This window comes from Somniosus microcephalus, chromosome 3 (assembly GCF_052327205.1).
Source record: "Somniosus microcephalus isolate GS21.2 chromosome 3, FLI_Smic_1.0, whole genome shotgun sequence".
NCBI lineage: Eukaryota > Metazoa > Chordata > Chondrichthyes > Squaliformes > Somniosidae > Somniosus > Somniosus microcephalus.
This window is the reverse complement of record NC_140989.1, coordinates 167964112-168108290: the sequence shown is the minus strand read 5'-3', so window position 1 is coordinate 168108290 and position 144179 is coordinate 167964112.

The window sequence follows — 144179 nt, the reverse complement described above, 5'->3', positions numbered from 1 at the left end:
AGCGCGGGAGACGCCATTTTAGAAAGTCTAACCACACCCAGGGATGCCGAAGAGTGGCAGTGTCACTGCGTTCGACAATGAAGTCGAAGATTGGGCGACATATGTGGAACGCATTGAGGTGTACTGCAAGGCGAATGAAGTGCCAGATGCCAGGAAAGCACTGGTTTTGTTGAATTCCATGGGTGCAAAAACGTATGGCTTACTGCGAAACCTAATAACCCCAGAGAAGCCAGTGGATAAGGATTTCAAAAGCATAGTGGAAATCCTACAGGACCACTTAAACCCCACACCGCTGCTGACAGCAGAAAGATTTAAGTTCCACAAAAGGAACCAGCAGAAAGACGAAAGTAATGCTGAGTATTTAACGGAACTGCGCAAGCTATCGAAACACTGTCAGTTTGGAATGGGACTAGCAGATATGTTAAGGGACAAGTTTGTGTGTGGGCTTCAAAGTGAAGGAACCCAGAAACGGCTTCTATCAGAAAAGGATCTTACGCTGGACAAGGCTTTCAGCATGGCAGTATCACACGAAGCAGCCGCATGGGGCGCAGCAGAGATACAACGGAGAGCGCAAGAATATGGCACCAATGAAATGTCATATGGAGCAGGGAAGCGTTACCGCTGCAGCAGAACAACACACGACCAGAAGGATTGTTGGTTCAAAGACCAAGTGTGCAGACAGTGTGGAAAAGCAGGACACATAGCAAGAGTCTGCAGGTCAGGGAAGAAAACCAGCAGCAAGAAATCTCCACAGGAGAAGTACAAAAAGGTACATAAGGTGATGGACAGTAGTTCAGACGAACAGAAAAGTGATACAGACTCCGGAAGCAAGGAGCTGGGTTGTCTGAAACTACATAATGTAATCAAAATGGAGGATCACCAGACTATCTGGGTCACGCTCAAGATAGACGGAGTCCAAGTGAAAATGGAATTGGACACAGGATCAGCCCTAACAGTCATAAACCGAAGGGACTATAAGCGGCTATTCTCACATATACCCTTGAAAGCTACAGAGATTGTCTTGAAGACATACACGGGGCAAAAAAGTCTACCCCAAAGGAAGAATAAGGGTGAACGTGATATACAAAGGCCAGGAAATACCAAAAATGGACCTATATGTATTACCAGATGGAGTACCACCACTACTAGGACGTGAATGGATCCGGAAGATACAATTAGATTGGCATTCCATACAGGCACTGAAGGTTGAGGCCAAAAAGGATGACGACGTCACACCTGGACGACTGTCAAAAATGCTAACTGACGCACAAGACGTGTTCCAGGAGGGACTCGGAACACTAAAAGGCATAACAGCGATGATTAAAATAGAGGAAAATGCAAGCCCAAAGTTTTTAAGGCCAGACCGGTGCCTTATGCGATCCGACTAGCCGTCGAAGCAGAGCTGGAAGGTTTGGAACGTTCAGGAGTACTGTCCAAAGTGGACTGGAGCGAGTGGGCTACACCCATCGTTCCTGTAATGAAGAGGTCGTTGAGTAATACGCCTGGGGAACCAAAGAAGGTCCGCATCTGTGGGGATTTTAAGGTGACAGTGAACCCAGTCCTTCACACGGTACAATATCTGCTTCCACGGATTGAAGATATTTTCGCCTCGCTATCTGGAGGTAAACGCTTCACTAAGATTGATCTGGCCCAGGCGTACCTGCAAATGGAGGTAGAAGAAGCCTCAAAACAATACCTCACGATCAACACTCATAAAGGTCTCTACCAATACAACCGGCTGGTGTTCGGGGTAGCATCGGCTCCGGCTATTTGACAAAGGGCAATGGATCAAGTCCTGCAAGGAATTTCAGGGACCCAGTGTTATTTGGATGACATCCTGGTCACGGGCGAAAATGACAGTGATCACCTCGCCAACCTGGAGTAGGTGCTCACTAGATTAAAGGAATATGGGCTATGAGCTAATCGCCACAAGTGCGAGCTTTTCCAGAAGCAGATCTCGTATTGTGTCCACGTTATTGATGAAGAGGGGTTGCATAAGACCCCTGTAAAGATTGAGGCAGTAGTCAAGGCTCCAGCACCGGAAAATGTGTCACAACTGAGGTCGTTCCTCGGGCTGGTGAACTACTACCATAAGTTCTTACCAAATTTGTCTACAGTATTACACCCACTGAAAACCCTACTGCAACAAGGGGTACCATGGAAGTGGAATGACGAATGTAAACGAGCTTTCCAGAAGTGCAAAGAATTGATCACATCAAAAGAGGTGTTGGCCCATTTCAACCCAGCACTACCAATTCGGTTGGCGTGTGATGCATCACCCTATGGTATTGGAGCGGTGCTGTCGCACAAATTCCCAGACAGGTTGGAGAGGCCAGTAGCCTTTGCGTCTCGGTCACTAACCTCAGCCGAGCGCAACTACGTCCAGATTGACAGGGAGGCCCTCAGCCTAGTATGGGGAGTAAAAAAATTCAACCACTATCTGCATGGGCAGAAGTTCACCTTGCTGACTGACCACCAACCACTTGTCTCCATCTTTAATCCAAAGAAGGGCATTCCGGTGATGACTGCACAATGGCTACAAAGATGGTCCCTTTTTCTAGGGTCGAACCAATATGAAATAGAGTATAAGGGCACGAAACAGCATGGAAACGCTGATGGGCTATCACGTCTGCCACTGCCTACTGTGGAGGAAGCACCAGCAGTGGACCCTATCGAAATATTTTATTCGTCGATAATTGAAGGCTTGCCAGTAACTAACGCGGATATAGAGAAGGAGACCCGAAATGATCCGACACTGTCTCGGGTATATGATTTGACGGTGAAGGGATGGCCAACACATGGCGACTCACTGTTGCCAGCATTCTCATCCAGAAGAGAACAGCTGTCAGTATGCCAGGGGACAGTGATGTGTGGATCCCGAGTGGTAATTCCACCCAAGTTAAGGGAGAGAGTGCTCAATGAGCTTCACGAAGGCCATCTGGGAGGGGTGAAAATGAAAAGCCTTGCTAGGGCTTATGTGTGGTGGCCGGGGATCGATCAACAAATCGAGGACCTAACAAAGAGCTGCTCAGGATGCCAGAAGGTCCAAAATGCACCACCACATGCCCCTTTACACCCATGGGAGTGGCCCTCCTCTCCATGGCAACGGGTACATATTAATTTTGCTGGTCCATTCATGGACTCAATGTTCTTAATAGCAGTGGATGCGCACTCGAAATGGCCTGAGGTGATCAAAATGTCCTCCACCACTAAAGAGAAAACGATTGCAGTCCTACGGACCATATTTGCCAGGAACGGCTTGCCAGAGCAGATTTGCTCTGATAACGGACCACAGTTTGTGTCTGAAGAGTTTCGGAAATTTATGAGAAGGAATGGAGTAAGGCATTACACATCCGCCCCGTATCATCCAGCCACAAATGGATTGGCTGAGAGGTTCGTACAAACCTTTAAAAAGGCAATAAGGGCCATGTGCGATGATGACATTCCACTACAGCATAAGGTGGACAATTTCCTGTTAGCCTACAGAAATGCGACACATGCAGTTACCAACCAGACCCCGGCCATGATGTTCTTTAACCGAAGGTTGAGATCTCGTCTGGATTTGCTCAGACCAAATGTGCGAAGAAATGTTGAGGATAAGCAATTCCAGCACATCAATGAGAAGCTGACAAGGAGCTTCAATGTAGGACAACCAGTCTTGGCCCGCGACTACCGAACAGAGAAATGGCAACCCGGAATGATATGCACACGGCAGGGGCCACTAATGTACACAATGGATGTTCGGGAGAACATTATGAGATGCCACGTCGACCAGATCCTAGCGTCACAGGAACGAGTCAACCCCATGTCTCGCGTACCTGGGGATGAACCCGACATACCGGTAGCATCTACCCCAGAAACAGTAGCAGCGGACACTGATGAACTAACCGACGAAAGGGGGCCAGAATCGCCTCCGCACCAAGAACAAGACACTCAGGAAAGGCGCTATCCAGAAAGGATCAGGAAGTCACCCCAAAGACTGAATCTATAAATGGACTATTTCAGTTAAATGTGCATGTTAAAGTGTTAACTGTTATTTGAATGTTATGGGTACTGTTAATCTAAAAGGGGAGGAATTGTAGTGTATGTACCTTTAAGAGAGAACTACTTTTACAGCTCCTGTATACTGTAGTACCGGCAGTGACCACACCTGTATATAAGCCTTGAGCAGGCATCTGTACTGTTAGTCTTTAGACTACCCTCCTCCAGTAAACACCTGTTGATTGTTAATCTACAGCCTCCGTCTAGTTATTGAAGAACACCATACCTTAAGATTTACGGATTCAACACCTGGCAACCCTCATCCCAAAGCCACTCCATTCCCTTGTGTAGGATTCGGAGCAGAGGGGCTGCGGTGGCTGCATAGTCCTCAATAAAGTCTCTGCAGCACCCGGTTAGCCCTAGAAATGACCTCACACCCGTTAATGTGTTGGGGACTGGTAACTCCTGTACCGCCTCCCTCCTAGCCTTATCTATGGCTCTTTCTCCAGCGCGGACGGTCAGGCCCAGGAATTTTACCTCCTGCTGGCCGATCTGCACTTTCTTTGGGTTTACCTTAAAACACTTTTGCCCAAGCAGCTCCAGCAGTTCGGCCAATAGTGGGCCATGCTCCTCTTTCGAATCAGTGAACAGGAGTGTTGAGTCTGTGTTTCCAAATGTAGCTATGCTGAATAACTGGACACAGACTACAGAAATAATTAAACAGGTCTTTAGTAATTGAGGGTCAGGGCTGAACTGGAATACACTTTGCTCCACTGGGTTTATATACCGGTGTGGTCACCACCGGTACTACAATGTACAGGAGCCATCAAAAAGTAGTCCATCACCTTAAGGTATCCTCTTAAGGTGGTACAGGTTACATACACTACAATTCCTCCCCTTTTAGCTTAACAGTGTACACCCCAATTTAAACATTACATGGATAACATATATACAACTTTCACACAAAACTGTTCAAAGATTCAGTCTCTGAGGAGGCCTCCTGATCCGGGCCGAATAATGCCTTTCAGGGGTCTCTGGTTCTCGTTGCTGGGGTGACTCATCCATTTGATCTCCTATGGATTGAACATCATCATGTATGTTCGAGTCTGAGGTAGATGCTACAGGCTCAATAACTTCTTCAACTGGTGTCTCTGCCGTAGACATGGGGTCGACCCTTGTTCTCGATTCCACAAGTTGGTCAGCATGACGTCGTATTACGTTCTCTCCAACGTCTACCGTGTACATCAAGGGTCCTTGTCGGGCACGAATTGTTCTGGATTGCCATTTATCATTCCTATAGTCCCTGGCCAACACTGGTTGTCCTATTTTGAAACTCCGAGTGGCCTTGCTTTTTACGTGCTGGAATTGCTTGTTTTCGACTTCCCTACGCACATTGGGTTTTAACAAATCCAACCGGGACCGCAACCTCCTGTTATAGAACATTATGGCAGGGCTTTGATTTGTCACTGCATGCGTGGCGTTTCAATATGCCATCAGGAAATTGTCCACCTTGTGTTGTAGTGGAATATGGTCTTCGCTCATGGCCTTTATCGCCTTTTTGAACGTTTGTACAAATCTCTCGGCTAACCCATTTGTAGCCAGATGATATGGGGCAGATGTATAGTGTTTCACTCCATTCTTTTTCATGAATTTCTGGAATTCTTCTGACACGAACTGTGGTCCGTTGTCTGAACATATTTGTTCCGGCAACCCATTCCTTGCAAATATGGTTCTTAGAACAGCGATCGTCTTTTCAGAGGTAGTGGTCGACATCTTAATCACTTCTGGCCATTTAGAATGTGCGTCTACTGCTATCAAAAACATGGAATCCATGAATGGACCTGCAAAGTCGATATGCACACGTTGCCATGGGGTTGAAGGCCATTCCCACGGATGCAGCGGTGCAATTGGAGGTGCGTTTTGAACTTTTTGGCACCCTGAGCAGCTTTTAGTCAGATCCTCTATTTGTTTGTCGATACCTGGCCACCACACATAAGCCCTAGCAAGGCTTTTCATCTTGACTCCCCCCAGATGACCTTCATGCAATTCCTTCAGAACTCTCTCCCTTAATTTAGGAGGAAAAATCACCCTTGTTCCATACATCAATGTTCCTTGACAGACGGACAGCTGTTCTTGTCTGGCTGAGAATGCTGGTAACAGTGGGTCACCATGTGCTGGCCATCCCTTCACTGTCAAATCGTAGACCCGAGACAGTGTCGGGTCATTTCGGGTCTCTCTCTCAATACCCGCATTGGTGACTGGTAAGCATTCGATGATGGTCGAGTGAAATATCTCGACAGGGTCAACTGCTGGTGCCTCTTCTGCTGTAGGTAGTGGCAGGCATGACAGCCCATCAGCATTACCATGTTGCTTTGTACCTTTGAATTCGATATCATATTGATGTGCCCCTAGGAAAAGGGACCATCTCTGAAGCCTCTGCGCCGTCATAACCGGAACACCCTTCTTAGGGTTAAAAATGGAAACCAACGGCTGGTGATCTGACAGCAGCGTAAACTTTTGACCTTGCAGGTAATGGTTAAATTTCTTAACTCCCCACACGAGGCTGAGAGCCTCCCTATCTACCTGAGCATAGTTACGCTCTGCGGAGGTCAATGATCTGGATGCGAACGCGACTGGCCTTTCCAAGCCATTTGGAAACTTATGTGAGAGCACTGCCCCGATACCATATGGAGAAGCATCACAAGCTAAGCGAATAGGCAGCGTTGGGTTAAAGTGAGCCAACACTTCCTTAGAGGTGATCAGTACCTTGCTTTTTTGAAAAGCCCGCTTACAATTATCGGTCCACTTCCATGGTATTCCCATTTGCAAAAGAGTGTTCAGCGGGTGTAACACCGTGGATAAATTTGGAAGAAACTTGTGGTAATAGTTAACCAACCCAAGGAACGACCTCAACTGGGATACATTTTCCGGAGTGGGAGCTTTCACAACAGCTTCGATCTTGTCAGGTGATTTATGAAGCCCCTCCTGGTCAATGACGTGGCCGCAGTATGAGATTCGCTTTTGAAAGAACTCACATTTCTGGTGATTAACTCTGAGCCCATATTCTTTCAATCTGGTGAGCACCTGCTCCTAATTCGCGAGGTGATCCTTATCATCATCTCCTGTAATCAGAATGTCGTCCAGGTAGCATTGTGTGCCTGGAATTCCCTGCAATACCTGCTCCATGGCCCTTTGCCAAATCGCTGGAGCTGATGCCTCTCCATTATACCGATATAAGCCCTTATGTGTGTTGATCGTGAGATACTGGCGTGACGCTTCATCAACTTCCATCTGCAGGTATGCCTGCGCCAGGTCTATCTTGGTGAAGTGTTTCCCGCCAGACAGCGAAGCGAAGATATCTTCAATCCGCGGAAGCGGATATTACACCGTGTGAAGAACCGGATTAACAGTGATCTTGAAATCGCCACAGATGCGAACCTTCCCAGGTTCCCCCGGCTTGTTGCTCAACGAACGCTTCATGACAGGAACAATGGGTGTGGCCCATTCGCTCCAGTCCACCTTTGACAGTACTCCTGAACATTCTAGCCCTTCCAGCTCTGCTTCCACAGCAGGTCGTATCGCATAAGGTACCGGTCTGGCTTTGAAAAATTTTGGGTTTGCATGTTCTTCAACCTTGATGTTTGCCGTAATTCCTTTCAGTGTTCCCAGTCCCTGTTGGAACACCTGCTTAGCATCGTCCAATATTTTGGACAGTCGTTTAGGTTTGACGTCGTCCTCTTTACAGGAATCTACAGTCAGTGCTTGTATGGAATGCCAGTCCACATTTATTCTCCGGATCCATTCCCGTCCCAGTAGTGGCGGACCTCCATCAGGTAACACATACAAATCCATTTCCTGACTTTCTTTACCATTGTAGACCACATTTACTTTTATCTTTCCGATGGGGTATACTATTTGCCCCGTGTATGTTTTCAATACAATCTCCGTATCCCTCGGGAATGTGCAAGAATAACCTTTTGTAATCTTGCTTATTCATGACCGTCAATGCCGATCCAGTGTCCAATTCCATCTTCACTTGGACTCCTGCTTTCCGAAGCATGACCCAGATAGTTTGGTGGTCTGCTGTGTTACCCACATTATGTATTTTTAGACAACCCAGTTCCTTACTGCTGGAGTCTGAATCCATCTTCTGTTCATCCGAACTGTTCTCTGTCACCTTGTGTACTTTTTTGTACTTCTCCTGCGGCGACTTTTTGCTGCTGGTCTTCTTTCCTGACCGGCATACTCTCGCTATGTGACCACGTTTGCCACATTGCCTGCATTCTTTATCTTTGAGCCAGCACTGGTTCTGGTCATGCGTTGTCCTTCCGCAACGATAGCACTTTACTGCGCCCAGTGCCATTTCATTGGTGCTGAATTCCAATGGCCTTTGCTGTATCTCTGCAGCGCCTCGTGCTGCTGCCTCGTGCGATGCTGCAATGCTGAAAGCTTTGTCCAGCGTAAGATCCTTTTCCTCTAGCAGTCGCTTCTGGGTTCCTTCCCTTAGGAGCCCACACACAAACTTATCTCTCAGAGCGTCTGCTAGTCCTGTACCGAACTGACAGTACTTTGATAACTTGCGCAGTTCGATTAAGAATTCAGCATTGCTTTCCTCTTTAAGTTGAATTCTTTTGTAGAATTTAAATCGTTCCGCTATCAGTAGCGGCGTGGGGTTTAAATGCTCTTGCAGGATAGTAACAATATCCGCGAAACTCTTTCCTACCGGTTTATCTGGTGTTATAAGGTTCCTTAATAACCCGTACGTCTTCGCACCCATCGAGTTTAATAGGGTTAGTGCTTTCTTATCCTCCGGTACCTCATTCGTTGTACAGTAAACTTCAACGCGTTCCACATAAGTGGCCCAATCTTCCACATCGCTATCAAAAGCAGTGATGTTACCCGTTTTTGGCATCCTTGTTGAGTTTCCTTTCCTCCGGATATGATTATTATTATTATTATTTTTTTTTCAAAATGGCGGCTTCCCGCGCTTGACGGCTTTTCCCGCGCTTGTCTTCTTCCCCCGCCGACTCAAAATGGCGATTACTGCGCTGTTGCCGTTCTCGCCTCCCAGCGGTCCTTTATTTTCCCCTACGCTGCTGCTCTTGTTCCCCGCCGCTCCCGCGGTCCTTGTGGACATAAACGCTTTTCTGGCTGCTGCGTGTTTCTGCCCCGATTGCAGTCCGGCCCCTGACACCGGCTGCGGTCGTGTTCTCCGCCCTTTTCGTCGTTTCCCTCCCCTTCTCTTACTGACAACTCGGCCGACTTCCCCCCCGTGCCGCTCGATCGGGCTTACCCGCCGCTGTCGTCGAAGGGATGTTCACTGATGTTTGACTTCGTGGCCAGAAACCAACCCGGGTTCCCGATTGCCTCCCGTGCTATGCAGTGCCCAGCAGGATGTTGAGGGTGGATGTCCTTGATCAACGCCCGTTTCAGAGGCGAAGCTTCCTTTGATGCAACTGCCGTTAGGTAAGATCAGACTCGTCACCACTGTTGAGTCTGTGTTTCCAAATGTAGTTATGCTGAATAACTGGACACAGACTACAGAAATAATTAAACAGGTCTTTAGTAATTGAGGGTCAGGGCTGAACTGGAATACACTTTGCTCCACAGGGTTTATATACCGGTGTGGTCACCACCGGTACTACAATGTACAGGAGCCATCAAAAAGTAGTCCATCACCTTAAGGTATCCTCTTAAGGTGGTACAGGTTACATACACTACAAGGAGCAGGTCATCCACATATTGGACCAACTGTCTGGGCTGGCTAAAATCCTTTAAACTGTTTGCCATGCACTGATGGAAAATGCTGGGGCTGTTGTGGAAGCCCTGAGGCAAGCAGTTCCACATGTACTGTTGCCCTTTAAACGTAAAGGCAAACTTGTACTGATCCTCCCTCCTTAAAGGGATGGACCAAAACCCGTTGGAAATATCCAGCACCATGAAAGTGGTCGCGGATGCTGGAATACTTCCTATCAGGTCGGCAACTGCTGCTACCGTGGGTGCACAGGCTGGGATGTTACTATTGAGCACTTGATAGTCCATCGTGGCCCTCCGGGAATTGTCTGGCTTTCTAACCGGCCACAGTGGAGAGTTTACGTGGGTGGCTATCGGCCTCAGAACTCCCTGCTGTACTAACGAGGACATGGCTGCTTCCATGTCTGGCTCCGCTTCCCTGGGGAAGTTAAACTGTTTCTGTGGTTGGGCCATGGGGTCCCCGTCTACGCCGACCTCAAACCCGTTGACCCTCCCACTGTCTTGTTTGTGTTCGGCAAATGTGGCCAGGTGGGCCTGCACAAATGCCTGGACCTCCTTTGGGGTGTTGCTGACCATAAGCTCAAGGTTATAACCCTCTTTGGGCTTCATGGTGCATAGGGTCCCCTTCCCTTCCTTTCCTGGGATCACTACTATCTCACCATTCTTTCCTTTACCTGCCCCCCATAGGCAATGATTCCTTAAATCTACCAGGATCCCGTGGCCTACAATAAAGTCAGCTCCCAGGAACCCTCTTCCACCCTCCACTTCCCATTTCATCAGGACACATGTCCACTTGGAGCGGAGCAGTCCTAACCGAATGGCGAGCGGGATGGAAAACGAGCCAGCCTGTTCTTTGCCTGTGAACCCCGACAGACTGTATGGGACCCCGCTAGATAGAGGCGAGGTGGTGGGGTTAGCTGAGTAGACCACGGTGCACGATGCCCCCATGTCCAACGGATAGGTCCCCATTGTCTTGTTTTGCACAATTTGTACAAAAATAATAAATTGCAGGACAACGGAGTATTACAGTTTAAACTCTTTAATGAAGCATCAGGTCTGTAAGCTTTCTCAATCAATACAGCACCGTGTGGATAAGATGGAGTCTGGACCCCTGGGTCTTCTAAACAATAGCAGTCCTTATAGATACCTGCAGGCCAATGACAACTCAGCATGTGATCACATGTGAATATAATAGGTGTTCCTTACAGATGCCTGCGGGCCAATGATAATTCAATATGCAAATATTACATCCCCTTTCTTTTAAAAGAAAAATGTTATGCATTACTTTTGAACCTTTCTTCTACATAAAGTTCTCAGTAGCATCAACATATAAGTAAACTCAACATTAAACTAGCACTGAAAACATCTCAACGTTTCAATAACGATGTACAGTTTTTTTTAGGGCAGCGATCCGCCTCCACCCTTTTGACAGTTCACAAGTCAAGGTTAACTCTAGGCTTGACCTCTCGTTGGAATGACGGTGTTGTTCCTTGGTGTTCAGGAGGTGCCTGCGATTGCGGCGGTACACCTGTCCTTCCGGGGTGTGGACGTGATACGATCGCTCAGTGCCAGCTGGCTGGATGACGACTGCTGTCTTCCAGTAGTCATGCTCCTGGATTCTGACAGATTCTCCATTGTGCAGTGGCGGCATTAGTCTAGCTGACCTGTCATAGTATCTCTTTTGGTGTCTCTGTACATGTTTTGCATGCACTTGCTTGCAGCTGACTACCTGCCAGGGCCTGTCTGGGATACGGTGAGGTATCATGGGCTCTTTGACATTTGATGGGCGGCGATCTAGCCAAGGAACATTTTCCGACAATATCCTCAATGTGTTTGCACATTCCGGGCCAAAACATAATGTCACGTGCTCTTTGTTTGCATTTTTCCATGCCCATATGTCCAGCATGAATTTTTGTCAACATCTCTTCTCTGAGACTGGTAGGAATGATGATTTTCTCCCCTTTGAAGACGATTCTGTTGATTTGTGACAGTTCGTCTCTGTGGTTCCAGAATTCAGATATGCTCTGAGGGCATTTCCTCCTTTCCTCAGGCCATCCTTCATGTATGACTTTGCTCAGCAGTGTGAGTTGTGCATCTTTCTCTGTTCCTGCTCGGATCTCCTTCAGTTTTGAGTCACTCACAGGTAAGCTGTTGTAAACCATGTGCACCTGCACATCCATGCCTTCACTGAGGCTGTTGTCCTGGTAGCCACGAGACTTTCTGGAGAGCGTGTCTGCGACAGGAATGTCTTTGCCTGGACGGTGAATGATTGTGAAGTCGTACTTCTGTAGCTGAAGGATCATTCTCTGTAGCCTTGGTGGGGCTGCGGCTAGTGGTTTCCTCATGATTGACTCGAGGGGCTTGTGGTCGGATTCCACAATGACTTGTCGGCCATAGCTGTACTGTTGGAAATGCTTACATCCAAACAGAATTGCATATAACTCTTTCTCGATTTGAGCATAGTTGATTTCACTGTCTGTGAGAGATCTGGAAGCGTAGCCGATGGGCTTTCCTTCTTGCAGTAATACTGCACCTAGTCCATGCTTTGACGCGTCCACTTGTAGTCTGAGCTCTTTGTTGGGGTCAAAGTAGGCAAGAACTGGTCCTGGTTCTCTGGTGATTAGGTCTTTCATTTTCTGAAATGCTGTGTCATGTTGTTTGCCCCACAGGAACTCATTGGATTGTTTGAGCAACTGACGCATGGGTGCGTTGATTTTGGAGAGGCTCGGGGCAAACTTGGCTAAGTAGTTAACCATGCCTAGTACTGTCTCTAGCTCTGCGCGGTTCTTCGGCGGCTCCATCTTCTTGATGGCGGAGATTTTCTCTGGATCCGGCTTAATGCCATCAGTTGAGAGGTGATGCCCGAAATAACTGATCTTGGTGGATCTGATTATGCTTTTCTCGGGGTTGAGCTGGATACCTTTCTCCCGTGATCTTTGTAGCATCGCACGGAGGTTCCTGTCATGTTCCTCTCTATTACTGCCATAGATGAGGATGTTGTCTACGATTGCGACTACTCCGTCGAGGCCTTCATAGGTTTCGTCGATCTTCCGCTGGAATTCATCCTGAGCCGAGATAAGGCCAAATGGTAAATGCAGAAATCGTTAGCGTCCAAATGGTGTGTTGAACATTGTTAGCTTAGATGACTCTTCCGTGAGCTTGATAGTCCAGTATTCTGATCGTGCGTCCATTACGCTGAAGTAACGTGCTCCCACTAGCTTGGGTGTGATGTCATCTAGCATTGGTAGAGGGTAGTGAGGGCGTTTGATAGCCTTGTTCAAATCTCTGGGGTCGAGACAGACTCTGAGCTAGCCTGTACGTGGTTTCTCAACCATTACTAACGCGTTGACCCACTCTGTCGGTTCTGTTTGCCGGACGATGATTTTTGTATTCTCCATGCTCTGCAGCTCCTCCTTCAGGCGACTATGTAGAGCAAGGGGTATCCTTCTCGGTGGGCAAACCACAGGGGTTGCTGCTGGGTCAAGGTGAATAGTACATTCACCTGGGAAAAATCCGATTCCTTTGAAAACGTCAGCAAACTCCTCCATGACTGTCTGCTTCTCAACTGGTGCTGTCAATGATAGCACTAGCTTGACGAGGTCCATGTCTAAACATGCCTTTAGACCTAGCACTGGAGGTGCTTGAGTGTCAATAATGTAAATGTTCAACATCATGTCGCTTTCTTTGTACTTGCATTTCATCACGCATATGCCTTTTACAATGAGCTGCTCACCCCCATAGCCGGTCAGTCTGCGTGAGGTGGGCTGTAGCTCACACTCATCCTTCAAGCTGTGATACTCACTCAGAGGAAGTACATTAACCTAAGATCCAGTGTCTAGTTTAAACTTAAGCTCTTTGCCCTGTTTTCCTATCTCAATATCGGCAAAAGCTTGCTGAGACTCTTAAATCTGTTTTTTCTGTGACACAGAATCAATAAACAGTTCCTCTGCATTTGGCTCTCTATCTGGCATTTGGCTGTCACTCACTGTGTGTACTGCTTCTCCGAAAACAGTCTTGCAAACTTTAGCAAAGTGGTTCCGTTTACCACATTTAGTACCTTGCCTTCCTTTGGCAGTGCAGTACTCCTTTTCTCCATGCCAGTTGTTTCCACAATATCCACAGTTTTTGAAGCATTTTATGCCTGTGTCGCCCATTTTTAGAACACTCGCTGTTCTTTCAGTTCTGAAACACGCTCTCTGGGCAGCGTTCTTTGGTGTGTGTCTATTAACTGCGTGCACTGTCTGTTCACGTGAGCTGCTCGTGGCGCCGGTTATGGTTTTCAACTGTGCTTGGGCTATCTCGTGCGATCTAGCTATGTCCATAGCTTTGTCCAGCGTTAGCCCGGACCCAACATTCAAAAGTTTCTCTCTCACTTTAGCTGAATGTATTCCAAACACGATGCGGTCTCTGACCATCTCATCTTTATCTGCATATACACAGTCTTTTACCAGCAGTTTTAACTCAGTCACGAACTGTTCAAACGATTCACTAGCTCCTTGTACTTTCTCCTGAAACTTGTACCTAGCGAATATCGGATTTGTCTTGGGCATCACATATGCTTCAAAACGGTCAAAATAACTTTTCAGTACCTTTGCTTCATCTGCGGTGAGAGTCCATGTGTTAAAAATGTCTCTCCCTTTTTCTTCGATCCACAGGAGTAGGTAGCTGCATCTTTCTTCCTCCCCTTTGCTTTTCAGTGGACCCGAAAACATCAACTCCACGTGTTGCTTGAACTTGCTCCATTCTCTAGGTAAGTTCAAAGATTCCCAATTCATTCGGGGTAAGGGAGCTCCAACGATGTCCATTTCAAATCCCTGTTCTGACACCATGTCTTACTTTGCACACTTTGTACAAAAATAATAAATTGTAGGGCAACAGAGTATTACAGTTTAAACTCTTTAATGAAGCATCAGGTCTGAAAGCTTTCTCAATCAATACAGCACCGTGTGGACAAGATGGAGTCTGGACCCCTGGGTCTTCTAAACAATAGCAGTCCTTACAGATGCCTGCAGGCCAATGACAACTCAGCATGTGATCACATGTGAATATAATAGGTATTCCTTACAGATGTCTGCGGGCCAATGATAAATCAATATGCAAATGTTACACCCGTCACCTTTTCTACATCCATCTCCAAGAGGGGTCTTTTCTATTCATCATACCGGAGAGAACACAGGTAAACAGGCTGCGCTGGCTCTAGTCATGGCTGTGGGTTGGATGGGGCTGATGGGGTCAGAGCACCGGTAGTGGCTGCTACTCTCCCCTGGCCGGTCAATAAGGACCTCACGGTGTCCAAAAGTGACTCGACCTCTGCGGGAGGGATTCCTGCCCCCGCCCTTTGGGCTGGGGCTGTGGAATTCTTTCCCTTGTTATCTTTCCAAGGGTTTTTGCATTCCTTCCGCCAGTGACCATCCTTCCCGCTCCCGTAACAATTCGTCTTTGTGTTGGGGGGGTTATTCTCTTCCTGGTGCCACTCTTTCCTACCCGGTCCGGGTTTTACTTCATGCACCGTCCCCTTGGGTGGGTGTGCATCGGTTCCCCTACCGTTTTTATAGGCTAGAGTTAGCTGCCTGATCACCATAAGTTTGGTGGTCTGGGGGTTTTTGGGGTCGAACCAGACTTCTGCCTTGGCCCGGACCTGTGGCAAGCTGTTCGCCACCAGGCAAAGGAACCAATGGGCCAGGGGATCCTCGTTCAGGAACCCCCAGTTCGGCACCCCTGGGCAGGCCCTCTGGTACACCGGCCATAACCGGTCTGCGAAAGCCTGCGGGGTTTCCCCTGCGAGCTGGACCGTCTTCTCCACATGGGAGAAAGGACTTCCCTCATTCATCCCCATGGCCTCCAGAACTGCATCCCTGAGCTCCTCATACCCGCTCTGCCCCCTCTTACACTCGTCAGAGAGGGATTGGAGGAGACTACTCTCCAGGGAGAATAGGAGCATCTTGGCTTGCTCAGCGCCATCGCAGTCGTTGACGCTGGCTGCCTGCTCTATGTCCCTGAAGTGGATCGAGGGGTCTCCCTTTTTGGACAGCTTCAGGATATGGTTGACCATATCCCTAAGCTGTTGGGTGCTATAGGGTAATACGAACTGGTTTTGGAGGGGTCCCTCATCACCACCATTGACCGTTGGGCTGAACCTCCGATGCCGTGCTGGGCACATCGGTCCCGGCTCTGACCTCTCTGGCGGGGGTTGCTCCACCTCCGCTTCCACCTCTGGCTCCACCCACCCTTGATGCCAAACCTCGCTGAAACTTGGCGCTACAGGTGGTGGTCGTGAGATCTCCTGTCCCTCAACCAGGTCGTCCCTGGGCACTACCGGTGATGTTGGAACTGTCCTCTCCTCGTTCCCCATAAAATCCGCCTGACCTGCCTTTGGGCTTATGAGGCATACCGTGCCTTTTGCCTTCCGGAGGGCCCGGCTCAGATTTTCTATCTGCTCTTTACAGGGGCCGTGGTCTGCCTCCTCAAACCCCTGTTCGCTCACTAGCTTGTAAGCTGCCTTTACCTCCTGTACTTTCTCTTCCTGTTCCCTAATTTGCCTTGCCAAGCAGGCGTTCTTCTCCCGCAACCTTAACTCATTTCCCTTGGCCTCGGTGACTTGGCACCGTAGGTATTCCAACTGGGCCTTGTGTTCTCCCATTAAATGCACTCTCTCCTGATTCAAGGCCTGTAAAGCTACCAATAACTTCTACCCTGCTAGGCCTTATCCTGGATCTCCAGGGCGGACTCCCTTAACTCGACTGCCTGTGCTGCAACGAGCCTGTCCAAAAGCTGGACCTGCTTTTTGAAACACATCAGCCAAACTGCCTTCTCTAAGGACTTCTTGTGCTCCTTTCCCTCTGTCTACTTAGCTGCTGCATCTACCGGACGCCCAGCCCTTAACAGAGTGGTGATCCACTTCTTTGTGATATTCACCTTGCTAAACACATAATCAGAAATCCTTTCCTCCATCATGGTTTGCTCATCCAAACCATTGTCTACTGTATCGCAACCCTGTTGCCGGTGTCCTGCCGCGGTCGCCATTTTCTGTAGGGGGTGGCGGGTGGTGCATGCACCCAGTCAGTTATGCCCCTGACTGCCTGTGAGCGGTTTGAATCTCTCCCACGCCCCTGGGTTCTAGACACCGGACTTAGGTACAGGCGGCGATACAGAAAACTCGAGTAGACAAGTGGCTTGGTGTAAGAAAACCAAGATTTTATTAAAACAGAAATGAAAACACAGTCTTATGAGAAATTACTGGTAGAAAAATTACAGGCATATAACATTAATTATACTTATACAGGGAATGGGGAACACACGGCACATTGAGGGAAAAACAACTATTTTAACAATCCCCTTATCCTTATCCCACCCCTATACCTAACTAGATGAAGCTATGAGGGGCCAGAATTCATGCTCACCAATCCAAAGCAAAGCCTGTTGTTTTAACGGTTATGGGTTTTGAGGTTTTGGGCTGCTGTCCTTTGGGGTATTCTGTCCCCACGTGGTCTCAGGGCACGGTGCTGAAGCTGTTGTTGCGACACACCTTTCTTCTCCTCAGCTACCGTCGTCGTCTCGTCGCGATGGGTTCCCTTCTTCTTCTCCCTCGGGCGGTCGTCGGCAGTAACGTTGCATCAGCGGGACGGTTGGCAGTCTTCACTGCATAGATTTTCCTACCCAAGCGTCAAACGCTGGTATATTCATTATGGCATGGACACCTGTGTTTAACGCCAGCTCATTCACAGTGTTCAACTAGCCAACTTAGTCTCACTGTCCATACATATATTTTCTTCCCCCAAGCGCCAGCTTATAACTAGGCGCTCGGTCTTAACTAATGCATCTTCTGCTGCCCTTCTCTGCTCTTTGTCGGGTCTACCTTATTCTTCGCCTCGGTTCATTTCACCTCGTTTCCTCTGCCCTCTCTCGTGGCCCGGGTGTCCTGGGTGACTTTGGACTCCGGTCTCGTTCCCCTCCCCTGCTGTTGGTATGGATGTCCTTGACTGCTGAAAACCCAATGCGGGGAGCGAGAAGAGAACCCACCACGAAGCCAGGGCACGAGTACGGGCGGCGGCAACCCAAGGCCTGACAAGAGGTCAGAGTCGAGAGAGCAGCGAGCAGAGAGAGATGATTGTTACTGAGGGCCTACAATTATACTCTTTCTGATGGCCCATATCTGCGCACCAAATCAGGTCAGTCCATTGTTTCACTTTTGGCGGGCTGTTTTAAATGATTATACCAATCTAAACTAACTAGTTTTAGATGGCCATTTATCGCACCTAATGGCCTGATGTCCGAGCTGTATTGTCATTAATGCATTTTAATCGGCCTGTCCAGCCTTCATGGCTTCCTTAAGCTGTTTCCGATTATTTATGCGAACAAACTAATGGCCTCCTGCTTAGGCCTAACTGGGTTGATCTGTTCCAATCTGACAAAATGCATATTCAATGTTTACCTAGCTGTCTGGTTTTTCAAACACAAAAGTCCTTTTCACAGAAATGCATTTTAAGTTTCGATTTCCCAAAGCAGCCTGTTCTGTGCTGCAGAGTCCAAGCTTTTAAAATCTTACAGGCTTTTGGTCATGAGGTGCGGACGCCATCTTTTGGGTCCCTTTTTAAATTGTCCATAGGGTCCCTTTTATTAATAACCTTGGGGGAATGTGGAAATTTTGCGAATCCTACATGTGTGCACCTTTGGAAATACCTTAGTGAGTTGCAGTGAATGGTGAGACATAATGGTATCCCCCGCAATGGTGATGAGCATGAAAGGAATGGCTTGGGCATTGTAGGGCTGCTTTATGGCATTGGTGTGGGGTGGTGCCAACCTGATGCATCATGTGGCAGCCGGGGTGTACAGCATCAAGTGAAGTAAATCTGGTCATGGTGAGACCATCCCTGGCCTCCCGGGCAGCAATGTAGTCAGCCCTGTGTCCTGTGCAGCATCAGTTGATTGCGGAGAAGGCTGGTGTTGTCCTTGGTGCTGCTGGTGTGCCTGTTGTTGCTGGTGTTGGGGCTGATCGTGGTGGGATTCTGAGGACCAAGGTGAGGTAGTTTCAAAGGCACCGATGCTGATATAATAGATGGCAGGTGAAGTTGAGATGACAAAAGTGATCTGTCAGTGATGAGAGAGGTTGTTCCAATGAGGTGACACGGGATAGAGAGTTTACTCCAAACACTTGCAACCTGCATAAAGCTCAATCTGTCTTCCAAATGCAGTAAGCAACAGCTTCCGAGCTTGGAAAGTGAATGGCTGTGAGATGGCAGCTTTTATGGCACATTTGCAGCTGTCAAGTAAAGAGATGATTCCATGATCATACAACTCCCGCCCTGCTTACCTGACTTGATCCCCGAGCAGCATAGACCCCGTGGACGACTTCGTAAAATTTAAAGGTGAGCTCAAAATACTTTTTAAGTGGCTCTTAACATGGTCATAATGACCTAAATTGCCTTCCCCGCCGCTGCATGTCGGATGTATTCAGCTCTGACAGACCCAACATCTGGGAAAATCGTGTGGTGGCGGGTTGACAGGGGGTTCCCGACCCACTGTCAAAATTGTTTATCCCACCCGAACCGACACCAAATGTCGCTGACCCCCCGAAAAATCCACCCCCTTGTGTCTGCCTTCACGGAAGAAGACGCACAAAACCTCCTGGAAATAGTGGAGAACCAAGGGATTGAAAGAAATTAGTATTTGTAAAAAAAACTATTGGAGAAATTAATGGGACTGAAAGCCAATAAATCCCCTGGACTTGATGGCCTACATCCTTGGGTTTTTAAAAGAGGTGGCTATAAAGATAGTGGATACATTGGTTGTCATCTTCCAAAATTCCCTAGATTCTGGAATGGTTCCTGCAGATTGGAAGGTAGCAAATGTAACCCCACTATTTAAGAAAGGAGGGAGGGAGAAAACGGAGAACTAGAGACCAGTTAGCCTGACACCAGTAGTAGGGAAAATGCTAGAATCTATTATTAAGGACGTGGTAACAGGGCACTTAGAAAATAATAATAGGATTGGGCAGAGTCAACATGGATTTATGAAAGGGAATGTTTGATGAATCTGTTAGAGTTTTTTGAGGTTGTAACTAGCAGAATAAAAAAGGGGGAACCAGTGGATGTGGTGTATTTGGATTTTCAGAAGGCATTCGATTAGGTGACACACAAGAGGTTATTAAACAAAATTAGGGCTCATGGGATGGGGGTTATATATTAGCATGGATTGAGAATTGGTTAATGGACAGAAAACAGAGAGTAGGAATAAACGGGTCATTTTCGGGTTGGCAGTCTGTAACTAGTGGGATACCACAAGGATCAGTGCTTGGGCCTCAGCTATTTACAATTTATATCAATGATTTGGATGAGGGGAACAAACGTTATATATCCAAGTTTGCTGATGATACAAAGCTAGGTGGGAATGCAAGTTGTGCAGAGGATGCAAAGAGGCGTCAAGGGAATATAGACAGGCTAAGTGAGTGGGCAAGAACATGGCAAATGGAATATAATGTGGAGAAATGTGAAGTTATCCACTTTGGTAGGAAAAATAGAAAAGCAGAGTATTTTTTAAATGATGAGAGATTGGGAAATGTTGGTGCTCAGAAGGACCTGGGTGTCCTTGTACACGAATCACTGAAAGTTAACATGCAGGTACAGCAAGCAATTAGGAAAGCAAATGGTATGTTGGCCTTTATTACAAGAGGATTTGAGTATAAGAGTAAAAACATCTTACTGCAATTATATAGGGCCCTGGTGAGACCACACCTGGAGTATTGTGTGCAGTTTTGGTCTATTTACCTAAGAAAGGTTATATTTGCCATAGAGGGAGTGCATCGAAGTTTCACCAGACTGGTTCCTGCGATGGGGGGATTGTCCTATGAGGAGAGATTGAGTAGACTAGGTCTATATTCTCTGGAGTTCAGAAGAATTCTTACAGGGCTTGGCAGGGTAGATGCAGGGAGGATGTTTCCCCTGGCTGGGGAGTCTAGAACCAAAGGTCACAGTCTCAGAATAAGGGGTTGACCATTTAGGACTGAGATGAGGAGAAATTTCTTCACTCAGAGGGTGGTGAATCTTTGGAATTCTCTACCCCAGAGGGCTGTGGAGGCTCAGCCATTGATTATATTCAAGACAGAGATTGATAGATTTTTGGATATTAAGGGAATCAAGGAATATGGGGATAGTGCAGGAAAGTGGACTTGAGGTTAAGATCAGCCATGATCTTATTGAATGGCGGAGCAGGTTTGAGTTGCCAAATGGCCTACTCCTGCTCCTATTTCTTATGTTCCATATGTTCTTAGGTCACCTCAGCCTTCTCCTTTCTAGAGAAAAGAACCCCAGCCTGTTCAGCCTTTCCTGATATGTATATCCTCTCAGTTCTGGCATGATACTTGTGAATCTTTTTTGCACCTTCTCCAAAGCTTCTATATCCTTTTTATTATATGGAGACCACAACTGTGCACAGTACTCTAAGTGACTCCTGTCAATGACACCTAGTCATAGAGTCATAACGGCACAGAAGGAGGCCATTTGGCCCATCGAGTCCATGCCGGCTCTCTGTAGAGCAATCCAGTCAGTCCCATTCCCCCGCTCTATATCCCCGTAGCCCCACAAGTTTATTTCCCTCAAGTGCCTATCCTGTCTCCCCATGAAAACATTGAGGCTGTGATTTTCCGAGTGGAGGCGGGTTGGAGGCGGCTTTGATGTTCGGCGCGTTCCGGTCCCGCTGCCGCTTTCAGCCGCCCCGAAATTACGATTTTTGCTTAAGTGGGCTTATCAAGCCCATCATGTGCGCTACCCAGCCCAATCAGTGGGTTCGGGTCTGCTGCTCGTCTCTGCTGATGTCTTTCAGCCAGCTGCATTTAAGGGGCCCATGCAGTCTTGTTTTTGATCAATCATATTCTGCTGCTTCTCGGTGTGGCACATCTGAAAATGACAGCTTCAAGTCCAAAGGCATCTCTCAGATTTGATGATGACTCCCTCCATGCTCTTGTGGAGGGAGTGAGAGGGTGCCAAGAGGTGCTCTCCCCCTCATCCGGATGAGGAAACCTCCTCAGCAAAGCAAAGCAGCCTGGCTGCAAATTGCTGAGGAGGTCAGCTCCAGATCTTTCTGTGGTCGCACCTGGGTTCAGTGAAGGAAAAGGTTTAATGACCTGGTTTGCTCAGCAAAAGTGAGTATAACATCACACTTACCCTCAATCTGCTCCCCATCTCCTCTCATCACCAGCACTCTGCATTGTCAACCTACTCCTGCACATCCCACTTTATACTTACATCTCTTGCAAACTTAACCATCCCTCTCTCTATGTACACAATCACTTCACCATTCTACTATGCACCCCACACACATGCTATCACTGTTATGCAATGGCAGCAACTAACAATGCACAGGGAGGGCCCTTGGTATTGGCACCTCACTCTATCTTTGCCTCCCTCTAAGTACCTATGCTGTGGATTCCCTACACTCACTCCAACATTCTCACTCCAACTCCACTTGTGTCCCTCATTGCAGGAAAAGAGATCCCACAATAAGGGGGAGAGGGGAAGGACAGGACAGGAGGGCCACCTTCCATTGCACAGCTGACCACTGTAGGGTTCTAAAAATTCCCACATTCCCTGAAAGTTATGGATAAAGGGACCCTGTATGGACAAGTTATTAAAAAGGGTACCCAAAATGGCTTCTGAAACCTCGTGACCAAAATATACAGGATTTTAAAAGCAAGGCCCTGCAAAAGGCAGGCCCTTTCAAAACCTGAAACGAAACCTAACATGCATGGATCTGTGAAAGACTTTGTGAAGCCAGACAGCTAGGTAAACACAGAATATGCATTCTTCATCTTGGAACAGATCAAGTCAGGATGGACCGAATCTTGAGGCCATTAACTTTTTGCATAAATAATCGGTAACAGCTCAACGTGGCCACCAAGCCAGGAAAAGACGATTACATTTCATAAATAACAAACAGCCAGGATATTGAAGCCATTAAACCAGGAGATAACCGCCCCAGAAGCCGTTAAAGTGGATGACTGTAATCACTTTGGACGAACCCGCCAAAATTTAGACAAAGAACTGACCTGATTTGGCGTGCAGATAAGGGGTGAAGAACCGGGTACATGGGACTGGGGGCAAGGTATTGACTTGGATAGAGAACTGGTTGGCGGACAGAAAGCAAAGAGTTGGAATAAACGGGTCGTTTTCCGAGTGGCAGGCAGTGACTAGTGGGGTACCGCAAGGATCGGTCCTAGGACCCCAGCTGTTCACAATATATATTAATGATCTGGACGAGGGAATTGGATGTAATATCTCCAAATTTGCAGATGAAACAAAGCTGGGTGGGAGGGTATGCTGTGAGGAGGATGTCATGAAACTCCAGTACGATTTGGACAGGTTGGGTGATTGGGCAGAAACATGGCAAATGCACTATAATGTGGATAAATGTGAGGTTATCCACTTTGGTGGCAAAAACAGGAAGGCAGATTATTATTTGAATGGCAGTAGATTGGGAGAAGGGGAAGTGCAAAGAGACCTGGGTGTTCTTGTGCACCAGTCGCTGAAGGTAAGCATGCAGGTGCAGCAGGCGGTTAAGGAGGCAAATGGTATGTTGGCCTTCGTAGCAAGAGGGTTCAAGTACAGGAACAAGGATGTCTTGCTGCAGTTGTACAGGGCCTTGGTGAGACCGCACCTTGAGTATTGTGTGCAGTTTTGGTCACCTTACCAGAGGAAGGACGTTCTTGCCATGGAGGGAGTGCAGCGAAGATTCACCAGGCTGATACCTGGGATGGCAGGAATGACGTACGAGGAGAGATTGTGTCAATTGGGCTTATACTCACTGGAGTTTAGAAGATTGAGAGGGGATCTCATCGAAACCTATAAAATTCTGTCAGGTCTGGACAGACTAGATGCAGAAAGGATGTTTCTGATGGCCAGGGAGTCCAGAACCAGGGGTCATAGTCTAAGGATAAGGGGTAAGCCATTTAGGACTGAAATGAGGAGGAATTTCTTCACCCAGAACCTGTGGAATTCTCTGCCACAGAGGGCGGTGGAGGCCAGTTCATTAAATATATTCAAGAAAGAGTTGGATATATTTCTTGAGGCTAAAGGGATCAAGGGATATGGGGAGAAAGCAGGGACAGGGTACTGAATTTGGATGATCAGCCATGATCTCATTGAATGGCGGAGCAGGCTCGAGGGGCCGAATGGCCTACTCCTGCTCCTATCTTCTATGTTTCTATGTATAATTGTAGGCCCACCGGCAGCCAAGCTCTCTTGCCTCTCGCTCTTGCCTCATGCCTCGTCGCGGGCTCTCTTCTCGCTACCCGCGCTGCTCGACACTGAGGACGCCCATTACTACACCGGGGGCCAAACGCGGGAGGAGAACGGGACCCGAATCGAATGCACACAGGACACACGGGGCCACAAACGGGCAGACGAGACGAGACGAATGGCAAAACCGATAAAGCAGAGAAGGGCAGACGAGATGAGATGAATGGCAAAACTGATAAGGCAGAGAAGGGCAGAGGAGACGAGGTGAATGGTAAAACCGATAAAGCAGAGAAGGGCAGCGAAAAAGAAGCGTTGGGGACGAGTGGGTACACACCCCGGCCTAGTTATAAGCTGGCGTTTGAAGCATGGGTAGAAAAATCAAAGTGACAATATAAACCGCCAACCGAGCCCCAACCACAACAAAACCATCGGCGACGATACCACCATCAGAAGAACAACCATTCCTGCAAGGTGAAGTACCCAACAAAAGACTTTACTCCCTATTCTCTAATGGAGGAAAAGGAGGGTATTTTGCACAGATGACTCCATCGCCGCGCCCTGTGACCACGTGATGACAGCAGGCCCCAAAGGACAACAAGAGCGAACCCCAAGACCACAACCGGTTCGATCAACAGGTTTTGAATTGTCAAGGAAACCCCATTGGTGAGCATAAATCCCTGGCCCCTCATAGCTTAATCTACTTAGGTATTGGGGGTGGGACAAGGGTAGGGGGATTTTTAATGTGTTTGTTCCCTCGATGTGCTATGTGTTCCCCATTCCCAAATAAGTGTAATTTTATATGCCTGTAATTATCCTAGTAATTCTGAGTGTTGTGATTTTATTGTGCCTTTAATAAAAATTATGTTTTTTCTTGTACCAAACCAGTTGTCTACTCTTTTTCTGTATCGCCGCCTATACCTAAGTCCGGTGTCTAGAACCCAGGGGTGTGTGAGCGATTTGAACCGCTCAGAGACTGTCAGGGGCAGAGCTGACTGGGCACACGCCACCCCCTACAGAAATGGCGACCGTGGCAGGACACCGGCAACAGGGGTGCGATACAGTAGACAATGGTTTGGAAGAGCAAACCATGATGGAGGAAAGGATTTCTGATTATGTGTTTAGTAAGGTGAATATCACAAAGAACAAAGAAGTGGATCACCAATCTGTTAAAGGCTGGGCGTCCGGTAGATGCCGCAGTGAAGTGGACAGAAGGGAAGGAGCACAAGAAATCCCTAGAGAAGGCAGTCTGGCTGATGTGCTTCAAGAAGCAGGTCCAGCTTTTGTCAGCTGAGATGAGGGAGTCAGCCCTGGAGGTCCAGGACAAGGCTCTAGCAGGGGAGAAGTTACTAGTAGCATTGCAGGCCCTGAATCAGGAAAGCGTACAATTAATGGGAGAACATAAGGCCCGGTTGGAATACCTACAGTGCCAAGTCACTGAAGCCAAGGGTAATGAGTTGAGGTTGCGGGAAAAGAACGCCCGCCTAGCGAGACAAGTAAGAGAGCAGGAGGAGAAATTAAAAGAAGTAAAGGCAGCCTATAAGTTGGCAAACGAACAGGGGTTTGAAGATTCGGATCATGGCCCCTGCAAGGAACAAATAGAAAATCTGAGCCTGGCCCTAAGGAAGGCAAAGGGCATGGTGTGCCTCATAAGCCCCAAGGCAGGCCAGGTGGATTTCACAGGGAACGAGGGGAGAACGGTTCAGCCACCACAGGTAGTGCCAAGGGGCGACCACCACCCGTAGCGCCAGGTTTTAGCAAGGTCTGGCAGCAAGGGGGGGTGAAGTCAGGTATAGAAGTGGAGGTGGAACAACCCCCGCAAGAGAGGCTGGAACCAGGACCGATGTGCCCAGCCCGGCATTGGAGGTTCGGCCCACCCGTTAATGGCGAGGAAGAGGGACCCCTCCAAAACCAGTTCGTATTACCCTATAGCACCCAACAGCTTAGGGCTATGGTGAGCCATATCCCAAGGCTCACCGAAAAGGGGGACCCCTCGGTCCACTTCAGGGAAGTGGAACAGGCCGCCAGCATCAACGAATGCGATGTTGTTGAGCAGGCTAAAATGCTGCTGTTCTCTTTGGAGAGTAAGCTCCTCCAGTCCCTCTCTGACGAGTGTAAAAGGAGTCAGGGCGGGTATGAGGCGCTCAGGGATAAAGTTCTGGAGGCCATGGGGATGAATGAGGGAAGTCCTTTCTCCCGTGTGGACAAGACAGTGCAGCTCACAGAGGAAACCCCGCAGGCTTTCACGGACAGGTTATGGCCGGTGTACAGGAGTGCCTGTTCTGGGGCACCTAACCGGGCGTTCCTGAACCGGGATCAGCTGACCCACTGGCCCCATTGCCTGGTGGCAAACAGCTTGCCACAGGTCCAGGCCAATGCGGAATTCGGTTTCCACCCTAGGAATCCCCTGACCACCGAACTTACGGTGATCAGACAGTTGACCCTAGCCTATAAGAACGGTAGGGGAACCGATGCACAACCACCTAAGGGGAAGGTGCATGAGGTAAAACCCAGACAGGGTAGGAAGGAGTGGCATCAGGAAGGGAATAACCCTTCTTGCACAAAGCTCAACTGCTACGGGTGTGGGAAGGGTGGACAGTGGAGGAAGGAGTGCAAAAACCCTTGGAAAGATAACAAGGGAAAGAGTTCCACAGCCCCTGCCCAAAAGATAGAGGCAGGGATCCCTCCTGCTGTGGTCGAGTCATTTTTGGACACCATGAGGTCCCTATTGACTGGCCAAGGGAGAGTAGCAGCCGCTACCGGTGCTCTGACCCCATCCGCCCCATCCAACCCACAGCCCTGACTAGAACCAGCGCAGCCTGTTGACCTGTGTCCCCTTGAAAATGATGAGGGGAGCAGGCCCTGTGTTAAGATACGGGTGGAGACGGTGCAGGGGAGATATTCGATGGACACTGGAGCTTCCAGCACGGTGGTCCATTTGGAAGACTCGACCAATTCACAAGGTCCCATTTAGCCCAATAGGATTTACAGGGAACGGGCAGGCTGGGGAAATGGCCAAACCTTTGGCCATAGATTTGGGATCCCTCCCTACCACATGGGAGGGTAACCAAAGGACCGACGAGGTGGCCAAGCAGGGGGCCAGGGAAGAAGAGTTCTGGGATCCCTGTAGAGCAGGCCCGGTAGCCGCAATCCGGGACAAGGGAGGCATACAGGGGGTAGCTTTGGCCCCGGACTTAAAGCAGGTTCAAGCCCAGGATTCCGTCCTTAAGGCCGTCCTGGTAAAGAGAGAAAATGGGGAATCCATAGAAGGCCCATTCGGGGCAGCGGACGAGACTTTAAAACAGGCTGCTAGTTATATTAATCAGTGTAAACTGTTTAAGCCCGAGAGGAGAGAACAGCCAGTTGGGATAAGGTCTGAGGATAGAAATCCTCAGCCTGCAGCAGGAGCAAGTTCACAGACAGGCACTGTGGCTTGCTTAAGGGGAGGGGCCATCCCGCCCACCGATTAGGACACTCCCCCATTCTTCTGGGATTCAGATGAGGTGGGACCCGAGGGCGGAGACCCCGCCCCTGACCCAGGTTTAGAGGAGGAGGGACCTGAGGGCGATGACCCCGCCCCGGACCCAGATTTGGGACCTGAGGGCGAGGACCCTCAGCCTGCAGCACCAGGCTGCGAAGAGTTACCTGCCCCTAGGCCAGGTTCAGGAGAGGTAAAGCCTGAGGAGTAAGATCCCCAGCCAGCGGTAGTGGTAAGTCCACAGACCGCACCGGAGGGGGCAGTGGCTCGGGTTAAAGAACCACCAGCCAGAAAAACCCCAGCAACCAAAGTCCCCAGAAAGTCCCCACGGATGCCCCAGCCAAGGAAACCGTGGTCACCGGCTCCCCAGTTTAAAAAGGACAACCTCCCGAGTCAGGGGTAAATCTAAGGACAGAGGTCCCCAGCCAGCAGCTACAGGCTGCGAGGGACCGAAAGCACAGGACAGTGCGGCCACACCGAAGGGAGTGGTGTGCCGTAGCCCGAACAGGAATTAGGCTGGCCGCCCGGAGACGGGCGGCGGATGTACATAGTTTAGGTAATTTTAAGTTTGGTAAAATTATGTTTGGGTTTTGGTTTAAGTTTAAACGAGGTGATTGGTAGTTTTATATTGGTAGTAGTTTTTTAAAGAGTGTTTATATTGAGTCGAGGTCGCAAGACTCGACTATGCTTCACCCAAGCCAGAGAATCTCCTCGGGACCTGGCTATATGTTCTTGTATCTCTTTGCAGAGAGGATTTCAAGATGAAGGGGGGCGTACTCCTACTCGCCCTGATAGGAATGAGCATTGGAAAGCGAGGTGACGTGAAGCAATCCCACATCTATGGGTGCTCAGGAGAGAGAGCACCGATAGTTACCAATGGAAGTGGCGAACGGGATGTGGAGGAGCTCGCCATTTACTTCCACGAGGGAATGTGGCCAGGGTGGCTGGGGTCCAATTCGACTCACTACTCCAGCCAGGCCGGGTTCACATACGGGGAGGCCTCCCTCCTGTGCCCCAGGGTACAGGTCGTTGCCACAAGGGTCAGCGTCACTGTAGGGAAACGTGTATGTTTAACATGCAAGGGACGGATTCCTTTGGATAGGTGGTGGTGGCTCAGGAAACTGAGCAAAAATATGGGAAACCCCACAGTCGAGTGGGAACGGTTGGGGAACAATACCCATCGGACGATCACAGGGACTCACGGGGGATTGAGTGTGTGCTGGGACAAGTGGTGGGAACGGGATCAGGGGATTTATGTCTGTATGTGGGGGTCAGAGAAGTTCTACCCCACAGGCATATCCATCATTTTCCACCGGCAATGGCAAGATGCCGGGGATGGGGTGAAGTGGGATTCCAGCCGGCAGTTGTGCGCGGTCCCATATTCCCCGATCCCAGTGAATGCCACTGAACTTGTAACCCACCCCCGAAAGCCCCTGCCCATGACCCAGGCAGCAAGGACACACAGAGAGGGGTGTCCTGCCGCCACCAAGGGACCAGGGAATGGGCTGGTACTAGTGCCTATGGAACAGGTGCTATACCAGGGGGTACACGACGCGGTAGCCTCCGTGATTTTAAACCTCACCGAGGTACACTTACCAGGGTGGTGCCCCAAAGAGACAGAACAGCTATAGAGGGCCCTGTTAAAAGAGATGTTTAGGAAATTCTACGAGTTCGATTTTGCCAATGTCGACAAAAGCAGAGCTGTACACTACACACCATGAGCATTTTGGTAATACGGGGAGGCAAAGAAGGGGTGCCTGGAATGATGTTTTCACAGCGTTTAACACAGGATCCTCTGTCCTAAACAGCTTGGATGACATAAAGTTGCAAACACAAATAAACAGTCTAAAAACACAATTAGAGAAAATCCTAATGGATGAAAATAAGGTAGTAGGCTCAGAGTTACATGAGGACCAGGCCATGATGGTCCATTTAAAAGAAATAATTGCTGAGCTGGAGAAGCGTGCAAATACTGTAAATGCCCTCATAAGAGAGAACAGAAATGCTTCAGATCAGGCTGCACAGAACGAGGTGTGCGTACTGTATGGGGCGTGGTTGCTGGGCGAGGGCCGCAGTAATCTGGAGGATTTAAAACAGGGTTTAGTCCCCTCCTGGATCAGCAACAAGCACCTCGCAGCCCTCCATCCGTTTGAGAATGCATTAAGCCCGTGTCAACTCCGGCTAGCTTCTGATGCCTACCCATTCCCAGTAGATTGTGGATGTTCAAACCATACTATCATGGGTATAGTAGTAAGGATGCCAGTCATGGGTGGGACAGCCCGACCCGCACCGGTATACAGGGTAGAGAACATTGGAGTCATTCAAGGGGGTGCACACATCCGTTTCACAGCGGTCCCACCTTATGTCATAAAATGGGAGCACGCTATGACAGGTACTGACCTCTCGGGGTGCCGGAGCCGGGGAGCACACATAATACTGTGTCCCCAGCACTTGAACGCCTATTCTAAACCACAGTGCGGGTTTAAAGCTGCTGGCGCCAAACCTATAAACTGTACCATGGAGGTAATGGCACAAGACCATGTTCCCCCACAGGTAGCATATATAGGAGGTGGGAAATATAGTTTCACCACAGGTGTGCCCCACTACCAGCATGGACAGCATAGCTGGTGTCCGGTAAGTGACAGCAGTTTCTGCTTTAAACCCGAGGCAGAAGTTCAAGTGGCCCAGGAATGAATTGTCCCCATTCCTGAACCCTCCACTGTTCACCTCACTGTAAAAGAAAATTTCACCAACCTGCAAAAGTATGTAGTGCATTTCGACTACGAAATCCCCCCTCTCCCAGAACACCTTACCAAAATACTCCAGTAATAGTCTCACAGAAACATTTCTACACTTTGGAGCAGAAGACGGTAGAGATAGGGGCCAAGATATTGGACATTGTAGTTCCACCCTGGTGGAACATTTTTGAAAACATAGCGGTCCCTTCGTGGATTAGAATGGCTTCCCACATCCTTGTGGCTTGCCAGCTGGGAATAGTATTGTACCTAGTGTGCACTCAGTGCAAGGGAAAAGGCCAAATACTAGAATTCCGAAACCAAAGGAACTGGAAGGAACATTATGTTAAGGTGGAGGGAGATACACCTGTTTGAATTTTCTTTTGTGTGTTTCTGAATAAAGATTGTTTTTTCTTTTGCTTTTGTTATTTTTAATAAAGACTTTTCGATTTGTAATTTTTAATATAGATGTATGTGTACCAAGTGGTGCAGGGGTTATGGACCCCCTCCATGCTTGGATGTGTGTAAATGCCTGTATTCTGTCTATGTATGCTTATGTGCACTACATTTTTACAGAATGGGAAATGCATGTGTCGTGGGATCATAGATAGGTAATTACAGGGGAAGATTGACTATGGAGGGTTGGGAATTCTGCTCACCTTGTCAGGATGATACTTAAAGCAAGTTTAGTATCAACAGGGGGGAGTGTAGGGTCTCAAAATTTCCACATTCCCTGAAATTTATGGATAAAGGGACCCTGCATGGACAAGTTATTAAAAAGGGTACCCAAAATGGCTTCTGAAACCTCGTGACCAAAACATACAGGATTTTAAAAGCAAGGCCCTGCAAAAGGCAGGCCCTTTCAAAACCTGAAACGAAACCTAACATGCATGGATCTGTGAAAGACTTTGTGAAGCCAGACAGCTAGGTAAACACAGAATATGCATTCTTCATCTTGGAACAGATCAAGTCAGGATGGACCTAATCTAGAGGCCATTAACTTTTTGCATAAATAATCGGTAACAGCTCAACGCGGCCACCAAGCCAGGAAAAGACGATTACATTTCATAAATAACAAACAGCCAGGATATTGAAGCCATTAAACCAGGAGACAACCACCCCAAAAGCCGTTAAAGTGGATGACTGTAATCACTTTAGACGAGCCCGCCAAAATTTAGACAAAGAACTGACCTGATTTGGCGCACAGATAAGGGGTGACGAACCGGCTATAATTGTAGGCGCGCCGGCAGCCAAGCTCTCTCTTGCCTCTCGCTCTTGCCTCATGCCTCGTCGCGGGCTCTCTTCTCCCTCCCCGCGCTGCTCGACACCGAGGACGCCCATTACTACACCGGGGGCCAAACGCGGGAGGAGAACGGGACCCGAATCGAATGCACACAGGACACACGGGGCCACAAACGGGCAGACGAGATGAGATGAACGGCAAAACCGATAAAGCAGAGAAGGGCAGAGGAGACGAGATGAATGGCAAAACTGATAAGGCAGAGAAGGGCAGCGATAAAGAAGCGTCGGTGACGAGCAGGTCCACACACCGGCCTAGTTATAAGTTGGCGTTTGAAGCATGGGTAGAAAAATCAAAGTGACAATATAAACCGCCAACCAAGCCCCAACCGCAACAAAACCGTCGGCGACCAAACCACCACCAGAAGAACAACTATTCCTGCAAGGTGAAGTACCCAACAAAAGACTTTACTCCCTATTCTCTAACGGAGGAAAAGGAGGGTATTTTGCACAGACGATTCCATCGCCGCGCCCTGTGACCACGTGATGACGGCAGGCCCGAAAGGACAACAAGAGCGAACCTGAAGACCACAACCAGCTTGTTCAATAGGTTTTGAATTGTCAAGGAAACCCCATTGGTGAGCATAAATCCCTGGCCCCTCATAGCTTAATCTACTTAGGTATTGGGGGTGGGACAAGGGTAGGGGGATTTTTAATGTGTTTGTTCCCTCGATGTGCTGTGTGTTTCCCATTCCCAAATAAGTGTAATTTTATATGCCTGCAATTATCCTAGTAATTCTCAGTGTTGTGATTTTATTGTGCCTTTAATAAAAATTATGGTTTTTCTTGTACCAAACCAGTTGTCTACTCTTTTTCTGTATCACCGCCTGTACCTAAGTCCGGTGCCTAGAACCCAGGGGTGTGGGAGCGATTCAAACTGCTCAGAGACAGTCAGGGGCAGAGCTGACTGGGCACACGCCACCCCCTACACCACCGCTGAGGAGGCTGCTCTGGAGATCATAGGAGGTGCTGAGGATCTGGAAGTGGGGGACGGTCAGATGGGCGTAGTAAAGTGGGATGTGCGTAATAGTAAATTTGCAGCCTTCTCAGTTACATTGCATGAGTGACTGATATGACATCTGATGTTCATACAGATTGAGTTCTGATCATCTGCACAATTCGATGTGCCTGCTGCATTAATATCACATGTCTAACTCATGCCTTTACTCTCCCAAAGGACCACCGAGAGCCCCCCTCCCCACTGTCCAGGAGGAAGAGCAGGAAGGCTCCTCAAAGGAAGCTGCAACCTCAGAGGGCGCAGCGTCAGCAGAATTAAGCGCACCCTGCACCAGTGCAGATACCCACACCTCGGTGGGTCCCATGCAAGGTAGATTATTGTTGTCACCTGGTGTATCACAGCTCACAAGTGAGTATCAGCAGATGGTGGAGACAGGGACAGCAGTGGAGTGTCCTCATCGAAGGCCGCAGGGTGCTCTTAGTTCTGCTCAGCTGCATGTGGACTCTGTGCCTCTGGGGCCATCCAGAAAGAGTGCAGTGTTGGAACTTCAGCAACAAGTGCAGGAGTCTCTGACAGGTTTGCATCCACGGTAACTGTGAGTGTGCTGAGAATGGAGGAGACAATCTCAAACATGAGCACTGCCATGGTGGAGGCAATGGCGCATGAACGTGCCACCATGGAGAGGGTGGCAACCTCCTTGGAGGACATAAGTTGCCAGACTCAACAGAGCATGGTGACTCTTCTAAATAGATGGTCTGTAATGGAGGATGGGCAGCTATTGTGGAGAGACACCAGAGGTTCATGGACGCCCCCATTATGAGGACTGTCAGTACAGAGATGGGTTATCATGGCCCCACTGATGTGCAGCAAAGTGCTCTCCAACTACTTGCTAGCACTGAAGTGTGGGTGACCCATGAGAGGGATGCTGGTGGTTGACAACAAGGAGGTGTGGGCTCCTCTCCAAGTGCTCACATGACCATGCCACTGCGCAGCCCTCGATCAGAGCCCCAGATTCCTCACCCAACTGAGATGGCCGTCTCAGCCCCTGCACAGCCTCAGGAGGGGCAGGCTGTTGCCGAGCCCTCCCAGGCTCCCAAACCCAGAGGACGCCCGCTGAAGGTGTTGAAGCAGTAGCAGCATGAAAGTGAGCAAGGTGCCTCCACATCTGCTGAAGCCACAGGGGAAGCACCACGTAGAAGCATGCATAAGAGAACATTAACACACAAATAGTCAAAAGGGTAGTCACTTGGGTGTTTTCATGTAATACTAATTGAAGATTATCATAAACATTTCAATTGTAATAAAGAAATGTGATAGCAAACATTCAAAGAGTTGGCCTATGTGTGCCCAGAAATGAAAGTGTCACAGTGAGGTGTCAGGGCATCTTTCATCTGTAATGATGGTGGTGAGAGTGATAGGAACCCACAGTTTATTGTGGAGATGGTGTATGGTGTGTTAAGAAGGTGGCAGCCACATGTGTTTGCTTCATTAACTGAAATGAATCTGGTATGGATTAGTGCATCCCTTGCATCACAGGCAGCAATGTGCTCAGGTGCTGGTGGAACTAGCGCATCCACCTCCGCAAGGTCTTCCTCCTTCTCCTCTGAGGAGAAGGCTGTGTGCTGAGCCACTTGTTCCTCAGACAGTGGTAAGCCACGCTGCTGTGCGATGTTGTGCAGTGCACAGTAGACCATGATGATTCTGGAGACCCTGGCTGGTGAGTACTGTAGGGCTCCACCTGATCTGTCGAGGCATCGTTAGCCACGTCTTCAGGGGATAGACCTTGTCTCCAAGCAGCCATCCGGAAAGTTGGGTTGGCGGATTGAACAGCTGAGGCACAGTAGACTGTTGCACGATGAATGAGTCGTGGCAACTGCCAGGGAACTTGGTGCAAACATGCATAATGTTCTTCCTGCGGCTACACACCAACTGGACGTTAAGGGAGTGGAAGCCCTTGCGGTTGACAAATACAGCTGGGTTGTGATGGGGTGCCCTAATGGCCACATGTGTGCAGTCTACGACGCCCTGCACCCTTGGCAAGCCTGCCATATTTACAAGACAACCGCACGTGCGTTACACTTGCTTCATCCGTGGAGAAGTGGATGTAATTGTGCGCCTTTGCAAAGAGGGCATCGGTAACCTGCATGATGCAAGTGTGGGCGGCCAACTGGGAGATGCCGCTGATGTCTGCTGATGATCCCTGGAAGGACCCTGAAGCAAAAAAATTGAGGGCGATGGTGACATTGACAGCCACTGGTAAGGAGTGTCCACCCACTCCTCTGGGCTCCAGGTGTTGGTGCAGCATTGAGCAGATGTCAGCGACTACCTCTCGCGAAAGTCTCAGCCTCCTTTGGCACTGCTGCTCACTCATATTGAGAAAGCTCATCCTCGGCCTGTAAACCCTGTGTTGGGGTTATCTCCTGTGGCGAAGTGCAGCCCTGCGCTGATGCCCTCTACCCTGTGCAGCATCAGGTGGGTGAGGAGGAGGTTGGCGCTCCTGTTGTTGCTGCTGCTGTTGTGCCTGGTCCTGCTGCCGCGGCTGCTCTTCCTCCGAATCTGAGGACCAGGATGACAGGGTATAAATGGTTCCCATTCTGCTGGTGTATAATTCAGTTGAGGACTAAGCGTGGGCAGAGGGTTTTCCAGTGCATATGGATCTCAGCTTCACCACTTACAAGATCAGTAGGCCTGCAAAAAGTGTTCCAACACCTGAAAAAACAAAGTTCTGTCATCTGAAAGTCAGCCATAGTACAGGTCCACTTTTAAGCTGCAGGTGCAGCTGTCAAGAATTCGCCAGTTGCTGTACCCGACACATTCAGCTGGTGTGTTTTGCGAACGGTGTGGAACATGCTGAAAATGTCCTAAAATGGGAAGAGCCTGCTAAAATTGGATTATGTAGGCAGTTAACAAGCTGTTAACTGCCTTAAGTACCTCTCCCGTCGCTTGGTGGTGGGTCTGATCGGAACTCCCAGACCCGACACTTGGCAAAGTTGCATGGAGGCGGGTTGACGGCGGGTTCGGAACTCGCTTCAATCAAAAGGAATTTAAACTCTGACCCACCTCCAAACCTGCCCTCTGAGCGCTGGCAAAATCGCAGCCTGAGTGTCTCCACTTCCACCACTTCCTTTGGCAGCAAGTTACAGGTCATCACCATGCGCTGTGTAAAAAAGTTTTTCCTCACATCCCCCCTGTATCTCTTGCCCAAAACTTTAAATCTGTGTCCCCTAGTCCTTGTACCATCAATTAATGGGAACAGCCTTTCCCCGTCTAGCCTATCCAAACCTGCCATAATCTTGTACACCTCTATCAAATCACCCCTCAACCTCCTTTGCTCTAATGAAAACAAATTCAGCTTCTCCAACCTGTCCTTGTAGCTAAGATCCCCCATCCCCGGAACCATTCTGGTAAATCTCCTCTGCACCCTCTCAAGGGCCTTCACATCCTTCCTAAAGTGTGGTGATCAGAACTGGACGTAATGCTCCAGTTGTGGCCTAACCAGCGCTTTATAAAGATTCAGCATAACTTCTCTACTTTTGTACTCAATACCTCTATTTATGACGCCCAAGATCCCATATGCTTTGCTAACCACTCTCTCAATATGTCCTGCCACCTTCAGGGACCTATGCACATTAACTCCCAGGTCCCTCTGTCCCTGCACACTCTTTAAAACTGTGCCATTAAGTGTATATTGCCTCTCCCTGTTCCTTCTGCCAAAATGAATCACCTCACACTTCTCTGTATTAAATTCCATTTGCCACTTGTCTGCCCATTCTGCTAGCCTTTCTATTGCCTGTTGCAGCCGATTGATATCATCATCACTGTTTGCCACACCCCCAAGTTTGGTGTCATCGGCAAATTTAGAAATTCTACTCTCTATTCCAATATCCAGGTCATTTATATATATCAAAAAAAGCAGTGGCCCCAGCACTGACCCTTGGGGAACACCACTGTCTACCATTCTCCAGTCTGAAAAACAGCCATTTACCACAACTCGCTGTTTTCTGCCCTTAAGCCAATTTCTTATCCAAGCTGCCACTGACCCATCTAGTCCATGAGCCTCAATTTTGTTAACCATCCTTCTATGTGGTACTTTGTCAAACGCTTTTCAAAAATCCATGCAGACAACATCCATTGCATTCCCTTCATCAATTCTCTGTTACTTCATTAAAAAATTCAATTAGATTAGTCAAACACGATCTTCCTTTTACAAACCCGTGTTGGCTCTTCTTAATTAGCTTAAACCTCTCCAAATGCCCATTAATTTTTTCCTTGATTATTGTTTCTAAAACTTTACCCACCACTGATGTTAAACTGACCGGCCTGTAGTTACTAGGATTGTCCTTACACCCTTTCTTGAACAATGGTGTCACATTTGCCACTTTTCAATCCTCAGGCACCTCCTCCGCATCTAGGGAACATTGGAAAATTATGGCAAGCCCTTCCGCTATCGCCTCCCTCAATTCCCTTAGCAACCTGGGATGCAAGCCATCTGGACCAGGAGACTTGTCCACTCTAAGCATACCCAGCCTTTCCAATACATCCAACCCATCAATTTTCACTCCTTCCATTGCTTCTGCCTTTTCCACTTCTACTGATATTTTGTCAGCATCCACCTCCTCAGTAAACACCGATACAAAGTACTCATTGAGTACTCTAGCCTTGCCCTGTGCCTCTAAGCATATATCACCTTCTTTGTCCCTAAGAGGCCCCACCCCGCCTCTTACTACCCGCTTACGGTTTACATGCCGGTTTCATGCTGTTTTCAAGATGGCTCCTGTGCTGGCAGCTCCCTAGGGAGCTCCTTTGCCATCCTTGGCCATCCGTTGCCATCCTTTGCTCTTTTCACCCCCAGTCTCCTCTCTTCTGCTGTTTAAGTTCCCCTGGCTCTAATAGTGGGTGCATTTTATCCCTAACTGCAAGTTCAAGCTGCAAGGTTAAAGTTACCTGAGCCCACGGCCCATCCGCCGACCATGCCTGTTCTTTGTTGTCAGTGAGCACTGGCTCCTCACTTAAACTTAGCTCCCAAATTCCCAGACCTCTCTGCCGTCAAGACTACGCTTCTCCACTAGACTAGTGATCTAGTGACTAGAGGATCGTGAGTGGAGCTCGCGGCCAGGGATCACGAGAATATCAGTGCTAATTTAATCATGTGAGACACAACATCTTTCATTTCCGAGGCCGGGACCCAGGAGCGAGGACAAGCCCAGCAGTGAGGTCAAGGCCCAGGAGTGGCGCAGCATGGACCTGCAGTGGGGTCGGGGCCCAGGGAAGGTGTGGAACGGGCCAACAGCGAGGTCGGGAGGACCACAATGCATCCTACGAAGCCCAGGCAGAGAGGACCTGTGGGAAGGAGGGAGGAGGACAGTAGCAGTATGTTTGTGTGTGTGTGTGCTAGGCCGTTGTAGCAGAGCCTGGTCTCCAATCGTCTTGGATCCCCTTGCCATTGGACCAAGACCTTGCTCTGTCAAGCCTGTGTGGTAGCTGGTGTGCAACGGCCACCCCACATAAAAAGAATTCACGCACAGGCATCTTCCACCCTTTAAAATGAAGTCCGGGACCTGGAACGTCAGGACCCTCATGGAAAATCTCAACAGTGACTGACCGGAACGTCGTACTGCTATCGTTGCCCGGGAGCTCAGACATTTCGACATTGACATCACCGCCCTAAGTGAGACCCGGCGGGCAGGGGAAGGCCAACTCAAGGAGCAAGGCGGTGGTTACACCTTCTTCTGGAAAGGCAAACATGAAGAAGAACGCCGCCTCCATGGGGTAGGATTCACCATAAAAAATGAACTAGTTGGGCATCTCAGAGACACTCCTAGCAGTATAAACGAGCGCCTCATGACTCTTCGGCTCACCCTAGCCCAGAACCAGTGCGCTACAGTCATCAGTGTGTACGCCCCAACACTGGAAGCCACAGACGAGACCAAAGAGGAATTCAACTCCAGCCTCGAACAATCTCTGTCCCAAGTCCCAACGGGCGACAAGCTGATCCTCCTTGGCGACTTTGACGCCAGAGTTGGAAAGGACACAGACCCCTGGGGAGGTGTGATCAGCAGAGAGAGGGTAGGGAAAGCCAACTCTAATGGTACCCTCCTCCTTTCGAAATGCTTAGAACATGGCCTTGTCATAAAATAGAATCATAGAAACATAGAAGATAGGAACAGGAGTAGGCCATTCGGCCCCTCAAGCCTGCTCCACCATTCAATGAGATCATGGCTGATCATCCAAATTCAGTACCCTTTCCCTGCCTTCTCCCCATATCCCTTCATCCCTTTAGCCTTAAGAAATATATCTAACTCCGTCTTGAATATATTTAATGAATTGGCCTCAGCTGCCTTCTGTGGTTCACAGGTTCACCACTCTTTGGGTGAAGAAATTCCTCCTCATCTCTGTCCTAAATGGCTTACCCCTTATCCTTAGACTGTGACCCCTGGTTCTGGACTCCCCGGCCATCGGGAACATCCTTCCTGCATCAAGTCTGTCTAGTCCTGTTAGAATGTTATAAGTTTCAATGAGATCCCCTCTCATTCTTCTAAACTCCAGCGAGTACAAGCCCAATCGACCCAATCTCTCTTTATACGTCATTCCTGCTATCCCAGGTATCAGTCTGGTGAATCTTCATTGCACTCCCTCCATGGCAAGAACATCCTTCCTCAGATAAGGCGACCAAAACTGCACACAATACTCAAGATGTGGTCTCACCAAAGCCCTGTACAACTGCAGCAAGACATCCTTGTTCCTGTACTCGAACCCTCTCGCTATGAAGGCCAACATACCATTTGCCTTCTTAACCACCTGCTGCACCTGCATGCTTACCTTCAGCGACTGGTGCACAAGGCCACCCAGGTCTCGTTGCACTTCCCCTTCTCCCAATCTATTGTCATTCTGATAATAATCTGCCTTCCTGTTTTTGCCACCAAAGTGGATAACCTCACATTCATCCACATTATACTGCATCTGCCATGCATCTGTCCAATAACCCAACCTGTCCAAATCATACTGGAGTATCTCGGCATCCTCCTCACAGCACACACGCCCACCCAGCTTTGTGTCATCTGCAAACTTGGAGATATTACATCTAGTTCCCTCGTCTAGATCATTAGTATATATTGTGAATAGCTGGGGTCCTAGGACCATTCCCTGCGGTACCCCACTAGTCACTGCCCGCCACTCGAAAAAGACCCGTTTATTCCAACTCTTTGTTTCCTGTCTGCCAACCAGTTCTCTATCCAACTCAGTACCTTGCCCCCAATCCCATGTGCCTTAACTTTACGCACTAATCTCTTATGCGGGACCTTATCAAAAGCCTTCTGAAAGTCCAAATGCACCACATCCACTGGTTCTCCCTTATTTATTCCACCAGTTACATCCTCAAAAAATTCCAGTAGATTAGTCAAGCATAATTTACCTTTTGTAAATCCAGGTTGACTTTGTCCGATCCTGTCACTGTTTTCCAACTGCTCTGCTATTACATTTTTATAATGGACTCTGCGTTTTTCCCCATTCCCGATGTCAGGCTTACTGGTCTACAATTCCCTGTTTTCTCTCTACCACCTTTTTTGAATAGTGGGGTAACATTAGTTACACTCCAACCCATGGGAACTGTTCTGGAGTCTATAGAATTTTGGAACATGACCAGCAATGCAGCTATTATTTCTAGGGCCACTTCCTTAAGTACCCTGGGATGTAGATTATCAGGCCCTGGGGATTTATCGGCCTTCAATCCCGTCAATTTCCTTAACACCATTTCCCTACAAATACTGATTTCTTTCAGTTCCTCCCTCTCATTAGACCCTATGTTCCCCGACATCTCTGAGAGGTTATTTGTGCCCTACTTTGTGAAGACAGAACCAATGTATGTATTTAATTGGTCTGCCATGTCTTTGTTCCCCATTATAAATTCCCCTGATTCTGACTGCAAGGGACCTACGCTTGACTTCACCAATCTTTTTCTCTTCACATATCTATAGAAGCTTTAACAGTCAGTTTTTATGTTCTCTGCAAGCGTACTCTCATACTCTATTTTCCCCCTCTTAATTAATCCCTTTGTCCTCCTTTGTTGAATCCTTAAGTGTTCCCAATCCTCAGGTTTGCTGCTTTTTCTGGCCAATTTATATGTGCTCCCCTTGGATCTTTTGCTATCCCTAATTTCCCTTGTTAGCCATGGTTGATTCACCGTTTTTGTTTTATTTTTATGCCAAACAGGGATGAACAAATTCTGTAGTTCATCCATGCGATCTTTAAATGTTTGCCGTTGCCTATCCACCGTCAACCCTTTGAGTAACATTCCCCAATCAATCCTACCCAACTCGCGCCTCATACCATCGTAGTTTCCTTTATTTAAATTCAGGACCCTAGTCTCTGAGTCAAATACTTCACTCTCCATCTTAATGAAGAGTTCTATCATATTACGATCGCTCCACCCCCAAGGTGCCTCGCACAACAAGATTGCTACTTATTCCTTTCTCATTACATAATACCCAGTCTAAGATGGCCTGATCTCTAGTTGGTTCCTCAACATATTGGTCCAGGGAACCATCCCGTAAACACTCCAGGAATTCCTCCTCCACAGTATTGTTACTAATTTGGTTAGCCCAATCTATATGTAGATTAAAGTCACCCATGATAACAGCTGTGCCCTTATTGCACGCGTCTCTAATTTCCCATTTAATGCCATCCCCAACCTTTGCATTACTGTTTCGGGGTCTGTATACAACTCCCACTAACGTTTTCTGTCCCTTGGTAATTCTCAGCTCTACCCATACAGATTCTACATCATCAGAGCTAATATCCTTCCTTACTATTGTGTTAATCCCCTCTTTAACCAGCAATGCTACCCCACCTCATTTTCCTTTTTGCCTGTCTTTCCTGAATATTGAATACCCCTGGATGTTGATTTCACAGCCCTGGTCACCCTGGAGCCATGTTTCTGTAATCCCAATCATATCATATCCATTTACATCTATTTGTGCAGATAATTCATCTACCTTATTACGAGTGCTCCTCGCATTAAGACACAATGCCTTTAGGTTTGTTTTTTAACACTCTTAGGCCTATTAGAATTATTATTTACTGTGGCAATGTTTGATTTAAACCCTTGATTACTCTGACTGCCACTTTTGCTTTTCTCCTTTCTGTCTTTTGCTTCTATCCTTGTTTTCCTTTCCTCTGTCTCCCTGCACAGGTTCACAACCCCCTGCCATTTTAGTTTAAACCCTCCCCCACAGGACTAGCAAACACTCCCCCTAGGACCTCAGTCCCAGTCCTGCCCAGGTGCAAACCGTCCGTTTTGTACTGGTCCCACTTCCCCCAGAACCGGTTCCAATGTCCCATGAATTTGAATCCCTCCCCCTTGCACCATTCCTCTAGCCACGTATTCATCTGAAATATCCTTCTATTTCTACTCTGACTAGCATGTGGCACTGGTAGCAATCCTGAGATTACTACCTTTGAGGTCCTATTTTTTAATTTACCTCCTAACTCCCTATATTCAGCTTTTAGGACCTCATCCCATTTTTTATCTATATCGTTGGTGCCTATATGCACCACGACAACTGGCTGTTCACCCTCCCCTTTCAAAATGCTCTTTAGCTGCTCCGAGACATCCTTGACCCTTGCACCAGGGAGGCAACATACCATCCTGGAGTCTCGTTTGTGGCCGCAGATACGCCTATCTATTCCTCTTACAATAGAATCCCCTTTCACTATAGCTCTCCAACACTTTTTCCTCCCGTCCTGTGCAGCAGAACCAAACACAGTGCCAGGAAGTTGGCTGCTTGCTGTTTTCCTCTGATAAGCCATCTCCCTCGCCAATATCCAAAGCGATATATCTGTTTGAGAGGGGGATGGCCACAGGGGACCCCTGCACTACCTGCCTGCGCCTACTACTCTGCCTGGTGGTCACCCAGTCTCTTCCTGCCTGTGCATCCTTTATCTGTGGTGTGTCCAACCCCCTAAATGTGCTATGCATGACGTTCTCAGCATCGCGAATGCTCTGGTATGCATCCATTTGCAGCTCCAGCGCCGGAATGTGGTCTGCCAGTAGCTGCAGCTGGATACACTTCCCGCACAAATGGTCGTCAGGGACACAGGAAGTGGCCCTGATTTCCCACATAGTGCAGGAGGAGCATACCACAGCACCGAGCTGTCCTGCCATGACTTACCCTTTAATTAATTCAAATTAAATTAAATCAAATCAATCCCGCCAATTACACTACAATTAAATGTTATACTCAAGGGCCCTTGTTTAACAGCAGTCCCCGCTACACAACAGAGACCTAGAAACTATAAACCACAAAAATTAAGTTTGGCAAAAATGAGAAAGAGAGAAATACTCACCAACCAATCACTTAGCTGCTTTCTGGTGATGTCTCACTTCGATTACTTTTTACTTCTCTCTCACGCTCTCGGAGCTCTGAGATTGGTAAGCCTACCTGTGCCTCGGTCTTGCCTTTTATCGCCGCCGCTCCTCCCAGGTCCGCACTGCCGCTGCCGCTGTTGCTGCTGTGGGGCCTACCTGCGCCTCGGGCTCGCCTTTTATCGCCACCGCCGCTCCTCCCAGGTCTGCACTGCCACTGCTGATGCTGTGGGGCCTACCTATGCCTCGGGCTCGCCTTTTATCACCGCTGCCGCTCCTCCCACATCCGCACTGCCGCTGCTGCTGCTGTGGGGCCTACCTGTGCCTCGGGCTCACCTTTTATCACCGCCGCCGCTCCTCCCAGGTCCGCACTGCCGCTGCTGCTACCAACACCTTGTTCCATCAGAGAGACAAGTACGAGGCATTACGGCAGCACCCTCACTCCAAGCAAAGCACTGGTATCTGCTGGACTATGTCATCGTCTGAGCGAGGGACCCCAAGGGCGTCCGCATCACCCACGCCATGACAGGAGCTGACGACTGCTGGACAGACCACCGCCTAATCCGCTCTGTCATCTCCATCAATGTAGCCCCAAAATAGCGGCGGCAACAGAAACAATGCCGCAGGAAAATTAACGTTGGAGCACTCAAAGACCCCACTAAGGAAGCTCTATTCAGCCTACGCCTCACAAACAACCTGACGACTCCCAGTGATGCAGAGACACAGAGTGCCCACAGCGCCTGGTCAGCAATCAAGGCCTCCATAATCAGCACCTGTGAAGAGACGCTCGGTCACTCGACCAGGAAACACCAAGACTGGTTCGATGAGAACGACCAGGAGATCCAGGAGCTAATAAGCCACAAGCGCAAGGCATTCCTGATCTGGAAACAGCAACAGAACTCGAGAGAAAGAAAGCAGCTCTACAGAAGCCTGAAGGCCAAGGTCCAACAAAAAATTTGCGACCTAAAGAACAGATGGTGGGTGGAGAAAGTGCAGGAGATCCAGCAGCTAGCCGACAACCATGACATGCGTGGATTCTTTAGCGCAGTCAAGACCATCTACTGCCCAAGCACCCAAGGTCTTACCCCACTGTGGGCCAAGAACAGAGAGGTACTCATCAAGGACAGAGAGGCAGTCAGTGCCCGCTGGAAGGAACACTTCGAAGATCTCCTTAACTGCGACTTTGTCTTCGACGCGAGTGTCCTCAACTTCATCCCACAGCATGCTACCTGCCACCATCTCAGCACAACCCCAGCCCAGCATGAGGTTGAAAAGGCCATCCGACAACTGAAGAACAACAAGGCCTCAGGAGCAGATGGAATCCCCGCCGAGGCACTAAAGCATGGTGGAGAAGCACTACTGGCGTGAATTCATGAACTCATTTCTCTTATCTGGAAGGAGGAGAGCATGCCAGGGGATCTCAGAGATGCCATAATTGTGACCATCATCAAGAAAGGTGACAAGTCCGATTGCGGTAATTAAAGAGGAGTTTCCCTGCTGTCTGCCACAGGGAAAGTCATCGCAAGAATCCTCCTCAATCGCCTTCTCTCAGAGTCGCAATGCGGATTCTGCCCACTAAGGGGCACAATGGACATGATCTGCACTGCACATCAATTACAAGAGAAATGCAGGGAACAGCACCAACCGCTGTACATGGCCTTCTTTGATCTCACAAAGGCCTTCGACAATGTCAGCCGTAATGGATTAGGGAGTGTCCTCCTCAAATTTGGCTGCCCTCAAAGGTTTGTCACCATCCTCCGCCTGCGTCATGACGACATGCAAGCCATGATCCTGACCAATGGTTCCACCACAGACCCAATTCACGTACGAACTGGGGTCAAGCAAGGCTGTGTCATCGCACCAACGCGCTTCTCGATCTTCCTTGCTGCAATGCTTCATCTCACCCTCAGTAAGCTCCCCACTGGAGTGGAGCTAATTTACAGAACAAACGGGAAACTTCAACCTCTGACATGAATCTTGTCATTCATGTGGAAATGCCTTATGGAATGATACTGGGCGGCCTGCTGGTGGCACTCTCCTGGGAGAGTATAAATACTCGGGCATGGGCCCAGCTTGCTCAGGACATTCTTTAACAGGAACTAGTGAAGGACACTACTAGAACTCCATGTTGAAGAACAGTTGATTAAAGCCTTGCTTATTACTCAGACCAAGTGCCTAGTAGTATTTTTACGTCAATTTAATCAACTGCAACCCGCTCCACGCTCTGAGTGATTTGGGAACAGAGAGCTACGATTCAAACTGTAGAAGGGAACTCAGACATAATAATCAATCCATCATGGAGAAACTACTCAGACCTGCCCGTCTCGACCTGGACCCGAATTCACTTACAGCTGCTAAGGTATGGAAACACTGGTATCATACCTTCAGCAACTTTCTCGAGGAGTATGGTGAGAATGTTCCTAATAAGTTACGAATGCTTGCCAATTGTGTATCCCCTCATGTGTTTGACTATATTGAAGACTGTGTAGACTATGACTCCGCTATCCAAACACTACAACAACTATATGTTAAGGTGCCAAACAAAATTTTTGCTCGGCACCTCCTGGCTACAACTCAACAACAACCCGGGGTATCACTTGATGAATTACTTCAAGAGCTTTGCAGGCTCAGCAAAGATTGTAACCTTAAAGCTGTCTCAGCTGAGCAGTACCGAGAGGAATTAATTCGTGACTCTTTTATTAATGGAATTGCTTCATCCCTCATATGCCAGTATCTGTTGGAAAATAAAACCCTCAGGTTACAAGCTGCCTATAACCAGGCATATTCTCTGGACTTAGCTCAAAAAAAATTCAGATGCCTATTTTTTACCATATGCATGAACTGCTGCTATCACTTTTAGTGACTCCCCCGGTAAGCCTCAGGCAGAAGCCCTCACTGATGATGACCCTACCCTATCGGCATCTTGGCAATCTAAAAAGAAGTGTTTCTTCTGTGGAGGTGCATTCCATTATAGGAAATTTTGTCCTGCTTGTAATCTAACCTGCAATCATTGCAGTAAGAAAGGTCACTTTTCTAAAGTATGCCGGTCAAGAGCCTCTACTAGTGTTGCAGCTGCTATCGGTAAAACTGCTCCTCCCCCAAGAGCCACTACTAGTGTTACAGCTTTTATTCCCGAAAGCCTGTCCCATGCAGCCACGAGGGTTTTGGTAAATGGACACATTTTGAGTGCATTAATCGACTCATGTAGCTCTGACAGATTCATCAGTGAGTGGGCTGGCAGTAAGTTAAAACTGTGTAATTACCCCTCGGACAGGGAAATTGCAATGGCTCTGACGACACAGACCATCAACTCTTTTGGCTTTTGTCTTGTCAACTTGATTCTCAATGGCCGCACTTATTTCTCCACCCAGCTCGGGGTGCTCAAAAACCTATGCACTGATGTGCTCCTGGGACAGGATTTCCAGAAACAACACAAATGACTCACTTTCGAGTTTGGAGGGTCAAAGCCGGAGCTTACTATTTCCAAAGCACTGTTTTGTGCGCTTTCGGCGGCTTCGCTCGACAAACCCTCCTTGTTAGATAATCTTTCCCCCCGATGTAAGCCCGTAGTCACTAAATCACGATGTTTCAGCCAAAATGATCTATCCTTTATCGTGGCAGAAATCTCTCGCCTTCTAGCTGACGGTATCATTGAGCCATGTTCATCTTCCTGTCGGGCTCAAGTCGTCTTTGTTAAAAATCCTCTGAAGCAACACAAGAAGCATCTTTGCATCGATTACTCGCAAACTATTAACCAGTATACCGACCTGGATGCCTACCCACTACCACGCATCGATGACATGGTCAATAACCTTGCCAACTATAGGGTATTTTCAACTTTTGACTTAAAGAGCGCATACCATCAAGTATCATTAAAGGACTCTGACAAAAAGTATACGGCCTTTGAGGCCAATGGTCTGCTTTATCAGTTTTGCCGCCTTCCATTTGGGGTCACCAATGGGGTGGCTGGCTTTCAACGGGCAATGGACAGCCTAGTCAAACAGGAGAACTTAATGGATACTTTTCCATATCTGGATAATATCACCATTGCTGGTCATGACCAGAAGGAGCATGATGCCAACCTCCAGAAAGTTCTTGACGTTCTCCGTCATCGCAACTTAACCTTAAATGAGTCCAAATCTGTGAAATCAGTACCATCAGTCAACATCCTTGGCTACTGGGTGGGCAATGGTGTCATCAAACCTGATCCGGAGCGACTTCGTCCGCTTCAGGAGCTCCCTCCTCCTACGAATCTCGGCTCTCTTCGTCGGGCCCTCGGCATGTTTGCCTATTATGCGAAGTGGATACCCCACTTTTCCGACAAGATCCAGCCCCTGCTTCACGCGAAGTCATTTCCATTGGAGGTGAGGGCTATTTCAGCTTCTGACCTCCTCAAGCAACAATTGGAAAAAGCCATGCTTCATTCCATCGATGAAAATCTCGCTTTCGTGGTCGAGTGTGATGCATCTGAGGTGGCGATCTCAGTTAGCTTGAATCAAGGTGGTCGACCCGTTGCATTTCTGTCCAGAACTTTGCAGGGTAGCGAGCTCCATTATCCTCCTGTCGAGAAGGAGGCTACGGCCATCATCGAAGCAGTACGTAAATGGAGTCATTTTCTTGCTTGTCGCCATTTCACGCTCATAAATGATCAGCACTCTGTGGCCTTTATGCTGGATAACCGGAAACGCACTAAGATCAAGGATAACAAAATACAGCTCTGGAGGATGGAATTGGTCGCCTTTGGCTACACCATACATTATCGACCCGGCAAAGAGTATGTGGCCCCAGATACCCTCACACGTCCATGTCAACTTTAACTCTTATGGATCTTCACACTGACTTGTGCCACCCTGGCGTTACCCGTATGTTGCACCTTGTGCGATCTAAAAATCTCCCATTTTCTATGGAAGACGTGAAAAGAACATGCTCCACTTGTAGAATTTGCGCAGAATTAAATTCGCAATTCTTCCGTCCATCGGATGGCTCGCTCATCCACGCTACACAGCCTATGCAGTGACTCAGCATTGACTTTAATGGGCCATTGCCTTCCTCAACACGAAACACCTACTTGCTTACTATGGTGGACGATTAGTCACGCTTTCCCTTTGCTTTCCCCTGTCTCAGTATGCTTACTTCCACAGTGATCAAATGCCTCGATCAAGTCTTTTCCCTTTACGGTATGGCCAATTTCATCCACCCTGATTGGGGTCCCTCCTTCATGTCAAGCGAACTCAAAAGTTATCTTTCCCAATGGGGAATCACCACAAGTAAAACGACACTGTATCATCCTATTGGAAACGGACAGGTTGAGAGATACAACGCCATTGTTTGGAATGCTGTTCGTCTTGCACTGAGGTCACACAACCTATCAGACCAGCAGTGGGAAACTATGCTCCCTGATGCATTGCATTCCATCAGGTCTCTTCTTTCTACTTCCACCAACACTACTCCTCACGAACGATTCTTCGGGTTCCAGCATCGCCCCACTCATGGGACGTCCCTACCATCATGGTTGGCAGCTCCTGGCCCCATGCTGCTCCAAAGATTTGTCCGATCCTCTAAGATTGATCCCCTCATCAATGAAGTGGAACTGACGGATGTGAATCAGATCTACATGCACGTGCGGTACCCTGATGGCCAGGAATCCACAGTGTCACTTCGGGATCTGGCTCCCTGCCCAACCGGTCCCACAGACCCAATCGATAGTGGGATCCATATTAATGATGCCGATACCCTGCGCTCCTCTGAGGATGACGCCCTACCCGGAACGTCAAGGTATCTGCCAGCTATTCCGCTGGATCAACCCGGGGAACAGAGCGCTCCCCGCGGGATGGCCACCCGAAGCCAGGATGCCGGTCAGTCACTGACTACTGAGCAGGGTGAAGCCAGCTCTGCGCCGGTGGGGGCCCGCACCCAGTCCCCCTCAGGTTGATCAATGCAACACGGACACTGCCAGCCCGCCGGTACAAACCAAGCGACCCAGGGACCAAAACATGGTCCGAGGAGGCGTGCCTTCCGGCCTCCAATGGAGATCCAAATGACTGCGTCTATTCTTAGTCCGATTAATTGGGTAGAAGGAAGCCACCGGACTTCCAATCTTTCAGGCGGGAAGAATGACATGAGTCTTGTCATTCTTGTGGAAATGACTTATGAAATAATACTGGGCGGCCTGCTGGTGGCACTGTCCAGGGAGAGTATAAATACACGGGCATGGGCCCAGCTTGCTCAGGACATTCTTTAACAGGAACTAGTGAAGGACACAACTAGATCTTCATGTTGAAAAACAGTAGATTAAAGCCTTGTTTAATACTTAGACCAAGTGCCTAGTAATTTTCTTATGTCAATCTCCATCGCCTCCAGTCCAGATCCAAGGTCGTCCCATCCTCTGTCGTCAAATTACAGTATGCAGACGATGCTTGCGTCTGCGCTCACTCGGAGGTCAAACTCCAAAGCATCGTCAACACCTTCACCGAAGTGTATGAGAGCATGGGCCTTACACTAAACATCCGTAAGACAAAGGTCCTCTACCAACCTGCCCCCACCACCACAAAATCCACAAAATCCACGACAAGGCCTTGGACAACGTGGACCAATTTCCATACCTCGGGAGCCTACTGTCAACAAGGGCAGATGTCGACGACGAAGCCCAACACTGCCTTCAGTGTGCCAGTGCAGCCTTCGGTTGCCTGAGGAAGAGAGTGTTTGAAGACCAGGACCTCAAACCCAGCACGAAGCTCATGGTCTACAGAGCAGCAGTGATACCCGCCCTGCTGTATGCCTCAGAGAAATGGACCATGTACAGCAGGCACCTCAAAGCACTGGAGAGGTACCACCAACGCTGCCTCTGCAAGATCCTGCAAATCCATTGGCAGGGTAGGCACACCAACGTCAGTGTTCTTGGTCAGGCCAACATCCCCAGCATCGAAGCTTTGACCACACTTGATCAGCTCCAATGGATGGGTCATATTGTCCGCATGCCCGATACGAGACTCCCAAAACATGCGCTCTACTTGGAACTCCGGCACGGCAAGAGAGCCCCAGGTGGGCAGAGGAAGCAAGTCATCCTCGGTTCCGAGGGACTGCCTAAGAAGAAGAAGAAGACATGCTGGTAGAAGATTTTTGGGTTCCCTTCCATCACTTTGCTGATGATTGAGGGTAGGCTGATGTGACAGTAATTGGCTCAATTGGATTTGTCCTGCCTTTTGTGGACAAGATATACCCAGGCAATTTTGTACTTTGTCGGATAGATGTCAGTGTTGTAGCTGTCGTGGAACAGTTTGGCTAAAGGTGCGGCTATTTCTGGAGCACAAGTCTTCAGTGCTACAATCGGGATGTTTTCGGGGCCCATAGCCTTTACTGTATCCAGTGCGCTCAGCCGTTTCTTGATATCACATGGTGTGAATTGAATTGGCTGAAGACTGTCATCTGTGATTGTGGGGAACTCAAGAGGAGGCCAAGATGGATCAGCCACTCAGAACTTCTGGCTGAAGATGGTTGCAAATGCTTCAGCCTTGCCTTTTGCACTCGCGTGCTGGGCTCTGCCATCGTTAAGAATGGGGATGTTCATGAAGCCTCCTCCGGTTAGTTGTTTAATTGTCCACCACCATTCATGACTAGATGTGGCAGGACTGCAGAACTTTGATCTGATCCGTTGGTTGTGGGATCGCTTAGCTCTGTCTGTAGCATGCTGCTTCCGCTGTTTATCATGCATGTAGTCCTGTGTTTAGCTTCGCCAGGTTGGCATCTCATTTTCAGGTACACTTGCACTCCTCATTGAACCAGGGTTGGTCACCTGGCTTGATGGTAATGGTAGAATAAAGGATATGCCAGTCCATGCAATTACAGATTGTGTTGGAATACAATTCTGCTGCTGCTGATGGCCCACAGCACCTCATGGATGCCTAGCTTTGAGCTGCTAGATTTGTTCTGAATCTATCACATTTATCGCAGTAGTAGTGCCACACAACATGATGGAGGGTGTCCTCAGTGTGAAGACGGGACTTTGTTTCCACAAGGACTGTGCGGTGGTCACTCTTGTCAATACTGTCTTGGACAGTTGCATCTGCGACAGGTAGATTGGTGAGCACAAGGTCAAGTAGGTTTTTCCCTTGTGTTGGTTCTCTCTCCATCTGCTGCAAGCCCAGTTTGGAAGATATGCTCTTCAGGACCTGGCCAGCTCAGTCAGTAATAGTGCTACCGAGCCACTCTTGGTGATAGATATTGAAGTCCCCCACCCAGAGTACATTCTGTGCCCTTGCTAATCTCAGTGCTTCTTCCAAGTGGTGTTCAACATGGAGGAGTACTGATTCATCAGAGCAGTCGGTTGTAATCAGCAGCAGGTTTCCTTACCCATGTTTGACCTAATGAGTCAATGTTGAGGATTCCTAGGGCCTCTTCCCCCCGACTGTATACCACAGTGCTGGCACCTCTGGCGGGTTTGTCGTGCCGGTGGGACAGGACACACCCAGGGATGGTGATGGAGGAATCTGGGTTGATAGATATGATTCTGCGAATCTGTCTATATCAGGCTGTTGCTTGACTTGTTTGTGGGACAGCTCTCCCAATTTTTGCACTAGTCTCCGGATGTTAGTCCGGAGGACTTTGCAGTGTTGACTGAGCTGGTTGTGCCTTCGTCGTGTCAGAATGCGATGCCTAGGTCGACGCTGGGTGGTCTGTTCGGTTCGATTCTTATTGTACTTTTTTGTTCTGGTTTGATACAATTAAGTGGTTTGCTGGGCCATTTCAGAGGGCAGTTAAGAGTCAACCACATTGCTATGGGTCTGGAGTCACATATAGGCCAGACCGAATAAAGACAATACAAGTTTAACATAACTTCTCTGCTCTTCAATTTTATCCCTCTAGAAATGAATCCTTGTGCTTGGTTTGCTTTTTTATGGCCTTATTAACCTGTGTTGCTACCTTTAGTGATTTGCGTATCTGTACCCCTAGATGCCTTGGCTCCTCTACCCCTTTCTGAATCTGACTGGTGGTGTTGTTTGAAGGACAAATATTGGCCAGGACACCAAAGAACTCACCTGCTCTTCTTCTAACTAGTGCCATAGTATCCCTTTTTTCCACCTGAGAGGGAAGATTGGGCCTTGTGGTGATTATTCCTTGTTTAGTAAAAGTATTGTGATTGGTTGTTTGTTAACTGCCTTGGGATATATGTTGTAATCTCATTGGTAGTTGATGATCACATGATGTGTTGTGGCCACCTTAAATTCAGTTCTTTTCCAGCTTTGGTTGGGACTGGATGTGGGAAGATGTGCTGCAGATTTTAAAGTTAATAAAGCCTAGCTTTGGAAGGCAAATCTATTCTTTATTTCAATTTATTAACTTTATGTTAGAATGGAGCGATATCTTCAACCAGAATGATTCAAGGCTGACCCCAATTCTGCTGGAGTGGATGATAAATGGAAACATTGGTATTGTACATTTTAAAACTTTTTGGGCGTGTTGGATCAAGAGTCTCTAAATAAGCTGAATATGCTGATCAGCTACATTGCTCCGGATGTACATAAATATATTTTGGACTGTAAAACTTATGAAGTGGCTATTTCTACATTGGAAAAGATTTTTGTTAAACCAAAGAATGAGGTATTTGCACGTCACCTTCTATCTGCCCGTAGGCAGCAGGTGGGAGAATCTTTGGATACTTATTTACAAGCACTTCGGTGCCTTAGTGTTAACTGTAATTATAAGGCCGTGACGGCTGAAGAATATAAGGAAGAATCGGTACGGGATGCTTTTATTAATGGATTACTGTCTAGATCAATTCGTCAGCGGTTGTTAGAAAATAAGACTTTGGATCTTAAAAGTGCTTTTGAGCAAGCTTCTACATTGGATGTGGCTCAGAGAAGTTCGGATTCTTATACTCTTTTTAATCGGCCTGCGACTATGGTTTCGGCAGTTTCGGATGAAAAGGAATTATGTGGACTTAATGGGAGTGGTTTACTAGATTCTGAAACAGTTTCTACTTCGGCGGCTGTTGCCTCTAGGATTCAGAAGTGTTATTTTTGTGGGAATATCCGGCACCCTCGTCTGAAGTGTCCTGCTCGGGAGGCTGTGCATAGTAAATGCGGCAAGAGAGGTCATTATGCACGCGTGTGCAAATCATCAGGTTCAATTACCTCCTCCTCTCCTGGTGTGGGAGGGCCCTCCTCCACTACCTCCTCTGTGACTATTCAGCCTTTAGATAGGGCGTTTATTGCATCAATTTCTGCTGCATTTGCTCATGGCCTAAACAAAGCTATAGTTACGGCTCAAGTTAATGGGTTGGAAGTGAAGGCCCTTATAGATACGGGCAGTACTGAGAGTTTTATAAGTCTTCAGCTGGTGAAGGAGAAGCATTTGAAAATTTCGCCTGTTACGTATCAGGTGTGTATGGCTCAGACGACCCTTACTTCACAAATAGCTAGTTGTTGCTTTGTGAAAATGATTCTTCTAGGTAATACGTATACTGATATATGCCTATCTGTTTTGCCTAATCTCTGTGCGGATATTTTGATTGGACATGATGTGCTTCAGTTACATGAGTCTCTTAGTCTTTCATTTGGAGGGACTAAGCCACCTTTATCTATTTGTGGATTAACCTCTTTATCTATTTCTCCATTATCACTTTTTTCCAATTTGATGTCGGATTGTAAGCCAATTGCTACCAAGTCAAGAAGATAAAATAGTCAGGATAGAGAATTTATTAATTCTGAAGTTCAACGTCTCTTATTGGAAGGAATCATTGAACCTAGTTGTTCGCCTTGGCGAGCACAGGTAGTTGTCACGACTAACGAGAGACACAAGAAACGAATGGTGATAGACTATTCCCAAACTATTAATAGGTATACTCAATTAGATGCGTACCCTTTGCCTAAGATTGATGAGCTTATCAACAAAGTATCTCAGTATAAGGTTTTTAGCACTATTGATTTAAAGAGTGCTTATCATCAGATTCCTATTGTTAAGAAGGATCAACCATATACGGCCTTTGAGGCTGGTGGAAAGCTGTATCAGTTTTGCCGAATACCATTTGGTGTTACTAATGGTGTTGCTTGTTTTCAACGGGCAATGGATGCTTTTATAAGTGATAACTCTCTCTCTGACACCTTTTCATACTTAGATGACATCACAGTGTGTGGCAAATCAAGGGTGGAGCATGATTCTAATTTAAAAAGATTCCTTCAAGCTGCGGAAAAAGTTGGTTTAACTTTTAACAAAGAGAAGTGTATCTTTTCGACTACTGAGGTAAATCTATTGGGGTATATTATCTTGGGAAACAAGATTAAACCAGATCCAGAACGTCTGCGACCATTGATTGATTTACCTTGTCCTACTAATTCTAAGGCTTTGCAACGAGTTGTTGGACTGTTTTCTTATTATTCTAATTGGATTGCAAATTTTTCATGGAAGATCCGGCCTCTTATTCAGGTTACGACATATCCTCTATCATGGGAGGCCAGGACATGTATTGAGAATTTTAAAAAGGATATTTTAGGAGCAGTTGTGCATTTTGTTGATGAGCAGGTTCCCTTTGTGATTGAGACGGATGCTTCGGATTTTGCAATTGGGGCTACACTGAACCAAAATGGAAGATCTGTGGCCTTTTTCTCACGTACTTTGAACAATAGTGAAAAAATACATTCTTCAATAGAGAAAGAGGCATACGCAATAGTAGAAGCATTGCGTAAATGGAGACATTATTTATCGGGGCGACATTTCACATTGGTAACTGATCAAAAATCTGTGTCCTTTATGTTTGATGTTAAACATTTTGGAAAAATCAAAAGTGATAAAATAATGAGATGGAGGATTGAGTTGGCATGTTACCATTTTGACATAGTTTATCGTCTGGGGAAGGATAATGTTGCTGCTGATGCACTGTCGAGGGCTTATTGTTCTGTGATTCACGGAGATACGCTTATTAATCTTCACAATGCCTTATGCCATCCTGGGGTTACGAGGATGATACACTTTGTACGCAGTAAGAACTTGCCTTTTTCAGTTGACGACGTCAAGTGGATGACTTCATCATGTTCTATCTGTGCTCGGTGTAAACCGAATTTCTTTAAGCCTCAACGAGCTCATCTTATAAAGGCTACTTCTCCTTTTGAACGTTTGAGCGTCGATTTTAAGGGGCCTCTTCCTTCAACTACTCAAAACCGATATATATTTACTGTTGTGGATGAGTTTTCAAGGTTCCCTTTTGCTTTTCCTTGTGCAGATGTATCAGCTGCTACAGTTATTAAATGTCTGACTCAACTTTTTGTCATCTTTGGGATGCCTGCATATATCCATTCAGATCAGGGAAGTTCTTTTATGTCTTCCCAGTTGAAGGAATACCTTCAGAGTCGGGGAATTTCTACTAGTAGAACTACCCCGTATAATCCCCAGGGTAATGGACAGTGCGAACGATACAATGGGGTGATCTGGAAGGCAGTTATGTTGGCTTTGACATCCCGGAACCTTAAGAATACACAATGGGAAATGATACTGCCTGATGCCCTGCATTCCATTAGATCATTGCTTTCAACGGCTACTAATGTGACCCCCCATGAAAGGCTCTTTAACTATCCGCGGAGATCTACTACGGGATATTCGGTACCTTCATGGCTTACTATGCAGGGACCTGTGCTGCTTCGACGCCATGTTAGATTGTCAAAATATGATCCTTTGGTGGAGGAGGTGGAGCTGTTGGAGGCAAATTCCCAATATGCTCATATTCGATTCCAAGATGGGAAAGAAAGTACTGTTTCAATTAAAGACTTGGCCCCTTGTGGTGGCCAGCCCTCTCCTGAGGATATTAACAATAGTCATGATTCAGATAATGTGGATGCTGTTACAGATACTACGAATATTTCCAATCCGATTGCAGATAATTATACTTCTATTAGTCAGCCCTTGATAGATGTTTATGACCGTCCCAGTTTACCTTCTGATGGGATTTCTAATCCGGAAACCGTCGAAAATCGGGATATGGATAGCCTTCCTGCTGAAGATACTTCTGTGCCTTCTGGTGTGGGAGGGCAAGGAATTTCACCAAGGTTAAGAAGGTCGACACGAACAAGATATCCGGTCGACCGATTGAAAATGGACTTTTAAATTGATAGTAATGTTTTAAAATTGTTGGAATATTATAGTATATTGTTTTAGTTGAGAGATACTTAATACTTATGTGCAATGTTTCTATTTGTTGTTGTTCACTTAGTATTGTGTCATGTGAACAGTTTTATTCTTGTTGTGCATAGTTTTAGTTGTAAATAATTAATTATAAATTGTAAAGGTTATTTAGGTTGGAGTATATTTTAAAAGGAGGGGTGAAGGTGGTGATTATTCCTTGTTTAGTAAAAGTATTGTGATTGGTTGTTTGTTAACTGCCTTGGGATATATGTTGTAATCTCATTGGTAGTTGATGATCACATGATGTGTTGTGGCCACCTTATATTCAGTTCTTTTCCAGCATTGGTTGGGACTGGATGTGGGAAGATGTGCTGCAGATTTTAAAGTTAATAAAGCCTAGCTTTGGAAGGCAAATCTATTCTTTATTTCAGGCCTCGATTTAACATCTCATCTGAAAGGAGACACCTCCAATAGTGCAGCACTCCCTCAGCACTGCACTGGGATTGTCAGCCTAGTATGTGCTCAGGTCTCAATAGTGGGGCTTGAAGCCATGATCTGTTGACTCAGAGGTGAGAGTGCTACCCATTCAGCTATGGTTGACACCTTACTTTACCCTACATCAGTGTTGCTTCAAGTTTGGGGGCTCTTAGCAACAGTGTTGTGGGAGCTTTACTGGCTATCTAATCTGTGCTATTAATGACATGAAGTCTTTCAATGGACAGTGTGGAGGGAGCTTTAATCCCAGTCTAATCTGTGTGGCAACTAACTAGTCATCACATTTCAAAATGAGTGGGAGAATGCCCCCAAATTATTGGTGGGTTTCAAATGCGTTAAGCTTTCATACAATAGTTTGGCTGCAATTTCTGGGCTGTATTTGTTGAACAGCAAAACTGTGCTGAGAAAATAGGAGTGATCTTTAGATTATTCCAGTCTAGAGAAATTGATTTCAAAACCCTGTTATATTATAAGAACATAAGAACATAAGAAATAGGAGCAGGAGTAGGCCATTCAGCCCTTTGAGCCTGCTCCGCCATTCAATGAGATCATGGCTGATCTTCTGCCTCAACTCCATTCACCGGCCCTATCGCCATATCCCTTGATGCCTTTACTAGTCAGAAATCTATCGATCTCTGTCTTGAATATACCCAATGACTGAGCCTCCACAGCCCTCTGGGGTAGGGAATTCCAAAAATTCACCACCCTCTGTGTGAAGAAATTTCTTCTCGTCTCAGTCCTGAATGGCCTACCCTTTATCCTGAGGCTGTGGCCCCTGGTTCTAGACTCCCCAGCCAAGGGAAACATTCTCCCAGCACCCACCCTATCAAGCCCTGTAATAATTTTGTATGCTTCAATGAGATCCCCTCTCATTCTTCTGAATTCAAGAGAATACAGGCCTAGTTTACTCAATCTCTTCTCATACAACAGTCCCGCCATCCCAGGACTCAATCTCATGAACTTTCGTTGCACTCCCTCTATGGCAAGTATATCCTTCCTTAGGTAAGGAGACCAAAATTGTGCACAGTACTCCAGGTGTGGTCTCACCAAGGCCCTATATAATTGGAGTAAGACTTTACTCCTGTACTCAAATCCTCTTGTAATGAAGGCCAGCATATCATTTGCCTTCCTAATGGCTTGCTGCACCTGCACATTCACTTTCAGTGACTCATGTACAAGGACTCCCAGGTCCCTTTGAGCATCTGCATTCCCCAATCTTTTACCATTTAGGAAATACTCTGCCTTTCTGTTTTTTCTACCAAATTGGATAACGTCACAATCATCCACATTATATTCCATCTGCCATGTTCTCGCCCACTCACTGAGCCTGTCGAGATCCCCTTGGAGCCTCTTCACATCCTCTTCACAACTGACACTGCCACTGCTATTAGTGACCAGCATCCCGGAGTATAATGCACCCGCCTGATTACTGTAGGAACTGTTTAAAATTACAGCCAGTAGAAATCTCGAAATTAAACTACATCAGCAACACAACGGCTGTGACTCTGCGAGCTTCATATTTGCACTTCTCCCTCTCACTATAATGGTATTTGGGGCTTTGTGGGGTTCACGTTACAGCTGTCAACACACGGTAAATAGACTTGGCTTTGTAAAAAATATTTGAATGGCAAGGGGTTAAGTTAACTTGTTTGTTCGATGACTGTAATTAATGCAATTTACTAGTGAACCATTCTCTCACTGGAGAGCTTCCCTCGGCTATATATATGAGATTCCTTTTGACATGTCATTTCATAGCATCTGTCGAAACTTTGCGCTGACACAAAGCGGGAGTTGTGTTCCCTCTCATGGACAAGTGAGACAATGTTTAACGTCCTTATTGATATGCAAAAGTATTATTACCCAATTCTTGCTTTAATTGGTCTTCCTGGTAAGTATTTACATCTCCCCATTCATTCTGTAAACCAAGTACAGGTTGAGCGTCCTGAATCCGGCAACCTTGGGATCGATGCCGAGCCAGTTTTCGTGTTTTTCCAGACTTCGGAACGTGTTTCTGATGTCCGAAGTCCGGAAATATCACAACCTGGGCTCGGGCGTTTCTGGACTTCGGACATCAGAAACACGTTCTGAGTCCGGAAATGCCTGCTGGGCCCAGGTTGTGATATTTCTGGTTTTTGGATGTCACCTTGTAGTTCTTCTCCTCGCAGGCCTTGTAGTCCTCGCTTCTTCGCCACGTGTGGTAAGCCTCCCTCTCTTGTTTTTGCAACGCAGTACTCTGTAACGGTACTTAATGTGAGCCTCCCAGCCTGTATCTTTTGCTACCATCTTCAAGTTTGAAAAGGAATGTACAGTACTCAAAGTATGAAATATAAAAAGGCTTTTATTTGTAAAACAGTTAAGTTATGAAATATAAAACAGTAAATGAAGGCTTTTATTTGTTAAACAGAGTAAAAATAATCAGGTACAGTTACAATTGGCTGGAGGTTGTGCTTGAGGTAGAGGGCTCAACTATGATGGGATATTTTAGCTTGTTGCACCACCATTGGACCAGACAAAGGAACCTTTTCACTTCGCCTCTGTCGGCACCATTCCATCACTGCTCAATCCAAATCATCACATTTCGGCTTATGCATACTTTTTCTCTTACTCATTTCCTTATGAACATCACTTTCCGCATAAAACTTCATGAGCTGTTCTTTCTGTTTTCTAATATCATAGATGGTGGAGAGTCCAACACCATACTCCTCACTCAATCTTCTCACTGAAGCACCTCTATCTAATCTCTGAAGTAACTCAATCTTCTTGGCAATTGAAAGTGAACTATGCTTCCTCTTTCCTTTATCTGAACCCATTGGGGTATCTGTTGGCATTTTTGACATGTTTGCAATGACAACACAAATTCACAATATTTACCTGTGCAGATCTTTAAATGGGGAATGGAGTCAGGTTGGGTGGGGTCTGATCACGGGATGTAGGTTGGTCAGCTGGGGTCTCAGCATGGGGTGTAGGTGGGTCACCTGGGGTTGAGTCTGGCCAAAGGGACTTGTGTTCTGTGCAGAGTTGATTCTGGCCGAAGCAACTTGTGTGCTGTGCAGAGTTGATTCTGGCTGAAGCGACTTGTGTGCTGTGCAGATTTGATTCTGGCCGAAGGGACTTTTGTGCTGTGCAGAGTTGATTCTGGCCAAAGGAACTTGTGTGCTGTGCAGAGTTGATTCTGGCCAAAGGAACTTGTGTGCTGTGCAGAGTTGATTCTGGCCGAAGCGATTTGCGTGCTGTGCAGAGTTGCGGTGACTGTGAAGACCTGGCCTGGAACAGGTAGGATTGGTGTTTTTGTCACTGTACTCTAGTTGGATTTCATTTTTTGACTTTTCATTGGGCCCGGCTGGTGGCGGAAATGGTTTGACAGGGTGTCCGAATTCCAGAACATTCCGTATTCCAGAACTCCGGATTTTGGACGCTCAACCTGTATAACGAGCACTGCTTTTTTTTCCCAGTTGAAACTCATCCTCATTGATGTTGACATTCCTGGTAAGTCTTTCTGTCCACCTGTTAATTGTAAGGAGTGTTGTCTCTTGGATAATTCATGGTGTTTGCCTTAATGTATCTGCAGGTAACTTCAGTCCCAACTTCAACCAACTCAACACAACACTCTCTCTTCACTGAATTCATTGTATTTCAGACTTTCTCTGGAAGATGCTCTCTATTTTTTTGCTTCTCTTTTCAATCTCTTTGCTCCTGTTCCACCCTCTGGATCTCAGTATCTACTTGATGTTTTCCAATGCATTTCATTAGTGTTTTTCCCATTCCGCTCTCTCCAGGTTGCAGCAGCTTGCTGTGGTATCTTTCCAAAAATACAGCATCACTCCGCTAGCTCCCGTGTTGACTCGGTTTCATGTGTGGGACAGTGAGTGCTTGTAGGCTGGTGTGACATTTTTACAAATGCAGGGCTGGCATTTACTGCCCATCCCTCGATACCCCTGGGTTTCGACAAATCTCCTCTGCACCCTCACCAAGGATTTTTGTTTGGTTTTCTAGATAAAAGTAAAAAAAATTATCCTCGACTCCCATGAAGAGAAGATTTACTGGACTGGTACCAGGGATGAGGGGCTTCAGTTATGTGGAGAGACTGGAGAAGCTGGGATTGTTCTCCTTAGAGCAGAGAAGGTTACGGGGAGATTTAATCGAGGTGTTCAAAGTAATGCGGGGTTTGGATAGGGAGAAACTGTTTGCACTGGCAGGAGTGTCAGTAACCAGAGGACACAGATTTAAAGTGATTTGGCAAAATAATCAGAGGGGAGATGAGATTTTTTTGCAGCCAGATGTTATGATCTGGAATGCACTGCCTGAAAGGGCGGTGGGAGTAGATTCATAATAACTTTCATAAGGGAATTGCATAAATACTTGAAGGGAAAAAAATTGCAGAGCAATGGGGAAAGAGTGGGGGAGTGGGACTAATTGGATAGCTTTTCCAAAGAGCCGGCACAGGCACAATGGGCCAAATGGCCTTCTGTGCTGTCTGATTTTATGATCTTCCCTCTTTTATGTAAAACCCCGTCGCCATTAAATAATTTGATTCCAGTGAAGATTTGCACACAAGAGCTCTTTCAAAGTGTGCTGAACATGGTGTCTAATTTCCTTTTCCCTTGCCTGCACCCAGTGAATGTGATAACGCTCATGGTCCTATCCCGGGGAAAGTGCGGCCTGGCCAGATGTGTCACGCGCTACCTGATGGCAATGACAGTGGCGGACCTGCTGATCATCATCCTGGACCTGATCATGCGGCGGCTCCCGATCATTTTCAGGTCTCTGTTTCGTTTTGTGCTGGCGATTAAAGTGTGCAATATCCATTCCGTCCTGCTCTACGCGGTCACTGACTGCTCCATCTGGTACACCGTGGTTTTCACCATCGACCGATTCGTGGCCATCTGCTGCCCAAAGCTGAAACCCAAACACTGCACTGAGAAAAAGGTGGTCATGATTATCGCAATTGTGACGGTCGCTTGCTTCTTGAAGAACACGTTCTGGTACTTCATCCTCGGAAAGGGTTACACCCTCCTGCCTTACACATGGTTTTGCTTCATAACAAACCAGGCTTTCTACACACCATTCTGGTCAGCCATTCAGTCGCTCCATCACATCCTAACCCCGGGGCTCCCATTCCTTCTGATCCTGTTGCTCAACTCTTTGACCGTCAGACACATCTTGGTGGCCAGCAGAGCCCGCAGGAGATTCCGGGGCCCCGGCAGTGTGGGGGGTCAGAAGGATGTGGAGATGGAGAGCCGGAAAAATTCCATTGTTTTGCTCTTTGTCATGTCAGGTAATTTTATTGTGCTGTGGGTGGTCTTCATGGCCAACTCTATATATGTACGGATTGCTGTTGACAATTTCATTATTTCCACTGCCTCCCGCTATGCACAGAAGATTGGTTTCATGCTGCAACTCTTGAGCTGCTGTACAAACACTTTTTTATTTATGCAGTGACCCAGACAAAGTTCAGAGAGGATTTGGTGTATCTCTTGAAATGTCCCATAATTTGGATCGCCAAATCAATCAAACGCCGAGAGGAGCCGAAGAATTTCCAGCATTAGAATTGAATTATTGCTCGTTATTTCCCAAGGCACCACCTGCTCCACGTGATTCAAAATGCAATGTGTTTCCTGAAGCACTTTCATTTCTCTTATTTCACTTATTAATCCAAGGTAGGAATACTTATTCATTATTGTTTGTACAAATGATCTGTTGTACATTTATTGCACTGAAACATTTGCTATGATCTTGAAATGGCAATAGAATAAAATAAAGATACAACATTCCCGTGAAAACAATCCGACAAGTAATTCAGCAACACCTTATATATTTATATAGCGCCTTTAACGTAGTAAAACATCCCAAGGCACTTCATAGGACCGTAATCAGACAAAAATTTACACCAAGCCACAGAAGGAAATCTTAGGACAGGCGACCAAAAGCTTGGCCAAAGAGGTTGGTTTTAAACAGCATCTTAAAGGAGGAGAGAGAAGTGGAGAGGTTTAAGGAAGGAATTCCAGAGCTTGGGGCCGAGATGGCTGAAAGTACAGTCACCAATGGTGGGGCACATGGATGCACAGGAGGCCAGAGTTGGAGGAATTCAGAGCTTTTGGAGGGTTTGCGAGGTTATAGAGATTGGGAGGGGTCAAGGCCATGGAGGGGTTTGAAAGCAAGGATGAGAATTTTAAATTCGAGGTCACTGTTGCAATGTAGCAAACGCAGCGGCCAATTTGCGCAGAGCAAAGTCCCACAAACAGCAATGTGATCATGACCAGATAATCTGTTTTAGTGATGCTGTTTGAGGGATAAATTTTGGTCAGGAAACCAGGGAGTGCTCCGCTGTTCTTGTTCAAAATGGTGCCATGGGACCTTCCACATCCACCTGAGAGGGTAGAGAGCACCTCGATTCATAGAGTCACAATGGCACGGAAGGAGGTCATTCGGCCCATCGAGTCCGTACCGGCTCTCTGTAGAACAATCTAGTCAGTCCCATTCCCACGCTCTAGCTCCGTAGCCCTGCAAGTTTATTTCCCTCAAGTGCCTATCCAGTCTCCCCTTAAAAACATTGAGTGTGTCCGCTTCCATCACTTCCATCGGCAGCGAATTCCAGGTCCCTACCAGTCATAGTGTATAAATGTTTTTCCTCACATCCCCCCTGAATCTCTTGCTCAAAACCTTAAATCTGTGTCCCCTAGTACTTGTACCATCAACTAGCAGGAACAGCCTTTCCCCGTCTAGCTTATCCAAACCAGTCGTAATCTTATACACCTCTATCAAATCACCCCGCAGCCTCCTTTGCTATAATGAAAACAAATTCAGCTTCTCCAACCTGTCCCTGTAGCTAAGATCCCCCATCCCTGGAACCATTCTGGTAAATCTCTACACCCTCTCAAGTGTCTTCACATCCTTCCTAAAGTGTGGTAACCAGAACTGGATGCAATACTCCAGTTGTGGCCTCACCAGCGCTTTATAAAGATTCAGCATAACTTCTCTACTTTTGTACTAAATACCTTTATTTATGAAGCCCAAGATCCCATATGCTTTGCTAACCACTCTCTCAACATGTCCTGCCACCTTCAGGGACTGATGCACATTAACTCCCAGGTCCCTCTGTCCCTGCACACTCTTTATAACTGTGCCATTAAGTGTATATTGCCTTTCCCTGTTCCTCCTGCCAAAATGCATCACCTCACACGTTTCTGTATTAAATTCCATCTGCCACTTGTCTGTCCATTCTGCTAGCCTTTCCATGTCCTGTTGCAGTTGATTGGTATCATCATCGCTGTTTGCCAAACCCCCAGGTTTGGCAAATTTAGAAATGCTACTCTGTATTCCAATATCCAAGTCATTTATATATATCACAAAAAGCAGTGGCCCCAGCACTGACCCTTGGGGAACACCACTGTCTACCATTCTCCAGTCTTAGAAACAGCCATTTACCACAACTCGCTGTTTTCTGTCCTTAAGCCAATTCCTTATCCAAGCAGCCACTGACCCACCTATTCCATGAGCCTTAATTTTGTTAACCGGCCTTCTATGTGGTACTTTGTGAAACGCCTTCCGAAAAATCCATGTAGACAACATCCATTGCATTCCCTTCATCGATCCTCTGTTACTTCATTAAAAAATTAACACGTCATTCCAAAGACGGCACCACTTCAGTACTGTGTTGGAGTGCCAGCCTAGATTTGGTGCTCAAAATCTGGCATGGGACTTGAGCCCAGGACCCTCTGACACAGAGCCAAGAGTGCTACAAACTGAGCAATGGCTGACACTCAGAAGACCCACAAATTTATACATTTACAGGCTTCCCCTTGGTGACATCATCCGAAGATACAACGTGAGGTTCCACATGTACGCTGACGATTCCCAGCTCCCAGTTGGAATAAACGGGTCATTTACCGAGTGGCAGGCAGTGACTAGTGGGGTACCGCAAGGATCGGTCCTAGGACCCCAGCTGTTCACAATATATATTAATGATCTGGACGAGGGAATTGGATGTAATATCTCCAAATTTGCAGACGACACAAAGCTGGGTGGGAGGGTATGCTGTGAGGAGGATGTCATGAAACTCCAGTACGATTTGGACAGGCTGGGTGATTGGGTAGAAACATGGCAAATGCACTATAATAATGTGGCTAAATGTGAGGTTATCCACTTTGGTGGCAAAAACAGGAAGGCAGATTATTATTTGAATGGCAATAGATTGGGAGAAGGGGAAGTGCAAAGAGACCTGGGTGTTCTTGTGCACCAGTCGCTGAAGGTAAGCATGCAGGTGCAGCAGGTGGTTAAGAAGGCAAATGGTATGTTGGCCTTCGTAGCAAGAGGGTTCGAGTACAAGAACAAGGATGTCTTGCTGCAGTTGTACAGGGCCTTGGTGAGACCGCATCTTGAGTATTGTGTGCAGTTTTGGTCACCTTACCTGAGGAAGGACGTTCTTGCCATGGAGGGAGTGCAGCGAAGATTCACCAGGCTGATACCTGGGATGGCAGGAATGACGTACGAGGAGAGATTGTGTCAATTGGGCTTATACTCACTGGAGTTTAGAAGATTGAGAGGGGATCTCATTGAAACCTATAAAATTCTGTCAGGTCTGGACAGACTAGATGCAGAAAGGATGTTTCTGATGGCCAGGGAGTCCAGAACCAGGGGTCATAGTCTAAGGATAAGGGGTAAGCCATTTAGGACTGAAATGAGGAGGAATTTCTTCACCCAGAGAGTGGTGAACCTGTAGAATTCTCTGCCACAGAGGGCGGTGGAGGCCAGTTCATTAAATATATTCAAGAAAGAGTTGGATATATTTCTTGAGGCTAAAGGGATCAAGGGATATGAGGAGAAGGCAGGGACAGGGTATTGAATTTGGATGATCAGCCATGATCTCATTGAATGGCGGAGCAGGCTCGAAGGGCCGAATGGCCTACGCCTGCTCCTATCTTCTATGTTTCTACCTCACCACCACCACCTCTTGACCCCACCACTGCCTCTGTCTTACAACATGACAACAGTGACTTCATTTTAAACGTTCTTCTTTGGATGTTGAGTATTTTGGGACGTCCTGTGGTTGTGAAAGGCTTGCTATTAATGCAAGTTCTTCCATTTTTTCTTTTTCTACATCATTTTCAGCCCCCACTGTCAAACTGATGCGAGATCTGAACTTAGTACCAGCTCTGGTAAAAGCAGCAGCTCTCACACACTAACGCATTGACCATAAACTGACCGACCCGGCATTCCTAAACAATCCAACACTTGCAAACTAACTGGCTCACTTTCTTAGCATTGTTTCAGGTTGCTAGTTTTGAATGATTTTACATAGAAACATAGAAAATAGGAGCAGGAGTAGACCTTTCGGCCCCTCGAACCTGCTCCGCCATTCAATGCGATCATGGCTGATCATCCAAATTCAGTACCCGGTCCCTGCTTTCTCCCCATACCCCTTGATCCCTTTAGCCTTAAGAAATATATCCCACTCCTTCTTGAATATATTTACTGTATTGGCCTCTACTGCCTTCTGTGGTAGAGAATTCCACAGGTTCACCACTCTCTGGGTGAAGAAATTCCTCCTCATTCTGTCCTAAATGGCCTACCCCTTATCCTTAGACTGTGACCCCCTGGTTCTGGACTCCCCGACCATTGGGAACATCCTTCCTGCATCCACTCTGGAGCCATGTTTCTGTAATCCCAATCAAATCATCTTCGTTTACCTCTATTTGTGCAGCTAATTCACCCACCTTATTACGAATGCTCCTCGCATTAAGACACAAAGCCTTCAGGCTTATTTTTTTAATGTTCTTAGACCTATTAGAATTATTATTTACTGTGGCCATGTTTGATTTAAAAATTGATTTCTCTGACTGCCACTTTTGTTTTTCTCCTTCCTATCTTTTGCTTTTATCCTTGTTTCCCTTTCCTCTGTCCCCCTGCTCAGGTTCCCAACCCCCTGCCATTTTAGTTTAAACCCTACCCCAGAGCACTCGCAAACACTCCCCCAAGGACATCGGTCCTGGCCCTGCCCAGGTGTAAACTGTCCGGTTTGAACTGGTCCCACCTCCCCCAGAACCAGTTCCAATGTCCCAGGAATTTGAATCCCTCCCCCTTGCACCATTCCTCTAGCCACGTATTCATCTGAAATATCCTTCTATTTCTACTCTGACTAGCACATGGCACTGGTAGCAATCCTGAGATTACTACCTTTTGAGGTCCTATTTTTTAATTTACCCTAACTCCCTATATTCTGCTTTTATTTTGATGGAGCTTGATGAGTTTTTGGGTTTTTGTCTGTTTTAGGATCCAATTCCATAAACTGACCAGCACCCATGAACTGCTGAAACATCTCAAACCCATCCAGCTCCTGCAAGCTGATCCAAAACTCTTGAAATGATTTGTACCTGTAATGTGACCCAATATTCACACAGACACAACACGTCCAAATCAATACAATGGTCGGAAACTGACCAAGGCTCAATCAGCTGACTCAGCATCACAAACCCCGTCAATTCCTGCAAAGTCACCCAGCAACCATAAAATGGCCAAAGGGCCCCCCAAACAGATCCAACATGGGTAAGGGTCCAGCACCATCCAAATGAGCCTGCACACAAAACATCTTCCAGCGACTCATAAACCAACGCAGCATCATTAAACTGATCTCCAACATGCAAACTGATCCAGTGTGCCTCACTGATGCTGTGCCTTTATAGTAACATAATGACAGTAAACAGACCCAGTCCTGATCAGCTGGCCAGGCACACCAGACTGGTTCGATAACTGCTACTGGACCCATCCCCAAATCATTGATTCAACACATCCACACTGATGGGAAACCTGGGAATTGAACCCACTGCCTACAAACTGATGGCAAACAACTGCAAGTTGCATTTATATAGCGCCTTTAACATAGCAGCCACAGCAATGTGGTTGACTCTTAACTGCCCTCTGAAATGGCCCAGCAAGCCACCCAGTGGTAACAAACCGCCACGAAACACAATAATAAGAATGAAACCGGACGGACCAGCGGGCATCGACCTTGGCACCGGCTACGGACACGACAATGGCACACCCAGACCTCTCAACCCTGCAAGTGGTATACAGTTGTGACGGAGTGGCCCTGGGAGTCCTCAACATTGACTTCAGACCCCATGAAGTCTCATGGATTCAGGCCAAGTATTGGCAAGGAAACCTTCTGCTGATTACCACCTGCCGCCCACCATCAGCTGATTAATCAGTACTCCTCCATGTAGAACACCACTTGGAAGATGCACTGAGAGTATCAAGGGCACAGAATGTATGCTGGGTGGGGGTCTCCAATGTTCATCACAGAGTGTAATGTATATACCTTTAAGTGGGGAACTATCTTTTACAGCTCATGTATACTGCAGTACCGGCAGTAACCACACCTGTATATAGCCCTGAGTAGTAATCTGTACAGTTCAGTTGCAGTGTGAGCCACGTTGAGTAAACACCTGTTGTACCGTTCTCCGCAGTCTGTGTCTTATTATACACGGAAGCAACATTGGCGACGAGGCAGGTTCGAACCTACCTGCAACTCTGCATCACCTCCCGGGGATTCGTTCCTGGAGATCAGTGGATTGGAGGTCAAGGCCAGAGACTCAGGCGTCGACCACGGGCAACCGCCCAGTCATCCAGCTGAGACTCGAGAATTGTGGGGGAGGCTGTCGAGAGCCAGGCTTGGCTTTCCAGTCGAGGTGGTCCAGCGAAACGGGCTGGCAACAGGTAGTGCACAGACCCTTCGTGGACAGCGGCAGGCTAGAGCCCGACCGAGCGGCACAGCAAAGGGCCGAGCAGCGTTGACGGGGGAGAGAGAGTGAGGGCAGAGTGCACAGGGTGCAGCCGGTGTTCAGGGGCCGAGCAGCGTCAGAGAGAGGGAGAGAGACGCGCAGAAACCCGTGAGGCGCCGCCATTGCCACGAGGACCGCCGAGAGCGGCATTGGCAGCAGCGCAGGAGAAGCGCGTGAAACCTACAGGGCGCCGCCATTGCCACGAGAACCGCCGGGAGCGGTGTCGGCAGCAGCGGGGGAGGAAGGAAAGCGCGGGAGATGCCATTTTAAGCCATTGGGAGATGCCATTTTAAACCACACCCAAAATGCCGAAGAGTGGTAGTATCACCGCATTTGACAATGAAGTCGAAGATTGGACTACATATGTCAAATGAATAGAGGTGTACTACAAGGCAAATGGGGTGTCAGATGAAAGAAAGCGTCGGTATTGTTAAATTTAATGGGTGCAAAGACATATGGTTTATTACGAAATCTAGTAACCCCAACGAAGCCAATGGAAAAGAGTTTTGAAGACATAGTAACGATACTAAAGGAACATTTAAACCCCACACCGCTGCTGATAGCAGAAAGATTCAAGTTTCACAAACGGAACCAGCATAAGGATGAAAGCAATGCTGATTATTTAACAGAACTGCGCAAACTATCGAAACACTGCCAGTTTGGAGCGGGACTGGCAGATACCTTAAGGGACAAGTTTGTGTGTGGGCTTCAAAGTGAAGGAACCCAGAAACGGCTTTTATCTGAAAAGGACCTTACGCTGGAAAAGGCTTTCAGCATTGCGGTATTATATGAAGCAGCAGCACGGGGCGCTGTAGAGATACAACAGAGACCGCAAGAATATGGCACAAATGAAATGTCATATGGAACAGAGAAGTGCTATCGCTGTGGCAGAACAACACACGACCAGAATGATTGCTGGTTCAAAGACAAAGTGTGCAGACAGTGTAGAAAAGTACGACACATAGCATGAGTCTGCAGGTCGGGAAAGAAAACCAGCAATAAGAAACTGACCAAAGGAAAGTACAAGAAGGTACATAAGATAACGGAGAATAGTTCAGACGAACAAAAGAGTGATAATGACTCCGAAAGCAGGGAACTGAGTTGTCTGAAACTACATAATGTGATCACAACGGAGGATCACCAAACCATTTGGGTCACTCCCAAGATAGCAGGAGTCCAGGTAAAGATGGAATTGGACACAGGATCAGCCCTAACAGTCATAAACCGACGGGACTACGAGCGGCTATTCTCACACATACCCTTGAGCGACACAAAAATTATTTTGAAGACATACACGGGGCAAAAAGTCTACCCCAAAGGAAAAATAAGGGTGACCATTATATATAACAGTAAGGAAACAACTAAACTAGACCTGTATGTATTGCAAGATGGAGGACCACCATTACTGGGACGTGAATGGATCTGGAAAATACAACTGGATTGGCATTCCATACAGGCACTGACTGTGGCTGACAAAAAGGATGACGATGTCACACCTGGGCGACTGTCAAAGATCCTAACTGACGCGAAAGAAGTGTTCCAGCAAGGACTCGGAACACTAAAAGGCATGACAGCGACGATTAAAATTGAAGAAAACGCAAGCCCAAAATTTTTTAAGGCCAGACCGGTACCTTATGCGATCCGCCCAGCCATCAAAGCAGAGCTGGAGAGTCTGGAACATTCAGGTGTACTGTCCAAGGTAGACTGGAGCGAATGGGCTACACCCAGCATCCCTGTGATGAAAAAGTCATTGAGCAGCACGCCTGGGGAACCAAGGAAGGTTCGCATCTGTGGGGACTTTAAGGTAACAGTGAACCCGGTCCTTCACACCGTACAATATCCACTTCCGTGGATTGAAGATATTTTCACCTCGCTATCTGGAGGGAAAGACTTCACTAAGATTGATCTGGCCCAGGCGTATCTGCAAATGGAGGTAGAAGAAGCATCAAAAAAATACCTCACAATCAACACCCATAAAGGTCTCTACCAATACAACCAGCTGGTATTCGGGGTAGCATCAGCTCCGGCTATTTGGCAGAGGGCAATGGAACAAGTCCTGCAAGGGATCCCAGGGACCCAGTGTTATTTGGACAACATCCTGGTCACGGGCAAAAATGACAGTGATCACCTTGCCAACCTGGAGCAGGTGCTCACTAGATTGCAGGAATATGGGCTCCGAGCTAACCGCCCCAAATGCGAGTTTTTTAGAAAACAGATCTCGTATTGTGGCCACGTTATCGATAAAGAGGGGTTACATAAGTCCCCAGAGAAGATTGAGGCAGTAGTCAAGGCTCCAGCACTGGAAAATGTGTCACAACTGAGGTCGTTCCTCGGGCTGGTAAACTACTACCATAAGTTCTTGCTAAATTTGTCTACAATACTACACCCACTGAACACCCTACTGCAAACTGGGGTGCCATGGAAGTGGAGTGACGAATGTAGACGAGCTTTCCAGAAGAGCAAAACACTAATCACATCGAAAGAGGTATTGGCCCATTACAACCCAGCATTGCCAATTCGGTTGGCATGTGATGCGTCACCCTACGGCATTGGAGCGGTGCTGTCGCACAAATTCTCAAACGGCTCAGAGAGGCCAATAGCCTTTGCGTCATGATCACTAACCTCAGCCGAGTGTAACTACGCCCAGATTGACAGGGAGGCCCTCAGCCTAGTGTGGGGAGTGAAAAAGTTCAATCACTATCTGCACGGGCAGAAATTCACCTTGCTGACTGATCACCAGCCTCTTGTCTCCATTTTTAATCCGAAGAAGGGCGTTCCGGTGATGACTGCGCAACGACTACAAAGATGGTCACTTTTTCTAGGGGCGCACCACTATGAGATTGAATATAAGGGCACGAAACAGCATGGAAATTGTAATGTATGTACCTTTAAGGGGAGAACTACTTTTTACAGCTCCTGTATATTGTAGTACCGGCAGTGACCACACCTGTATATAAACACTGAGTAGGGATCTGTATAGTTAGTTCTAGAGTAACCCTCATTCAGTAAACACCTGTTGATCGTTCTCTGCAGTCTCTTGTCTAATTATTGAAGGACACAACATCAAGATACACGGATCTAACATTGGTGACGAGCAGATTCAAACCTACCTGCAACTCTGCATCACCTCCCAGGGATTCGCTCCTGGAGAACAGTGGAAGAAGGCCGAGTCCAGAAGCACGGGCGTCGACCACGGTCAACCCCCAGTCATCCAGCGGAGATTTGAGCATCGCAGGGGAGGCTGTCGAGAGCCAGGCTTGGCTTTCCAGTCACGGTGGTCCAGTGAAACGGGCTGGCAACAGGTACTGCGCAGACCCTTCCCGGACAGCCGCGACTAGAGCTGACCGACGGCACAGAAAAAGGCCGAGCAGCATCGACGGGGGAGAGAGAGAGGGTAGAGCGCACAGGGTGCAGCCGGTGTTCAGGACCGAGCGGCGTCAATGGGAAAGAGAGACGAGAGAGAGCAGAGCGCAGCCGGTGTTCAAGGGCCGAGCAGCGTCAGCGAGGAAGAAAGGAAAGCACGGGAGATGCCATTTTAAGCCGCAGTGGGGAAGAAAGGAAAGCGCGGGAGATGCCATTTTGAGCCAGTCTAACCACACCCAAAAATGCCAAAGAGTGGCAGTATCACAGCGTTCGACAATGAAGTCGAAGATTGGACGACATATGTCGAACGCATAGAAGTATAGTGCAAGGTGAATGAAGTGCCAGATGACAAGAAAGCGCTGGTATTGTTGAATTCAATGGGTGCAAAAATGTATGACTTACTACGAAACCTAGTAACCCCAGAGAAGCCAGTAGAAAAGGATTTTGAAAACATAGTGTCAATCCTACAGGACCACTTAAACCCCACACCACTACTGTAAGCAGAAAGATTTAAGTTTCACAAAAGGAACCAGCATAAAGATGAAAGTAATGCTGAGTATTTAACAGAACTGCGCAAGCTATCGAAACACTGCCAGTTTGGAACGGGACTAGCAGATACTTTAAGGGACAAGTTTGTGTGTGGGCTTCAAAGTGAAGGAACCCAGAAACGGCTTCTATCAGAAAAGGATCTTACGCTGGACAAGGCTTTCAGCATTGCAGTATCATGCGAAGCAGCAGCACGGGGCGCGGCAGAGATACAACGGAGACCGCAAGAATATGGCACAAATGAAATGTCATACAGAACAGTGAAGTGCTATCGCTGCGGCAGAACAACACATGACCATACGGATTGCTGGTTCAAGGACAAAGTGTGCAGACAGTGTGGAAAAGTAGGACACATAGCAAGAGTCTGCAGGTCGGGAAAGAAAACCAGCAGCAAGAAATCTCCACAGGAGAAGTACAAGAAGATACATAAGGTGACGGAGAGTAGTTCAGACGAACAGAAAAGTGACACAGACTCCGGAAGCAAGGAGCTGGGTTGTCTGAAACTACATAATGTGATCAAAATGGAGGATCACCAAATTATCTGGGTCACGCTCAAGATAGCAAGAGTCCAAGTGAAAATGGAATTGGACACAGGATCAGCCCTAACAGTCATAAATCGAAGGGACTACAAGCGGCTATTCTCACATATACCCTTGAGAGATACAAAGGTTGTCTTGAAGATGTACACGGGGCAAAAAGTCTACCGCAAAGGAAAAATAAGGGTGAATGTGCTGTCTCTCTGTAGCAATTTATGTTAGTTTTCCAGTTAATTCAGGGGTTTGAGTAAGTTGGGTCGATTCCCATTGTGTGCCACCACCTAGTGGCTATTTGGTACCTAGCAACTGCAGTAAAAGCGCAGTAAAGTGCAGTAAAGCACAGTAAGTGCAGTAGAGTAAACTACTGTGTATATTACAGACCTACAGCGGCACATGCTCTGGAAAGTATATTGTTCCCACGCCTGAGTCTTGGATATTATTTGTCTAAGTACTTGAGAATGTTATAGATGATTAGTGTACACTGTATGTTGCAGAAAATGCTTACTTTGTAACTTTTCTCTGTAAGCAAAATTACACAGCTAGCCGTGAAGTGCTCACTCTCTGTCTAGCTGGTTAACTAGTAGCTGTATTTTGATGCACTATGTACAGGGCTAATTTAAAGAGAATGCCTTCCAGTTTGCTAAATGTATATTCACAGTAAGCTGTGTTTCCACGTGTTTGGTAATTTACATGCCAAATGTACTGTGTTGCTCAGGCGTACCTAAATTTGTGTATGCATATCAGTTATGCGCTTGTATACTAATGTGTGCTTCCATTTCTGTGTTGTATTTCAGTTTTACAATAAGAAACTTTCAGTAAAGCTTTACAAGAAAAGTCAAGCCTTGTGATTTTTATGGGAAGATATCAAGTTGTTAGCTACCTGTCTAGCTCTGCATAGGAACGCGCTGCGAGGGCAGAAAAGTAAAAAGACAACAGCACAGCGGGCTCAAGCACAAGAAGATACCACTCAGCTACCATGAGTCTACGCTCAGGAAGACAATATACCATAGAGGACTTCGACCAGCCAATCGAGAAGCATGAGCCTCTCCGAGCAAATGATGCCAAGTCACAGTCCTCTAAAGCATCCTCTAGATCATCTCGGCGGTCCAGCAGACTGTCATCATCGACAGCTTCTGCAGCCGCCAAAGCACGTGCCAAGGCAAAAGCTGCCCAGGCTCAATTGTCCTTCGCTGAAAACGAAGCTAGTGTGATGAAGCAGAGAGCTGACCTCGACGCTAGTGCGATGAAGCAGAGAGCTGACCTCGACGCCAGGCTCCACATTCTCCAAAGCCAGAGAGCTGCCGCTGCCGCTGAAGCTGAAGCTGCAGCTTATGAAGAAGGTGAGGAGAACGAAGGCGGGGAGCCCAGCCATGAAGCATATGTTCTAGAACAGCCCCTCAGTCCAGTGCAACGTACAAGTGAGTATGTCCAACAACACTCCAAATTGTTCTTCAAGGAAACATCCAGGTATCTCGACGCAGAACCAGCTACTCGCCACAGTAGCAAACAGCCTGTTTTGGGAGACACTGAGTTTAAAGGAGAAGAAACAAGTAAGACTTACCTGCAGAGACCTCCACAGCACTTGGCCAATCCAGCCAAGCAGTCCTCACCCGAGCCACAAGGTGCACAAGACCTCGCTAGGTACCTTATCCGCTGAGAATTGTTAAGTTCAGGCCTTCTAGAATTTGATGACCGTCCTGAAAATTATTGGTCATGGAAAGCGTCCTTCCTGAGTACCACCAAGGACTTGAATCTGTCAGCCAGAGAAGAGCTAGATTTGATGACAAAGTGGCTCGGAGCTGAGTCGTCAGAACAGGCGAAGAGAATTTGCTCAGCGCACGTCCGCAATCCCACAGCAGGCCTCAACCTGGTTTGGCAACGTCTCGAAGACTGTTATGGGACACCAGAAGTCATTGAACACGCACTGCTCAAGAAGATTGAGGACTTTCCGAAGCTAACCAACAAAGATAATGTCGAGCTCCGAGAACTGGGCGACATTCTCCTCGAACTGGAGTGTGCCAAGGGAGAAGGTTACCTGACTGGCCTCTCGTATTTGGATACAGCTCGTGAGGTAAACCCAATAGTGGAAAAGCTCCCCTACAACCTTCAAGAGAAATGGATAGCTAAGGGATCCAAGTACAAGGAGGACAATGGAGTGGCATTTCCCCCCTTCTCTCTCTTCTCCAGGTTCGTCCAACAACAGGCAAAGGTGCGGAATGATCCAAGTTTCACTTTCTCCACCTCCAGCAGTTACGCTCCTTCGAGAACAGAGAAACCCACAAAGTACAGCAACAAAGCCTCTGTGAGCATGCACAAAACAGATGTTCCAGCCGAACCCTCAGTCAACCAATCCAGTTCTGCTGGGAATAAAGTGGATGACCCAGATCGTCAGTGTCCAATACACAAGAAGCCCCACCCACTCAAAAAGTGTCGAAGCTTTAGAGACAAGCCTATTGATGAGCGCAAATCATACCTGAAAGAGAATCGCATCTGCTTCAGGTGTTGTGGGTCGACTGTGCACATGGCGAAAGACTGCAAGGTGACAATCAAGTGCTTTGAGTGCAACAGTGAAAACACATCGCAGCCCTGCATCCAGGTCCTCCTCCTTCAACCACCGAGAGTGCTGCAGTTGACAAAGAGGATAGCGGGGAGCAAAGTGAAAGCACATCTTCTTCAGTCACCTTCAAGTGTACAGAGGTTTGTGGAAATGCAAGCAGCCCACGCTCATGCTCTAAAATCTGCTTGGTTAAAGCATATCCTGCAGGGAGAAAGGAGAAGGCAATCAAAATGTACGCAGTGTTTGATGAGCAAAGTAACAAGTCTCTAGCGAAGACAGAATTCTTCAATCTCTTTGAAGTCAAGGCCAGCGCAGCTCCGTACACGCTAAAAACCTGTTCAGGGACAACAGAGACTACAGGTAGGAGAGTTGGGAACTTCATGATCGAGTCCATGGATGGGAAACTACAGCTTCCTCTCCCCACCTTAATTGAGTGTGACATGATGCCAGATGATAGGACGGAAATTCCCTCCCCAGAGGTCGCACGCCATCAGCCCCACCTACAGCCAGTTGCCAACAAGATTCTAGCTGTGGACCCGGACGCTCCAATCCTCCTGCTCTTGGGAAGAGACATCTTAAGGGTGCACAAGGTGCGTGAGCAAATCAACGGGCCCCACAATGCTCCTTATGCGCAGTGGCTTGACCTGGGATGGGTCCTCGTGGGTGGAGTCTGCCTGGGAACAGTCCACAAACCAGCGGGTGTCAACGTCTATAAAGCAAACGTGTTGCACAACGGTCGCACATCCTTTCTCAGCCCATGCCCAAACAGGATCCAGGTAAAGGAAGACTACGATGGCATGACGCAGCATCATAGGTCAACCGCCTCTGCCTGTGAGGAAGAGGCAGACCTCACTGTGAGCACAGACAGCCTAGGATGCTCAGTGTTTGAAAGGTCCAAGGATGATGACAAGCCAGCACTATCCATGGACGACAAAGCTTTCCTAACCATCATGAATGAGGAGGTTTACCAGGATGATGGACACAACTGGGTGGCACCCTTACCATTTCACTCTCCCAGACGCCGTCTTCCGAGTAACAGGGAACAAGCTATGAAGCGCCTCTGCTCACTCAGGAGAACACTGGAGAAAAGGCTAGAAATCCTGGCCATTACATAGAGTTCATGCAGAAAATGCTGGACAACGACCAAGCCGAGCCTGCTCCACCTCTGGAGGAAGGTAAAGAACACTGGTACCTGCCAACATTCGGTGTGTATCACCCACAAAAGCCAGACCAGTTACGAGTTGTGTTCGATTCAAGTGCTGAATGTAAAGGAGTGTCTCTGAACGATGTACTCCTCAGCAGCCCAGACTTGAACAACACCTTGTTGGGAGTTCTTCTGCAGCTCAGGAAAGAACCTGTAGCCCTGACAGCAGATGTGCAGCAAATGTTTTATTGCTTCATCGTCCGAGAAGACCACAGAGACTATCTCCGCTACCTGTGGCATGAGGACAACGACATCAACAAGAATGTGGTGGAGTACAGGATGAAGGTCCACGTGTTTGGAAACAGCCCTTCACCTGCTGTGGCTATCTACAGCATGAGGCGAGCCGCTCAGAAAGGTGAGCAAGAATATGGCTCCGATGCGAAGCATTTTGTTGAGAGACAGTTCTATGTTGACGATGGTCTTACCTCGGTTACCACACCTGAAGAAGCAATAGATCTCCTGACAAGAACCAGAGCGATGTTGGCAGAGTCCAACCTGAGACTACACAAGGTAGCATCGGACAGTGGACAGGTGATGGAAGCCTTCCCTGCAGAGGACCGTGCTAAGGATCTGAAGGATTTGCACCTTGGAGTGGATCCTCTCCCCCTTCAACGGAGCCTGGGGCTCTCCTGGAACCTGGAAACAGACAGCTTCACATTCCTGGTGTCCCGTGAAGAAAGGCCATTCACACAGAGAGGCGTCCTGTCCACAGTCAACAGTTTGTACGACCCTTTGGGATTCGTAGCTCCCATAACAATGCAAGGAAAAGCATTAGTACGGGAACTCTCATTGGATCAGAGTGAGTGGGATGCTGCACTCCTCCCAGAAAAAGAAGCAAAATAGAACCTATGGAAGGAGTCCTTGAAGGCTCTTGAAGACCTGCACATAGAGAGGTGCTACATTCCAGGATCGCTGTCTTCAACACAGAGAAGAGAGCTGTGCATCTTCTCAGATGCTTCCACAGTAGCAATAGGAGCTGTGGCCTACTTGAGAGCAGCTGACACCGATGGGAAATACCATGTGGGATTCGTTATGGGGAAGTCCAAGTTGGCCCCTCGGCCTGCCCACACCATTCCACGTCTCGAGCTTTGTGCAGCTGTGTTGGCTGTTCAACTGTACGAGTTGATCAGAGACGAGATTGACATCGATGTGGGTTCCGTCAAGTTCTTCACGGACAGCAAGATTGTACTTGGTTACATCCACAACTCCACAAGAAGGTTTTATGTGTATGTTTCCAACCGGGTGACTCGTCTCACACACGACGTCTTAAGCACTCTCATGGCTGAAATCATGGCGATCATGAACGCAAGACCCCTGGTGCCGGTGTCCACCGACCCAGACATGCCTGCAGTCCTCACCCCAGCGATGCTCCTGACTCAAAAGATGAGTGCTATTTCAGCCCCCTCTGGAAACTTTGACATGGCTGTGGAAGCAGTGGAAGCAAGTCCAGTGTCTTGCAGACACTTTTTGGAAGAGATGGAGAGGAGAGTATTTGTCCACCCTACAGAGCCATAGGAAATGGACAGAAGACAAGCCAAATGTCAAAGTGAGAGATGTTGTCTTGCTGAAAGACAGCCAAGCACACAGAAATGAATGGCCAGTGGGACTGGTTGTCAAAACTCTGCCGAGCAGGGACAAGAGGGTCCGCGAGGTGGAGGTGAAGATTGTCAAGGAGGGTACTGTCAAAGTGTTTCTGAGGCCAGTCTCAGAGATCATAGTCCTCCTTTCTGAAGAAACCTAGAGAACGGATTCTGAATATGTTTGCAGCCAAAGGACGTTTTCTTTAGGTTTATTTTGTATCTGTAGTGGTACAATGGAATTGTACCAAGCGGGGAGTGTGCTGTCTCTCTGTAGCAATTTATGTTAGTTTTCCAGTTAATTCAGGGGTTTGAGTAAGTTGGGTCGATTCCCATTGTGTGCCGCCACCTAGTGGCTATTTGGTACCTAGCAACTGCAGTAAAAGTGCAGTAAAGTGCAGTAAAGCACAGTAAGTGCAGTAAAGTAAACTACTGTATATATTACAGACCTACAGCGGCACATGCCCTGGAAAGTATATTGTTCCCACGCCTGAGTCTTGGATATTATTTGTCTGTAAGTACTTGAGAATGTTATAGATGATTAGTGTACACTGTATGTTGCAGAAAATGCTTAGTTAGTAACTTTTCTCTGTAAGCAAACTTAGTCAGCTAGCCGTGAAGTGCTCGCTCTCTGTCTAGCTGGTTAACTAGTAGCTGTATTTTGATGCACTATGTACAGGGCTAATTTAAAGAGAATGCCTTCCAGTTTGCTAAATGTATATTCACAGTAAGCTGTGTTTCCACGTGTTTGGTAATTTACATGCCAAATGTACTGTGTTGCTCAGGCGTACCTAAATTTGTGTATGCATATCAGTTATGCGCTTGTATACTAATGTGTGCTTCCATTTCTGTGTTGTATTTCAGTTTTACAATAAGAAACTTTCAGTAAAGCTTTACAAGAAAAGTCAAGCCTTGTGATTTTTATGGGAAGATATCAAGTTGTTAGCTACCTGTCTAGCTCTGCATAGGAACGCGCTGCGAGGGCAGAAAAGTGAACGTTTTATATAACGGCAAGGAAACAGCAAAAATGGACCTATATGTATTGCAAGATGGAGGACCACCACTACTAGGACATGAATGCATCCGGAAGATACAGCTGGATTGGCATTCCATACAAGCACTGACTGTAGATTCCAAAAAGGATGACGACGTCACACCTGGCCGACTGTCAAAAATGCTAACTGACGCACAAGAAATGTTCCAGCAGGGACTCGGAACACTAAAAGGCATAACAGCGATGATCAAAACAGAGGGAAAATGCAAGCCCAAAGTTTTTTAAGGCCAGACCTTATGCGATCCACCCAGCCGTCGAAGCAGAACTGCAAGGTTTGGAATGTTCAGGAGTACTGTCCAAAGTGGACTGGAGTGAGTGGGCTACACCATCATTCCTGTAATGAAGAGGTCATTGAGTAATACACCTGGGGAACCAAAGAAGGTCCGCATCTGTGGGGACTTTAAGGTGACAGTGAACCCAGTCCTTCACACTGTACAATATCCGCTTCCGCGGATTGAAGATATTTTCGCCTCGCTATCAGGAGGGAAACGCTTCACTAAGATTGATCTGGCCCAGGCGTACCTGCAAATGGAGGTAGAAGAAGCCTTGAAACAGTACCTCACGATCAACACTCATAAAGGTCTCTACCAATACAACCGACTGGTGTTCGGGGTAGCATCAGCTCCGGCTATTTGGCAAAGGGCAATGGAACAAGTCCTGCAAGGGATGCCAGGGACCCAGTGTTATTTGGATGACATCCTGGTCATGGGCGAAAATGACAGTGATCACCTCGCCAACCTGGAGCAGGTGCTCACTAGATTGAAGGAATATGGGCTCCGAGCTAATCGCCACAAATGCGAGTTTTTCCAGAAGCAGATCTCGTATTGTGGCCATGTTATTGATAAAGAGGGGCTACATAAGTCCCCTGAAAAGATTGAGGCAGTAGTCAAGGCTCCAGCACCGGAAAATGTGTCACAACTAAGGTCGTTCCTCGGGCTGGTGAAATACTACCATAAGCTCTTGCCGAATTTGTCTACCATACTACACCCACTGAACACGCTACTGCAAACGGGGGTACCATGGAAGTGGAGTGATGAATGTAAATGAGCTTTCCAGAAGAGCAAAGCATTGATCACATCAAAAGAGATGTTGGCTCATTTCAACCCAGCACTACCAATTCGGCTGGTGTGTGATGCATCACCCTATGGCATTGGAGCGGTGCTGTCGCACAAATTCCCGGACGGCTCGGAGAGGCCAGTAGCCTTTGCGTCTCGGTCACTAACCTCAGCCGAGCGTAACTACGCCCAGATTGACAGGGAGGCCCTCGGCCTAGTGTGGGGAGTGAAAAAGTTCAATCACTATCTGCACGGGCAGAAGTTCACCTTGCTGACTGACCACCAACCACTTGTCTCCATTTTTAATCCAAAGAAGGGCATTCCGGTGATGACTGCGCAACGGCTATAGAGATGGTCCCTTTTTCTAGGAGCGCACCAATATGAATTCGAGTATAAGGGCGTGAAACAGCATGGAAACGCTGATGGGCTATCACGCCTGCCACTGTCTACTGCGGAGGAAGCACCAGCAGTGGATCCTGTCGAAATATTTCATTCGACTATAATTGAATGCTTGCCAGTAACTAACACTGGTATAGAGAAAGAGGCCAGAAATGACCCGACACTGTCTCGGGTATATGATTTGACGGTGAAGGGATGGCCAGCACATGGCGACTCACTGTTGCCAGCATTCTCATCCAGAAGAGAACAGCTGTCAGTATGCCAGGGGACCTTGATGTGTGGATCCCGAGTGGTAATTCCACCCAAGTAAAGGGAGAGAGTGCTCAATGAGCTTCACAAAGGTCATCTGGGAGGGGTGAAAATGAAAAGCCTTGCTAGGGCTTATGTGCGGTGGCCGGGGATCGATCAGCAAATCGAGGACCTGACAAAGAGCTGCTCAGGATGCCAGAAGGTCCAAAATGCACCACCACATGCCCCTCTACACCCATGGGAGTGGCCCTCATCTCCATGGCAACGGGTGCATATTGATTTTGCTGGTCCATTCATGGACTCAATGTTTTGAATAGCGGTGGATGCACACTCAATGGCCTGAGGTGATCAAAATGTCCTCCACCACCACAGAGAAAACTATTGCAGTCCTACGGACCATTTTTGCCAGGAACGGCTTGCCAGAGCAGATTTGCTCTGATAACGGACCACAGTTTGTGTCCAAAGAGTTTTGAAGATTTATGAAAAAGAATGGTGTAAGGCATTACACATCCGCCCCGTATCATCCAGCCACAAATGGATTGGCTGAGAGGTTCGTATAAACCTTTAAAAAAGCAGTAAAGGCCATGTGCGATGGCGACATTCCACTGCAGCATAAGGTGGACAATTTCCTGTTAGTCTACAGAAATGCGACACATGCAGTCACCAACCAGGCCCCGGCCATGATGTTCTTTACCCGAAGGTTGAGATCTCGTCTGGATTTGCTCAGACCAAATGTACGAAGAGATATTGAGAATAAGCAATTTCAGCACATCAATGAGAAGCCGACAAGGAGCTTCAATGTAGGGCAACCAGTCTTGGCCCACGACTACCGAACAGAGAAATGGCAACCAGGAATGATATGCACCCGGCAGGGTCCACTAATGTACACATTGGAAGTTGGGGAGAACATTGTGAGATGCCATGTTGACCAGATCCTAGAGTCACAGGAACGAGTCAACCCCATGTCTCGCCCATACGTACCTGGTGATGAACCCGACATACAGGTAGCATCTACCCCAGAAACAGTAGCATCGGAAGTGGATAAACCAACCGACGACGGGGCCAGAATCGCCTCCGCACCAAGAGCAAGACACTCGGGAAAGGCGCTATCCAGAAAGGATCAGGAAGCCTCCCAAAAGACTGAATTTATAAATAGACTATTTTCAGTTAATGTTGCATGTTAAAAGTGTTAATTGTAATTAGTTTGATATTTAATTGTTAAATGAGTGTTATGGTACTGTTAATCTAAAAGGGGAGGAATTGTAATGTATGTTCCTTTAAGGGGAGAACTACTTTTTACAGCTCCTGTATACTGTAGTACCGGCAGTGACCACACCTGTATATAAACCCTGAGTAGGGATCTGTACAGTTAGTTTTAGACTAACCCTCATTCAGTAAACACCTGTTGATCGTTCCCTGCAGTCTCTTGTCTAATTATTGAAGGACACAACATCAAGATACACAGATCTAACAGAAATGCTGATGGGCTATCACGTCTGCCACAGCCTACTGCGGAGGAAGCACCAGCAGTGGATCCTGTCGAAATATTCCATTTGACTATAGTTGAATACCTACTGGTAACTAACGCTTGTATCGAAAAGGAAACCCGAAATGACCCGACACTGTCTCGGGTATATGATTTGACGGTGAAGGGATGGCCAGCACATGGTGACTCACTGTTGCCAGCATTCTCGCCAAGGAGAGAACAGCTGTCAGTGTGCCGGGGGACCTTGATGTGTGGATCCCGAGGGGTAATTCCACCCAAGTTAAGGGATAGAGTGCTCAATGAGCTTCATGAGGGTCATCTGGGAGGGGTAAAAATGAAAAGCCTAGCCAGGGCTTATGTGTGGTGGCCGGGAATCGATAAACAAATCGAGGACCTGACCAAGAGCTGCTCAGGATGCAAGAAAGTCCAAAATGCACCACCACAGGCCTCTCTACACCCATGGGAGTGGCCCTCATCTCCATGGCAACGGGTGCATATTGATTTTGCTGGTCCATTCATGGACTCAATGTTTTTAATAGCCATGGATGCGCACTCGAAATGGCCTGAGGTCATCAAAATGTCCTCCACCACCACGGAGAAAGCTATTGCAGTCCTACGGACCATTTTTGCCAGGAATGGCTTGCCAGAACAGATTTGCTCCGACAACGGACCACAGTTTGTGTCCGATGAGTTCCAGAGGTTCTTGAAAAAGAATGGGGTAAGGCATTACCCATCCGCCCCGTATCATCCAGCCACAAATGGATTGGCTGAGAGGTTCGTACAAACCTTTAAGAAGGCAATAAAGGCTATGTACAATGACAACATTCCACTGCAGCACAAGGTGGACAATTTCCTGTTCGCCTACCGGAATGCGACACATGCAGTCACCAACCAGGCCCCAGCCATGATGTTCTTTAACCGAAGGTTAAGATCTCGCCTGGATTTGCTCAGACCAAACGCACGAAGAGATGTTGAGAGTAAGCAATTCCAGCACATCCATGAGAAGCCAACAAGGAGCTTCAGTGTAGGGCAACCAGTCTTGGCCCGCGACTACCGAACAGACAAATGGCAGCCAGGAACGATATGCACACGGCAGGGCCCACTAATGTACACAGTGGATGTTGGGGAGAGCATCATGAGACGCCATGCTGACCAGATCCTAGAGTCACAGGAACAAGTCAACCCCATGCCTCGCCCATACGTACCTGGTGATGAACCCGACGTACAGGTCGCATCTACCCCAGAAACAGTAGCATCGCAAGCTGATGAACCAACCGACGACAGGGGGCCAGAATCACCTCCGCACCAAGAGCATGACACTCGGGAAAGGCACTATCCAGAAAGGATCAGGAAGCATCCCCAAAGACTGAATATATAAATAGACTATTTTCAGCTAATGTTGCATGTTAAAAGTGTTAATTGTAATTAGTTTGATATTTAATTGTTAAATGAGTGTTATGGTACTGTTAATCTAAAAGGGGAGGAATTGTAATGTATATACCTTTAAGTGGGGAACTATCTTTTACAGCTCGTGTATACTGCAGTACTGGCAGTAACCACACCTGTATATAGCCCTGAGTAGTAATCTGTACAGATCAGTTGCAGTGTGAGCCACGTTGAGTAAACACCTGTTGTACCATTCTCCGCAGTCTGTGTCTTATTATACACGGACACAACAAAGAGTGGCTCAGTAGCACCACTACTGAAGGGCACAGCTGCCAGTCTGGGCGTGCGACAGGTGTTGAGAGAACCAAACTGAGGGAAAAACCTACTTGAACTTCTCGCCAATCTAGCTGTCGCAGATGCATCTGTCCATGACAGTATTGGTAGCAGTGACAACCGCACAGTCATTGTAGAGACGAAGTCCCATCTTCACACTGAGGACACCATCCATCGTGTTGTGTGGCACTACCACTGTGCTAAATGGGATAGATTCAGAACAAATCTAGCAGCTCAATCTGGGCATCCATGAGGCGCTGTGGGCCATCAGCAGCAACAGAATTGTATTCCACCACAATCTGTAACCTCATGGCCTGGCATATCCGTCACTCTACCATTACCATCCAGTCACGGGACCAACCCTGGTTCAATAAGGAGTGTAGAAGAGCATGCCAGGAGCAGCATCAGGCGTACCTAAAAATGAGGTGCCAACCTGGGGAAGCTGCAACACAGGACTACATGCATGCTAAAAAGCAGAAGCAGCATGCTATAGACAGGGCTAAGTGATCCCACAATCAACGGATCAGATCAAAGTTCTGCAGTCTTGCCACACCCAGTCGTGAACTGTTGTGGACCATTAAACAACTAACGGGAGGAGGAGGCTCCATGAATATTCCAATCCTCAATGATGGTGGAGCTCAGCACGCGAGTGCAAAAGACAAGGCTGAAGCATTTGCAACCATCTTCAGCCAGAAGTGCAGAATGGATGATCCATATCGGCCTCCTTCCGAGGTCCCCACCATCACAAAAGACAGTCACCAGCCAGTTCGATTCACTCCATGTGATATCAAGAAACGGCTGAGAGCCCTGGGCACAGTAGAGTCTATGGGCCCTGACAAAATCCCGGCTGTCGTGCTGAAGACTTGTGCTCTAGAACTAGCCACGCCTCTAGTCAAGCTATTCCAGTACAAGTACAACACTGGCATCTATCCAACAATGTGGATAACGGCCCAGGTATGTCCTGTCCACAAAAAGTAGGACAAATCCAATCCGGCCAATTACCACCCCATCAATCTACTCTCAATCTTCAGCAAAGTGATGGAAGGTGTCAGCAACAGTGCTATCAAGCGGCACTTACTCACCAATAACCTGCTCACTGATGTCCAGTTCGGGTTCCGCCAAGACCACTCGACTCCCAACCACATTACAGCCTTGGTCCAAACATGGACAAAGGAAATGAATTCCAGAGATGAGGTGAGAGTGATTGCCCTTGACATCAAGGCAGCATTTCACTGAGTGTGGCATAAAGGAGACTTAGTAAAACTGAAGTCAAGGGGAGTCGCGGGAGGAAAACGCTCCACTGGCTGGAGCCATACCTAGCACAAAGGAAGATGTTGTGGTGGTTGGAGGTCTATCATCACAGCCCCAGGACATTGCTGCAGGAGTTCCTCAGGGCAGTGTCCTGGGCACAACCATCTTCAGCTGCTTCATCAATGACCTTCCCTCCAACATAAGGTCAGAAATGGGGATGTTTGCTGATGACTGCACAATGTACAGTTCCATTTACAACTCCTCAGATAATGAAGCAGACCATGCCCGCATGAAACCAGACCTGGATGACATTCAGGCTTGGGCTGATAAGTGGCAGGTAACATTCACGCCACACAAGTGCCAGGCAATGAATATCTCCAACAAGCGAGCGTCTAACCACCGACCATTGACATTCAACAGCATTACCATCACCGAATCCACCACCATCAACATCCTGGGGGTCACCATTGACCAGAATCTTAACTGGACCAGCCACATAAATAATGTGGCAAAAAGAGCAGGTCAGAGGCTGGGTAATCTGCAGTGAGTGTCACACCTCCTGACTCCCCAAAGACTTTCCACCATCTACGAAACAGAAGTAAGGAGTGTGATGGAATACTCTCCACTTGCCTGGATGAGTGCAACTCCAAAAACACTGAAGAAGCTCAACACATCCAAGACAAAGCAGCCCACTTGATTGGCACCCCATCCTTCACCTTAAACATTCACCCCCTACACCACCGGTATACCATGGCTGCAGTGTGTACCATCTACAAGATGCTCTGCAGCAACTCACCAAGGCTTCTTCAGCAGCACGTCCCAAACCCGCGACCTCTTCCACCTAGAAGGACAAGGGCAGCAGATGCATGGGAACATCACCACCTCCAAGATCCCCTGCAAGTCACACACCATCCTGGCTTAGAAGTATATCGCTGATCCTTCATCTTCGCTGGGCCAATATCCTGGAACTCCCTACCTAACAACACTGTGGGTGCACCACACGGACTGCAGCGGTTCAAGAAGGCGGCTCACCACCACCTTCTCAAGGGCAATTAGGGATGGACAATAAATGCTGGCCTTGCCAGCAACACCCACATCCCATAAACAAATTTAAAACAATAGTAAAACGTCCCAATATGCTTCACAGGAGCGTAATCAGGCAACATTTGACACCGAGCTACATAAATAGATATTAGGACAGGTTGCAAAAAGCTTGGTCAAAGAGGTAGGTTTTAAGGAGCGTCTTCAAGGATGAGAGAGAGGTAGAGGGGTTTAGGGAGGGAATTTCAGAGTTTAGGTCCTAGACAACTGAAGGCACAGTCGCCAAAGGTGGGGCGAGGAAAGATGGTGATGCGCAAGAGGTCAGAATTGGAGGAATGCAGAGTTTTCAGAGGGTTTTAGGGCTGGAGGAGGTTACAGAGTTAGGGAGGGGCGAGGCCATGGAGGGAAACCAGTAATTGGACCCAATGCCCACAAACTGAGCCAATGCCCATAAGGTGATTCAATGCCAATGAACTGCTGCAGAAAACCAACTGATTGAAAATCGCAAACTGACCCAGTGCCCATAAGCTGCCTTAACTGCCATGTGCTGATCAGAACCCGCTAACAGACAAGCATCTAACAAATGACTGGAGCCCCACAAACCGATCTCATGCATGAAAACTGACAGGGATCCAGAAAGTAAAGTGATGCCCTCAAAGTGATCCAACCCATGCAAACTGACCCAGCGCCCTTATGCTGACCAGACAATTTAGAGATTGTGGAGGGGTCGAGAGAGGTGTTGGTGAAGTAGAGCTGGGTGTCATCAGCATGCACGTGGAAACTGACGCTGTGTTTTAGGATGATGTCGCCGAGGGCAGCATGTAAATGAGAAATAGGAGGGGCCAAGGATAGATACCTGGGGGACAGCAGAGGTAATGGTGCGGGAGCGGGAAGAGAAGCCATTGCAGGTGATTCTCTGGCTATGACTGGAAAAATAAGAATGGAACTAGGCAAGTGCAGTCTCACCCAGCTGGACCACGGTGGAGAGGTCTTGGAGCAGGAATGTGTTGTCAACCGTATCAAAGGCTGCAGACAGGCCTAGAAGGACGAGGAGGGAGTGTTTACCATTGTCACAGTCACGTAGTATGTCATTTGTGACTGTGAAAAGAGTTGTTTAGGTTCTGTGGCAGGGGTGGAAACCTGATTGGAGGGAATCAAACATGGAGTTCTGGGAAAGATGGGCACGGATTTAGGAGGTGACAGCATTTGAAAGGACTTTGGAGAGGAAAGGGAAGTTGGCGATAGGGCGATAGTTTACAGGGATGGTGGGGAGTGGTTACAGCATCTGCAAACTCACCAAATGCTTATAAACTCGCCCCAACAACCATAACCTGATCTCGCCCCCATCAGTTGCCCCATGTCCTCAACTGATCCAGCAGCTGCAGATTACAAATAATAGAGATGAGAAGGAATGCAGGAGGAGATGTAAGAGGCTGACAGTATTGGTTAAGTTATCAGAGAAAGAAGTGATAAGATAGATTGGAGTTCAGAAAGATCAGATGTTAGGGAGAGGAAATAGGAGGGAGGAATCATGAGAGAATGGGAGGGAGTAATGTGTTCAGATGCAGAGAGAGGTGGGTGAGGCAGGAAGTGTGCAGAATATCAGAGAGGAATATACAGAAAGATGAAGTGGAAGGGGAGAGGATTACAGAGAAAGAGGAGAGGTGTGTGTGAAGGTGGAGAGAGGAATGTGAATGAGAAAATGAAGAGGAGTCATAAAAGAGTGAGTATGTTAGGGGGCAGTCCATGAGAGAGGGGATTGATAATGAGCAAACAAGAAGACAGAGTAGGAGTGATAGAGGAGAGCTGGTACAATGAGAGAGTTGAGTGAAAAAGAGCCAACAGCTCATCGGAAACATAGGAGTGAGGGAAAAAGTGTAACATAGAATTTAAATAAAAGAGGGAGGGAGAGAGGGAGAGATAAATAGATGTGAGAGAATAGTTCAAAAGGGAGAGAATACAGAAAGTAGGAAACAGGGCTACAGAGATAGATAGCGATGCTGAGGGAGATAACGAGAGTGAGATCAGAGAAAAAGAGGGAAGGGAGGCAATGGGATAGAATTTACGCAGAGGTCCACCCGTTCTCCAATCGTAACTTTGGTGGAAGGTCCATGGAACGCAGGTCTTTGACCTGTTTACTTCCTGAGTTTGACAGTTCTTGGGTCAGTCTCCTCATGCAGAGCTGAAGTGAAAACAAGTGGCTGTACCACCCCGGTGACTTCTTCAGATCTCCCGCTAGAACCTCGGTGAAAGATTGGCGAAATCCTACAGGAATGGTCAATGGCACCATTTTGCTGTGATCAAATAAAATGGGGATAAAGAAAACTATTCCCTTGGCAATTTCTTGATGGCGGTGCCACTTGCTGAAGACAATTTCTCCAGAAGTCAGCAACCTTCTGCTTCCTACCACGTTCGTCATGTCTATGCCTGGACAATGAGTGCCAAAAGTAGAGACCAGTCAAAGAAGAGGATATGGATAAAAAAAGAGGGAGATGGGAGAGAGAAAGGTAGAGTTTGTAGTGAGAGACTGTAGAATTGTGGGGGAAAGCGAGTGAGGAGACATGAGAATGATTGTGATGTCAGAGATTGAACAAGTGACAGAGAAGAGTTGGAATAAAGATCAGAAAGTGAATGGAGCGAGAAGAGAAGAAAGAAATATTTTCTTAATTTTCTGCTTTACTTGCAAACCAATTAGGAGAGAGAATAATAAGAGGGAGATTATTATGAAAGATGGGGCGATAGTGAAAGAAACAGTGAAAGAGTAAAACGTTAGTGAAATAAACACAAGAGCAGCGCTGAGAAGAGAAATGTGAGGAGAGGAAAGCTGCAAGCAACATTGTGAGTTTCTGAGCTATGAGAGATGGAACAGTTGAGTTGGAAGAGGAGACAGAATAGAGAACGGGATTGTGAATGTGTGGTAACAAAATGGGAGGAGATATAGTGGGTGCAGAATAGAGAAGGGCGGAGGGGAGCGGCAGAGCTGAGATTGAGAGGCAAGTTTGAGAGAGAAGAGGTGAGATCAAGAACTCCGGTGGAATTTCCAGGGGCAGGTCGAGGAATGACTTAGCCCCTGAATTTAGTAACGTTACACGACAGGAATAGATGGGGTGAAACAACATAAAATCTAAAGGAACAAGGATATAAGAGGTAAATGGTAATCAGAAACTCTGCTTCCGCACTGGGAGGAGGGACAGAGTTCCCGGGAGATGCTGCCACTGATGTCATGGCGGTCGGTCAGGATAACACCCCTCGTGGAAATTCTACCCGCTTGTTTCTCCTCTCGTAAGTTCCAGGCAGTTGACCATTGCAGAATTAGGGACCATTCCATCTGGGCTTGAGGCCCTCTCAGCTGGACATAAAAGATCCCATGGCACTATTTCAAAGAAGAAAAGGGGAGCTCTCCTGGTGTCCTGGCCAATATTTATCCCTCAACCCACATCACAGAAGAAGATTTTTTGGTCATTTATCCCATTGCTGTTTGTGGGATCTTGCTGTGTGCAAATTGTCTGCAGCGTTTCCTACATTACAACAGTGATTACACTTCAAAAGTGTTTAATTGGCTGTAAAGCGGTTTGGGACGTCCTGAGGCTGTGAAAGGCGCTATAGAAATCCAAGTTTTTTCTATATTATTTCTCATGATTATATATCAGTGAATAAATATTTTAAAGGATATTACACTCTCAGGTTAATTTATTAAATGAGTTACGGAGAATTCAATCATAAATTTCCTGATTTTATTCATCCACCTGGGATGCCTAAAAAGTGGGCCCTACAAATTTAGCAGTGGGACCAATGCCTGAAGAGATTTGGAATGGGCTGTCCCACTGCTAAACTGGTATTCTTTGTACCTGTTCTACACCTGAAAAATGGGCCCAATGCAAACCAATTCCACCCTTTATTCTCGAACCATTATGGTGATGGGCAGGAACGTATTGTTTCTAGAAAGTTCTCTGTTGCTGCAGCCAGGAGATTAATGATTAAATTGTTTTCAATTGAATTACTGAGTTGAGCTAAGTGTGGGTCCATAATATCCTTTTTAAAACATACTCTGTTATAGAATCAGCATTAGAAGGAATACAGTACGAACTTGTTATGTTCAACTAATGGTAACTAATAATGTGCAAAGACAATTCATTCCCATGTTGATATTATTAATTACAGTCATTGAACAAACAAAGTAAATGAGTCCGAAATAACAACAGAAAATGCTGGAAAAAATCAGCAGGCCAGGCAACATCCGTGGAGAGAAAAAAGAGTCAACGTTTCGGGTCAAACCCTTTGTCAAGACTGGAAAGGCACAGGAAATGGATTAGATTAAAAGGCCGGGCTGGGAGAGAACAAGAGAAGTGAAGAGACATTAAGAGGTAAATGAGTCATTTCACTCCAATTAAATTAATATAAAAAATTATGTTAAACCACAGACTGCACAAATATGTAGGGAAATTCCCTAAAGCCCAAGATATTCCTTCAATTGCTACTGCAGGGAACAACAATAAATGTGAAATGTGCAGTCTCACAACACTGGTGCAAAGTGACATCACAGATTATCTTTCTGGAATATAAGGCAATTCTGTCATTTCAGAGATCTGTCTCCATCTCTCAAGGGTGAGTATTACACTCAGTCAAGGAGATTGAAACTTGTAACTGGCCCATCCCAATTAATATTCTCGAGCATGAAATAATGAGAGACCCTTCCTGCTTTCTAAAATGGTGTTTTTTTCTAAATACTGATCTCTGGGAGAATTAAACTTCATTATTAAAGTACATTAGTCAGACATGTTCAGGTTCAGTCTCGAATGGTCAACACTATTGAAGCCTGAAATACAAACAGAAAATGCTGGTAATACTCAGCAGGTCAGGCAGCATCTGTGGTGAGAGATACAGTGTTAATGTTTCAGGTCGATGACCCTTCGTCAGAACTGTCAGAACTAATGAAGTCCATCCATCCGATGCCACCTTCCATATTACTGCTTCCGATATGTCTGCCTTTTTCCTCAACCGAAGATTCCCCCCCCACCATGTTTAACAGGGCCCTTGACTGTGTCTGTTCCGTTTCCCGCACTTCTGCTTTCACCCCTTCCCCCCACCCCCAGAATCATGATAAAGTTCCCCATGTCCTCACCTTTCATCCCACCAGCCTCCACATTCAACATATCATCCTCCGCCATTTCCACCACCTCCAGAGACATCCCCCCACCAAACACATCTTCCCCTCCCCTTTCAGCATTCTGAGGGGATTGCTCCCTCTGCGACACCCTGGTCCACTCCTCTATCACCCCTTCCCCTTCGCCCGGCACCTTCCTGTGCAAGCGCAGGAGATGCGACACCGGCCCTTTTACCTCCTCCATTCCCACTGTCCAGGACCCCAAACATTCCTTCCAGGTGAAACAGCAATTTACTTGTTCTTCTTTCAATTTAGTATACTGTATTCGCGGCTCACGATGCGGTCTCCTCTACAATGGGCAGACCAAATGCAGATTGGGTGAATGCTTTGCGCAACACCTCCATTCAGTCTGTCAGCGTGACCCCGAGCTTCTGGTTGCCTGTCACTTTAATTCTCTGCTCTGCTCCCACACTGACCTTTCCATCCTGGGTCTCTTACACTGTTCCAATGAAGCTCAACATAAACTCGAGGAACAGCACTTCATCTTTCAATTGGGCACTTTACAGCCTTCTGGACTCAACGTTGAGTTCAACAATTTCAGATCATAACCTCTGCTCCTATATTTTTCCCACAAGGCAGCTGTTGATGATTCTGCCATTCCCATTTACACTTCATCTAGACTCATCTTTTTGTTCTTAACTTGTCCCATTACCATCTTCTTTTGCCTTGCACCATCATCCCTTTTGTCATTTAATCTCCCTTGCCTTCCATCCTATCACAGACCTTCCCTTTTGTTCTTTCCTCCTCTCCCCGCTTTCCCTGCCTCTGCACTTACTTAAAAATCTGTTACATTGTAGGATTTCGCAATAATTTCAAAATTTCCTACAGCTCTGAAGATTAATTTTGATTAAAGAATCCCTGGGTGATATGCTTTTAAATTTCCTGGGATCAAAATGGCCATCAGACCGCATGGCCGAAGACAAAAGGATTTGGAAAGAGCAGCTTGTGTCTGTGAGAAAAGGACAATGGAGCAGTCAAAACTGCCAATCAAAGGGGAGTTTCCACCACCCCTCCCTGCAGAGACAATCGATGTGTTTACAGAAACTGCTACTTTGTGTACACAAGGGAGTAACCACTTGAGACTGCAGTTTCAGTTGACCACAGGACAATGACTTTCTGTTTACAATACCTTCAAGGCTATTTACTCAAGCAATCAAGGAAAGAGCTTTATTCGATGGCCCATCACAGACAATGAAGACACATTCAAACCACTGCAGCTTTATTCGATAGCCATCACAGACAATGGACACATTTAAACTGCAACTTTATTCAAACCCACCCTAGACAATGGGGCAGCTTGGATCCCTTTTGTTTTAGCCCAGATACATCTGGATTTAGGCAGGCCCCAAATTGGGGTATAAAAGATAGCTTCCCAGAAGCATCTCTCTCTGTGGCCTCGCCTCTGTGCTCTCTACAATGTGGGAGTCTGCCTGAAGAAGTGGAACACCAGCAGTTTACTTTTAAAATACTGGGGTGTTTTTACTTCGGGGCAGTGAAGATCAAAGATTGCAGGGCACGGAGGAGGCATTTTTATTGGTGAGCATATATTTTTCTGGCCTTTCAGAAGGCAACTTAGAATAGGTATAGGGGTGGGAATTAAGTGGGAATTTTGTCAGAACTGTGATTTTAGTTGATCTTCCCTCATTGTGTCTGTTTCTCCCCCCCCCCTATTTAAGTAAGATGGTGTTGCACTAGCAGAAAAGTGCTTCAGTGAACACCGAAGGTAGCTGCATTAAAGTGCTGTTTTAAGTAAAAGCCACTAAGCAAAGGTGCTGTAGTGAGCAAGGTGTTTCTGTATTTAAAACTGTATTAAAAAGGAGTGTTGTACCTAGCAGAGAAGTGCTGTGGTAAACACTGTGTAGCTGTTTTTAAAGTGCTGTATTTAAAAGAGTGTTGCACTGAGTAGAGAAGTGCTCCAGTGGACACTGAGTGGCTGTATTTTAAAAGTGCTGTATTTTAATAAAGGAGTGTTGTACCTAGCAGAGAAGTGCTGTGGTAAACACTGTGTAGCTGTTTTAAAGTGCTGTATTTAAAGGAGTGTTGCACTGAGCAAGGAGTGCTCTAGTGGACACTGAGTGTATTGTGTTAAGCAGAAGTGCTGTACCAGGCACAAGCCGTGCTGTATCGATTTTTAAGTTTTTTCTTTCTTTTTTGTTTCAATAAATACTGATCTGCTTTGCACCCAAACCACGGGTCATGTTTTTTTCTGTCTACATCGCTACCGAATAAGTCCGGAGTTAGAACCAGGTGGAATGGGGAGCGCTTCGAAACCACAAGGGGATCCCTGGTGCAGCTCAGAGGCTTCTGACTGGCCAGAGACAACTAACCCCAACCCCGTTAGCGTGTGCTAATTCCTTAAAAACTGGCGACCGCAGCAGGAGCGTCGGCAACGGTGTGCGATGTGGCAGACAGTGATTTGGGTCTGGAAAGAGCAGCAGTTATTGGTTTCCTTTTTATCCCACTAGTTTGTCTGTGGTTAGGTTCCTGTAGGCTTGGGGAAGTCACCCGCAGGCTTAGAGAAACCAGGGCAGAAAGTTGGGATAGGGAAAGGGAGGTTGAGGAATACCAGGGCAAGGTAGAGCGCGTGGTAGTTAAGTTTAGTGAGGGCAAAAGCCACGCGAGGTATGAGTCAGAGCACCTGAAGTGCCTAGTGGCAGAGGCCAAGAACAATGAGATGAGGGTGCGGGAGGAGAACGCTCGCCTCATACAAGAAATAAAAGAGCAGGAGGAGAAGGTTAGGGAGGTAAAGGCAGCATATAAGCTGGCCTACGAGCAAGGGTTTGAGGAAGCAGATCATGGCCCCTGTAGAGCAGAGATAGAAAGCCTGAGTATGGCTTTAAAAAGAGCAAAGGGGATGATATGCCTGATCAGCCCGAAGGCAGGTCAGTCGGATTTTACTGGCAACCCAATTAAAACCGTCCCTCAGGCAACACCCAGGGAAAGGTTGGTCAGGGAGTCAGAGGTCCCACAACCGCCACCCACAGCTCCGAGCTTTCGGGAGCTCTGGCAGCAAAGGAGGGTGGAGGATGGGAAGGTAGAGGAAGCACAGCAGGCCCCGCTAGATAGGCTGGGACCAGGACCAGTGTACCCCCTCTGACAACGGATGTACAGTCCGCCCATTGATGAAGATGACCCAGGGAATATCCAGAATCAGTTTCTGGTGCCGTATGGCACCCACCAGCTCAGGGACATGGTTAGCCACGTCCCCAAGCTCACTAAAAAGGGAGACCCCTCTCTGCACTTCAGGGAGATAGAGCAAGCAGCTTGTGTAAATGACTGCGATGAGGCAGAGCAAGCAAAAATGCTGCTGCTTTCCCTGGCAGGTGATCTCCTCCAGTCCCTATATGGCGAGTACAAAAGGGGGCAGAGGGATTATGAGGGTCTCAAGAATGAGGTATTGGAGGCCATGGGACTCAATGATGGTAGCCCGTTCGCTCGGGTGGAAAGAACAGTGCAGCTCCCAGGGGAGTCACCGCAAGCGTTTGCAGACAGGCTGTGGCCAGTCTACCGGAGCACATGCCCGGGAATGCCAGGGCGGGCAGCACTGGACCCAGTCCAATTGACTCACTGGCTCTGGTGTCTCACGACAAACAGCCTACCCCAAATCCAAGCCCAGGTCATGGCTTGGTTTGACCTCCGAAACCCCCAGACCAATGAAGAAGCGGTGATCCGCCGGCTCATGGTAGCCTTCAGGAACATGAGGGGTATCGAGGCTCCCCAACCCAAGGGAAGAGTCCATGAGGTTAAACCTGGGAGCCCGAATAAGAAAGAGTGGCACCAGGAGGGGAACCGGCCCTCTCAGGTTAGGTTAAATTGCTATGGGTGTGGAAAAGACGGTCACTGGAGAAAAGACTGTAAAAATCCTTGGAAGGACAAGGGAAAGGATCCCACAGCCCCAGCCCAAAAGGCAGGGCCAGACCTCCCTCCCGCAGCAATTGAGTCATTTTTACAGTCCCTATGGTCTCTTCTGACTGGCCAGGGGAGAGTAGCAGCCACCACCGGTGTTTTAACCCCGTCTGCCCCACCTCACTCCCAGCAATGACTAGAGCCAGCGCAGCCTGTTGACCTGTGTCCCCGCGAAAATGCTGAGGGGAGCAGGCCCTATGTTGGGATGGGGTGAAGATGGTGCAGGGGTGATTTTCGGTGGAGACTGGAGCCTCCAGCACGGTGGTCCACTCGAAGGACCTGACCCATTCACCCCGGTCTAACAAGGTCCCATTTAGCTTAATGGGACCCACAGGGAAACAGGCAGCTGGGAGTGAACCTGAGAATAGTAATCCCCAGCCCACAGCAGGTCCAAGTTCACAGGTGGCACAGGCAGGCGCTGTGACTTGTGTTAGGGGAGGAGCTAATCATGATTTTGAACAGGATTACTGGCAGGCAGCCAGTCATATCAAACAATGCGGTTTGTTTAAGCAGGGGGCAGGGGAACAGGCAGCTGGGACTATAGAAGCTTCCCAGCACTTGGCCCGAGCAATTCACCCTCTCTTGTGGGACTCCGGGGAGGAGCCTGAACCAGGTTTTAGACCTGAAGGGGAAGGCTCTCAGCCACTGGCAGCCGGTGGCAAGGGATTACCTCTCCCCAGCCCAGGTTTGGGAAGGGAGGGACCCGAAGGAGGAGGTCCCCAGCCAGCAGGGAGTGTAACCCGAGCTAAGGGTCTGTTCGCCAGGGTAGCCCCTCTGGCCACACTCCCTAGGAGATCTCTTTGGGTACCCCAGCCCAAGAAAGTATGGTCACCCACTTTTCAGTGGAGTAGGGTGGTCTCCCGAGTCAGGGAGAGGCCAAGGAGCAGAGGTTCCCAACCAGCAGCCATAAGCTGCGAGGGACCAGAAGCTGGAATCAGTCCAGCCATGCCACAGGGAGCAGCCTGTGGCAGCCCAACCAGGGATTAAGCTGGCCGCCCTGAGATGGGCGGCACCTGTATATTGCTTTGTTAAGGTAGAATGTGTATTAAGGTAGAATGTGTTAAGTTTTGTTTTATATTGAAATTAATATTAGTGTATATGTTTTGAGTGTGGTACGGTTCCAGAATTGTACTGTGGATCAAGGTCAAGGGACCTGATTACACTTCCCCAAGCCAGGGGACCTTGCGAGATGTTTTCTTTTGTTTTTCAGAGCTCTGGTAGGCACCAAGGACCTGCGTGTCTTGAGACCCGAGGAAGAAAGCAGTCCCAGCTCGCGAAGAAAAGGGGACCGCGGGAGGCGGATGCCCACAACTTTTAAACTGTTGCTGAAAACACAACTTACAGAATTTTTACTGCTTGTTTGGAGTTAAGGGAACAGATTGCATATGGCTAGGAATTGTTGTGCCTGCAGTTCCATGAATATTTAAAATACATTCTGGCTGAAGAACAGTGCCATTTAGTAAAGTGCCTCATTGTAATAAAAAGAAAAGGAAGCTCGTTGTCTTCCATCTTTTTTTTGCAGATATGTTGGCTGGGTGACAATCCCTTTAAAGATGTTAAAATTATGTTAGAAGCGGTGCAGAGGCATGGGACCCCCTCCATGCTTGACTTATTATGATTATAAGCAGTGCAGGGGCATAGGACCCCTCCATGCTTTGATTATTTAATTAATTTTGAGTTTTCTGTCAATAGATGCCTGCCGTACTACGATTCTCTCTGGGCAGGGGAGATGGAGGTGTCGGGGGATCAACAATAGATCAGTTAAGTATAAGGGAAGGTTGTTTGTGGGGGGTCAGAACATATTGCTCAATTTTGGCAAGGATACTACAAGCAAGTTTTAGTATCTGAGGGCGGACTGTAGGATTTCGCAATAATTTCAAAATTTCCTACAGCTCCGAAGATTAATTTTGATTAAAGAATCCCTGGGTGATATGCTTTTAAATTTCCATGGATCAAAATGGCCGTCAGACCGCATGGCCGAAGACAAAGGGACTTGGAAAGAGCAGCTTGTGTCTGTGAGAAAAGGACAATGGAGCAGTCAAAACTGCCAATCAAAGGGGAGTTTCCACCACCCCTCCCTGCAGAGACAATCGATGTGTTTACAGAAACTGCTACTTTGTGTACACAAGGGAGTAACTACTTGAGACTGCAGTTTCAGTTGACCACAGGACAATGACTTTCTGTTTACAATACCTTCAAGGCTATTTACTCAAGCAATCAAGGAAATAGTTTTATTCGATGGCCCATCACAGAAAATGAAGACACATTCAAACCACTGCAGCTTTATTCGATAGCCATCACAGACAATGGACACATTTAAACTCCAACTTTATTCAAACCCACCCTAGAAAATGGGGCAGCTTGGAACCCTTTTGTTTTAGCCCAGAGTCATCCGGATTTGGGCGGGCCCCAAATTGGGGTATAAAAGATAGCTTCCCAGAAACATCTCTCTCTGTGGCCTCGCCTCCATGCTCTCTACAATGTGGGAGTCTGCCTGAAGAAGTGGAACACAAGCAGTTTACTTTTAAAATACTGGGGTGTTTTTACTTCGGGGCAGTGAAGATCAAAGATTGCAGGGCACGGAGGAGGCATTTTCATTGGTGAGCATATATTTTTCTGGCCTTTCACAAGGCAACTTAGAATAGGTATAGGGGTGGGAATTAAGTGGGAATTTTATCAGAACTGTGATTTTAGTCGATCTTCCCTCGTTGTGTCCGTTTCTCCCTCCCTTATTTAAGTAAGACGGTGTTGCACTAGCAGAAAAGTGCTTCAGTGAACACCGAAGGTAGCTGTATTAAAGGGCTGTTTTAAGTAAAAGCCACTAAGCAAAGGTGCTGTAGTGAGCAAGGTGTTTCTGTATTTAAAACTGTATTAAAAAGGAGTGTTGTACCTAGCAGAGAAGTGCTGTGGTAAACACTGTGTAGCTGTTTTTAAAGTGCTGTATTTAAAAGAGTGTTGCACTGAGTAGAGAAGTGCTCCAGTGGACATTGAGTGGCTGTATTTTAAAAGTGCTGTATTTTATTAAAGGAGTGTTGTACCTAGTAGAGAAGTGCTGTGGTAAACACTGTGTAGCTGTTTTACAGTGCTGTATTTAAAGGAGTGTTGCACTGAGCAAGGAGCGCTCTAGTGGACACTGAGTGTATTGCGTTAAGCAGAAGTGCTGTACCAGGCACAAGCCGTGCTGTATCGATTTTTAAGTTGTTTCTTTCCTTTTTGTTTCAATAAATACTGATCTGTTTTGCACCCAAACCACGAGTCACGTTTTCTCTGTTTACATCGCTACCGAATAAGTCTGGTGGTCAGAACCAGGAGGAATAGGGGAGAGCTTCGAAACTGCAAGGGGGTCCCTGGAGCAGCTCAGAGGCTCTGACTGGCCAGAGAAAAATAACCCCAACCCAGTTAGCGTGTGCTAATTCCTTAAAACATCTCTAACTATTTCCATTTCTGACAAAGGGTCATTGACCTGAAACGTTAACTCTGTTTCTCTCTCCACAGGTGCTGCCTGACCTGCTGAGTATTTCCAGCATTTCTGTTTTTATCTGCCTTCCACCAGCTGCCTCGCCCAAACTGCCATCATGATGGTGTGGCCCTTATCACCAAATCACACCTTTACAACCCTCCTTAAAACCCACCTCTTTGACCAAGCTTTTGACCAACTCTCCAAGTGTCTCCTTCTTTGGCTCAGTGTCAATTTTTGTTTGGTTAAATTCCTGCGAAGCATCTTCGGATGATTTTTTACATTAAGGATGCTATATAAATGCAAGTTAATGTTGCTGATAAATTTAATCAAATTGATGACACTTATCAGAATGTTTTTATTGCACTCAGATTAGGGATTTAAGAAATATTGAAAGAGGTAATTTATTGTAGCAGGTAACATCGTTGGGAAGCTCTTCCCGCTGTTCTTGAGACAGAAAAGAGTTGTAGGTTCCCCATGAACATTTAGATCCTGTTTTCTTTGATTTCACTATGTTTCACCCTTTCTGTTCTCAGAACTATTGCTAAGATGAATAATTGAACAAAATTAACCCTTAATGCGGATATTATGACGCTGTGGCATTTTTCTGGAAGTATACCTCACAACACACCTGGTGCACATCTGTCCGCACATCTGTCCATGCATCAGCTTGCAAAATAGCTGGGATTATAGCCTCACCGGACACCAATGGGCTGTAAAAAGAAAGGAAAAAAAGAATTAACTTGCATTTATATAGCGCCTTTAATCATCCCAGGTTGTTCCAGAGTGCTTCAAACCCAATTAAGTACTTTTGAAGTGTAGTCACTGTTGTAATGTAGAAAACGCAGCTGTCAGATCAGCAAAGGAGGACGAAGAAATTGATAAAGAAATGGATAATAGAATATGAGAGTAAACTTGCGAGAGACATAGAAACAGACTGTAAAAGCTTCTATAGGTATGTAAAAGGAAAAGATTGGCGAAAGTAAACATGGTTCCCTTACAGGCTGAAACAGGAGAAATTATAATGGGGAATAAGGAAATGGCAGCGAAATTAAACAAATACTTTGTTTCTGTCTTCACAGAAGAAGACCCAAAAAACATTCCAGAAATAGTGGAGAACCAAGGGTCTAGTGAGAATGAGGAACTGAAAGAAATTAGTATTAGTAAGGAAATAGTACTGGAGAAATTAATGGGACTGAAAGCCGATAAATCCCCTGGACCCAATGGCCTACATCCTAGGATTTTAAAAGAGGTGGCTACAGAGATGAATTGGTTGTCATTTTCCAAAATGCCATAGATTGTGGAATGGTTCCCATGGATTGGAAGGGACCAAATGTAACCCCACTATTTAAGAAAGGAGGAAGAGCGAAAACTGGGGAACTATAGACCAGTTAGCCTGACATCAGCAGTAGGGAAAATGCTAGAATCTATTATTAAGGACATGGTAACAGGGCACTTAGAAAGTAAGAATAGCATTTGGCAGTCAACATGGATTTATGGAAACGAAATCGTGTTTGACACATCTGTTAGTGTTTTTTGAGGTTGTAACTAGCAGAATAGATGAGGGGGACCAGTGGATGTGATGTATTTGGATTTTCAGAAGGCATTCGATAAGGTGCCACACAAGAGGCTATTAAACAAAATTAGAGCTCATGGGATTGGGGGTAATGTACTAACATGAATTGAGGATTGGTTAATGGACAGAAAACAGAGAGTAGGAATAAACGGGTCATTTTCAGGTTGGCAGGCTGTGACTAGTGGAGTACCACAAGAATCAATGCTTGAGCCTAGGCTATTTGCAACCTATATCAATGATTTGAATGAGGGGACCAAATGTAATACATCCAAGTTATAGAATCACAGAATGGTTACAGCACGGAAGGAGGCCATTTGGCCCATCGAGCCCATGCCGGCTCTCTGCAAGAGCACTTCAGCTAGTCCCACTCCCCCGCCCTTTCCCCGTAGCCCTGCAAATTTTTTTCCTTCAGGTACTTATGCAACTCCCTTTTGAAAGCTGTGATTGAGTCTGCCTCCACCATCCTTTCAGGCAGTGCAATCCAGGTCCTAAACACTCGCTGAGTAAAAGAATTTTTCCTCATGTCGCCTTTTGTTCTTCTGCCAATCAACTTAAATCTGTGTCCTCTGGTCCTCAACTTTTCTGCCAAAGGGAACAGTTTCTCTCTATCTACTCTGTCCAGACACCTCATGATTTTGAACACCTCTATCAAATCACCACTCAATCTTCTCGGCTCTAAGGAGCACAACCCCAGCTTCTCCAGTCTATCCATGTAACTGAAGTCCCTCATCCCTGAAATCATTCTTATAAATCTTTTCTCCACCCTCTCTAAGGCCTTCACATCCTTTCTAAAGTGCAGTGCCCAGAATTGGACACAATACTCCAGTTGAGGCCGAACCAGTGTTTTATAAAGCTTCATCGTAATTTCCATGCTTTTGTACTCTATACCTCTATTCATGAAGCCCTGGATCCTGTAAGCTTTTTTAAATGCTTTCTCAACCTGCCCTGCCACCTTCAACGATTTGTGCACATATACCCCTAGATCGCTCTGTTCTTGTCCCCCTTTAGGATTGTACTCTTTAGTTTATATTTTCTCACTTCATTCTTTCTGCCAAAATGTATCACTTTGCACATTTCTGCATTAAATTTAATCTGCCACGTGTCTGCACATTCCACCAGCCTGTTTATGTCCTCTTCAAGACTATCACTATCCTCCTCACTTTTGTGTCATCTGCAAATTTTGAAAATGTGCCCTGTACACCCACCTCCAAGTCATTAATATATATCAAGAAAAGCAGTGGTCCTAGTACCGACCCCTGGGGAACCCCACTGTATACCATCCTTCAGTCCTAAAAACAACCATTCACCACTATTCTCTGTTTCCTGTCACTTAACCAATTTTGTATCCATGCTGCCATTGTTCCTTTTAGTCCATGGGCTTCAACTTTGCTGGTAAGTCTATTATGTGGAACTGTGTTGAATGCCTTTTGGAAATCCATGCACACCACGTTAACCGCATTTCCCTCATCAACAGTGATGTAACAAAAGAGTCTCACACATCAAGGAACTTTAAAGTAAGCTTTAAGCAACTTATAATTAAACTATATACACCATGCCTCTAGGTGAAGCCCTTTTACAATACTGAGCAGTTCAGTATTTATACTAGTCCAAACACAGGAAGTGACGTATGCATAGGAAGTGATGTATGCACAGAGTTCACAGTTCACAGTTCACAGGAAGTGATGTGCACATAATTTCCCGGAAGTTATTATTATCACATTCTTCCCTCCTGCGAGATTAGAAGGCTGTGGTCTTCCTTTTATTCCGCAGCCGCCGAATGAGGAAGAGTCGCACCCATTTGGGTTCCCGTCGTAGAGGGTCGCTGGGCCGCTTACATGCTGTTGGCCATTGGTCAGAGTCTGTGTGGCCTGGATTACCCTGTGAAGGGTCGGGGAGATCATGGCTTCATGTATGAGTCCCAATAGGTGCAGAGTCGGTCTGTCTCTGTTCAGAGGGAGGTGCAGAGCTGGTCTGTGGTGGATCAGTACTTTGGTGCGCGGTACTGGGAGGGTCGCAACTTTGAGTACGGGGTTCTACCGGCACCAAGCTAGTTGGTGTCAGATCAGGATCCTGGAGAGGGGTACCCGGTAGGTTCCAAGAGGCTCCTGGTAAAATACCATCACTCGATGTCCCACTAGGTCCTGGTGGGCAGGGAGCCAGATCCCGTAATGATACGGTAGATCCTCGGCCGTCGGGATATCGTATGTATGCATAGGTGGGGTTGGCATCGGTTAGTTCGACCTCGTCTACGAGAGGGTCATTTTTAGACGTCCGAACGTATCTTCAGAGTAGTGCAGGTCCAGGAGTAGTTAGCCATGATGGGAGGGATGTCCCATAAGATGAGCGACGTTGGAATCCAAAGAACCGCTCATGAGGTGTAGTATTTGTGGCTGTAGAAAGAAGGGACCGTATAGAGTGCAATGCATCCGGAAGCACTGTTTCCCATTGCTGGTTTGGTAGGCCCCGAGATCTTAAAGCAAGATTACGGAATTCCAGATGATACCGTTATACCTCTCTACCTGCCCATTTCCGATGGGATGATATGGCGTCGTTTTGCTTGTAGCAATTCCCCATTCTGAGAGGTAGTCCTTGAGTTCCCTTGACATAAAGGATGGACCCCGATCCGAGTGAATGTAAGCCGCCATGCCACAGAGAGAAAATACCTGCTCAAAGCAGCAGATTACTGTGGACGCCAGCATATTGGAGCAGGGGAAGGCAAACGGAAAGTGTGAATATTCATCAATCATGGTGAGCAAATATGTGTTCCGAGTTGAAGAGGGTACTGGGCCCTTAAAATCGAAGCTAAGTCGTTGCATCAGTTGGGTTGCGTGTATGAGCATACCATCTGAGGAGCGGAAGAACTGAGGTTTTAATTCTGCACAAAGCCTGCATTCTGAGCACATTTTCTTTACATCTCCAGTAGAAAAAGGGAGATTCCGTGATCGTACGAAATGTAGCATGCGCGTAACGCCAGGATGACACAATCCATTATGGACATCTATGAGAGTAGAGGATGACATAGTGGAGCAGAATGCTCGTGTGAGGGTATCCGGGGCCACATTCTCCTTGCCAGGTTGATAGTGAATGGTGTAACCAAAAGAGGCCAGTTCCATCCTCCAAAGCTGTATTTTATTATTCTTAATTTTGGTTCGTTTTCGATTATCGAGCATGAAGGCGACTGATCGCTGGTCCGTGATTAATGTAAAGTGCTGGCAAGCTAGGAAATGGTTCCACTTCCGTACCGCCTCTATGATGGCTGTGGCTTCCTTCTCAACCGGAGGATAATGTAGCTCGGCACCTTGCAAGGTCCTGGACATAAATGCTACAGGACGACCTTCCTGATTTAGAGTAGCCGAGATCGCCACCTCCGAGGCATCACATTCGACTATGAAAGGGAGATTCTCATCGATGGAGTGAAGAGTCGCTTTCTCCAACTGTTTCTTGAGAAGGTTAAAGGCTGCAACAGCTGTTGTTTCCAATGGAAATGATCGAGCATGCAGCAAGGGTTGGATTTTGTCTGAAAAATGAGGAATCCATTTAGCGTAGTATGCAAACAGACCGAGAGCCCGACGTAAAGAAGCCGGATTCTTAGGTGACGGGAGCTCTTGGAGCGGGCGAAGTCTTTCTGGGTCTGGCTTAATGATAGCATTGCCTACGCAGTAGCCAAGGATGTTGATGGTCGGTTGCGACTCAACAGATTTAGATTCATTCAAAGTTAAGTTACGGTGATGGAGGACATCCCGAAATTTTTGGAGGTTGGCGTCGTGTTCCTATTGATCGTGACCTGCAATAGTAATGTTATCAAGATAAGGAAAAGTGTCCCTTAAGTTTTCCTGCTTAACCAGGCCATCCATTGCCCGTTGGAAGACAGCCACTCCATTAGTAACCCCAAATGGGAGGCGACGAAATTGGTACAGCCGTCCATTAGCCTCAAAGGCTGTGTACTGCTTATCTGAGACCTTCAAGGGTACCTGATGATAGGCACTTTTTAAATCGTAAGTTGAGAACACTTTGTATTTGGCCAGTTTATTAACCATATCATCAATGCGTGGCAATGAGTAGGCCTCCAAGTCAGTATATTGATTGATGGTTTGTGAATAATCAATGCATAGTCATTGTTTGTGAGGTTTTAGAGGGTTCTTGACGATGACGATTTGAGCCCACCAGGTCGATGAACATGGTTCGATGATATCCTCTGCTAAAAGTCGAGAGATTTCAGCCTCAATAAAAGATTGGTCTTCCTGACTAAAGTGCCGCGATTTCGTTATTATTGGTTTGCATCGAGGAGGAATACTGGCAAATAATGAGGGTTCATCAAGTGAAGCTGCTGATAATGCACAAAATGGTAATTTAGACAGTATATTAGAAATAGTAAGTCCAGGTTTGGATCCGCCGAACTCAATGGTGAGTTTCTTATGCTGTTTTTGAAAATCCAGCCCTAAGATGAGATCACTACATAAGTCCTTGAGCACTGAAAGTCGGGTGGAGGGATACATGCGACCATTAAGTGTCATATCAATAATACAAATGCCGGAGATTCTGGTATTAAGTGATGACTGAGCCATCGCAATTGCCTGGTCCGATGGGAAGATATGTAGTTTCAATTTCGCAACAATCTGTTCTCTAATGAAACTATCAGTACTTCCTGAGTCAATTAAGGCATCTAAGGTATGCCCATTAATTGAAACTTTTGTAGCTGCATGAAACAGGTTCGGTGGGCAAGCAGCTGTAATTGGTGTGGTTGCACAGAGAGTGGCTGAAACTCTAGGTGTGCTTCTTCGGGAGAGAGCTCGAGAGGAAGCTTGATAGGTCCTAGCCGGAGCATCTTGATAGGCCCTAATTGGGGCAGTTCGGTAGGCCTTAGCTGGATAGGCCCTCGTAGAGGCTCTTGATTGGCAAACTTTTGCAAAGTGTCCCTTTTTATCGCAATGACTGCAGATCGCATTGCGAGCAGGGCAGAATTTCCTAGGGTGAAAAGAATCTCCACAAAAGAAGCATTCCTTCCTAGATTGCCAAGAGGCTGCTAAAGTGGGGTCATACTCCTCTTCTTCATCAGAAGTATCATCAGGATTAGATTCCTCCATGATAGGGTTCACCTGAGGCCACTTGAATCGTCTGGTTGCAGTTACAGCAGCAGATCGAGATCTGGGCAGCTGAAAGAGGTCTGCATTTTTCTTTGCCAAATCCAGAGAACAAGCCAGGTCAAAAGCCTTTTGTAGCTCAAGTGTTTTACTTTCTAGTAGACGCTGGCATATAAACGGAGAGGCAATCCCGCAGATGAAAGCATCATGAATCATTTCTTCGCGGTACAGCTCAGCTGAGGCCGCCTGAAAGTTACAATCTACGCTGAGCCTGCGAAGTTCTTGAAGGAATTTGTTAATCGATTCCCCTGGCCCTTGTCGGGCTGTGGCCAGTAGATGTCTAGCATAGACCTCATTTGCGGTCTTGGCATATAGTTTTTTAAGTGCCCGGATCACCTCATCATAATTATCCCATTCATCAACATATTCAAACACTGTTGGGGTCACATAGTTGATAAGTATCCTCAGTTTAGTAGAAGCATTCGCTTTACATTCATCAAGAAAATTCTCAAAAGTACGGTACCAAAGCTTCCATACCCTGCCAGCTGCTGGTGCGTTTGGGTCCAAGTCCAGACGAGTAGGTTTAATGATGTTTTCCATGATGGGTGGTTCCCTGGATCCTTAACTCCGAGTTTGTCCGAAGGTCTAGTATTTGTGAGTGTAAATACTAAGTTGCTTAAATTGATGTAACAAAAGAGTCTCACACATCAAGGAACTTTAAAGTAAGCTTTAAGCAACTTATAATTAAACTATATACAAGAGCGGTCTTCACCATGCCTCTAGGTGAAGCCCTTTTACAATACTGAGCAGTTCAGTATTTATACTAGTCCAAACACAGGAAGTGATGTATGCACAGGAAGTGATGTATGCACAGAGTTCACAGTTCACAGTTCACAGGAAGTGATGTGCACATCACTTCCCGGAAGTTATTATTATTATCACAAACAGTCTCTGTTACCTTATCTAAATACTCAATCAAGTTTGTTAAACACGATTTGCCTTTAACAAATCCATGCTGGCTTTCCTTAATTAATCCACACTTGTCCAAGTGGCTGTTAATTTTGTCCCTGATTATTGTTTCTAAAAGCTTCCCCATTACTGAGGTTAAACTGACTGGCCTGTAGTTGCTGGGTTTAACTTTACACACCTTTTTGAACAAGGGTGTAACATTTGCAATTCTCCAGTACTCTGGCACCACCCCCATTTCTAAGGAGTATTGCAAGATTATTGCCAGTAACTCCGCGATTTCTTCCTTCACTACCCGCAGTGTCCTAGGATTCATCCCATTTGGTCTTGGTGACTTATCTACTTTAAGTACAGCCAGCCTTTCTCGTACCTCCTCTTTATCAATTTTTATCCCTACTCTACCTCATCCTTCACTATATCTATGGCAGCATCTTCATCCTTGTTGAAGACAAATGCAAAGTACTCATTTAGTACCTCAGCCATGGTCTCTGCCTCCATGCGTAGGCCTCCTTTTTGTTCCCTAATAAGCCCCACCCCTCCTCTTATGACCCGTTTACAATTTATATGCCTATAGAAGACTTTTGGATGACCTTTTATGTTAGCTGCCATTCTATTCTCATACCCTCTCTTTGCCCCTCTTCTTTTCCTTTTCACTTCCCTGAACTTTCTCTATTCAGCCTGATTCTCAGATGTATTCTCGACCTGACATCTGTCATACGCGCTCCTTTTCTGCTTCATCTTACTCGCCATCTCTTTTGTTATCCAGGGAGCTTTAGTTGGCCTACCTTTCCCCCTCATGGGAATGTACCTCGACTGTACCCAAACTATTTCCTTTTTAAAGACAGCCCATTGTTCCACTGCAGTTTTGGCTGCCAATCTTTGATTCCAATTTACCCGGGCCAGATCAGTTCTTATCCCACTGAAGTTGGCCTTCCTCCAATTAAGCATTTTTACTTTAGATTTCTATCTGTCCTTTTCCATAGCTAATCTAAACCTTATGATACTATGATCACTGTTCCCTAAATGTTGAACTATTGACACTTGCTCCAATTGGCCTACTTCATTCCCCAGAACCAGATCCAGCAATGCCTCCTTTCTCATTGGGCCAGAAACGTACTGATCAAGAAAGTTTCCTGAACACACTTCAGAAATCCTTCCCCTTCTCTGCCCTTTACACTATTACTATCCCAGTCTATATTAGGTAGTTGAAGTCCCCCATTATCACTACTCTATCGTTCTTGCATCTCTCTGTAATGTCCCTGCAAATTTGCTACTCCATATTTTTCCCACTAGTTGGTGGCCTATAGAATACACCTAGTAGTGTAATGGCACCTCTATTATTTCTTAAATCTAGCAATATAGATTCGGTCCTTGACCCCACCAGACATCCTCTCTCTCTAGCACTGTAACAACAGTTTGCTGATGATACAAAGCTAGGCGGGAATGTAAGTTTTGAGGAGGATGCAAAGAGGCTGCAAGGGGATATAGACAGGCTAAACAAGTGGGCAAGAACATGGCAAATGGAATATAATGTGGAAAAATGTAAAGTTATCCACTTTGGTAGGAAAAATAGAAAATAAGAGTATTTTTTAAATGGTGAGAGATTCAAAAATGTTGGCGTTCAGAGGGACCTGGGTGTCCTTGTACATGAATCGCTGAAAGTTAATATGCAGATACAGCAAGCAATTAGAAAAGCAAATAGTATGTTGGTCTTTATTACAAAAGGATTTGAGTTTACGAGTAAAGACGTCTTACTGCAATTATATAGGGTCCTGGTGAGACCACACCTGGAGTAATGTGTACAGTTTTGGTCTCCTTGATGGATATACTTGTCATAGAGGGTGCAATGAAGGTTCAACAGACTGATTCCTGGGATGGGGTGATTGTCCTATGAGGTGAGACTGAGTAGACTAGGCCTATATTTTCTAAAGATTAGAAGAATGAGAGGTGACCTCATTGAAACATACAAAATTCTTACAGGGCTTGGCAGGGTAGATGCAGGGAGGATGGTTCCCCTGGCTGGGGAGTCTAGAACGAGGGGTCACAGTCTCAGAATAAGGGGTCAGCCATTTAGTACTGAGATGAGGACAAATTTCTTCACTCAGAAGGTGGTGAATCTCTGGAATTCTCTGCTCTAGAGGGCTGTGGAGGCTCAGTCGTTGAGTATATTCAAGGCAGAGATCAATAGATTTTTGGATATTTAGGGAATAAAGGGATATGGGGATAGTTCAGGGAAGTGGAGTTGAGGTAAAATATCAGCCATGATCTTATTGAATGTTGGAACAGGCTTGAAGGACCAAATGGCCTACTCCTGCTCCTATTTCTTATGTTCTTATGTAATTTGTCCCACAAACAGTAAAGTGATAATAACCAGATAAGGGCAGACATTGACGACGAAGTCCACCACCGCCTTCAGTGTGCCAGTGCAACCTTCATTTGCCTGAGGAAGAGAGTGTTTGAAGACTAGGACCTCAAACCTGGCACTAAGCACATGGTCTACAGAGCAGCAGTGATACCCGCCCTGCTGTATGCCTCAGAGACATGGACCATGTACAGCAGGCACCTCAAACCACGGGAGAAGTACCACCAAAGCTGCCTCCGCAAGATCCTGCAAATCTATTGGCAGGATAGGCGCACCAATGTCAGTGTTCTTGCTCAGGCCAACATCCCCAGCATCGAAGCTTTGCCCATGCTCAATCAGCTCCGATGGATGGTCACATTGTCCGCATGCCCGGTACAAGACTCCCAAAACAGGCGCTCTACTCGCAGCTCCGGCATGGCAAGAGAGCCCCAGGTGGGCAGAGGAAACGTTTCAAGGACACCCTCAAAGACTCCTTGAAAAAGTGCAACATCCCTATCGACACCTGGGAATCCCTGGCCCAAGACCGCACAAAGTGGAGGAGAAGCATCCGGGAAGGCGCTGAACACTTCGAGTCTCTTCGCCGGGAGCAAGTGGAAGCCAAGCGCAGGCAGTGCAAGGAGCGCTCGTCAACCCAAGCACCCCACCCACCCGTCCCTTCAACCACCGTACGTATTTATCCACCACGACACTCACCGGGATCCGCTCAAGCCCCCTTACACTGGTCCTTTCCGCGTCATCGAATCAGGAGACAAATCCTTTGCGGTCGACATCGGAGGAAAGCTGGATCACATTTCGGTGGACCGGTTGAAGCCGGCTCACTTGGACCTGGACCGCCCAGTCGTCATCGCTCAACCGCTGAAACATGGCCGACCGCCCACAGCCGCCGTGCCAGATCAACCACAGCCGCCCGCCAGCTCGACCACACTCGCCGCGCCAGCTCAACCACAACCGCCTGCCAGCTCGACCACCGTCCATCAGCTTCCTCTGCAGGGTTACCGAAGTCGCTCGGACAGACTTGTCAGGCCTCCTCGACGCCTCACTTTTGCTGTTAAAGACAATTCTTGGGGGGCGCATGTGGTGGAGCCACCAAAGGACTCAGATCATTTGTATATAATTCCTTTAACAACATGTTAGCTACAGCCTGAGTCTGTATCTTTATTTATGCTGTTTAACTGTACAGAGCGTGGTTACTTTAACAGCGCGGCTAAAACGTGATGACGTCACGCCGTTCATCACGTGATTCCCCACTGGCGGGAAAACGTGATGATGTCATGACGTCAGCCACGGGACTGCAGGGGCAGTCCTCGTGGAGCCTCCAAAGAGAGCAGACCTACATTCGATGTTATCCTGCAGTTTCTTGTTAAAACCTGTTTGTTTCATTAAAGTTCGTTTTGTTTGATCGCCTGAGTAGAACTCAGTCTTTTAGTTGGGAACCCACATCCCTACAGAACAACCTTTTACATTTTCAGGTGTCAGCCCTGCTTCAGTGGGTAACATTCACGCATCAGAGTCAGAATGTTGTGGGGTGAAGCCCCATTCCGGGGACTTGAACATATCAACCAGATTGATAGTTCAGTTCAGTACTGAGGAAGTGCTGCATTGTAGAAGGTGCCATCTTTTAGATGACATGTTAAACTGAGGCCTCGTCTACCCTCTCAGTTGGACGTGAAACATCCCATGGCACTATTTTGAAAAAGGGCAAGGGAGTTTCCCTGGGATTCTGGCCAACGTTTAACACTGAACCAACATCACTACAACAGATTATCTGGTCATTATCTGCTTCTTCTTCTTAAGCAGTCCCTCAGAACCGAGGATGACTTGCTTCCACATTAAAAATGAGTTTGCAGGTGCCTGATGAGTCCAATGCAGGACAGTCTCTGTCACAGGTGGGGCAGACGGTGGTTGAAGGGACGGGTGGGTGGGGTGCTTGGGTTGATGAACGCTCCTTGCACTGCCTGCGCTTGGCTTCCACTTGCTCCCGGCGAAGAAACTCGAAGTGTTCAGCGCCTTCCCGGATGCTTCTCCTCCACTTTGTGCAGTCTTGGGCCAGGGATTCCCAGGTGTCGATAGGGATGTTGCACTTTTTCAAGGAGTCTTTGAGGGTGTCCTTGAAGCGTTTCCTCTGCCCACCTGGGGCTCTCTTGCCATGCCGGATCTCCGAGTAGAGCGCCTGTTTTGGGAGTCTTGTACCGGGCATGCGGACAATGTGACCATCCATCGGAGCTGATTGAGCATGGGCAAAGCTTCGATGCTGGGGATGTTGGCCTGAGCAAGAACACTGACATTGGTGCGCCTATCCTGCCAATGGATTTGCAGGATCTTGCGGAGGCAGCTTTGGTGGTACTTCTCCCGTGGTTTGAGGTGCCTGCTGTACATGGTCCATGTCTTTGAGGCATACAGCAGGGCGGGTATCACTGCTGCTCTGTAGACCATGTGCTTAGTGCCAGGTTTGAGGTCCTAGTCTTCAAACACTCTCTTCCTCAGGCAAACGAAGGTTGCACTGGCACACTGAAGGCGGTGGTGGACTTCGTCGTCAACGTCTGCCCTTATCTGGTCATTATCACTTTACTGTTTGTGGGACAAATTACATAAGAACATAAGAAATAGGAGCAGGAGGAGGCCATTTGGTCCTTCAAGCCTGTTCCAACATTCAATAAGATCATGGCTGATATTTTACCTCAACTCCACTTCCCTGAACTATCCCCATATCCCTTGATTCCCTAAATATCCAAAAATCTATTGATCTCTGCCTTGAATATACTCAACGACTGAGCCTCCACAGCCCTCTAGGGCAGAGAATTCCAGAGATTCACCACCTTCTGAGTGAAGAAATTTGTCCTCATCTCAGTACTAAATGGCTGACCCCTTAGGCTCGTTTTCCATCCCGCTCGCCATTCGGTTAGGACTGCTCCGCTCCAAGTGGACATGTGTCCTGATGAAATGGGAAGTGGAGGGTGGAAGAGGGTTCCTGGGAGCTGACTTTATTGTAGGCCACGGGATCCTGGTAGATTTAAGGAATCATTGCCTATGGGGGGCAGGTAAAGGAAAGAATGGTGAGATAGTAGTGATCCCAGGAAAGGAAGGAAAGGGGACCCTATGCACCATGAAGCCCAAAGAGGTTTATAACCTTGAGCTTATGGTCAGCAACACCCCAAAGGAGTTCCAGGCATTTGTGCAGGCCCACCTGGCCACATTTGCCAAACACAAACACGACTGCGGGAGGGTCAACGGGTTTGAGGTCGGCGTAGACGGGGACCCCATGGCCCAACAACAGAAACAGTATAACTTCCCCAGGAAAGCGGAGCCAGACATGGAAGCAGCCATGTCCTCGTTAGTACAGCAGGGAGTTCTGAGGCCGATAGCCACCCACGTAAACTCTCCACTGTGGCCGGTTAGAAAGCCGGACAATTCCTGGAGGGCCACGGTGGACTATCGAGTGCTCAACAGTAACATCCCAGCCTGTGCACCCACGGTAGCAGCTGTTGCCGACCTGATAGGAAGTATCCCAGCATCCACGACCACTTTCACGGTGCTGGATATTTCCACCGGGTTTTGGTCCATCCCTTAAGGAGGGAGGATCAGTACAAGTTTGCCTTTACATTTAAAGGGCAACAGTACACGTGGAACTGCTTGCCTCAGGGCTTTCATAACAGCCCCAGCATTTTCCATCAGTGCATGGCAAACAGTTTAAAGGATTTCAGTCAGCCCAGACAGTTGGCCCAATATGTGGATGACCTGCTTCTCTTCACCGATTCGAGAGAGGAACATGGCCCACTATTGGCCCAACTGCTGGGGCTGTTAGGACAGATGGGTTTTAAGGTAAACCCCAAGAAAGCGCAGATCGGCCAGCAGGAGGTAAAATTCCTAGGCCTGACCGTACGCGCTGGAGAAAGGGCCATAGATAAGGCTAGGAGGGAAGCGGTATAGGAGTTACCGGTCCCCAACACAGTCACAGGTGTGAGGTCATTTCTAGGGCTAACCGGGTACTGCAGAGACTTCATTGAAGACTATGCGGCCACAGCAGCCCCTCTGCTCCGACTCCTACACAAGGGAGTGGAGTGGGTTTGGGGTGAGGGTTGCCAGGCATCATTTGTCAAGCTCAAGAAGGACTTGCAGACCGCACCAGCTTTAGGGGCCATAGATGGGGGGAAAGAGTTTTTCCTGGAGGTAGCAGCCAGCGGAGATAGCCTGAGTGTTGTGCTGCTCCAAGAGCGGCACGGCAGGCTGAAGCCGGTGGTCTACTCCACCAGGATACTCACGGATGTGGAGAGGAGCTACTCCAACTGTGAGCGGCACCTCTCGGCCACACATTGGGCTGTGAAGAGATCACTCATCTTCACAGGCACCTCTCCCATCACCTTCCTCACCCATCACACACCCACCCAGATGCTTCTGGATGGGAGGATCAAGGATGGAACAGTGAGCAGTGCCCGCATTGCCCGCTGGACCCTGCTCCTCTCACAGATGGATCTTAAGGTGAAGTGTCTCTGCGAGCCAAAGCTCACAGCCAACCTGGTATATCCTGGAACAGCCCACCGGTGTTCCATAGAAGGGGTTTGGGAAGTGAACATAGGTTTACGGGACGGGATACATCCCACGGGCCGTGAGATCTATGTAGACGGTTCCAGCACAGTATCTGCTGGCGAGCGTCTCACAGGGTGTGGAGATTATGACCCAGCGGCAAACATTGCACTGGCAATTAAGCTCCCCAGCACCATGAGCACTCAGCAGGCTGAACTATCCGCGGTAGTGTACGTCGTTACACACCCCGAAATCTTCCCTACCCCATACACGATTTGCTCGGACAGCATGTTTACGTACAATTCGTGTACGGAGTACCTGGCCATTTGGTCCCACTGCGGATACACCTCCGCCAACGGGAGAGCCCTCACAGTAAAACCCCCGCTGGAGAAAATCCTGGCAGCAGTGGGGGAGGAAGGGGACGTCTTCATTCACAAGGCGAAGGCCCATTCCTCCACAGAACCCCGCAGCCAAGGAAACCAGCAGGCTGACATGCTCGCCAAGGAGGGTGCCCACACTGGCACTTTCTGGGACCCATATGGGTCCAGGCCCATGGCAGCAGTCAGAGGTAGGGACGGGACCCAAGGGAGTGCAGGGCTAGCTTGAGCTTAAGGCGGTCCAAGCCCAAGATCCCGTCCTCAAAGCAGTCCTCATTGCTGTGACTGAGGGGAAAAGGGTAGAGGGTCCTTACGGCATAGCAACCCTCTCCGTGAAAGAGGGCATGCTGTTCCGGGGGGGAACAATGGGTTGTGTCGCAGCAACACTGGAGGGAATTCCTTCAAATGGCCCATGATGGTCCAGGAGCGGGGCATCCCGGGCCTCAGACCACCTGGCAGCAGGTGGAACAGGCGGGATGGTGGCCGGGTCTCAGAGAAGATGTCCGCGAGTTCTGCGCTGGCTGTCTTGTGTGCGCTGCTAATAACCCTGACCCCCACAAAAGGAAGGTACCCATGGGACACATCAGGAGGGTAGAGGGACCATGGCAATCGATACAGGTCAACTACTTCGGGCCCCTACCTACTGCCCAGGGAGGCTATAAGTACTGCCTAGTCCTGGTGGATGTGTTCAGAAAATGGGTAGAGGCCTTCCCCTGTAGAACAGCCACAGCTCTGGGTACTGCCAGGATCCTGGTCCAGGAGGTGTTCTCGCGGTGGGGGCTACCACAGTATGTGGAGTCCGACCAAGGGAGTCACTTCACCGAACAGGTGATGCAGAAGACCCTCATGCTGCTAGGCATCGAGGGGAAGTGGCACATGGCCCACAACCCACAGTCATCAGGGATTGTGGAGAGGATGAATAGGACCCTAATAGAAAGGTTGAGGAAGGAGACGGTGAACTCGCCCCGTAAATGGGCCGAGGTCCTACCGTTGGTGTTGGATCCGTGATTCAGAGGATATGCTGTTATTAAATAATCACACGGATGCTGTACATTAACAATAAACAGGTCTTTACTGGAGGAGGGTAGTCTCTAGACTGGGGGTACAGAGGCATGCGCAAAGCTTATATACCGGTGTGGTCACTGCCGGTATTACAGTATACAGGAGCTGTAAAAGTAGTTCTGACTTAAAGGCACATACACTACAATTCCTCCCCTTTTAGATTAGTAGTACCCCTAATATTCAAATAACAAATAACATTTCAACATGTACATTAAACAACAAAAGTCCATTTATAGATTCAGTCTTTGGGGTGGCTTCCTGACCCTTTCGGGATAGCGCCTTTCCGGAGGTTCTTGTTCTTGGTGCAGAGGCGATTCTGACCCTTTTTCATCAGGTGGTTCATCGGATTCCACTGCGACTGGGTCTGAAGTAGATGCTACCGGTATGTCGGGTTCATCCCCAGGTACTCGAGACATGGGGTTGATGCGTTCCTGTGATGCTAAGATCTGATCGATGTGGCATCTCACAATGTTCTCCCCGACATCCACTGTGTACATTAATGGCCCCTGCCTTGTACATATCGTTCTGGGTTGCCATTTCTCTGTTCGATAGTCACGGGCCAAGACTGGTTGCCCTACATTGAAGCTCCTTGTCGGCTTCTCATTGATGTGCTGGAATTGTTTGTCCTCAACATTTCTTCGCACATTTGGTCTGAGCAAGTCCAGACAAGATCTCAACCTTCGGTTAAAGAACATCATGGCCGGGGTGTGGTTGGTAACTGCATGTGTCGCGTTTCGGTAGGCTAATAAGAAATTGTCCATCTTATGCTGTAGTGGAATTTCATCGTCGCACATGGCCTTTATCGCCTTCTTAAAGATTTGTACGAACCTCTCAGCCAATACATTTGTGGCTGGATGATACGGGGCGGATGTGTAATGCCTTACCCCATTCCTTCTCATAAATTTTTGGAACTTGTCGGACACAAACTGTGGTCCATTATCAGAGCAAATCTGCTCTGGCAAACCGTTTCTGGCAAATATGGTCCGTAGGACTGCAATCGTTTTCTCTGTAGTGGTTGAAGACATTTTTATCACCTCAGGCCACTTTGAATGAGCATCCACTGCTATTAAGAACATTGAGTCCATGAATGGGCCAGCGAAATCAATATGCACCCGTTGCCATGGAGAGGAGGGCCACTCCCATGGGTGTAGAGGGGCATGTGGTGGTGCATTTTGGACCTTCTAGCATACTAAGCAGCTCTTAGTTAGGTCTTCGATTTGTTGATCGATTCCTGGCTACCACACATAAGCCCTAGCAAGGCTTTTCATTTGCACTCCCCCCAGATGACCTTCTTGTAGCTCATTTAGCACTCTCTCCCTTAACTTGGGTGGAATCACCACTCTGGATCCACACATCACTGTCCCCTGGCATACTGACAGCTGTTCTCTTCTGGATGAGAATGCTGGCAACAGTGAGTCGCCATGTGTTGGCCATCCCCTCACCGTCAATTCATATACCCGCGACAGCATCGGATCATTTCGGGTCTCCTCTATATCCGCATTTGTTACTGGCAATCGTTCAATTATTGACGAATAAAATATCTCGATAGGGTCCACTGCTGGTGCTTCCTCCACAGTAGGCAGTGGCTGGCACGATAGCCCATCAGCGTTCCCATGCTGTTTTGTGCCTTTATATTCTATTTCATATTGATTCGCCCCTAGAAACAGGGACCATCTTTGTAACCGCTGTGCGGTCATCACTGGAACGCCCTTCTTAGGATTAAAGATGGAGACAAGTGGTTGGTGGGCAGTCAGCAAGGTGAACTTCTGCCCATGCAGATAGTGGTTGAATTTTTTTACTCCCCATACTAGGCTGAGGGCCTCCCTGTCAATCTGGGCGTAGATGCGCTCGGCTGAGGTTAGTGACTGAGACGCAAAGGCTACTGGCCTCTCCAACCCGTCTGGGAATTTGTGTGACAGCACCGCTCCAATACCATAGGGTGATGCATCACATGCCAAGCGAATTGGTAGTGCTGGGTTGAAATGGGCCAACACCTCTTTTGATGTGATCAATTCCTTACACTTCTGGAAAGCTCATCTACGTTCATCATCCCACTTCCATGGTACCCCTGTTTGCAGTAGGGTGTTCAGTGGATGTAATACCGTAGACAAATTTGGTAAGAACTTGTGGTAGTAGTTTACCAGCCCGAGGAATGACCTCAGTTGTGACACATTTTCCGGTGCTGGAGCCTTGACTACTGCCTCAAACTTGTCAGGGGACTTATGTAACCCCTCTTCATCGATGACGTGGCCGCAATACGAGATCTGTTTCTGGAAAAACCCGCACTTGTGGCGATTAGCTCGTAGCCCATACTCCTTTAATCTGGTGAGCACCTTCTCCAAGTTGGCGAGGTGACCACCGTCATTTTCGCCCGTGACCAAGATGTCATCCAAATAACACTGGGTCCCTGGAATCCCTTGCAGGACGTGATCCATCACCCTTTGCCAGATAGCCGGAGCCGAGGCTACTCCAAACACCAGCCGGTTGTATTGATAGAGACTTTATGCGTGTTGATCATAAGGTATTGTTTTGAAGCTTCTTCTACCTCCATTTGCAAGTACGCCTGGGCTAGATCAATTTTGGTGAAGCGTTTACTTCCAGATAGCGAGGCGAAAATTTCCTCAATTCGTGGAAGCGGATATTGTACCGTGTGAAGGACTAGGTTCACTGTCACCTTAAAATCCCCACAGGTGCGGACCTTCTTTGGTTCCCCAGGCGTATTACTCAACGACCTCTTCATTACAGGAACGATGGGTGTAGCCCACTCGCTCCAGTCCACTTTGGACAGTACTCCTGAACGTTCCAACCCTTCCAGCTCTGCTTCAACAGCTGGTCTGATCGCATAAGACACTGGTCTGGCCTTTAGAAACTTTGTGCTTGCATTTTCCTCTATTTTAATCGTTGCTGTTATTCCTTTTAGTGTTCCTAGTCCCTCCTGGAACACTTCTTTTGCGTCAGTTAGCATTTTTGACAGTCGTCCAGGTGTGACGTCGTCATCCTTTTTGGCCTCAACCTTCAGTGCCTGTATGGAATGCCAATCTAATTGTATCTTCCGGATCCATTCACGTCCTAGCAGTGGTGGTCCTCCATCTGGCAATACATATATATCCATTTTAGGTATTTCCTGGCCTTTATATGTCACTTTCACCCTTATTTTTCCTTTGGGGTAGACTTTTTGCCCCGTATACGTCTTCAAGACAATCTCTGTAGCTTTCAAGGGTATGTGTGAAAATAGCCGCTTGTAGTCTCGTTGATTTATGACTGTTAGAGCTGACCCTGTGTCCAATTCCATTTTCACTTGGACTCCGTCTATCTTGAGTGTAACCCAGATAGTCTGGTGATCCTCTATTTTGGTTACCTTATGTAGTTTCAGACAACCCAGCTCCTTGCTTCCGGAGTCTGTGTCACTTTTCTGTTTGTCTGAACCACTGTCCATCACCTGGTGTACCTTTTTGTACTTCTCCTGTGAAGATTTCTTACTGTTGGTTTTCTTCCCAGACCTGCAGGCTCTTGCTATGTGTCCTACTTTCCCACACTGTCTGCACACTTGGTCCTTGAACCAACAATCTTTCTGGTCATGTGTTGTTCTGCCGCAGCGATAGCACTTCCCTGTTCCATAGGACATTTCATTGGTGCCATATTCTTGCGGTCTCCATTGTATCTCTGCAGCACCCCTTACAGCTGCTTCGTGTGATACTGCCATACTAAAAGCTTTGTCCAGCGTAAGATCTTTTTCTGATAGGAGCCGTTTCTGGGTTCCTTCACTTTGTAGCCCACACACAAACTTGTCCCTTAACATATCTGCTAGTCCCGCTCCAAACTGGCAGTGTTTCGATAGCTTGCGCAGTTCCGTTAGGTGCTCAGCATTGCTTTCGTCTTTGTGTTGGTTCCTTTTATGGAACTTAAATCGTTCTGCTATCAGCAGCGGTGTGGGGTTTAAGTGGTCCTGTAGGATTTCTACTATGCTTTCAAAATTCTTGTTTACCGGCTTCTCTGGGGTTATTAGATTTCGCAGTAACCCATAAGTTTTTGCACCCATGGAATTTAACAGAACCAGTGCTTTATTAGCATCTGGCACTTCATTCGCCCTGCAGTACACCTCAATACGTTCCACATATGTCACCCAATCTTCGACTTAATTGTCGAACGTAGAGATACTGCCACTCTTCGGCATCCTTGGGTGTGAGTTAACTGTCAAAAATGGCACCTCCCGCGCTTCCCCTTCTTCGCCCCGCGGACCCTGTTCAGCCCGTGAGCCCTGGCTGTGCTCTGCGCGTTCTTCTTTTTATATTTTTTGACGCCGCTCAGTCTAGAACCCAGCTGTTTCTTTACCCTCTCTCTCTCCGGTTTGTTTTCTTTTTCTCGACACTGCTCGGTGTTCAACTCCTGGCTGCGCCCTGCACTCTTCACCCTCTGTCTTACCCCGTCGACGCTGCTCGGCTTTCTCTCCGCCGTCGGTCGGCTCCAGCCGCCGCTGCTTGGGAAGGGTCTGCGCTGGACCTGTCATCGGTCTCTTGCTGCTCATCATGGCTGGGGAACCAAGCCCGGCTCTCCACAGCCTCCCCTGCGAAGTTCAATCTCTGCCTGACGGCTGGGCGGTTGCTCGTGGTCGACGCCCGTGTCCCTGGCCTCGACTGTCTTTTTTTTTTATGTTGCAGGTAGATTCGAATCGACACTCGTCACCACTGTTGGATCCGTGATTCAGAGGATAAGCTGTTATTAAATAATCACACGGATGCTGTACATTAACAACAAACAGGTCTTTACTGGAGGAGGGTAGTCTCTAGACTGGGGGTACAGAGGCATGCGCAAAGCTTATATACCGGTGTGGTCACTGTCGGTACTACAGTATACAGGAGCTGTAAAAGTAGTTCTGACTTAAAGGCACATACAGTACAGTTGGTTCTGATGGGGATCCGGGCCAGCCAGTCAAAAAGCACGGGGTACTCCCCATACGAGCTGATGACTGGCAGGGTTATGCGGACCCCCACCCATGTACTAGCCCCGGTGCTTACAGAAGGTCAGCTCAGAGAGGTAAACCGGGACATGTTCACCCGAAACCTCTTCGAGCACCTTAAACAGGTCCACGAGCAGGCGGCTGGGAACATGGGAAAGCAGCATCGGAGCAACCGATTGCTGCTCGAACCCCGTAAAACCCACGAGTGGGAGGTAGGAGATCTGGTCATGGTAAGGAACTATGCCTGAGTAGGGAGTCTGGAACCATTATACATGGGGCCCTACAGCATTGTAGACAAAGCCAGCCCCATGGTATACGCTGTTAAGATGCCTCGGCGTACCAAGTGGTTTCACATCAACCAGAGTAAACTGTTTAGACCCGAAAGGAGAAGACAGCCAGTTGGGGTAGAGTCTGAGGATAGAAATCCTCAGCCTGCAGTGGGAGAGAGTTTACAGACTGCACAGGCTTAAGGGGAGGGGCCATTTCACCCACTGATTTAAAACTCCCCCACTCTTCTGGGCTCCAGTTGAGGAGGGACCCGAGGGTGAAGACACCGCCCCTGACCCAGATTTAGAGGAGGAGGGACCCGAGGGCGAGAACCCCGCCCCGGACCCAGATTTGGGACCTGGGGGCGGAGACTCCCCGCCTGCAGCAACAGGCTGCGAAGAGTTACCTGCCCCTAGCCCAGGTTCGGGAGAGGTAAAGCCTAAGGAAGAAGATCCTCGGCCAGTGGCAGTGATAAGCACACAGACCGCACCGTAGGGGACAGCGGTTCGGGTTAAAGGCCCACCAGCCAAGAAAACCCCACCCGCCAAAGTCCCTAGAAGGTCCCCATGGACGTCCCAGCCAAGGAAACCCTGGTCACCGGCTCCCCATTTCAAAGGGACAGCCTCCCGAGTCAGGGGCAAGTCCAAGGACAGAGGCCCCCAGCCAGCATCCACAGGCTGCGAGGGACCGGAAGTACAGGACAGTGCGGCCACACCGAAGGGAGCGGTGTGCCGCAGCCCTAACAGGAATTAGGCTGGCCGCCCGGTGACAGGTGGCGCGTGTATATAGTAGGTAATTTAAGTTTAGGTATTTGGCTTATGTTTGTGTGTTTAGCTTAAGTTAAGTAAAGTGATGGGTAGTTTTAATTGAGTAGTAGTCTGCTAAGAGTGTGTGTATTTGAGTCGAGGTCGCGAGACCCGACTATGCTTCACCCAAGCCACAGAATCTCTTGGGGACCTGGCTGTATGTTTTTGTATCTTTTGCAGAAGGACTTTCAGGATGAAGGGGGGCATGATCCTATTCGCCCTGATAGGGCTGAGCATTGGAAGGAGGGGTGACATGGAGGAATCCCACATCTATGGGTGCTCGGGAGAGAGAGCACCTATAGTGACCGACGGAAGCGGTGAACGAGATGTGGAGGAGACTGCCATCTACGTCCATGAGGGAAGGTGGCCAGGGTGGCTGGGGTCCAATTCGTCTCAGTGCTCCAGCCAGACCAGGTTCACGTACGGGGAGGCCTCCCTCCTGTGCCCCAGGGTACAGGTCGTTGCCACAAGGGTCAGCATCACTGTAGGAAAACATGTATGTTTAACGTGCAAGGGACACATTCCTTTGGATAGGTGGTGGTGGCTCAGAAAGCTGAGCAAAGATATGGGAACGGTTGGGGAACAATATCCACTGGACGATTACAGGGACTCACGGGGGATTAAGTGTGTGTTGGGACAAGTGGTGGGAACCAGACCAAGGGATTTATATCTGTATGTGGGGGTCAGAGAGGGTCTGCCCCGCAGGCATGTCCCTCATTTTCCACCGGCAGTGGCGAGACGCCGGGAAGGGGATGATGTGGGATACCAGCCGGCAGTTGTGTGTGGTCACATAATCCCCGATCCCAGTCGACGCTACTGAGCTTGTAACCCGGCCCCGAAAGCCCCTGCCCATAGCCCAGGCAGCGAGGACACACTGGGAAGGGTGCCCCGCCACCACCAAAGGACGAGGGAATGGGCTGGTACTAGTGCCTACGGATCATGTACTATGCCAGGGGGTACACTGCGCGGTAGCCTCCGTGATTTTAAATCTCACCGAGGTACATTTACCGGAGTGGTGCCCCAAAGAAGCATAGCAGCTATACCAGGCCCTATTAAAGGAGATGTTCAGGAAATTTTATGAGTTCGATTTCGCCAACGTCCACAAAACCGAACTGTACACCACACCCCATGAGTTTTTGGATAATGCAGGGAGACAAAGAAGGGGCGTGTGGAATGATGTTTTTACTGCGTTTAACACTGGGTCCTCTGTCATCAACAGTTTGGATAACATAGAATTACAGACCCAGATAAACGGTTTAAAAACTCAGTTGAAGAAAATATTGATGGATGAGAATAAGGTAGTGGGCTCAGAGTTGCATGAGGACCAGGCCATGATGGTCCATTTAAAGGAGATTATAGCGGAGTTGGAGAAGCACGCAAAAACTGTAAATGCCTTCATAAGAGAGGACAGAAATGCTTCTGACCAGGCTGCGCAGAACGAGGTGTGCGTGCTGTATGGGGCGTGGTTGCTGGGTGAGGGCCGCAGTAACCTGGAGGATTTAAAACAGGGTTTAATCCCCTCCTGGATCAGCAACAAGCACCTCGCAGCCCTCCACCCATTTGAGAATGCATTAAGCCCGTGCCAACTCCGGCTAGCTTCTGAAGCCTACCCAGTCCCAGTGGATTGTAGACAGTCCAACCACACCATCATGGGCATAGTAGTTAGGATGCCGGTCATGGGTAGGACATCCCGACCCGCGCCGGTATACAGGGTTGAGAACATTGGAGTCATTCAAGGGGGTGCACACATTCGTTTCACAGCGGTCCCGCCTTACGTCATTAAAGTGGGAGCATGCTATGACAGTTACTGACCTCTTGGGGTGCTGGAGCTGGGGAGCACACATAATCCTGTGTCCCCAGCACTTGAACGCCTATTCAAAACCATGGGTTCAGAGCTGCTGGCGCGAAACCTATAAATTGTACCATGGAGGCAATGGCACAAGGCCACGTTCCCCTGCAGGTAGCATATATAGGAGGTGGGACATATTGTGTCACCACAGGAGTGCCCCACTACCAGCATGGACAGCATAGCTGGTGTCTGGTTAGTGACAGTAGTTTCTGCTTTAAACCCGAGGCAGAATTTCAAGTGGCCCAGGAACGAATTGTCCCCATTCCTGAACCCTCCACTGTTCACCTCACTGTAAAAGAGAATTTTACCAACTTGCAGAAGTATGTAGTGCATTTCGGCTACAAAATTCCCCCTCTCCCAGAACATCTTACCAAAGTACTCAAAGCAGTTATAGTTTCACAGAGACATTTTTACACTCTGGAGCAGAAAACAGTAGAGATAGGGGCTAAGATATTGGACATTGTGATCCCACCCTGGTGGGACATTTTCACTAATATAGAGGTCCCTTCGTGGATCAGACTGGCTTCCCACATTCTTGTGGTTTGCCAGTTGGGGATAGTATTGTACCTAGTATGCACGCTGTGCAAGGGAAAAGGTCAGATACTAGAATTCCAAAACCAAAGGACCTGGAAGGAACATTATGTTAAGATGGAGGGAGATACACATGTTTGAATTTGTTGTTTGTATCGTTGATTAAAGATTGTTGTTTTTTTTAATGTTCTTTTATTGTTTTTAATAAAGATTCTCAAACGTGTTGTTAATAAAGATAATGTGTACCAAGTGGTGCAGGGGTGTCGGACCCCCTCCGTGCTTGGATGTGTGTAAAAGACTGTAATATTATTCTATGTATGCTTATGTACACTACATTTTTACAGAATGGGAAATGCATGTGTCGTGGGTATATTAGGTAGATAATTGCAGGGGAAAGTTGACTATGGAACATAATAAGAACATAAGAACATAAGAAGTAGGAGCAGGAGTAGGTCATACGGCCCCTCGGGCCTGCTCCGCCATTTAATAGGTTCATGGCTGATCCAAACCTAGACTGACGTCCACTTCCCTGCCCGCTCCCCGTAACCCCTAATTCCCTTATCAGCTAGGAAACTGTCTATCTCCGTTTTAAATTTATTTAATGTCGCAGCTTCCACAGCTCTCTGAGTTAGCAAATTCCATAGATTTACTACCCTCTGAGTGAAGAAGTTTCTCCTCATCTCAGTTTTGAAATGGCAGCCCCTTATTCTAAGATTATGCCCCCTAGTTCTAGTCTCACCCATCAGTGGAAACATCCTCCCGCAACCACCCGATCAAGCCCCCTCACAATCTTATATATTTCGATAAGATCGCCTCTCATTCTTCTGAATTCCAATGAGAAGAGGCCCAACCTACTCAACCTTTCCTCATAAGTCAACCCCCTCATCTCCGGAATCAACCGAGTGAACCTTCTCTGAACTGCCTCGAGAGCAAGTATATCTTTTCTTAAATATGAAAACCAAAACTGTACGCAATATTCCAGGTGTGGCCTCACCAGTACCCTGTATAACTGAAGCAAGACTTCCCTGCATTTATCTTCCAACCCTCTTGCAATAAAAGCCAAGATTCCATTGGCCTTCCTGATCACCTGCTGTACCTGCATACTAACCTTCTGTGTTTCATGCACCAGGACCCCCAGATCCCTTTGTACTGTAGCACTTTGCAATTTCTCTCCATTTAGATAATAAATTGCACTTTGATTTTTATGCCAAAGTGCATAACCTCACACTTTCCAACATTATATTCCATCTGCCAAATTTCTGCCCACTCACTTAGCCTGTCTATGTCTTTTTGCAGGTTTTTTATGTCCTCCTCACTCACTGCTTTCCCTCCCATCTTTGTATCATCGGCAAACTTGGATATGTTGCACTTGGTCCCCTCCTTCAAATCGTTAATATAGATTGTAAAGAGTTGGGGTCCCAGCACCGACCCCTGCGGAACACCACTAGTTACTGATTGCCAACCTGAGAATGAACCATTTATCCCAACTCTCTGTTTTCTGTTAGATAGCCAATCTTCCACCCATGCCAGTATATTACCCCCAATCCCGTGATTTTTTATCTTGTGCAGTAATCTTTTGTGTGGCACCTTGTCAAATGCCTTTTGGAAGTCCAAATATACCACATCCACTGGTTCCCCTTTATCCACCCTGTTTGTTACATCCTCAAAGAATTCAAGCCAATTTGTCAAACATGAATTCCCCTTCATAAAACCATGCTGACTCTGTCCGATTAAATTATGCTTATCCAAATGTCCTGTTACTGCTTCCTTAATAATGGACTCCAACATTTTACCAACCACATGGAGGATCAGAAATTTTGCTCACCAGGATGATACGTAAAGCAAGTTTAGTATCAACAGGGGGGAGTGTAAGTGCAGGGTTCTCAAAATTCCCGCACTCCCCGTAATTATGGATCAACGGGCCCTGTTTGGGCAAGTTATTAAAAACAGGGTACACAAAATGGCTTCTGCAGCCTCGTGACCAAACCAACAGGATTTCTTAAGCAAGGTTCTGCAGGCAAGCAGGCCCGGTGTCGAAACTTAAAATGCAGGAATCTGTGAAAAGGGACTCTCTGGAGCCAGACAGACAAAGTAAACACAGAATACGCATTCATTCGACTTGAAACAAATCAAGCTAGAATGGGCCTATAATCAAGGCCATTAGGTTTCCGCATATTTAAACGGTAACAGCTCACAGTAGCCATCAAGTTAGGATGGGGACAATTAAGTCTTATCCATGACAAACAACCAGGACATCGGGGCCATTAGACCCGGAGACAGCCACTCTAAAAGTCGTTAAAGCAAATGGTTGTAGTCATTTAAACAAGCCCGCCAAAAGTAAAACAATGGACTGACCTGATTTGGCGCGCAGATAAGGAGCTGAAGAATGGGTATAATTGTAGGCCCATCAGTGGTAATCGGCCTTCGCTTAGCGCTTGCTCCTGCTCTCATCGTTTGGCCTTTAGCCTGCTGCCGCTCGTACTCACGCCCTGGCCTTGTGGTGGGTTCTCTTCTCACCCCCCGTACTGCTTAACAACCAAGGACGCCCATTACACCGGGGCCAAACGCGGGAGGAGAACGAGACCCGAGTTCAAAACCACACAGGACACACAGGCCACAAACGGGCAGACGAGACGAGGAAGAAGGTAAACTGATAAAAGCAGAGAGGGGCAGTGAAAGACGCATTGGGAAAACCCAAATGCCTAGTTATAAGCTGGCGTCTGGTGAATAAGTTGGCAGTGCATGCATGGACAGTGAGAATAAGTTGGCGTTGCATGCATGAACATTGCAAATAAGCAGGCGTTCGAAGAGTGGGTGGCAGCACCCGTGATGAATATACTAGCGTTTGAAGGATGGGTAGTAAAATCTTTTAGACGGTAAAGACCGCCAATCGACTCCGATCATAACATTACCGCCGACGACCGCCCGAGGGAGAAGAAGAAGAAAACCCATCGCGACGAGACGACGACGGTAGCTGAGGCAAAGGGAGGGTGCTTTGCATCAACAACTTCAGCGCCGCACCCTGAGACCACGTGGTGATGGGTACCCTAAAGGACAGTGGGAGCGGACCTCAAAACTCATAACCGTTTTAAGCAACAGGTTTTGGGATCGGTGAGCTTGAATTCCTGGCCCCTCATAGCTTAATCTAGTTAGATATAGGGGGTGGGATAAGGATAAGGGGATTGTTCAATGTAGTTGTTTTTCCCTCGATGTGCCGTGTGTTCCCCATTCCCATATAAGTGTAATTGTGTTATGCCTGTAATTTTTCATACCAGTAATTCTCATAAGATTGTTCTATTCTGCTTTTAATAAAATTTTGGTTTTCTTGCACCAAACAACTTGTCTACTCGATTTTCTATATCGCCGCCTGTACCTAAGTCCGGTGTCTAGAACCGAGGGGTGTGGGAGCGATTCGAACCGCTCAAAAGGGGACAGCCAGAGGCGAAGCTGGCTGGGCACCACACACCACCCCCTACAGTCTTTGCAGGTGATTCTCTGGCTACGATTGGACAAATAAGAATGGAGCCAAGCAAGTGTAGTCCCAACCAGCTGGACGAGAGCGCAAAGTCAATGAAGGAGAATGGTGTGGTCCTGTTGCATTTGCAAAGATAATCCAGAGGCCGTAAGCAGAGTTCAGTTCATGTTGCTTTTTAATGGCTGCTCCACACACACACTCCCAGGCAAAAGCAATCGAATACCTATACACAATATAATGATAAGAGCACTATCAAACTCCATGTGCTCAGGCCAAGGCAATCGAGTACCTATCACCAATGTCAGATATAACATTCCCTCCCCCTCACAGAATTACAAACATGAAATGTAGTGACAAAGTCCTGTAGGTGGCCAGGGCGAGAACGTGTGTGAACAGGCCAAGGTGAGGACTGGTGAAGAGCAGGCCGAAGTGGGGACTGGTGAGGAGCAGGCTGAGGCACAATATCTGCTTGAGGGTTGGCTGACTGAGCCACATGTGCATCCCGCCACTCTGGGGGTAAGGCTTGGGGATTAGGTCCATATAATCCCGCATCAGGGGGTGCTGGCACCTTCCGAAGGCAGCTGGCATACCACCGAGATCCGTCAGTGAGGCAGAAAGTGGCTGGTCCAAGTTGGCGGCTGATTTGGAGAGGGGAGGAGCAGAATGACACCATTTATTGTTGCGGTGAGGCCTGCGGACTCTGACCCAATCGGAGACTGAGATGTTGGGCGCCTTGGCCCTCTTCGACTGGTCGAAGCAGAGTTTCATCTTCTCCTGCTGTCTAGCGACTGTGGCTTGAGCCGGTGGAGCAGGGCTCTGAGCTAGCGAGGGGCGGAGCCTGCCAAGGGGCAGCATGAGCTCACGGCCTAGCATGAGGGATGCGGGCGAGACCCCTGTAGTGGAATGCTGGGAGGCTCTGTAGTGCAGCAGTGCGTGGAGGAGGGCCTTGTCAAATGCACACCCCTGGGATAGGTTTGCTCTGAGGCCATTTATCAGTGTATGGTTAAAACGCTCCACCCCCCCATTTGACTTGGAGCGGTAGTATGCTGTGAGTATGTGACGGATGCCCTTGCTCTCAAGGTAAGAGGAGAGTTCCGAAGAGACCATTTGGGGGCCATTGTCTGTGGTGATGGCCTTTGGATGCCCCCAGCGGGAGAAGAGGGACTCAAGGATATCAATGATGACCCGAGAGGTGACGGAGCCCACGGCAGTGACCTCTGGCCATTTTGAGTGCAGGTCATAGGTCACCACTAGGAACCGTTGATGGTGGGGGACACCATGGATCTCCCCGCAGACGTCCAGCTGCAGGTGCTCCCAGGGCTGAGAGGACCAGGCAAGGTGTTGCAGGGGTGGAGGAGCTTGGTGGCCAGTCTTGCCACTTACAAGGCAGGCTGCACAGTCCTTGACCAGGGCCTCGATTTCCCTGTCGATACCCGGCCACCACACTAGGTCTCGGCATCGTTGTTTGAGCTTCACTATGCCCAAGTGGCCCTCATGCGCCATGGATAAAACACACGCATGAAGGGCACTTGGGACCACAGTGCAGAGCCCACGTGCAATACAGGAGTCATTCCAGCAGGAGAGCTCCTCTTTAACTCTGGAGTAGGCAGACAGTTCCTCAGGCACCTTGCGAGGCCAGCCATCTCTGATGAAGGTGTACAGCTGGGAGAGGGCCGGATCCTGTTCAGAGGCCTCTTTGAGCTCCTGGAGAGAGACTGTGGTTTGGAGAGGCGTGTGCAGCATCTGGACGATATCCTGTTCCACATGGTCAGACCCGACGAGTGGGGCTGGGGCAGAGACAGTGCGGGAGAGGTCTGCAACAACATTGTCACGTCCTGGTGTGAACTGGAGACTGAAATTGTATTGGCGGAGGCGGTCAGACCAGCAGTGTAGACGCAGTGGTCTGTGGCCCGTGTCGGATGTCGACAGCAGGGCAGTGAGAGCCTGGTGATTGGTTCGCAGGGTGAAGGCACGGCCATACATGTACAGGTGCCACCGCTCACATGCCCAGACACACGCCAGCGCCTCACGCTCGCCTACTGAGTACTTCTGTTCGGTGGGGCTAAGGGCTCAGGAGGCAAAGGCGATTGGTTTCTCCACTCCATTCTGTATCTGTGATAACACCGCCCCCACAGCTGCAGCAGATGCGTCGCAGGTGACGAGGGTGGGGTTGGCGACGTCAAAGTGAGCCAACACTGGAGGCGACGTGAGCTGCGATTTGAGGAGGCGAACAGCTTCCATACAGGCTTGTGACCACACCCAGGGCTCATCCTTTTGCAGGAGCTGGCGCAGTGGGGCTGTGGTGGCTGAGTACTGGGGCAAAAACTTCAGGTAGTACCCAGTCATGCCAAGGAAGGAGGCAACCTGTGCTGCAGAGCTGGTTTCTGGGATGCTGTGAATGGCATCCACGTTTGACTGGAGTGGGGAAATACTGTCAGCCGACAACCGAAACCCCACAAATTCGATCTCTGAAACAGCAAAGACACACTTTTCGCCATTCAGTGTGAGCTTGTGTTTTGCTAGAGCCGTGAAAACTCTGTGAAGGCGTTCGTCATGAGTGGAGGTCGAGGGCCCATGCACGACGATGTCATCCAGGTAGATGGCCACCCCAGGAATGCCCGCGAGCACAGAGGACATCACCTTTTGGAAGCAGCTGGGTGCAGAGCTAAGTCCAAATGGCATCCTGGTGTACCGAAAGACGCCAGCATGTGTCACAAAAGCAGTGAGGTCCCTGCTGCTGGGGTGGAGGGGAACCTGTAGATAGCCCTGTCGAAGGTCCAGTTTCGAGAACAGGATGGAACCATAGAACTGCGCTGTGAGTTCCTCTGACGTGGGCAGTGGATATTTGTCAGGGATTACGGCCTTATTCACTGCTCGAAGATCGACACAGACGCGTAGACCACCTGACTTTTTCGTTGCGACCACCAGGTTGGAGACCCATGGGGAGGCATCAACTGGTTCGATGATGCCAGCTTCCAGTAGCTGCTTTAGTTCAGCTGTGACCCCATCATGGAGAGCAAGCGGGATGCGGCGCAGTGGCTGAATGACGGGGGTAATGGTGGAGCCAACCATGGGCTGGTGGGTGAAGGCAGTCAGGCAGCCCAGACCCTCGAAGAGTGCTGGTCATGTTTGGCGCCACGGTGAGGCAACGTGCAGAACCGCAGACCCGCCGGTGTCCAAGAGAGAAAAACCCAGGCCAGTGAAAAGATCCAGTCCCATCAGGTTAGCTCCTTGGCGTGCTACATGAAAACAAAAATCTGGCAAAACTTTTGTTCCATAGCGTACAGTGAGGTTGACTGAGCCCACTAGTCCAATTTTCAAATTACCATACCCGCAAAGGGCAGTGGAGGACGCAGAGAGTGGCAGGGAGCTGAAAAAGCATTTGTATGTGTCCACATTCAGCAGTGAGACGCTGGCACCGGTATCCAACAACAGCGGAATGCACACATCATTCAGGTTAATTGTGCATGACTTGAAAGCCACTGCTGGCCCAGAGCTCACGTTTTGAATTATAGTGCTTGAGGACTGAGAGTGTTCATTTGTAGCAACTGGGGCAGAGCGGCAGACATTGGCAAAGTGATTTTGTTTTCCACAATTGCGACAGGCTTGGCCGCGCGCGCGGCAATTCTGCGCTCTGGTAGCATGTGAACGAGATCCGCAGTTTCCACACTGTTGCCGTGGTAGCGCACGTTGCTGCCGTCGCGCGAGCATTACCGTGTCAGAGCTGTCGGGGCCGAGGGCAATGTTGACTGCCTGTGACAACGACAGATCGTCGGACTCGAGTAACAGTCTTTCACGCACTCTCACGTTGTTGGTGTGCTCTATTAGTTGATCACGCACCATCTTGTCTTGTAGTGCACTGAACTTGCACGAGCTAGCTAACCCCCTCAAATTAGCCACGTATTGATGCACAGACTCGCCGGGGAGTTGGTGACGCTGCCTAAAAATGAATCGCCGCAGGAGGGCACTTTGTGGGGCAGAGAAGTGTGTGCTTAACAGAGCCACAGCCTCATCATATGTTTGAATTGAGTCTGCTGTGCATAATGTCCCAAGAACACGCTGGCCTTCCGCTCCCAAGAAATGGGATAACAGTGCCTTTTCCTGTGATGTACTCACATTTTCTAGTCCAAGAGCGATGAGATAGGTTTCAAAGGACTGTAACCAGTGAACCCATGGGATCAGCGGCTCACCGAGCAGTGCAAGGAAGGGAGGAGGTGGTGGAAGAGAGATTTCAGCCATCCTCATCGCCAAATTTTGCATTTGCAAAGGTAATCCAGAGGCCATAAGCAGAGTTCAGTTCATGTTGCTTTTTAATGGCTGCTCCACACACACACTGCCAGGCAAAAGCAATCGAATACCTATACACAATACAATGATAACAGCACTATCAAACTCCATGTGCTCAGGCCAAGGCAATCGAGTACCTATCACCAATGTCAGACATAACAGGTCCACCATGTCAAAGGCCACAGGCAGGTTGAGAAGGACGAGGAGGGATAGTTTACCATGGTCACAGTCACATAGGATGTCTTCTGTGACTTTGATAAGAGCTGAATCAATGCTGTGGCAGAGGTCAAAACCTGATTGGTACAGTTCAAACATGGAGTTGCGGGAAAGATAGGCACGGATTTGGAAGGCATCAACACGTTCAAGGACTTTGTAGAGGAAAGGAAGGTTGGAGATGGGAAAGCAAGGATGGGGTGATCAAGGGTGGGTTTTGTAAGGAGAGCATTGATGACGGAAGATTTGAAGGGGAGGGGGACAGTACCTGAGGAGAGAGAACCATTAACAATATCAGCTAACAAGGGGGCCAGGAAGGGAAGTTGGGTGGTCAGCAGTTTAGGGCCAAGGGAGCAGGAGGTGGGTCGAATGGACAGGATGAGCTCGGAGAGGGCATGAGGGCAGATCGGAGAGAAACTAGAGAAAGTTGCAAGTTCATGGCTGGGCATAAGGGAACCTCAGGGGAAGTTTGGCTTGGTGGGCTAGGGGAGAGGAGAGAAGCAGCAGAGGCAGCTGAACGGATGGTCTCCATCTTGGTGACAAAGAACTCCATGAGCTCCTCACACTTTCTGTTGGAGGTGAGGGTGGAGGAGGCAGGGGAGAGGGGTTTAAGAAGACGGTTTGTAGTGGAGAAACTGAGGATTATCTTTACATTCCAGGTTGATCCTGGAATAGTGAACAGTTTTGGCCGAGGAGAGCAGGACCCGGTAGTGCTTGAATGGCTAAACCAGTTGTTGGGCATAAACATTCAAGTCTGTGTCCCTTGGACTTAAGGGAGCAGAGATGAGGACTGTACCAGGGAGTATTGGTTTTAATGGGGATATAGGCATCAAAGGTGGAGGTGAGGGTGTGATTGAGAAGATCGGTAGCTGCAGAACTGCTGTGGTGAAAGGAGGGCCAAAGGCTAGAAAGTTGTGAATTTGAAAGTGAAGTAAGATATTAAAAATTGGATTTAATAAGGTAAAACAAACCAGGATTCATCTGTAACACCAATATACAAAATGGAGGGAATAGGTTAATTCATGCTCTGAGTTGAACAATAGAAGTCTGTAAAAGTTGTATAAACCCAGATAAGGTTTAAACAGGACTACGGGTTAACTGCTGAGAGATTAAAACTGTCAAAACAACCCCTTAGAAAGAGGGAGAGATATATGGGTTCGGCCACGCGAGTCGACACCTTTGCACTTAAGGGTTTGTTAAGTGTGAAGCTCAACAGGGTTCTATTCTTTTAACTAACTAAAGTGTTTTTGCTCTGTAGAAATAATTCAAGAGAGAGAGACAGAAAGTCTGCGGATTGCCCGCTTTGGAAAGATCTACTATCTTAGAGAAATACTTAAAAAGACCAAGCCACCTGACAACAGCAAATGGACGATCATAAAGTAATAAAGTTGAGGCCCCGGGTCATGAGAAAGTAACAAGACCAACTGATAACGAAATGTGAGATTTGTAAGCGACTGGAAGAATGGAATGTCCCGGTTTTATAATTACAATTTAACTATAACTCTGCATATGCTAATAAGCTTATCCCCGCCTTTAGGGCAGGGCCTTAATTTTTGTATAACTGTGTGAACCTCAAGAGATTCGGTGGAGTTGGAGCCTTGTGTTGGGACGCAAGAGCCATAGCTCCCCAGGCCTGAATAAACCATTTTTACTTCAATTATTGGGTCTGTCTTTCTTACATCAAGCCAGTGTTGTCGACTTTGTATATCACTTAGTCCACACTTTGGGGGCTTACATCAATTGGCGACGAGGATGGGATGTGCGTTCTGAACCAGACTCTCGGGCAGCGTTAACCTAAGACGGGTGAGTATGTTTTAATTACCACCTGTAAAATTAGGGGTTAATTGCTGGCGAGACGTTGAGTCAGAATCGACGTATAAAAGAACTATAAAAAGAAAGACACCTTTAATTGAAGGCGGTTAAAAAGTAAACTGCAGTAGGGGTAGGGGCAGGTAGTTCCCTACCAACCTTTGGGGCAGGTAGTTCCCTAAGGACCGTGAGGCGGGAAAACCTCGGTAGGGGCAGGTAGTTCCCTACCAACCTTTGGGGCAGGTAGTTCCCTAAGGACCGTGAGGCGGGAAAACCTCGGTAGGGGCAGGTAGTTCCCTACCAACCTTTGGGGCAGGTAGTTCCCTAAGGACCGTGAGGTGGTGATACCTCAGTTAGGGGCAGGTAGTTCCCTAAAATCCGTGAGAAGGCAAAATCTCAACAATTGAATGAATGGTTGCACCGTGGTGAGTGAATGAGATAAAACCCTACGGTCATAAAGAGGTTAGAATGGACAAGGGTGAGGTCTGTCCCCAGCACCTAGCCTGAGCCTGAATTAAGAGGACAGTAGTCCTACGTGACGGCTAGGGTCAAGTAGGACGCCGGGAGCTACAGACCCCACAGTACCGAAACCTCGGGACTAAAGGGTTGGTGTGTGTCTAACGAAACGAAGTGACTAACAGAAAGCAAGAAACTAACTAAGGTGACGCTATAGGGGCGAACAACGTAGCGTACAAACCTAATTCACCAATACCATGAATTACGCATTAAACGTAGCAGTTTGTTATGACTAAGAGGGTGGAAGAAGAATCCTCAAGGGACCTGGATTCTATAACCCGACTCCTGGAAAATAAAAAGAAACAGTGCAGAGAGCCAAAGGCTTGGTGGGGAGGAGCTAAAGATAAAGAGGCAACAGATAATGTAAGGAATTGAAACAGAAGGGAGAGATAAAGAAGGAAAAAGATCTAATTTGCAGGCGAACCAATTTGAAATCCCAGCAAAAAAAAAAACCAAACAAACAGGGATTTGGAAACTAGGGAAAGCTGTTGAGTCACAGATTTAAAAAGGAAGGAAAAGATAAACTTAAAGCTTTACCAACATGGAAGTTATTAGCATCTGTACCAAGACAAGTAAAACACGAGATTTGCTGAGTGAAAGGAACCTTAGACATATGCTGAAATTACAGTTTGTATAAAAATGTGAGAGTGTGGATGTTTTCCTGATTAGGAATGTTTAAGAGGTTACAATATTCCTTTGTCTGAAAATCTGTCCGTTAAGAAAAAGAAATGTCTGCTGTGTGTTGTAGCCCCACCCACTTCTCTGTGTTAAAGAAAAAGCATTTAACCCCTTTGTCTGGTCTTGGATTTTGGAAGTTTAAGAATGTGCAAATAAGATTGTGCCCTCAGAATGAAAAAAACCTATTACAATTTAAGTTAAGCTGGAGTGTAAAAACTGAGAAGAGCAACAAAAAGTTTGTTTAATGAAAGATTAAGTTTCAGTCCAAGATCTAACCTTGAAGTTATGAGGTAAATTAACCTATTAAAACCAGACTTTCATTGTGGCCACAGTGAAATTCTGGTTGATGTAAATTGGTGTAGTCCGAATTGAATAAGATAACTCCACTCTGCAAGAATATCTGATAGTGGCAGGTCCCTCTACAATATTTAATTGACTATGGTACTGGAAGCCTTATAGAAGGCGGGACTAGAGTTAAACCTTAGAAAGGTATAGGTAGGAAAGGATGAAGTAGTCGACCTAGGATACATAGTGACACAAGGGAAGAGACAAATGCCCAAAAACAGATGGGAGGGGCATTAGGACTGGCTGCGTGCTTTGATTGCTCGCAAGCTTCTAGGGATGGCAGCAGGAAGGGACCGCGCCAGAGAGGGGAGGGGGATCCGAGGATGTTTGTTGATACATTGGTAGGGGGCCGACAGTGCAAAATGTTAATAGACACAGGAGCCACAATCTCATTGACAGACTTACCCTTGCCCCGAACAAAACTTTCAGTTAGTATAGCAGGAATCGGTGGACGAAGAATCAGGGCTTATAAGAGCGAAACAGTCTTACTAGAAATTGGATGTATAATAATACCTACACAGTTGTGGGTATGCAAGAACACCGAAGGAACAATCCTAGGGATAGATATACTGCGAGAAGTAGGAGCTTTAGTTGACCCTAAAGCGAATGAAGTGTACTGGCCCCCAGATTATAAGTCAAACAAACAGGCAGGCCCGGGAAACAAAGTAGAAATGGCCCAGCCTATACAGGATTTGATCAAAGGGGGGTAGCCAAAGGAAAATGTGTAAACCTATATAGATAGTCGGAATGCCTTTGGGGTGGTGTCTGATTACATGATAGCGGGAGTAGGCAGGGATATATGACACCAGGAGAAGACCCGTAAGAGACAAGAATATAATCAAGGAATGAGTAGGAACCTCTCTCCTACCCAAAGAGTGCATAATAATAAATTAAAGCACACAAGAGGATGGGCAGCTAAACGAGCAATTGAGAGAGGGAATCTGACCAATGAAGCCCAAATGTTCATGTTGAATCAAAGTGTGAAACCACAACTGTCTTTCAGTCAGGGATGTTTTTTGGGTTGCGTGAAGTGACGCAATAATGTTTAGCTCCACCTTCAAAAGCCTGTGAAGGAGTTAACCCTTTCCACTGACAGCTGTTTGAGTTCACCAAGCAACAACTTCAGTATTACTGAACAGAATTTAAAGATATTGGACATTAATAAATGTAAATTTCTTAATGTTGAGTTAATATTTCCCCACAGTGATAGAAGGAAAATTAGGATTTGATAAATGGAAGTTATCTTATAAACTAATTGCAGCACCATCTCAAACGGCAGGGAGACTGCTTGGGAAGCTGTCCTGTTACCCAAAGATAAATCTGGACAGATAGTTAGAGACATGAGGCCAAAGACCAACAGATTATACGGGATCGAGAACAGGATACACGGGACGACCAGAAGGAGGTCTTAGCAATAGATAGCAAAGTGATAGCAGAAATAATACCAGCCAAATCAGGGCTAGCACCCAGATGGTCAGGACCTTATGAAGTATTAATGAATAATGACACATGTGCTCACGTAGATGGGTCTGGAACAGGTAAAGGAAGGTGGAAACACTGGACTCAGTTAAAAATATATAAGAAAGACAATGAGTAAACCAGAGATGGTGCCCTTTTTGACAGAGTGAGGAGTATACTAGAAGATATAAAGAATGGGAAGGGGAGTTACTACATATATCAATGATAGGGCTGTGTATGATGATAATGGGCTGTGTATGATGATAATAGGCTGTGTATGATGATAATGTTATATGCCATAGTTTGCATCTTCAGGTATGTCTGGGGACAGAGCCACAGAACAAGAAATGAACTAGATGTACAGCATTTTGAACTGATTAAATGGATAAGAGCAGAATAATTCTAACTGGCTGGTGACGACCAGCCCCCTTTTTGTAATTACAGGAACATTGGACTTCCGGAATGAGATGGAGCGTCCTCGCCTTGATTCTAGGGATAAATATAAGTATTGCCATTATCGAGGGGGATTAGTAATAAGGAGAACACAGGATGAGGTGTATTTTAGTGTAGCACATAGAGTTACTAAGCTTGCCATTAATATGAGTACTTTTGAGATACAAAACAAACCTGGAACTCCCTGTGGGTAAAACAATTAGAGGATCCACAGGAAAAATCTGTCTTACAAAGATGTAAGAAACGGGGAGTATTGGAAACGACCGGAGCAGGGTATGCGGCCAGGTTAGCAACAGTTAATAGCTTGGACATAGAAGGAGTAAACGAAGGAGTAGAAGAATTACAAGCAAAAATAGAGAAGTTACTAAAACAAGCTACTGGAAATAGCCAGCAATTGACACTGGCAGGGAAACCAAACAATAATGCAATTGTCGGGGGTGGAAGAGATAGTAGCCCCCCATGCAGAAACAATCAATACAATTATTGATAGACTTAATAATGCTTCGCACCAAACCGATAAGGAACTAATATGTGCCACGTAGGGCTCACGGCTATTGTCGAATGCTCAGCATAACATGAGGCAAATAAATAATGGACAGATCCCTGATTGGATTACTAATAAGGATCTGGAACCTTGGATTGACACAAATAAAAGCCTATGTAAGGAATGTAAAATGGGACAAGTATAGCGGGCAGGCGATTGTCTGACCCCATGGACTAAAATGATTGGCTTTGTACTGGCCATCCCACAATTCCCAGAAGGGGGACAACCCCGATACGATGTGATTAATATAGGAGAAGTACAAAGGGAAAGTGGGTTAAATATCATGATGTCCCTACCAAGGCGCTTTGGGAAAGGGATGAAGATAATAAACAGAAGAATGAAACCTAAAGGGGGGTGGTAGTGGACGGGTGCCACCACAAGGGAAGGACATGGGTGTGCACACACCCCCCCACCGAGGGAGACACATCCGAGTACGGATTTACGAAAATTACCAATTGCACCCTCGAGGTTCACCCAAGGGGATACACCGGACCCGGGTAGCATCAAGGAACAATGGGACCTGTTGTGTCACCACAATTGAACAGAAATATGAATATCAAGATATGGCTTATACCATTCCCCAACCAAACCGTTGTATTGGTCTAAAGATACCTATACAGATAGGAAAACCTGGTCATTTGATAATATGAGACTTACTAAAAAGGGTTGAAACTTATGTCATACCAGAGCCCAAGGCAATTCCTAAATTAGAGGAAGCTTGCCGGAAGTTACGGCAGGAAACGAAGGAAATTTTAAAGTACTGTCATAAAATAGAAGAAGGCTTAAAGAAACAACAGAAAGACATTAGTACAACATTAGAGGAAACTCACCCACTTCCTCATATTTTGATAATTGGGGATCAGGATGGTCGGGGACTTTGGGCGCCTCGGTGGTACAAGGCATAATGATATTCCTCTTGATTGTTATTCTGATATATTGTGTATTTTTATTTCTCCAGTGCCTTTGTGCCAGAATGAGTAAGGCCGAAATTGGTGCGGTGAAAGAAGTAGAGCCTGAGGAGGGGCAGGTAGCGATGTTAAGAATGGACAACTCCCCCGCCTCTCCAAGGCAAATGGTGTAAGACGCGATGGGAAGCCCTGAAATTATATGGGATTAATTGGGCATGGTAATTAATGACCGGGCCGGCCAACCGTAAGGTGGAGGTGGCAGAAGGAGGGTGGCAAAGGAGGGTGGTGAATGAGGACTGGTGTGTGATGACAGTCTCGAATTGGCACGTCACACACCCCACGTGGGAATGAGGGACAGGCTTGAGCAGAAAAGCCTCAACCATTAGTGTAGGGTCTAAGGGGACCCGGGAATGGTTACACCGGACGGAGTGCATAAAGGAAAGCCCACCCTAAAGGAAAGACCACCGTAAAGGAAAGACCACCATACCACAAGGGGGGAAGTCGGCCTCCAAATTGATAAGATATATCTACATGTATAACCTAAACTGGTAGAAGGCCAGGGAGTGCACGCTCTGGCAGACACCAGGAAGTGGAAATACATGTTGACCTGTTTGGAGCAATTGTCCAAAGGTCAAAAGGGGGGACTGAAGTAAGATATTAAAAATTGGATTTAATAAGGTAAAACAAACCAGGGTTCATCTGTAACACCAATATACAAAATGGAGGGAATAGGTTAATTCGTGCTCTGAGTTGAACAATAGAAGTCTGTAAAAGTTGTATAAGCCCAGATAAGGTTTAAACAGGACTACGGGTTAACTGCTGAGAGATTAAAACTGTCAAAACAACCCCTTAGAAAGAGGGAGAGATATATGGGTTCGGCCACGCGAGTCGACACCTTTGCACTAAAGGGTTTGTTAAGTGTGAAGCTCAACAGGGTTCTATTCTTTTAACTAACTAAAGTGTTTTTGCTCTGTAGAAATAATTCAAGAGAGAGAGACAGAAAGTCTGCGGATTGCCCGCTTTGGAAAGATCTACTATCTTAGAGAAATACTTAAAAAGACCAAGCCATCTGACAACAGCAAATGGACGATCGTAAAGTAATAAAGTTGAGGCCCCGGGTCATGAGAAAGTAACAAGACCAACTGATAACGAAATGTCAGATTTGTAAGCGGCTGGAAGAATGGAATGTCACGGTTTTATAATTGCAATTTAACTATAATTCTGTATATGCTAATAAGCTTATCCCCGCCTTTAGGGCAGGGCCTTAATTTTTGCATAACTGTGTGAACCTCAAGAGATTCGGTGGAGTTGGAGTCTTGTGTTGGGATGCAAGAGCCATAGCTCCCCAGGCCTGAATAAACCGTTTTTACTTCAATTATTGGGTCTGTCTTTCTTACATCAAGCCAGTGTTGTCGACTTTGTATATCACTTAGTCCACACTTTGGGGGCTTACATCAGAAAGTGTTGTTGTAAGTGACCTGGGGGAGAATATTTTCCAGGGGTGGACACAGAAAGGAGTGGAGTTGGGAGGGGGAAGGGGGGTGTGAGTGGAGAGGGATACACGGAAGTGATCAGAGATGGTCTTATCTGTGATTGGCATGAGGGAGTAGGGAGGTCACTTGAGATGGCAAGTTCGAGGGGGTGGCTGTGAATATGGGTAGGAGAGTTTATACAGATGGAGAGATTAAGGGTGGAGAGGAGGGCAGTGACAGAGCAGAGAGGGCATAATGAGTTGAGATGGAGGTTGAAATCACTGAGGATCAGAAGTCACTCAGTGCAGAGGCTGAGGAAGGAAAGCAGTGATGTTATCTTGGTGATAAACTTGGTGTGGTGCGTAGTGCAGAAAAAGGAGGGGGGTGCCATCTGTGTGAGTGTACGCGCTGCAGGCTAAGGATTTCTAATCTCAGGTTTAATCCCAGCTGCCTGTTTCTCTGCCTCTGGCTTAAACAATTTGCATTGATTCATATAACTAGCAGCCTGCCAGTAACCCTGTTCTAACTCCTTTCTCCTTACCAGGGCGGCCTTAAAGGTGGAATCTTGGGCTTGGACCTGCTTTTGGTCCAGGGCCAAAGCTATCTCCTGTGTGCCTCCCTTGTCCTGGATTGCTGCTACCGGACCTGCTCTACAGGGGTCCCAGAACTCTTCTTCCCTGTCCCCCTGCATGGCCACCTCGTTGGTCTTGTGGTTAACCTCCCACGTGGTTTGGAGGGATCCTAAACCTATGGCCAAAGGTTTTGACCTTTCCCCAGCCTGCTTGTTCCCTGTGGGTCCCATTAAGCTGAATGGGACCTTGTTAGACCGGGGTGAATTGGTCAGGTCTTCTGAGTGGACCACCGTGCTGGAAGCTCCAGTGTCCACCGAATATCTCCCCTGCACCGTCTTCACCCCCATCTTATCATAGGGCATAGGGTCTGCTCCCCTCAGCATTTTCGCGGGGACACAGGTCGACAGGCTGCGCTGGCTCTAGTCATTGCTGGGAGTGGGATGGGGCAGACGGGGTCAAAGCACCGGTGGTGGCTGCTACTCTCTCCTGGCCAGTCAAAAGAGACCGTAGGGACTGTAAAAATGACTCGATCGCAGCGGGAGGGATATTTGGCCCTGCCTTTTGGCTGGGGCTGTGGGATCCTTTCTCTTGTTATCTTTCCAGGGATTCTTACAGTCTTTTCTCCAGTGACTGTCTTTCCCGCACCCATAACAATTTAACTTAACCTGGGAGGGACGGTTCCCCTCCTGGTGCCACTCTTTCTTACTCTGGCTCCCTGGTTTAACCTCATGGACTTTTCCCTTGGGTTGGGGCATCTCGATACACCTCAGGTTTCTAAATGCTACTGTGAGCCGGCGGATCACCGCCTCTTCGGTGGTCTGGGGGATTCGGGGGCCAAACCAAGCCACGACCTGGGCTTGGATCTGGGGTAGGCTGCTTGTCATAAGACAATGGAGCCAGTGAGTGAATTGGACTGGGTTCAGTGCTGCCCGCCCTGGCATTCCCGGGCATGTGTTCCGGTAGACTGGCCACAGCCTGTCTGCGAATGCCTGCTGGGACTCCCCTGGGAGCTGCATTGTTCTTTCTACCCAGGCGAACGGACTACCATCATTGAGTCCCATGGCCTTGTGGAAGTACAGTTTCTCACTTAGACACAAAATGGCTTCCTAGGCATAGAATAAAAACTCAAATGGCCGACAGCATGATTCACTAATCAGTTTCAAGGGGATGAGACAATTTAGGAATGCTACATACGTACTTCTTATCTGTGACAAGCTTAACAAGGAGCCTCGTTTACCAAACAAATAGCCAAGGACAGGCTAAGGTAAACATCGGCCCACAGGCTCAGTTGGTACAGTGGGAGAACAGAAGGATCCCATAATAAAGGATTAATTAATCTTATCTTAAGGTATTTCTGTTCGTTATTCTAACGAAGCCTGGAATACGTTGTTCCAATAATTCGCAAGGTCTGTGCCTTTGTGGCATAGAAAGCCTGTTTTGTTTCTGTACTGTATAAATATGTTACAAATTCTGTATTACTTTGAAGAGGTCTGATGTACACAACCCTTCCATTGCAAGCAAATAAAGCCTGTCTTTGACGATACTTTGTGTTTAAGAGTCTTACTCGGGAGTCGAGACTTCGACAGTATTACTTGGAGTTTCCACCGAGATCGCTTGCTGCCTTTCGGTAAGTCACGGACAAGGGCATCGTGAATCTCTAATGAAAGATCCTGAATGGCCACAGTGATGTTTTATCACATAAAAGGATTTCTCATTAGATATTGAATTGGTGTGGTCTGTTTCTTCCGACGGGAGTACTGCGATCAAGTTAAGACTCGTGTTTCAGACTTGAGTTGAATCCTGTAACTTTTGCTTCTTTTATCGTTGACCACTGAAAGGAGGAGAATACTGACAACTCCAGTCTTTAAAAAAAAAGTATCGGGCAAAGAAGGCAAGAGGAAAGTCAACAGGGCTGAGTCCAAGACAGATAAGGTACCAAGTTAAAACTGCAGTATCAAGGGTGGGTCCCTTGAGCCGGGGTGAGAGACCCATGGCAGAAAGTATCGTTTGAGGATTGTCACTGTGTTTTAATGACCTGTATTATCAGGCTCGGGACTATTCTCCGTTGAGATACCTTCTACGAGGGTTCAAGCCCCTCGCATTAAAGCATAAGGATTTTATATGAATATAGAGGTTAAGAATTATCGCAACCATTGTTTTCCGTTTTGTTTGTTGATTATTGACAACGTTAAGACAGAAGACTCTCACATAAAGTATAAGTTAAATGTTAAAGTCTCAGCTTGTAGTGGCGTACAACGCAAACTGAGAATTGACTATTTGTTTAGTTTAGAGTATAAGATAAATGTCTGAATATTTGGTCTGTTTGCCTGTTTGGGCGGCTGCATTACTTGTCATTTCTTTTACTGTTGTTATTACTTGTTATTTTTCATCACTTATGGTCCTTTGGACAGTCAGTAATAGTAGTAAGGGGGTAAGGGGTGAAACTTGCGATCTAGAAGAAGAGAGCCTAGTTAAAAAAAAAACATACAAACTAAGATGGGAGCTGCACAGAGCAAGATCCCAGAAAAAAAAGGAACTCCCGCTTCTTATGTATTTACCTACTATGGTCAGATATCCATAAATGATTTACCTAAGTGGGCTAGATGGACCAAGAAAGACAGACACCCTTTCCCCGTGGATGGTACATTTAATCTAGATAGAATCACGTGTCTAGAAAACTGCCTAGCAGGCAGAGACCCAAGGAGAAGGGGTGCAACATCAGTAAATTGGTCTGCCTTCTCAGATTGGAAAAGGGAAGCAGGAAAACGTAAGGAACGCAGCATATTAGCTAGTAAAATTGAGAACAAAAATAAGAAAAGAGATCTAATGAATAAATTGATTAAACAAGAAAAGGTTACGCTAATGCCTCTAAGACAAAACCCGAAGCCTACCGCTCCTCCCTGTGAATATCCTCCCATGCCCACGACTCATTCCAGTGATGACGAGGATCAGGGATGGTTCAGAAGACCAGCCCCGCCTCCTGAATACGAAGTGCAACAACAAGGCGCAGCGGGTGGTGAATCACCCGACCCCAGTGCTGTAAGTCAGGAGAATATAATCAACACTAGATAAGATAATTGAGACAACTCAGAAAAGGGATGAAGACGTTGAGGATTATATAGAAAGAATGGAAGCAGTTATGGGACAGCATTCGGGTATGACAAAAGAAAATTACCAAATCCCTTTAATTAACGCCCTTGTAAACAGCCTCAGAACAGAACTTAAGGAACCGTTGACTTTAGTTTGCCTTGACTGGAGACATAAAACCATTCCTGAATTGACACAAATCTTGAAAGGAATACAGGAAAGGAATAAACATCAAAAGAGTAAAGATTCCTTGTTAATGCAGCAAGCAGCTTCTCCAGCCCCGACCGCCCAGACTACTATTTACTACCAGTGTCAAAACAGGGGATGAGGTAGAGGGTATAACAGAGGCGGATTTAGAGGAAATAGTAGAGGAGGGACTGGCAGAGGCCAGTGGAACGGAAGAGGCACAACCTCTCCGTGTTTCAACTGTGGTCAGATCGGACACTGGAAGTCCAATTACCCGTTCCCCAAACAGCAAAATCAAGGCTGGGGGGATGCCCCAGTAAATACAAATACCCAAGCCCAGGTTCACACTCGTCCACAAGCAGGCTTTACAACAGGGGATCCTTGGGGAGGTTAGATTATGGAGGACAATTCGGATCCCCAGGGCAAAATTATTCAGCATGACACAGAGAAACGGCCCCGAACAATACCCACACTCTCCAATTACCACTAGTATCGCTAAATTCTAGAGATGAGCCATATCTATCCATAAATATGCAAGGCAAGAACGTCCCTTTTCTCGTCGACACAGAAGCCACAACCTCACTATTGACAAAACAATACGCTACAGGAATTCCATGCACTGACAAGGATGTTACCTGCATAGGACTTTGTGGTGTCTCACAGACTCTGACATGGTCACAACCGTTACAAATACGAGCAGATAATTTTTCTGGCCAACATACTTTTTGTTATCAGACGACGCCCCCATGAATCTTTTAGGGAGAGACTTGTTGTGCAAAATGCAGGCAACAATAATTTGTTCAGAAAAGGGACTGCAGATACACGTTCCGACCGATAGATGTACTATGTGCCTTTTACAAGAATGCTCCCCTCCCATTGTCTACCAGTGGGCAAATGAAAACCAAGAAATAAGCCATAAACTAATGATAATTGTAGGAGCACTACACCGTGCCTCAAGAACAGTCTCAGAGTGCCAGAAAGATTTGAAATTAGACAGCTGGCACATGAATCTGCATTGCACTGCCTTTTATGAAGGCACGGGAAAAGACACGACTATAAAAGACAGTTACTCAATTGGATCCCGT